This window comes from Zosterops lateralis (assembly GCF_965231275.1).
Source record: "Zosterops lateralis genome assembly, chromosome: 3".
Taxonomy (NCBI): domain Eukaryota; kingdom Metazoa; phylum Chordata; class Aves; order Passeriformes; family Zosteropidae; genus Zosterops; species Zosterops lateralis.
Window position 1 is genome coordinate 108,157,419 of NC_139764.1, and position 141,106 is coordinate 108,298,524.

The 141,106-nt window shown below is 42.8% G+C and overlaps 9 protein-coding genes across 20 annotated transcripts in view; 5 read left to right on the forward strand and 4 right to left on the reverse strand.

Annotated features, from left to right (window-relative positions):
- Positions 1-462: 462 nt before the first annotated feature.
- LOC310907800 (taste receptor type 2 member 7-like) lies at positions 463-1,416 on the forward strand (the record flags this gene model as incomplete). Its single annotated transcript, XM_083858277.1, has 1 exon — positions 463-1,416. The coding sequence occupies one exon, from the start codon at positions 463-465 to the stop codon at positions 1,414-1,416; it is 954 nt and encodes a 317-aa protein (XP_083714403.1).
- Positions 1,417-5,559: 4,143 nt separating this feature from the next.
- On the forward strand, positions 5,560-6,519 carry LOC310907799 (taste receptor type 2 member 9-like; the record flags this gene model as incomplete). Its single annotated transcript, XM_083858276.1, has 1 exon — positions 5,560-6,519. The coding sequence occupies one exon, from the start codon at positions 5,560-5,562 to the stop codon at positions 6,517-6,519; it is 960 nt and encodes a 319-aa protein (XP_083714402.1).
- Positions 6,520-8,841: 2,322 nt separating this feature from the next.
- ANKRD66 (ankyrin repeat domain 66) lies at positions 8,842-16,815 on the reverse strand. Of its 4 annotated transcripts, XM_083857394.1 has the most exons (6): positions 16,765-16,815; positions 15,992-16,071; positions 15,776-15,864; positions 15,073-15,233; positions 13,557-13,785; positions 8,842-9,176 (listed from the first exon to the last, which is right to left on the reverse strand). In XM_083857394.1, exons 4-6 carry the CDS (start codon positions 15,209-15,211, stop codon positions 8,996-8,998), a joined length of 549 nt encoding a protein of 182 aa, XP_083713520.1. In that variant the 5' UTR covers positions 15,212-15,233; positions 15,776-15,864; positions 15,992-16,071; positions 16,765-16,815; the 3' UTR covers positions 8,842-8,995. The 4 variants fall into 4 exon arrangements, with proteins under 4 accessions (XP_083713520.1, XP_083713521.1, XP_083713523.1 ...); XM_083857395.1 differs by lacking the exons at positions 15,992-16,071; positions 16,765-16,815 and adding an exon at positions 16,616-16,677; XM_083857397.1 differs by lacking the exons at positions 15,776-15,864; positions 15,992-16,071; positions 16,765-16,815 and adding an exon at positions 16,616-16,705.
- On the forward strand, positions 16,762-32,411 carry PLA2G7 (phospholipase A2 group VII). Of its 3 annotated transcripts, none has more exons than XM_083857392.1 (11): positions 16,762-17,122; positions 23,818-23,945; positions 26,024-26,174; positions 26,740-26,833; positions 27,491-27,559; positions 28,029-28,176; positions 29,623-29,736; positions 29,992-30,083; positions 30,502-30,675; positions 31,665-31,813; positions 32,155-32,411. In XM_083857392.1, the coding sequence occupies exons 1-11, from the start codon at positions 16,777-16,779 to the stop codon at positions 32,256-32,258; spliced, it is 1,569 nt and encodes a 522-aa protein (XP_083713518.1). In that variant the 5' UTR covers positions 16,762-16,776; the 3' UTR covers positions 32,259-32,411. The 3 variants fall into 3 exon arrangements, with proteins under 3 accessions (XP_083713518.1, XP_083713517.1, XP_083713519.1); XM_083857391.1 differs by lacking the exon at positions 16,762-17,122 and adding an exon at positions 23,179-23,651; XM_083857393.1 differs by lacking the exon at positions 16,762-17,122 and adding an exon at positions 23,470-23,584.
- IMP3 (IMP U3 small nucleolar ribonucleoprotein 3) lies at positions 21,348-23,048 on the reverse strand. The gene has a single exon (XM_083858548.1). The coding sequence runs from the start codon at positions 22,999-23,001 to the stop codon at positions 22,444-22,446; it is 558 nt and encodes a 185-aa protein (XP_083714674.1). The 5' UTR covers positions 23,002-23,048; the 3' UTR covers positions 21,348-22,443.
- Positions 32,412-32,654: 243 nt separating the features above from the next.
- Positions 32,655-44,893, reverse strand: TDRD6 (tudor domain containing 6; the record flags this gene model as incomplete). The annotated part of the gene is made up of 5 exons (XM_083857390.1): positions 32,655-34,705; positions 36,087-36,144; positions 36,574-36,663; positions 37,721-37,839; positions 38,275-44,893. 5 exons carry the CDS (start codon positions 44,891-44,893, stop codon positions 34,644-34,646), a joined length of 6,948 nt encoding a protein of 2,315 aa, XP_083713516.1. The 3' UTR covers positions 32,655-34,643.
- A 920-nt stretch (positions 44,894-45,813) lies between these two features.
- SLC25A27 (solute carrier family 25 member 27) lies at positions 45,814-54,957 on the reverse strand. Of its 3 annotated transcripts, XR_014589513.1 has the most exons (11): positions 54,850-54,957; positions 53,151-53,339; positions 52,270-52,354; positions 51,546-51,668; positions 50,714-50,826; positions 49,982-50,066; positions 49,290-49,382; positions 48,843-48,945; positions 48,298-48,427; positions 46,708-46,834; positions 45,814-46,396 (listed from the first exon to the last, which is right to left on the reverse strand). XR_014589513.1 is itself a non-coding variant. In XM_083856823.1 (9 exons), the coding sequence occupies exons 1-9, from the start codon at positions 54,950-54,952 to the stop codon at positions 48,356-48,358; spliced, it is 966 nt and encodes a 321-aa protein (XP_083712949.1). In that variant the 5' UTR covers positions 54,953-54,957; the 3' UTR covers positions 46,841-48,355. The 3 variants fall into 3 exon arrangements, 1 of the variants encoding a protein (XP_083712949.1); XR_014589514.1 differs by having other exon boundaries at positions 45,814-46,834; XM_083856823.1 differs by lacking the exons at positions 45,814-46,396; positions 46,708-46,834 and having other exon boundaries at positions 46,841-48,427.
- CYP39A1 (cytochrome P450 family 39 subfamily A member 1) lies at positions 54,670-83,462 on the forward strand. Of its 4 annotated transcripts, none has more exons than XM_083856822.1 (13): positions 54,670-54,921; positions 57,416-57,508; positions 65,726-65,861; positions 66,650-66,824; positions 68,402-68,551; positions 69,427-69,520; positions 70,973-71,071; positions 72,941-73,031; positions 74,058-74,191; positions 75,000-75,095; positions 76,930-77,018; positions 79,848-79,935; positions 80,666-83,462. In XM_083856822.1, exons 4-13 carry the CDS (start codon positions 66,700-66,702, stop codon positions 80,735-80,737), a joined length of 1,038 nt encoding a protein of 345 aa, XP_083712948.1. In that variant the 5' UTR covers positions 54,670-54,921; positions 57,416-57,508; positions 65,726-65,861; positions 66,650-66,699; the 3' UTR covers positions 80,738-83,462. The 4 variants fall into 4 exon arrangements, with proteins under 4 accessions (XP_083712948.1, XP_083712947.1, XP_083712946.1 ...); XM_083856821.1 differs by lacking the exon at positions 54,670-54,921 and adding an exon at positions 55,122-55,228; XM_083856820.1 differs by lacking the exon at positions 54,670-54,921 and adding an exon at positions 55,130-55,228 and having other exon boundaries at positions 56,594-57,508.
- Positions 83,463-94,854: 11,392 nt separating this feature from the next.
- The window catches only part of RCAN2 (regulator of calcineurin 2), an 83,828-nt gene continuing 37,576 nt past the window's right edge, over positions 94,855-141,106 (forward strand). Inside the window, exons 1-3 of one of the 2 annotated variants that reach the window (XM_083858243.1) lie at positions 94,855-94,930; positions 102,560-102,791; positions 136,266-136,359. In XM_083858243.1, coding sequence (XP_083714369.1) covers positions 102,562-102,791; positions 136,266-136,359 — 324 coding nt within the window. In that variant the 5' untranslated portion in view covers positions 94,855-94,930; positions 102,560-102,561. The remainder of the gene's footprint in view (positions 94,931-102,559; positions 102,792-136,265; positions 136,360-141,106) is intronic. The other variant, XM_083858242.1, reaches the window with a different exon arrangement.

Consider the following 141,106-nt stretch of genomic DNA (forward strand, 5'->3'; position numbering starts at 1 on the left):
TCAATATAAAACAAACAAAACAAAATAAAGAATAGTTTTGAACTAATGCATCCAAAATTGACTTCTTAATGGAGGGTTGCCAAGGGACAGAAGCACCCAGGTCATGAACCCTGACATTGATCAAACAGAGATCACTCTCAAAAGCACAACCCTCCCCACTGCAGAAAAAACATCTCCGCTGTTTGTGTCACCCAACACAGCCCACCTGAACCAACATTCAAATAATCAAGAGTGACACTGGCCCCGGGTAAGGGGATACCCAGCACATTTACATCCCTGCACCTGCCCTGCTCCCCACAGCAGCACCACCAAAATCCCCCCCAGCAGCAGCAGCAGCAGCAGCAGCTCTATAAAGGTCCTCTTGCCATCCCTGACACTCCACCAACAGCAGCCACTGACCTGCCTCAGCCTCTGCTGCCACAGCCCCCTCGGCCAGCACAGCTCTGCTCCCCAGCTCAAACCATGGAAGCTTGTCACTCTCCACAACTATACAATGTCACTTCATACAGAGCCACAATTGTGGCCATCACCACCCTGGAGGCGTTTGCTGGCATGTGGATAAATGCTTTCATTGTTTGTGTGCTTTGCATTGGCTGGGTGAAAAAGAAAACCTTGAACTCAAATGAGAAGATCTTGCTGCTTCTGGGATGTTCCAGGTTTTGCTTTTTGTGCTTCTCATGGATATATTGCTCCTTTTCAATAACTTATCCCAATTACCTTTATGTTCAACTCACATTTCAACTAATTGTATTTTTTCAAAGCTCTTTTAATTGTTCCAGCTTGTGGGTTTCAGCCTGTCTTTGTGTTTTTTATTGCATAAAGATTGCCAATTTCAGGAACAGGTTCTTCATCTACCTGAAAGTAAGAATTGACAGGATGGTGCCCTGGCTTTTGTTGGCATCAATGCTTTCAGCCTCGGCTATCGGCATCATTGCCTATGACATGGCTGATACAGAGCTCAGTAAGAACCACATTTCCACCCGACAAAGAAATTTTTCAACAGTGAGTGGCAAAATGGATAAACATTTTTTCCAGACATATTTTATCTATGGCTTTGGATTTGTCACTTCTTTCATAGCAGTCATCTTTTCTGCCCTTCTCCTTCTCTTTTCTCTCTGGAGACACAAACTCAGGATGCAGAAAAACTCCATGAACAGCCTCAGCATGGATGCCCACATCAAAGCCATGAAATCGATTCTCTCCTTTTTCATAACGTATAGTATTAACTTTATAATTTTGATCTTGTCACTAATTCCTTCAACAAAGGAAGAAAATTATGTGGCGCTTCTTAGTTTACTATATCTGTATGCTTTTCCAGGTGTTCATTCCCTTATTCTGATTTTCAGCAATCCTAAGCTGGAAAAGACACTGTTAGAGATTCTATCCTGTGTCAAGTGTAAGGTTTGCATGAGGTAGGAACCGTAATAAAAGCTGGGACCCACGCAAAATCTTGATATTTCACTATAAGACACAAGTCAATTAATCTCTAATGAAAATCTCCAGGTAGATGATACAGATGTTTTCTCTTTAACACCACAGATAAGAATAAATAATTTAAATTCTTTGAATCAAATTAGTATAAATTAGATTAATGCTAGTATTTCATTTTGGTAATTCTTTGAGTTCAATTCTTGTCAATAATAAATTCATTTAGACCTGGTACATGGGCTGGATACAAAGGGGCAATAAGAGTACTGCAAACCTTCCTCAAATGCTTTGGCTTTTGCTGATTGAAAAATGGCTGAACTTAGCATCAGGTTTATTTGTGTTTGGGTTTACATTTCTTTCTGCTGTGTCTCTGTTCTTTGTATCACTTGTAACACTGGGTGGGGTGGGTGTACCTTGAAGAACTGCAGTCTGAGGAGTTCCCGAATTGGAGACATCTGATCCTGAAGGACTGCAGCCCATGGATGGGATCCGCACTTGAGCAGGGAAAAGAGCATGAAGAGGAAGGAGTGGAGGAGACAACTTGTTATGAACTGACTGCAACCCTCATTCCCTGTTCCTGTGTCCTGCTGTGGAGAAGCCGGGAATGAAGGAGTGAATTTTGGTCTGTAGGGAAGAAGGGGTGAAGGGAAACGGTTCTAGTTTTGTGTTTGTTCCTCATCACTCTACTACATTATCAATATGCAATAAATTAAATACATTTTCCCACATTTGAGTCTGTTTTCTCCATGACAGTAACTGATGAGTGATGTCCCTGTCCTTATCTCAACACATGAGCTCTTCCACCATCTTTTTCGCCCCTGCCCTGTTGTGCAATGAGAGTAAAGGAGCAGCTTGATGGGGGCCTGGCACCTACCTAAGGCCAGCCACCCACAGCAGGTTCTCTGAACATGAAATAATTCCAGCATGAACACAGCAGAACTTGATTTGTTCATTTCTGTCACCAGCTTGTGCACAGAAGGATATCCTACCCCATGTCAGGTGCCAAGGGTGTGTTTTCCATGCATCTCCGAAGGGTTTGTTTGGCCTCCTGTTCTCCCAGTGGAGAATATGTGCCAGGTGTGGAGCCCAAACCTCAGAGGCCTCCTGCAGCTCTGAAGAATTCAGAGGTACAAAAATACTCTCCAGGACATCACTTCACATGTAGCATCAGGCCTGCTGGACATGGCTTCTTTCCATAAGTATCTGTGAGCAACATCTCTGCTGCATTTTGAGAAAAACTTTTCATGCACCTCTACAAACAGAGGGCTTCTCAGACCTTTTCCCCCAATAAAGCCGAGGTGTCTATCTTACAGGGCAACTGTGCAAAGACTCCAGAGTTTCTCTGCACTCTCAGAAGTCGACACAGAGAATGATTTTCTGCTCTAGAAACACAGGTGGCGCCAGGATGCAAGATTTCAAAAGATGAACTGAAGGTGAAAAACCTTGGTTTGTGAGCTTTTTCTTTTAAGGTTGTATTTCCATGGGCATTCCCTTCTCTCTTTCTCTATTCCCACAAAAATAGAAAGGGGAAGGATTCATAAGCAAGTGCAAATGGTCTTGAATTTGATGGGGCTTTGAAAAAACTGAGATAGTGAAAGTTGATGGTCCCCATGGCATGGGTTTGGAATGAGATGATCTTTAAGGCTTCATCCAGCTCAAACCATTCCATGATTCTATAACTAGGCTTACACTCTTTTCTGGCCTTTCCTGTCAAGTCTTGTAGTATCTGTAACAGTGGTATGGAGGTGGAGCTAAAGCCCAAGATCTTCTGGAGACAGCATTCCCCTCAGCAGAGACATTAAAGGGGCTGGGGGCACTGCTGAAAACAAGGCAGTGCTCCAACACTCTTGGAAGTCACAGAGGCATGAAAGAAGTGATGAGCACCTGTTCACTTTTGCTGGGCCAGGAATGGGAGTTACAGCCTGTTAGACCCAGTGTCCAGAGAAAGCCCAACATCAACATCTCCCCTTCAGCAACTACAGCCCACTATCAAGAAAAGAGAGAGACACCACCAGAGGCTACAAAAGAGACACGATACATTACTGCTTGCCCCTTTTTGTTCTGTTTTTCTTTTGAGCAGAGGTTGTACAGTTCTCCCAAAAGCAGGGTGAGGGTGTGGGTTTCTCTCAAGCTCTCCTTTCTGTAGTTCCCAGTCTTCATCTCTCTGGTCTAAGGGGATTTTTTGCAGTGCAGCTTTCCTGTGGCAGTTCCTGCTCTCCCTTGTACAGCACAGTCCAGCACAGACACAGCTGCACTCACAGGGGCCCATCTACAGCATCAGAAGTTTTGTCTTGGTCTGGTCAAAACCCTGCTGCCACCAACACTTGAGAAAACACCACAGTGTGTTCAGCAGGGTACAGCCCAAGCCTTCTTCACAGGGACCCCCCTGGGCCCCAGCACTGTCTGGATCCAGACATGGACATTCCAAGTGTAAATCTTGCCCCAAGTGTAAATCTTGCCCAAGAGAAGGCAAATCCTTTTCTCATCCTGCAGGGCTCTGATTTTGTAGACACTCGGGATTCATGAATCTCTGTCAGTAACACCATCCAATATGAGGAAAAATCCTTTTTTTCTGTAATATAGCATTTCTATCACATCAGTGCAATGCTGTTCCAGCTCAGAGCAGGGAGAAAAGCCATCAGTTCCACACAGAGGAGTTGCTGCACCACTTCAGCTTCATTTAGGATTCCCTATGTCATAAAAGGAGAAGGAAACAGATGATGGAGAGAGAAGAAGGTTGACCTTAATCAAGCTCTGATGGAAACAATTCAGTCTGTGTGCAGTGTGACTCAGATCCCAGTACAGCTCTGTGTCCATCCGGATGCATAAAGCCCAGGGTCTGGTGCCACCTGAGTTACACAAGGGCATCTGAAATGTGCATATGGGGTGTTAAATACAGTCTTGTCCTTCTTGAGATGCTGGAGGGGATGGATAGGAAGCAGAAGCAGACACAGATTTCAAGTACCTGATCCATATCCTCCTGATTTGAAAATCCAGCATAAGAGATCCCGATTTTTTTTTAAGGCACCAAATTCCTCAAGCAGAGCTGGCCCAAATCTCAGCCACCATATGGTCCTGCTGGAGTAATATTTTCATTTCAGGCCCTGTAAAAGCACAGTCCAAGCACAGACATTTCATCTACAGACCTGTTGTAATAGAAATAACTTCATTACTTCTCACAAACACTTGGAGGGAAGATGAAAGAAAGAAAGAAAGAAAGAAAGAAAGAAAGAAAGAAAGAAAGAAAGAAAGAAAGAAAGAAAGAAAGAAAGAAAGAAAGAAAGAAAGAAAGAAAGAAAGAAAGAAAGAAAGAAAGAAAGAAAGAAAGAAAGAAAGAAAGAAAGAAAGAAAGAAAGAAAGAAAGAAAGAAAGAAAGAAAGAAAGAAAGAAAGAAAGAAAGAAAGAAAGAAAGAAAGAAAGAAAGAAAGAAAGAAAGAAAGAAAGAAAGAAAGAAAGAAAGAAAGAAAGAAAGAAAGAAAGAAAGAAAGAAAGAAAGAAAGAAAGAAAGAAAGAAAGAAAGAAAGAAAGAAAGAAAGAAAGAAAGAAAGAAGCTAAAACCAAAAATCCAAGAGTCCTCAACCATGTTATCTGTTCTGTCAGCAAAACCAGAGGAAAATCACATCAAAGCATAAAGCAAAGAACAAACACTATCAGGAAATTAAAATTTTCTTAAGGAATTCCTCTGCCCTCCATCAATATCACAAATTAGCACAACAAGTAGTAGTTCTGAGTGGGCATATCCAAAACAAACTTGGTCATCAACGGTGACCACAAGCACCCAGGTCATGAAGCCTGACACTGATCAAACAGGGCTCACTCACAAAACCACAACATCCTCCACTGCAGAAAAACATTTCCGCTGTTTGTGGCACCCAACACAGCCCACCTGAACCAACATTCAAATAGTCAAGAGTGACACCAGCCCCAGGTAAGAAGATACCCAGCACATTTACATCCCTGCACCTGCCCTGCTCCCCACAGCAGCACCACCAAAATCCCCCTCAGCAGCAGCAGCTCTATAAAGCTCCTCTTGCCATCCCTGACACTCCACCAACAGCAGCCACTGACCTGCCTCAGCCTCTGCTGCCACAGCCCCCTTGGCCAGCACAGCTCTGCTCCCCAGCTTGCACCATGGAAGCTTGTCACACTCCACAGAAATACAATGTCACTTCATACGGGGCCACAATTGTGGCCATCACCACACTGGAGACATTTGCTGGCATGTGGATAAATGCTTTCATCATTTCTGTGCTTTGCATTGGCTGGATCAAAAAGAAAACCCTGAACTCAAATGAGAAGATCGTGCTGCTGCTGGGATGCTCCAGGTTTTGTTCTTTGTCCTTCTCATGGGCATATTCATTTCTTTCAATTATTTATCCTAATTACCTTTATGTTCACCCCATACTTCAACTAGCTATATTTTTTCAAGCCTTTTTTAGTCATTGCAACTTGTGGGTTTCAGCCTGTCTTTGTGTTTTTTATTGCATAAAAATTGCCAATTTCAGGAACAGGTTCTTCATCTACTTGAAAGTAAGAATTGACAGGATGGTGCTGTGGCTCTTTTTGGGGTCAGCGATTTTAGCTTTGACTGTTGGCATCATTGCCTACGACGTCGCTGATAAACCGCACTGCAACGACAATTCCACCGGACAACGAAATTTTGGGAGAGCAAATATTAAAATGGATCAATATTTCTTCCCTTCTTTTTTTATCACTGGCTTTGGATATGCTGCTTCATTCATGGCAGTCATCTTTGCTGCTGTTTTCCTTCTCTTTTCTCTCTGGAGACACAAATGCAAGATGCAGAAAAACTCCATGAAGGACCTCAGCATGGAAGCCCACATCAGAGCCATGAAATCGATTCTCTCCTTCTTAGTGATGTACAGCATCAACTTTGTATGTTTGGTGTTAAAAATGGTTTATGTCACAAAGAAGGGAAGTTATATGACAATTCTCATTATAGTATTTGAGTACACTTTTCCGGGTCTTCACTCCCTTACTCTGATCTTCAGCAACCCCAAATTAGAAAAGACACTGCTAAAGATTCTTCCTTTAGGAAGAATAGTGAAGCGCAAGGTTTGCATGAGTTAGCAATTGTAATAAAATGGAGCCCATGCAAAATGGTAATATTTCATTATAGAAAACAAGTAGTTTAATCTCTAATGCAACTCTCCAAGCACTGTAGATGATACAAATGTTCTCATAATTGAGATTAAGACTATATCATTCAAATACTATGAACTAAATTAATGTGACTTATATATTTTCAATTATAATTTAATTTATGTAATCCTTTGAATTTAATTATTGTCAATAAATTTATTCGGACCTGGTACAGGGCTGGCTGTAAAGGGGCAACAATACTGCAAACCTGCCACAAATACTCTGGCATCTCCTGATTGAAACAACTGAAATTTACAGCAGGTTGATCTCTATTTTCGTTTACCTTGCTTCCTGCAGTGGCTCTGTGCTCTGTGATATATTGTGGGCTGTATCACTGTCTGGCAGGAGATGATAGCTCTGTGTAAACATGCTGGCCCCTGTCACTCACCAGAGCTGGTCACTGACACACAAACAGTGAAGCAAGAACGACCCCAGGGAGCTCAGGGGGTGCAGAGCCCCCTTCCCACACCAGCCCTGAGTGTCCTCTGTGCCCCACTGCCTGCAAGGAGAGGATTCTCTGCTCTGTGGGACTGCTCTTCTGGCCTCTTGCACTTGGTGATGACATTGCCTTTTCCCAGTGCACTCTGGCTCTGTGAAACACACAGGTTTTGTTCTGGATTGGAGGAACAGCGTGAGAAGGAAGGAGTGGAGAAGACAACTCACTATGAACTGACTGCACCTCCGTTTTCCTTCCCCTGTGCTGCTCTGGGGGAGGAGGTGGAGGAGCTGAGGATGAAGGAGTGAAGTTGAACCTCGATGAAAGGGTGGTGGAGGCAGCAGGTTCTAGTGTGTGTTTGTTTCTCATCATCCTATTGTACTTTCAGTAGGTAAATAAATTAAATTCATTTTTTGCATGCCAAGTCTGTTTTGTCTGTGACAGTAACTGGTGAGTGATTTCACTGTCTTTACCTCGATCTATCAGCTTTTCCATCCTATTTTCCACCCCCTGTTTACGGGTGACAGTGAAGGAACAGCTGGGTGGGGAACTGGCTGCTCCCTAAGGTCAACACCCCACAGCAGGTGAAATATGAAATAGTTCCAGCATGAACACAACAGAACATGAACTGGTCACTTCTGTCACCAGTTCAGAAACAGAGGCAGATCTTAAGCATCTCTTCTGGACACAACTCCCCAGTTAAAAGGCTTTGAAAGGACAGGAAAAACCACACCTCCATTCTTCCCCTCCTGCTGCTCATGCACTTTATCCTTTAACAAGACAATTCCAACCATTTTCACAGGAAAGCCCTGGAAGATCCATATTATTCCCTACATCCAGTGCAGCATCATCCGTCAGAACCTCACATGCCACAAGACTCAGCAGGCAGAACCAGCACCTTGCATGTGTCACCACACAAAACACCACAGCCCCAGCAAACCACACTGCAGATCCCTTCCTCTAGTTCTGTCAAATCCTGCAGAATGTGACACCCAGCACAGAATCCCTGTCCTGTGCACCAGCCCCGCTCAGCTGGCACTGGAGGGGACAGGGTGTCCATCAGCACAGTCCCACTGCACAGCCCATGGGGACAGATGCAGGATGTGCCCAGCCTGAAGAGGCTGACACATAGGAGATGTCAGAAATCAATGGAATGGCTGCCCAGTGCTGTCACGGTATGGAAAACTGCTCTGGGTCACATTCCAGATTTTATGACAGAGAAGTGAAAGTATTGCAGATGCTTTTACCATGGAAAGTGTTGATGAGCAGAAGCAGAGCTCAGGACCAGTTGCACAGCATTCTTATTTGCAGAGCCATAAAAATGGCTGGGGGTAATGCTAAAAAAAAAGGCAGTGCTCCAATACCCTTGGCAGTCAGAGGTGTCTGAAAGCAGCATGGAGGGAGCACATTTTCCCTTTTGCTGGGCCAGGAATGGAAGATTCAGGCTGTTGGACCTATGTGTCCAGTGAAAGCTCAGTATTAACATCTCAATCATCCAGAAGAAGCAACTACCTCCCTCTTCCAAGAAAGAGACAGGCATCACCAGAGGCTGCCAGTCCATGCAGAGCCTCCTCTCTAGGTTGTCTCAGGGACAGAAGCAAAGAAGCAAAGGCCACAGACATCAGCAGGGCAAGCAGAACCAATGTCAAAGATGCTTTTGTGAATCAGGTGGGATCAAGACTATTTTTTTCCCTCACAATACGGGTAACAGCTGCCATTGCAGTAACTTCAAACATTGCAGTGATTTAGAGTGTTGGTATATTTAAACATATTCTTCAGTTGTTTTTATTTTTGAGATCAGATTCATACTCTTAAGGAGACTGTTTACAGTATATCTCTAAGGATGCACTCTTGCAGCCATCTGCTTCTTCCATTCACCCAAATGTCACCCTTCAGATCCACCTGAGGTCTGCCAGTGCCTTTGCTCTGCATTGCAAGCACTTGGAGGCACCAAACAGGCAGGGCACACTACTGCTTCCCCTTTTTTCCCCCATTTTTCTTTTCAATAGAGGCCATGCCTTTCTCCCAAAAACACGGTGGATTTTTCCGAAGCTCTTCTTTCTTGAGTTCCCAGTCTTCATCTCTCTGGTCTAAGGGGATTTTTCTCAGTGCAGCTTTCCTGCGGTAGTTCCTGCTCTCCTCCTCTGCTCTGGGAGAAAAACCAAGAGTGAGCACAGCACACACACATCTCCATTCACAGGGGCCCATCCACAGGGTCAGGGTTGTGTCTTGGTCTGGTCAAAACCCTGCTGCCACCAACACTTGAGAAAAAACCACAGTGTGTCCAGCACAGTGCAGCCCAAACCTCCCTCACAGAGACCCCCTCCTGGGCCCCAGCACTGTCTGGATCCAGACATGGACATTCCAAGTGTAAATCTTGCCCAAGAGAAGGCAAATCCTTTCCTCCTCCTGCAGGGCTCTGATTTTGTAGGCGCCCAGGATTCAGGACTCTGTCAGAAACACCATCCAATATCAAGAAAAATCCTTTTTTTCTGAAATAGAGCATTTCTATCACATCAGTGCAATGCTATTCCAGCTGAGAGCACAGAGCAAAGCCAGAAGCTCCATATTGATGGATCTCATCACATGGGTTTTCTATATCATAGAATCACAGAATGGTTTGGGTTGGAAGGGACCTTAGACATTATCTCATTCCATACCTCCCTGCCATGGACTGGGACATCTACTCCTAGACCAGGTTGCTCAAAGCCCCACCTAGCTTGGCCTTGGACACTTCCAGGGATGGGGCAGCCACAGCTTCTCTGGGCAACCTGTGCCAGGGCCTCACCACCCTCACAGTCAATAATTTATTCCTAATATAGCTAATCCTACCTACTTAAGCCATTCCCCCTTGTCCACGCCCTTTCCAAAGTCCCTCTCCAGCCCTCTTGTAGGCTCTCTTTAGGTACTGAAAGGTGCTCTATGATCTCCACAGAGCCTGTGTTTGAGAGTGGTGGTTGATGCCCCATGGCTGCTGATGTTTAAGAGGGATTTGGAAAATGCCCTTCATAAGATGATTTAACTTCTGGTCAGTCCTGAAGTGGTCAAGCCATAGGACTACCAGTAGGTCCCTTCCAACTGAACTACCCTATTGTCTTCTATTAAGTACCTGCTCCCAAGGGCAAGAAACATCTTTCTATAGACTTTTAAATATAAACATATATATCTGTTATCTATTTATTTATTTATTTACACATGAGTATATATATGCCCTGGTCTTAGGTAGCAGGACCCTTTGGTACAGTTTCAACAGCTGGTGCTTAGCAGAGAGGCTGGCAGCAGACACAGGCTGAGGGTCTCTGTGCCATTCTTGGCAGCTCTCGTAGCATCCAGAGTAAAGCCCTCCTCATGCAAGCCAAATCTGATGCAAAATAAGCATTTGCTATTCAGAAGCAGCTGTTTTGTGAGCAGCTGTTTCCTAACTTTTGCATGTCCATGCAAACCTCAGTGAGGGGTACTGATACTCGGCAGTGAAATATTCCTAATATTTGCACATTAACAATATTTCCATGTCAATACATGTAATATTTCCATGTGGATGCAGTCCTCAACACAATTCAGTGGCCCAGCCCAGGTAGGCAGGTAGTTCATGCAGCTGGCAACACCTGGGGACCAACAAACAGCTTCAAGGGTCATGGTGGTGCTAGAGAGGGCTGAATTTGGATTCAGGAAGGATTTGGATGCTCATAGGCCAGAATAGATATGCACATCAGCCCTGCATTTGGTGCAGACCCTCAGACAGTTTTAAAAAAACTGCCGCCTTTGTTCTTTTTGCATGACAGGCAAATATCCAAAACTGACAGGGATGCTGTGTAACAAAATGTTCCTCATATTTATATCCCACACACACCACTGAGTGGAGGGCAGAGCTGCTCTGTGCTGTGCAGCATTTTGTGCAAGCACACACAGTACTGCCCTGTTCCCTTTGGCGCTGCCTGACCCTGGACATCATCTCTGTGACCTTCTGCACAATCTGAAGGAACAGACAGTAATTGAAATTACACTACAAGTGACAACCATTCCTCCTAAGTTTACGCCAAGTCTGCTGATGTGAAGCAGTGAAGCCAGTGTGTGAGGGTGAAAGCGTCCACTGTGGTCACAAATTATAGTGGCTGGGCTTAAAAAGTATTTCTGAATCTCAGTGACAAACTCTGGGCTGCCCACAGGCTGGGTTATGGCTGTGAGGTGGTTGTACAGGCGTTGTGTATCTTATAAAATGTTCTAGATTGGGCATTTGAAACATCTTCCTGGTCATTAGATTTTCCAGCCACGCTGAGCCATGCAGCTGTGGGGTGAGTCAGGCCAGCATGTGGTTCTTAAAGACAAGTTTTCCACTTTAAATTAATCATTCACCTTTGAAAGCCCTTCATCAGCTGATCTGAATCACTACAGGCTGTTGCTCAGGTATCTCAGACCAGGATGTCAGTCATTCTGTCAATCAACCTGTCAATCATTCTCCCAGATGCCTCTGCCTGCCACAGGCATTGCCCTTCAGCATCATCCAGGCAATTCCCCTATCCCTGCTGTCAGCTTGCTCCCATGGCCCTGGAGCACGTCCAAGGCACAGCAAATGCTACAGACTTGGCAGGAATTACTGGTGAGATTAGTGCAAAAAAGGACAGCATTGAATAGGCAAGTAATTGCTATAAATTATTCATCCAGGGGCAGAAGTCTGCAGATTTTCACCCTCTAGGTTAGACAATACTCACCTGTTCTGGTACAGAAACTAAGTCTGGCAAGAGCTGAGAACAGTATAAAGAGAATCTCCACCAGAAGACAGTGCCCCATTCTCAAAGGTCTGGCAGACCTGAGGCTTTACTACCTAGACACTGGCTAGGTAGTAAAAAATCTAATCTGCAAAGATTCATTATCAGCTGCTGGTTGTCTAAATGCCTTTAAACTGAAGGTCTGAAGGTAAGAAGGGCTAATACATCTGTGTGGAAGGAAAGTGGTGAATAGCGAGGGATTACAGCATGTCAGCTCCTTTAAAAACAAAGACTTTAGCTCTGAGATAGTCTGGATGCCCCATTTCTGGCAGTGTTCAACTCCACCACATTGGATGGGGCTTTGAGCAACCTGGTCTAGTGGAAGGGGTCCCTGTCCATGGCAAGGGTTGGAATGAGATGAGCTTTAAGGGCCCTTCCAACCATTCTATGATTCTGTGTTGGGTGGGCAGGGAAAATGCAAAGCTTTCATACTAGCCAGAGCTTGGAAACCAGAACCTGTGGCTTCCTCACAAAGTTTTTTGGGTTCTGTACAGGGGGATTTTGTCAGTTTGGTTGTCTTTTCCTGTGGAAGGACTCTGATGCTGCATGAAGATAAAAGGTGGGCATGGGGCATTTCAGCAGGAACCAACAAGCTGTGGAAGTACAGCAGAAGGACAACAGTACCTACAGGAGGGTTTATGTGGATTAATGAAAAGTGGCATTTGTAAGGCACTGGCCTCCTCAGACATTTTGGCCAGTTACTGTGCCTGATTTTGAACTTTAAAGTTTGTGTGCTGCACTGGCAAGCTGGAGATTTTGAGTTGAATAAATTCTGAAAAAAAAAAATTAAAAATGGGATATACATGCTACCAAAGCAGTCTTGAGAATGTGGAAGTGGTAAAAGAGGTGCCAGTGAAGGATGATGGTGGGACTGTAAAGTTACAGAAAAACCCAGGGAAAAAACACTTTGGGAGCTCTCAGAATCCAGGGTCTGGCATATGCAAGTTTCACAGGCACTGCATTTAAATTCCAAGTAGTGTTGGGACTATGGCTGGCACTGAACAAGCTGGTTGGCCTCTGGTGATCTGTCCCACTCCTTCAGAGAGCTACAGGATGAGACTCAGCTCAAACCTTTGCAGTAGAGCATCTTGATCCAGGAAAACCCCTTTGGAAGGATAAAAATACCCGTGAGCTAAGCCAGTGGCTGAAAAAGAGAAATAATTGGGAACCATTAAAAAGCACATTTCCTATGGCATGTGCTACCACAGTGCTAACTGTAAGCAATTAAGACAACACGGATTTTCCCAAAATTTGGAAGTAATATGTGGCCATCCTATATAAGGGGTCTAACTTTCAATGATGATGTAAAAAATAGGGTGGCTTTTTGTCTTTACTATAAGAAAAGCCAAATGATATACATATAATTATATATACACACACAACAACCGCTGAGGGCTGTTTCCTGAGCAACTCAACCCGTGTATTTGCTATTCACCACTGTAAGGGGTTAACACTTGCCAGCTGTTGCTTTCATTTCTGTTGCTTAATAACGGCTCTGCAACATCCTTACAAAAACAATGATGTCATGAAGTGCTAACGATTTTGAAAACATACCAAAAGAAAACCGCAGGAGGCAGGGGAATAAAAAAACATCTTCTCACGGCTTCCCTGTGACAGGCCCGTGTTTGCTCATCCACTACAGCTTGTGTGTCAGGGCTTTAGCAGGCTTTGGGTGGAAGGTAAGTAACACACTGTGTTTGTTCTGTGAAGCAGTGAGGTTAATTTTCACTGCAGCCGCAGCGGGACCTGCCACCACTACTCACTTTTCCAAGAATTTGCAGCACTCCCGGTGTCCATAGATCTCCGCGAGCCTCCGGGGAGTGTCTCCGAAGAGGTCGGCGGCATCCATGGCAGCGTGCAGGGAGTGGAGGGTTCGGAGCACCCGCAGCTTCCCCGCCTCGGCAGCGAAGTGAGCGGCGGTCCAGCCCACATCGCTCCGCAGGCAGGGCCGGGCGCCGTGATCCGCCAGGAGCCTCACCAGGTCCGCCCGCCCTGGCAACGCGCGCCAAAACCAGGAGAGAGGATGTTTGGAGTGAATTTATACCTTCAGGATGCAAAAAGCAGTCGCACACAGCTGGTCGTAATTCCCTCAGACACGGATTTCACCCACCTGACTATTTGGTTTGTCGTATAAATGATGCTGAATAGGAAATGCTGGTTATTTTCTCCCAAACTAGACTGTTTCCAGAAGAAATTTACAACAAAAACAACCAAATAAAAAAGCTTTCTAATTTCTGAACAGCACATCTCAGGTAGTCATTGACTAATTGGCTATTCAATTGCTTCATTTTTGTTTTTAGTTCAATTGCAAAATAAAATTTAAACATTGAGAATGGGAAAACCTGTGAACAGCTTTACTAAAACAAAGGGGATTTTGGATAGCAGGTAGAGGTATTACTTCTTTCTCATTCACCTTCACATTTTAAGGGGGAAAAAAAAGTTATTTCTACACCACTTGACACTGCCTTGACTGAGCTACACTATTCCAAATCACATCTAGGCTCTGTCAGCTTCTCACCATCATTTTTGTTAAGTAGCTCAGTCCCCTTTGCTGACATTTAAAAGCCTAATAATCCATCAGGACAAAAGAAAAACATGGTCTTAACTGTAAAACAGGAAATCACACACTTGATTTCTGATCAAAGACAGATGTGATGATGTGAGATCCCAACAAACACTGTAGCACAGAGGTGTAGAAGTCCAGTTTCCCATTTTACACTGTGTACAATTGTACATTATATATTGTTGCATCATCTCTTTTTTGGGCTGCAAAGGGATATTTGACTTTACCAGACACTTCTGAAGATGAATGACCAAATGGGAGCTGTAAACAGTTCTGGTGCAATATAAAGGGAGAGCAATGTAAAACACAGGTATTATTTTATTCTATTTGGTTTGATAAGTACCAGGTGTAAATACAGTGGATTTGACATCCTGCTCTTTCCCTTGAGTGTACATGAGAAATAAACTCATGGAGTCATCTCTTAGAAAAGTAATGGGGGGAAAAAGCAGCCATTCCCTATCTGCTCATCATGTAATTGCAAATTGTTGTATGATGGAAGAAAATAAAGCTAAAAATCACTTCAACAGCAGCCCCATAAGCTTTTTTTGTAGGCAAACTTCCCATTTAAATGGCTATTTACCCTTTTTTTGCTCATTAGGGACAAAATTACCAGATACAAGTTGGAGATTTTGCCAGCCTAGATACAATTACAGGTGATCAGCATCACCTTTTTGGATGTCCATTCACAGAGGTAACAGAGCTGGGGGTGCCCTCACCTTTGGCAGCAGCCCAGTGCAGGGGGGTCCTGTCATGCCAGTCAGCATCCTTCTGGTTGGGGTCACAGTGCCCTGCTTTCAGAATCTTTTCCACCCAGTGATAGTTGCCCACAGCCACGGCTTCATGGAGCTCTGTCATGCTGCACTCTTCAGGAAGGTCCCTGGTAACAGAGGGATGGTCATTTAGTGGGTGTTCACTGATGTATCAGCTCCTCTCAGCAGCTTTCATAGGTCAAGCAGCACCTGGATTAAAAATGAGATGGGCACTGTGAGAAACCAAGATTCGTCCAAAAATAAGGAAAAAGGAATGATGAGGCAAACCCCCCCCTCCCAAAATCCTATAATTTATCTCCAAACCAGTGATCACAGACTGATGGTGACTCTTGGTCTGTAGACACAGAAATGTGCAGCAAAGTGCAGTCCTTTATATAAAGGACTTGTAGCTAAAACCACATTGAACATTTGCCACAGGTTTGTTGTGCTCACTAACCATGGGAACTGGCTCCTCCCTTGCCAATGCTGCATGTCTCTTACTGGTAGCATTTTATTGCAATGACAGAAACATCTATGCAAGCATCTCTGATGTTCTTTGGTGAAAATTTTAAGAAGGGATAATAATAATAATAATTAAGCTTATTTTTAAAAAGACATGATAAGGCAAGGAGGAATGGTCTTAAACTAAGATTCATAGCCTGTTTCACACCTGGGTGGTTTGACCGTTGTAGATAAGATCCAAAAGAAAGACCCATACTTGTCTTCTATTGAGTTTGACTCCTGCACATCTGGGAAAATCTGAATATATTAAAAAAGAAAAGTAAATTTTGGAGCTCCTAATGGGCCAAAGAAGTATCATGGGATTTGGTGTCTCTGTTACTGTAATCACCAGTGTACTTCCTCCTCCTCACTGTCTCTCACTCACCTTGAAGAACCTGTTCCTTTAGATTAAAAAGACATCTTCTGACTTGTTCTGTGACACCTTTCAACAGCATCAAATCTATCCTGAAAATGTCAAACTTCAATGCATCCAGCCCATCACTGAAATGTTGGCTGGACAAAACTACAGGGAAAAAAAAAACAACAACAACAAAACCTTGGACCTTTTCATACAACTTTCTTATTCTTTTCCAGCTTCAGCTCATACCCACACACCCACAAAGGGAAGGGAAGCTGCTGATCCCAAGGCAGGAGCTCAACAGCTCTGCAAGGGGACACTCCATAGGGGCACCTTCATAAACCAAATTCTACTTCCCCTCCTTCCCTGCTGCCTCCCTTTGCTAGCCTTGAAGCTCACTGGGGCATTTCACAGCTGTTAATCTCTCACAAAATTAATCTTTTATTACTGGTGCTTTTTTTTAGGTGAATTCCCTGAATTCAGCGTTACTGAGGGGGCAAACACCAGGGCTGTGCAAAGGGGGTGACCTGTGCTAAACCCACCTTCAGCCACCCCAGATGTTGTATCTGAAACTAAGATCTGTCTCCCTAGGCTGTGGTTATCTCTTTCTCATAAGGAAAGACGAAAAGATTTGTATTTTTACAGCGCAACCTTGAGCCAAAGCGCCGTCCCCCGCTGCCCGCCCGGCCACAGGCCTTGCAGCTCCTCCACGGGGTGTTGCAACCCATCCGGGGGAATTTTCTGCTGGGGTTCCTGCTGCTTAAACCCAGCCCCAGCCGGGAGATCCAGAATTCACCCACAAGGAAGCCACAATGAGCCTGTCGCTGCCGTACCGGGGCACGGCCCAGCACCTCGGCCACCGCGGCCTCCGCCGGGACGCGCCGCCTTTGTTGGGCATGGCTCCGTGCCAGAGACTTGTTCTCCAGGCGCAGGGAAGATTTCTCCCAGAAAGACTGTCTCAGCTGAAAACTAAGGCAAAGTTTGGTCCCTCCCCTTCGGGGAGAGCCCGGCAGTCGCTGTGCCCGCGACAGAGGCGGCCGCCTGTGGGAGCAGCCGCTGCCGGGCCGGCGCCGGGGGTCCTGGGGCGGCCTGAGGGGACAGCGCGCTGCTCCGGACGGCGGGGCGGGAGCGGGGGACACCCGGGACACCGCACCACAGGTACGGGACGGCCCGCAAAGGGCATGAAAAGGGTCTGGGGAGGGCACGGGGAGGAGCAGTGGTGACGTGAGGGGGATTTTTAAGAAGCTGAGTGAGTAATTTCTGCGCAGCACCTCAGGCGGCTTCGCTGCTCCCACTCCCCTGTCCCCAACCCTCGAGGGTTCCTTTCCCTTTCCCTTTCCCTTTCCCTTTCCCTTTCCTTTCCTTTCCTTTCCTTTCCTTTCCTTTCCTTTCCTTTCCTTTCAGCCCCTTATCCGGCCCCAAATCCCTGTGGGTCCCCGCAGGAGGGTGGCATTCACTCCGGATAAGCTGAGAGGGGTAACGGGGCCCGTGTCCCTTGGCCTGTCCGTGTGTGGAGGGCAATTCAGGGAAAAACAACACAACACACCTCCCGACACGGCCGTGCCCACTGTGGGGATGGGGAGCAGGAGTCCCAGGCTGCAGCAGGGAAAACTCCGACTAGATGGAAGGGGAAAATATAATTCACAGCGAAGGTGATGAAACTCTGCTTCAGGTGTCCAGCACTGGGACATGCAGACCCCATGTGTGTCCTGCTTTGAGCAGGTGTTTGGATTAGGTGACTTCCAGCGGTCCTTCCCCACCTAAATTCTTCTGGGAAGCTGAGAGGGACAAAGAGGTGGAGGTTTGAGTGCTCTGCCGGCACGGCATTCACCTCCTCCAAACCCAGCATCCCAAACATGCACAGGACGACCCTGTGCCCCAGCTGCTGTTGGAGCTGATGGGGAGAGAAGGTGGATTTAGGACGTGGCTCCCCTGGTGTGTTCAGCCCAAGTTCAGGTCCAAGGGACAAGTTAAGGACTGCCTTGTCAGCCAAAGGGACCCGCCGTGACAGCCTGCCTGTACTTTACCCTGTGACACAATGCCAGCCTCTCTAGGAGCAGCAGGTGATAGTTCTCTGGGTAGGGATCGGGGGTGGTGGTGTTGCCTGGGCTTGCACTCACCAACCCCACTGACGTGTTCACAGCAGCCCAGAAACTCGTGGTGACTTAGTGCTGGGGATTTAGTGTGGGATCAGGCTGTGACACCCTGCTGGGGACACATGGGATCCCCTAAGAGCAGCTCCAGAAGAACAGGACATGCTCAGAAACTCCATTTGTCATAAATGGGTGGCCTCCCCTTTCTCTGCCTGCTGGGAGTGAAAGACTTTCTTCAAAATCAGCTGATAAGAAGGAGGAAGAGACTGCTGTGCTTGCAGAGAAGTGAGAGGCAATGGTTCCCAGCAGGAAGGTTTCCCATTACAAAGTCCTCCTGCAGGCCCAAACCAGCAAGCAGTGGGTGAAATCAGAAAATGTTTCACTGAATCAGAAGAGATGCTTCACTGCCTAAAATGGTGTATTTAAAAGCAGGGACAAGAGCTGGGGCTCTCAGGTAAACAGACATAACTCTTAAGATAATAATCCCCCAGACCCAGGGGATATTGAAATGTTTTGGCTTCTGGGGTAGGGACTAAGGTGATCCCATGCCCTGGTGATGAGCCAAAATGGCTCTTTGGTTCAATCTCCAGGATCAGATCTGTCAGGGGATATATTTAAAACATTATTCAGAGCTCCAAAAGGGGACAGTGACACTTCTATCTGCAATGGGGTTTCTCACTGGGGAGTGCTGCAGAGATGAGCATGGGGAAGTGCCCCTCAGCAAGGCTAGGAGGCCTTGGCCTGGCCCACGATGTGGGACCATCACCCAAAAACTTGGGAATTGCTCAATTCCACCTTTGCTTCTCAGCCTCCATTTCCCATCTTGAGAAGGGGGATGTATCATCCTTCCTCAGCCCCCAGGATCACAGTGATGTGCAGTCAGTGATTGACTGAGATCAGCACTGAGCCACACCAAAATGTCTGATGGAAGCAGCCTTTAAAACATGCAGCATGCTTGTTTACTGGGAAAAAAAATGGAGCTCAGAACAGTGAAAAACCACACATTTGCATTTCAGTGACAGCCTCAGCCTTTTACACATTGCAGCACAAAAGGCGTCAGTGTGAAGGACTCTTTTCCTTCAGCTCCCCCACATTCCTCAGCCTCAGCTTCTCTGCTTTGGCAGCCTTCAAATAAAGGGAAAGCCAAGGTCAGGAGAAAAAAAAAAAGAGAGAGAGAAAAAATAAAAGGGAAAAAAAAAAGAAAAAAACCTCCCTCAAACCTAAAAACACAGGCCCTGGTTAAACCTCCTTTCCTGCTGCCCACTACCCAAGTGAGAGCTTTTGCCTGGAAAACTGCTCGCTGTTTGCCAATGGCTTTTGCACTTCCCAGACCCCCCTGCAGCCCTGTTCTCCCTTTCTGGAGAAGCTGGTACCCCTGCACCCCCCAGCTCCTGGACAGGCACATATGGAGGTGGCAGTGACCAAGTTTTGTCAGGAGAGAGTTTGCCCCATCACCAGCAGCACCGTCCTCTGTCCTCAGCAGCAACTTCCCACAAGACTTACAGAGATGCTGGGGTGCCTGAGGAACATCAAGCCCTCTTCAGAAGGTACAGGGAAGAAGCACAGGGACACCCAGGACCCCATCCTGTTACTCTCACATGCATAAGTTCTGCTGCTGCAAGTCCCCAGAGTTCTGGAGGGGAGAGTTTGAAGGTCCAGGCCCAAAAAAGGACAATATTGGGTTGTATCCTCACGCCAGTTCACACAGGCCCATGGAAGCTGTGCCAATTTATACCGACATTGGATCAGCCTTGGAATTTAACAAAAGCCTCCATGTTTATCCAAGTGTTGGGAAAGGCTGTCGGAGCTACTTCCTGTGCCTTTTCAACCCCCAGCTCCAGAACTGCAGCGGGAACCACCCAGCAGCGGTCACAGCACATCAGCTCTGGAAAACAAACCCAAACCCAGGAACTAAAGCCAAAACCACCATGGAACATGTGGCAGCCATGATTTCCCTGGTTGAAATCACCAGCAGGAATGTGGCTGTGCTGCTGGAATTTCCATTTTATCTGTTTTTTGTACTGGAAGAGGACCCAGCTCAGGCCAGGGGTGTGTGAGGACTCCAGCTGCTAAAAACTGAGGAGCAGGACACTCATCTCAGGTCTCAGCTACTGTACAACCAGCACAGCTAAGAAATTCCACCACACAGACATCCAAACACACAGCCTGATTTCTCAGAGAACATAAGAATCTGATTTCCAGTACCACAGGAGGAGAGCAGGGGTGATGGATAAATCAATTCCCATTGCTTAACAGCCTACAGGGTTATTTCTGCTGCAGATGCTGAAGGTGCACAGATGAAGGATAAAAAGTTTGTTTAATACAAAAGGAATTGACTAATGATGTAAACGGCAGAGGCTGAGAGGCTGGAGGTTTGGTATTTCCTTTTCTGCAGTTCCTTCAAGGGCTGGGCACATTGGGCAGAACAGGAGTTTAGCATCTCATTAGTAAAATGCCCTGCATTTCACTGTGCTGTTACTTAAATTTTCCCAAGAGTAAGGCACAGCAAAAGCACTGTTTTTACCTGCACCTGAAAAGGCACTTTCAAAACTTCCCAAGAAATAATAGCATTGTTCTAGAGGAAAGGGAAGTTGGGAAGGTGTTTAAAAGTCAGGCTTCAGGTGTGAAACTTTTTTCAATTTACATTTCTTACCATAAGCAAGGTGTACACTCTTAGGAAAAAGGTTAAGATGTTGTTGAGGTTATGATTGCTGAAATAAATTAAAGTATGAGCAGCAGTAGTAGGCAAAGGGTTTATCCACCTGTTTAGTGTCCTTTACTTAATATCTATTATTGCTTTAATAATTGTTCTCCTTAATACAGCTGGCTTAGGAGATTAGAAAGAAATGTAAACATTCTGTTTGCCTTATAAAAACCTGACATAATATTTGGTGACAGACTGTGGTCATGCAGTACCTCCAAAACATTCCTCACCTGAACACTTTTTTCTATTCAAAAAAAGCCACACTAAGGCATCCAAATCCAGAACTTTGACAGTAGCTGCACTCCAGCTCTTTGGATTGGGAAGGACAGTCACAGCTCTGCTCCTAAACCTACTGCCAAGTCCTTTCATAGCCCTGGGTAAGGGAAAGAGCATTCTTAGCATAAACGTGTTAGAACTCAGTAATAGCCTTCTAGCTAATAAAAACAGACTTACGTAAGTTACATAAAAACTTACATTAAAAAATAAGTTCTGAAAGGAGGCAAACAGGGCTTACTGGAACCTTTAAAAATCAGAATAAACTCAGAGAAATTATATCATAAAGCAGTCCACACATTTCTTCACCAACTAAAAAAAAACCCAGAAGTTTTATTTTTGTTTTTCTGCTTTTTTTATGAAAAGAGAACAAAGTTCCCAACAGTCCCTGGCTAATGTGCTAAACATGAAAGTTCTCCCAAATCAGCAGTTATGGTTAGATCAGCTTTTGTTCCAACACGTCTCCAGTTGGAGCCTGTTCCATAAATTATGCCTAATGGTCATCTGGAATCCCACACAGCAAAGAATCAAACTTCCCTTTACAACTTCACATGACAATCAAGATTTTGGTGGGTTTTAATTCCGTTTTTGGCTAAAACTTTAACAGTTCCAGAAATGCAGTATTTGGCCTTTTTGTTTACTGCTGACACCCGGAAATCCCCACATTCCCTCCTTGATATCAAGGGAAAACCCTTCCAGAAGTAACTCTGATTCCTGTGCATTCAACAGCTGAAGGAGGAAACCAGGACAACCTCTTGGAAAAAGAGCAGAAAAGCTGCTAAAATCAATCTTAAAACAGCCAGTTGGCTTGGCTTAAAACCTCTTCCAGCAGCTGCTATTAAGCTGCCAAGCACTTGAGCCTGACCAAAATCCTCTCCTGCGATTAGGCAGAGACTTTTCCAAGCACTTTTTCTTTATGGGATGTAAAGATGATGGAGCTGGGCTGTGTCCTGAAGTGACTTTATGGTGCTGGTATCCTCATCTCTTTGTTTAGCCCAGAAATAAGTTCTGTACCTTTAAAACTAGATATGAGAGTGAAGCAGGAGAGAATGAAAACTTGCCCTAAAGCAGGACAACATGCCAAGGATGATGATGGAGCTGGGCACATTGGAGATGGATGATGGAGCTGAGCTGCTGGGCTGACAGTGAAGCTGGGAATGCCAGGGATGATAATGGAGCTGGGCACGTTGGGGACAACAATGGGGCTGGACCACTGGATGTATTCTCCAAGCAGTGGATGTGTAAAGGACGTTCCTCTGCGTGGATGAACGGAACCATTAGCCGTGAAAGGGAGCCAGGAGCAGGTCAATACCACACTGGAAGCACGCAGATTCCTTCTGTGAATATCCCGTGGCGGCACCGCGGTGGTTTTATCGGCCCGTGTGTCCTGTGAGGCGGCCGGGCAGCCCCTACGCGGCCAGGTCGAAGTCGTCGCGCTCCTGGTTGTAGTCGAGCACCTTCTGCCGCAGGCGTGAGGCGTCCACCCAGGTGATGAAATCCTCGACGGCGCGGGGCACGAGCAGCGCGGGGTCTGTCACCACCTCGGGCCCCACGCGGACGTGGCCCTGCTCCACGAAGGTGACGGCGTGCCGCAGGTTCTGCGCCATGCGCAGCTTCACCAGCAGGCAGGGCAGGCGCCGGCGGCAGAAGGCGGCGGCCGAGAGGCTCTCGCAGACGGCCAGCGACTGCCGGCTGTTCACCAGCCCCAGCCCGTGCAGCTTCTCCAGCAGCGCGGCGGCGCAGCGGGCGCGGAAGGCGGCGCTGGCCGGGCCCAGGTCGCGGAGCCGCCGGGCCAGGGCGCGCACGTCGCGGGCCAGCGCCTTGTACTGCACGTAATCCTCCCGCCGGCCCACCCGGTACCGCCGCAGCGCCCGCACCTCCGCCAAGTTCCCGCCCGACGCCTCCCAGTTCACCAGGTCCAGCCGCCGCAGCAGCTTCTGCTCGTGGTATTTCAGTTTCCGCACCATCTTCGCGGGTCCGGGATCCGCCGCGCGGCCGCCTCAGAGGGGCCTTTCCGGGGCGGAGCGGCCGCCGGGGCCGCGGCTGTTCCGGGGCGGAGCCGCTGTGACAGCGCAGGGCAGCCCCGCCCCGGGAGCGCTTCCCAGGCAGGGCCGCCCCGGGGAGCCGCGCCGGGCGGTGGGTACCGGGGTACCGGGACAGGCATGGCCCCGGGTCTCCTTCGCCAAGGAGAAGGCGGCAGATAGAGAGCCCAGCCAGCCCGGGATGCGGCTGCTGCCCCCCGCGCTGTGCGCATCGCCGGGGCCAGCCCGGCGCGGAGGGGTCACCTCCGGTACGGCCACACCGCCCCGACAGCCGCTCCGGCACGGGCAGCACCACCTTGTCTCGCCGGAGGCTGAACGCGGGATTCGTCATTCCTCCTGGAAAAATGACAGCAGCGTTGTGTTTCTCCGTGACGTCCCACTCCCCCTGATAAACAGGCCGGTTTTCCTTGAGGAGCAGCAGAATCCTCGCTCTGTGCGGTTCGTTACACCGCAGATTTCCCCAGTGCCGCCGCGGCCTCGCCAGCCAAAGGTTTCATCTCACTTCTCTGTAAGTGCACGGTGCTGTCTGTTCCTTGGGATTCAGGATACTGCAAGGAAAATCCCCAGTGGAACAGGTCAGGTTGACAATTTGGGATTTGTTTCTCATGAGCAGATTTCTGTGTTGGCTCAATCTTGATTTTCCGAATTTTGGATTTTCAGCGTGCTGGATTTGTTTCAGTGTGGGTGATCTGGTCACAAAGGCCATGGTGGTCTCTTTAATTGCTTTGTGTTTTCCCCCAGGCTTGTCGGTGAAGGCACCAATGGAAATGTGGAGCACCAGCAGCTCTGAGAAGTTTTACAGGATCCCTGAAGGAAAGGGACCACACTCGGTTGGATGTACAGACCTGATGACAGAAAATGCAGTTGAGGTAAACCTCTCAACTCTTTCTCCTTTGGATTTAAGCCATAATGTTAGTGAGCTGGCTGCAGTTTTACAGATAAATCAACCAGAAGGTCGTGCCTGTGTGCTCCATGCTGACACTCACAGCTGAGCTTTCTATCCTCTCCATCCTGGTGTAGGATGTGTACTGGGCATTTACCAGATGGATGTAACCTGCAAGCCTTTCCCATGGCAAATTCCTCCCTCTTCCTAAGGTCCTTGCCTTTCTGTCTCTCCCACACAAGATCCTGCAGAGAAACTGTGTCCTCCTGGGACCCAGGAGGGTCTTCCCACCCACCCCACTGCTCCCTCCTGCCCTGGGCTCCTGAAGACACTCCACATGCAGTGTCTGTGACTGTCACTGTTTTTGTTACAAGACCCCAACAGGATTTGGCAGGGTTGGGAGATGAGCCTGTGCAGTGTTTTGGATGCAGGGTAAAAGATGAGATGTTTTCTTGAGATTTTATCTCACTGAACATGAACAGGATGTCATTTTTACAAGAGATTAGCACAGTGAGAAGCCACGGTAATAAGATAGGGACAGTAACAAACAAGTAATGAGCTTGCTTGTGCATTTCCATTTCAAATCCTCTTGGCCTTTGAGAGAATATGCCTGCATTTACACTGTGGTTTTAGTCCTCAGAGTAGCCAGGTGTAGTGGAACTTGTGATCAGTTTATAGTGGCACTTGTGATCAGTTTGTAATGGTTTTTATGTTTTCCTTTACTGAGCTTACTCTATATCAGCAGAGGAGTGATGAGTTTCTCTTTGCAGTCAGCCCGTGTGGGTTTTTTTACATAAGCATTATGAACAATTGCAGTTCTCTTAGGTATAAATAACAAACCTCTTCCCCTTTGTGGTAATCCGTTAGTCGTTGGGGAGGTTCACTGGGACTATTCTGAGATCAAGTTAATATCATTACCAGTGTGGAGGAAAGTTCTTCCATAATGGTCTCTGTGGCAAAGGTTGATTTAAGTTTGTCAAGTGAATAGAAACAAGCTTCATTGAACAAACTTTTGGTAAATGGATAAATTAGTGTTCAAGAAATCAGGCTTCATTTCAAAGCTCATGTTTATTTTGGCCCCGATTGTAACTTGCTAAACCAAAAGAACAGCTGCAGTGAGACAGTGAATTTGAATGGGGTGTTGCAAATTCCTTTGCAAACCAGGAAATAAGAATGCAAATTGCACACAGTTCATCTGCTGGCAAGTCTGCTTTGCAGTGTGTGTTGGTACATTGCTGCTGTCTGTGAAGGAAGCAGACTGACAGGGGGGTATGGGAGGCCCCTGTGAGTGTGGAGAGCTTGGCTGTTTTCCTGGGATACCTGGAGTGCAGACAGTAAGATTTGAACTGGTGGTAAGAAACAGAGGCAGATGAAACACAAGCTAACAAAGTTTGTTTAGAAAGATGGACCACGAGAGACTTGTGAACATCTTGATGAGGAGGAAGAGCGATACATTGTTCTCCTTTGCTGTGCAGCTGCCCAAGAGCTTTGCTGACAGCCTCTGCTCAGTTTAGGCAGGAACACAACAGTCACATTAGAGAGTCTTAACTTCTCCAGGCTAAACAGCCTCTTTCTATCTATCATACTCAGAGAGGTCCTCCAGCTCTCAGATCATCTTCAGTCACCCCTTTAACAGTCAGCTCTATAAAACTTACCAAAATATATCATCAAACCATTCCCAGTGAAGAAGACAGAAGAAAAGATCCAGCAAGATGCTGGATCAAGCAAATAGGTAATGAGTGTTTGTAATAATTAACTGAATTAAATGAAGTATTTCTAATAAGCCCTAGGCCAACCTAGAGAAAGTGATGTGTATATCCACCTGTGATGATGTGTATCTCATGATACTTTAAATTCATTTTAGGCACAGGAGGATCGTGACATAGGATTGGCATCAAAGCCAATTATATGATAATAATTTTCTCATGAGATTCTCATAATTCTCTTGAGCTGCGTTCTTGAAACTGAAACCTTTTCTAAAAATGTTTTAATCTTTCATTTTCTCTGCCATATAAAAATAAATACCAATATTCCTTTTTTTAAAAAAATTTTTCCTAATCCCAGGGAAGCTTTTTGCGCCTGTATTATCCAGCATATGATGCCACAGATGTCGAAGAGGCACGATGGATTCCAGACAAAGAATACTATCAGGGACTCTCTGACTTCCTTAATATGTACCGAGTTGTAGGAGAAAGGCTTTTCCATTACTATGTTGGTAAGACTTATGCTGGTTTTATTCCTTGCCTGTTGCTGCCTCCGTTGTCCATGAGCAGTGTTACTGCTGCAGGGCTGAAAAAGAGTTTTTAGGAAAGAAGTGTGTTTTTGTGGGATGGGTTTGTGTAGTGAGACTGTTGAATGTGACCCCAGCTCTCAGGCAGTCCCTGACTGCTGTGGATAGGGGTGTCTGGGCAGTTTGCTCTAGGTAAGCTGCACCTGTGTGCTGTGATTTAAATCCCACAAGGAAATGTGCAAAGATACAAAAGTCAGAGACATCCTAAGGTCTGAATATCAGCCTGGATGCCTGACTATGAAGGTTTAAGGGATATGTAGACCTTGTGCCAGACTGTGGATGGGAGAAGGAGAAGACAAGTATCTTCTGCCAAGTAGAAAGTTTTTTTCAGAACCATATTTGTCTTCTATTTTAAAGATGGGTCTTGGTACCTTATCTTTAGGTGATTGCTCTGATATCAGAGGTCACTACATTCTTGGGATCTCTCCCACAGGAACAAGCACTTTCTCTCATTCCGGTAATAATGATGTACATTTCCATTTTTATGTAGGTTCAGTGACCTGTCCTGCCAAGTCAAATGCTGCTTTTAAGCCAGGAGAAAAATACCCACTTCTTGTTTTTTCCCATGGACTCGGAGCTTTTAGGTAATTTTGCAGTTTGTTGGCGAACTGGTTTTGTTGTCTATGGAGACTGCTTCTATGGAGACAGCAGTCTCCAAGGGTGGTTCTGAACAGATTTTCAGTAGGGGGGTGAGATCCTTGCGGAGATGAAACAGATTTGAAGAACTGTGAAGGCTGCTGTGTGTCATTATGCCTCCACTGAAACAACAGAAGGGTTGGTGTATGGTTGGTCACAGAATAATAGAAAAGCCTGGGTTGGAAGAGGCCTTTAAAGATCATCTCTGCTGTAGGCAGGGACAGCTTCCACTAGAGAAGCTTCCACTTCAGAGCTCCGTTTGTGTTTTCCTTTTGTATGATGGAGGTGAAGATATTTACCAGCCCATAAGGATGTTGTGAAGATTAGCTGGTTGATTTTTGGACAGCTCTTTGAAGATACAAAGTGCTGTGTGTGCTACTTACTAAAAATCAGTGGCATTTTCCTTTCTGAATAGACAGTAAAATAGTACCAAGGTTTTGTGAACAGGCTTTGGTGCCTGGCATACAAAATCTTGCTCTGCTGGGTAGCAAATTCAAAGAGAAGAAATACTGAGTGGGGATTAGTGCATACCTAGTGTGGTCAACATTTAAAGAGCAATGGAATTGAAAGAATGACATCTCATCAGAGTGTGGTTTTTATTACAGGACGATCTATTCTGCTATTTGCATAGAGATGGCTTCTCAGGGCTTTATAGTGGCTGCTGTGGAGCACAGGTGAGTGTGCTGCACATTTTGGAGTTCTGATGGAAAGCAACTTTGTCATATTGAACAGAATGTTGTTTATACCAAAGAAGAACTTATGGATTTTTTAAAAGAAAAAATACTAACCCTTCTTTTTTAGCCTTGCCCACACTGCCCATAGCTCAACTCTTCTCCAAACAAAGAGAATTTTGTTTAGATAAGCCCTAGAATGAAAAGTCTTGGGGTAGATATAATTTGTCATTCTTCAGATATGCTATTTGTCTCTCTCTTATTGTTAAAGTAGATGAAGAATATAGAGGAGATGGGAGTTTTGGTGGGGTTATTGCATTATTTAGAAAGTTTGTGTACACTGGGTTGCAATTGCAGCAGCACTGGTTGATAGCTGGATCTCTTCAGATGAGTGAAATCTAAAACTTGTGCTGACTTCATCTCAAACCAAATGGAATGCATGCCCAGAAGTAACCTCCTCTTGGTATTACAGAGATGAATCTGCTTCAGCAACGTATTATTGTAAAAGAAGGACCATTTCTGAGTCACAGGAAGAGTCTACGCCTAACGTGGAGAAGGAGTGGATCTACTACAGGAAACTGAAAACTGGAGAGGAGGAGCGCTGCTTGCGCCACAAGCAGGTGCCTGGGCTGGCTCTGTGCTCTGGGAAGTGTGGCAGGAGTGCTGTGTTTATCCCTGGCAGAGTCTCCCTTTGGCCAGGGGAGCAGTCTTCTGCCAGGGCTCAGGGAGATAGAAAAATGGGTAAAGTCCTGTGTCCCTGAGGGTGGAACAGCCAACAATGATTTCTTCAGAGCATAAACTGCTCCCTCAACAAAACTTTTCTTGAGAGTTGCACTATTGAGCTGAGTCATCTGTTTCTCTTCTGGTTCCACTCAACTTTCTGTTTCTTCTCTGTCTCTTCACACTTTTACTGCCCAGCCCAGCCTCAAACTGACACAGTGTCAGCTCAAGTGTTTGTGTGGCCTTAGGCCTGCATTAGCTTTCATTTACTGTTCCATAGCATGATGAATCATGGCTGCTGTGAGTGGGATGTTTGCTTTATAGTCCTTACCACACTTAAAGGTGTTTTTTAGCAATGTAAACGGTGCAGACTTCCAATTTATTGTAAGCAGTATCCAAGCTGGATGTAATGTGACCATACTGACAAGCTCTTCCAAGCATACACTTGACCTTTAAAATAAGGGAGTGTTTTTTTCCAGCTAATGAACACTCAGCCAGGGAGGTGCTTGTCTTTATCTCCCTGGGCCATACAGACAATACTACAAGCGTCATTTCCTGTATGAGTACAATGTCCTACTTATGAGTGTCAATGTGTAATGTCTGAGCTTGGAAATAACCTCCAGAAGCCGTTGTCTGCAAATTTCACAAGTGGAGAAGTAGAGAAGATTGGGATTTATTTGAAATTCAGCGATGCACAGACATCTTGTTGGCTGCCTACACAGTGTGGTTCCCAAGATCACTACTGTTCCTTGGTTCTTCTTGAAACTTTTCTTTTACTGACATACCAGTTAAAAACTGTTCTTATATGGAACAATGAAAACCTTTTTTTGCAACAGCTTCACTACAGTTTTTAATGATTAGTATATGTAAAAAAATGGGATAGGCTTCACTGTTTCTTAGTTTGGTTTATCCAGTGTAAGGACAGTTTCAAGGCTGTTGTGTGATGGGGCAAGTAAGAGAATGACATTTGCTCACCCAAGTGAGCCTGAGAAGCATCAGTGAGTCACCATTCTTTGGAGGTGTGTAACTTAAACCTTTGCACATCCCAACAACCCCTTTTCTTAAGCAGTGACAGGATGAAGGAGTTGAAGGCCTTTGGTGCATGTTACAGGGATAAATTCCTCTGTATGCAGAGGTTCTGCACAAGAGCTTCAGCTCTTTACACCACCAAAATCCAATTCTATTGTTAGATGGCTCCATTCTACAGTTCAGAATAGTTGGTACCGTATCAGACACTTAGGGGGGGAAAATTATCAGAGTAAGTCCTGTGTCCAAGGGGCTCTCAAGCCTGGCAGTTATCTGATAATTCCTTCCACTGCTCTGCCCCAACCTCTCTCTCTTTCCAGGTGCAGCAAAGAGCACAGGAATGTATCAAAGCTCTCAATCTCATTCTAAAAATCAATTCAGGAGAGGAAGTAACAAATGTACTACATTCAGACTTCGACTGGAACAGCCTAAAGGTGAGTGGAAGGTGTCACCTCTTTTGTTAAACACCTAATAATGCTTCTGGTTTCCCCCTTCCATTTCTAAACTGGTTCATGTAAAGTATTCTGAAGGTATGAAAATATTCTCAGGTCATCCAAAGCTGGATAGAGAGTAATGGAGCTGAAATGATGCTCTTCCTACTTCAGTAGGATCTAATGCCTAAAAAAATTACTCCCTTTAAAAAAGTAAGTTTGGGAAAGTCTCTTACAGCACCTGGATTTTTTTGACAGGATTCTGTTGATACTAGCAGAATAGCTGTGATGGGACACTCTTTTGGTGGTGCTACAGTTATTGAAAGTCTCAGCAAAGAAATAAGATTCAGGTAAGTATGCAAAACAAGGCCAAAGACATTTGGCACTTGAGAGGTCTGGAGCAGGGCACTTTACCTAGGATCCCCCAACTACTGATTAGCTCCTGAAGAAAAGTGTTGTTTGGCATGTCCTGCTTTCTCCAGCCATGCTTCTTCCAAGTGTGGGGATGTGGTGGAACATAACAACTGCATCTTACTCTGTCATGATACTGTGGGACCCTGCAGTCCAGCTGCACCTGGCAGTGGAGACCAACATATGGCAAGAATGGACTAATTCTCTTCCCCCAGAGTAGAGATAATTCTGAAACAAAATTATTCCTTTACCTGCCCAGTATCAGACAGACTCTTTCCCATGTCTCTTGCAACTCAAGGCATGCTGAAAGCTTCCAAGCTTTCTGCTTCTGTGCCAATATGCAGATGTTTTTGGCAGGTGTGGCATTGCCCTCGATGTGTGGATGCTTCCTGTAGGTGACGACATTTACCAAAACAGCATCCAGCAACCGCTGCTTTTTATCAACTCAGAAAAATTCCAGTGGGCTGAGAACATCTTAAAGATTAAGAAGCTCATCTCCAATGACACAAACAAGAAAATGATCACTATCAAGTAAGTGCTCAGGAGCCATCATTTCCATCTGTGGTTGAAGCTCTTGCTGGAGCTGGGCAGTTGGAGGGAACTGCAGCCAGCCAGCCCCGAGAGCACAAGGCTGAGGAAGAGGAGGAGCTGCGGGAGCTGGGAATGTTCAGCCTGGAGAAAAGGAGGCTCAGAGGGACCTCCTCACCCTACAACTCCCTGACAGGAGGGTGGAACTAGGTAGGGGGTCAGGCTTTTCTCCCAGGGAACAAGAAGAAATGGCCTCAAGTCACACAAGGGGCAGTTCAGATTGGATATTAGGAAATATTTCTTCATTTAAACAGTTGTTAGGCATTGGACCAGGCTGCTCAGGGAAGTTGGGGAGTCACCATCCCTGGAAGTGTTTAAAAGACATGTAGATGTAGCACTGAGTGACATGGTTTAGAGGTGGAATGGCAGTACTGGGTTAATGGTTGGATTTAATAACCTTAAAAGTCTTTTCCAGCCTAAATGATACTATGACTGTCTCTCCTCATGGCCCATGTTTTTACTGCATGTTTAAATTAGCCGTACATCCCCTACAGTGGGGACAGAGACCTCTCAAAGCAGCCAGGAACCCCAAGTTTAAGACACTCCAAGGTGTGCATTCCTGCCTGGGGCACAAGCCTTGTGCATCACCTGCATTTTAACACTTGAAACAGCCCTCTGGGAGCAGTTCTGCAGCCAGGGGAGGGATGGCTCTATCCTGCACCATTGAGCAGGGAAACAGCTTGATTTTGATGCTTTGCCAAGCCAGCTCTTTGTTGCTGTTGCAGTTACAGTGACTTAAAAGTGAGCATGTACAAACCTTCCTCCCTTCTGTGGTTAGGGCAGAATTTCCTGCTAATCTTGCATGCTTGTGAGATTAACCTGTTTTATCTTCACCTAAAGACAGCACAAGACGTGACTGAAGTCTGTGCATCTTTTAATCAGGAAATTTAATGTACTTTTACAAGCCTGTTGATCATTTTTCTTTTTTGCAGGGGGTCAGTACATCAGAGCTTTCCTGATTTCACCTTTGTGAGTGGAGGAATCATTGCAAGATTTTTCAAATTAAAAGGAGAAATAGATCCAAATGAAGCTATTGATATCAGCAATCATGCTTCATTAGCCTTCCTACAGAAACATCTGAGTAAGTATCTGTTTACAGTTAAGTATGAAGTTGACTAATACTTAATGCCTGTGAAGCTTTTTATATAACCATTCAGTTTAAAACAAGATCAAAATAAGTGTCTGGAAAAAATAAGTCAGACTTCTTCTAGAGATTTGTCAGTTGCTTTTGTAATCTTAGCAACTCAGAGGAAAATCACTGACATTTTGTTCTGGTAAAAAAACTCTAGAGTATCATTTTTTCCTCCTTAAAATACTTTTCCTTCCCTACTTGCCAAGTTGATTTCATTACTCAGTGTAGTTTTACAAAAAGCTGGTTACTCAACTTAAGGCCACTTGGGTTTTCTTTCCCCCATCTTACAGGTCTTAAGAAGGATTTTGATCGGTGGGATTCTCTTGTGGATGGCATAGGACCCAATGTTATTCCTGGAACCAATATTGACACATCTCCAGCTGAACCTGAATAAGGAATACAAAGAAGGACTGAAGGTGCCATAGACATCAGGACACTAATATTGGTCAGACATTGCTCAGACAATGTGGTGGCATTAAACACCTACAAAGTTTTTGGGGTGTGGTAAAAAAAAAAAAAAAAGGAAAAAAGAAAAAAAAAAAGACAAGGTAATAAGTTACATAATCATAAAAACAGAGGTTTCTGGTCAAATGAGTTAGTAGGATGGTCTGAAATACTGCAACAGAGTAACTTCTGCTTTGTAGGCCGCTTAGGGGAAATCACTTGTTAATAATTTAAATGCTCTTTCTGGTTTTGACTTGAGTCAAGCTTGCAGAGAGACAGATTGAGCTCCAAGGAGTTCAGCTACAGGCTGGTTTACCAAGCTTTATGTCAGTTTGCATCCAGCAAGCCTTTACTGCAAGGTAAGGGAAAAGAAACAAACAAAAAAAACAAACCCAAACCACCACTTTTCTGTTTAGATACTAAGTATTTCAGCTGTGCTCTGACAATAGTTGTGAGTGAGAGATGCCTGTGGAGGGTGGTCTTCAAAACTGTCTTATTAAAATAAGTCACAGTAAAAGCTACAGGGAAGAGTTCAGCTGACAGCAGAGAAAGTCCAGATGCAGGATTCCTCACAGGAGCTTAATCCACTTAAATGTAAGATGTGTTTAGTGCCATACATAGAGGATGATGTTTATATCTCAAAAGCTCTTCAGTGGGTCATTCTTGTAGCAGCTGTAATTGCCCTTGGGCAAAGCTCCAGCAGCTCCTCCCTTGTCTGTGTTTCCACTATCACACAGTCAGACTGCAAGGCAAGAACAGATGTGGCACCTCTACAGCTCCCTGTACATGGTCCTTGTTAACACTGCTTCAGCTCCTGAGGTCTCTCCAGGTCGTGAACACTCCCCAGACACTCTCAGCTTTCCCCAGGTACTCACAGTGGGCTCTAGGTGATACAGCTGGCTCCCACTGGCAGATAAAGACAGCAGTAGTAGTACCTGGACAGACTGTCAGCAGCCACCTGGGTGGCCTTCCTTAAGGCTCTCCTTTTTGGATCAAGAACTGCCTGAAGCTGCCCCATGGAAGGATGTCTTCTAAATTCTGTTCATTTCAAAATTAGGTTACAAACAAAACCACTGAAGCAAACAAATTAAGAAATTAACAGTGTAATTAAGTATTTTACATAATCTGTGATCTTAAAATGAGATTGCAATAACACCTAAAACCTGTCTTTCAGAATTTAATTAAATTCTTCGCAGCCTAGTGCTGTGTATTGTCTCTGTTAAGCAAATAAACCTGTTTGTCTTACTGAGTCAGCACTAACACTTGAGATCTACTGTGAGATTCACTATCAGCCAGCTTGGGTTCCTAAGTCCTTGCTTCAGCATGAAAAATCCACAGCTTCTGAAGAGGGAGCAGCTGTGCTTTACAGGAGCATGGAACACCACTGTAAAATAGCACCCCCTTTTCAACACCTGAGAAGGAGAATAAAAGGTGAGTTCTCCTTAAAACAGCTGTAGGTCATGTTCTTAGCACGTTGTACACATGTGGCAGCAAAACCATTCCTCTGAATCTCCTTCATGTTTATAGGAGAAGCTTCATCTTTCATTAGTACAATTGCAGCAAGTTCAGTCAAGTACCAATTAATGTTTCAAAACATTCACCATAGCTCAAAGTGCTCTAGAGAGCTGGTTAGGCTCAAAACACAACCAGTGACTGCAGAACAGCCCTCACACAGCATTTGGGCTTCTGGACAGGAACATAGACAAGTCATTAAATCACATTAACAAGCTCAGTATATGCCAGCCAAAGCTTTATTCCAGCTTCTTCCATTGTTTTAGAACAGCATCAAATGCAAGACATCAACCCAAAACAACTATGTTCCCCTATGGAGAAAAAAAAACACTCCCCACCCCTACCCCCCAAAAATACCCTCAACTTTTTTTTGAGAAAAAAACATTTAACAACGCAACTTTTCCAAAAGCAAACATCAGAAAGCAGTGCTGTACAACACAATAGCATATACAGAAACTCACAATAAACTTTTGTTGAAGAACCACCCACCAAGAACTCCATACAAGTCAGTGCACCCCTCAGTCAGTAAAAGATGCCAGACAAGAGGCAAATTCTTATTTAGGAAAGTACAGCTGGCTATAAGAAACAAGCTAACAACAACAGTTTAGCAACAACAGCCGTAAGAAAATAAACTGAAATTAACAGTCTGCCAACACTATTCCTTTATAGAGAAGTTCAGTAGTGACAGGTATTTGGTCAGTCAGGTAGAAAAAATAAGCCACTCAATGCTCTGCTGGTATTTTTGTTCCCACAAACATTTTCATGGGAACATTTCATACAAAGGCACTTGTTCAGTTTCACGTGGTCAACGTGTCACTTGGTTTCAGCACTGCTGGAGGACACAAGGATCTTCAGCTAAATTGCTACTGCAGTCAGTTTGCTTTTCTATGGGGAATAAACACAGATTAGACCTATCAAGATGTTTCTATAAATGTGTATGAGGGCATTAAGATCAAAAGTCAGCTCTACGGGACTAAATACCACTGACATACTGGACCATGTTACAAGACTACACTTACTATACAAAGATAAAACAGCTGAAACAGCAGAAGTGCCCAAGAAGATGAAGCACCAGTGCTCCCAGATTTCACTTACGAGTTCAAGTTACTCCATCTCTCAGCGGGCTTGGCACAAACCACTGCAGGAGTTTTTGCACCCTGAGCACCTCCTACTCAAACTGCCTTTCCAGGCAGCGGCAGTGAGTGCAGCAGTTCCAGCTCTGTGACACATGGGTGCATAGCCCTGACTCACCCTTCCTGTGCTGGTGCTGAGAATACATTAACTCCAGGCAAAGTGCTCAAGAACAGAAAAAATCCACAAAATCAAGAATAATCCTGCATTTGAGTAATGCATTAGAGGGAGAGTTTGTAGATTGACCATTTTAACATTTTATCAAATTCTTTAACTACCCCTTTTCTTGCTCAAAAGGCAACCTGATCTCTGTTGCAGGCTTCCTTATTTGTTACCCATAAACCAGTAGTTATACTGAAATTCAATTACCAATTAATCCCTGAAAGCACAAATGCTATCCCCACTTCAACTCAGTTTAATCTTCATCAGGCAACCACAGAAACAAACTGCCCAGACAGGTTTTGGACTCTCCATTCTTGGACAGATTCCAGAACTCAGCAACCCCATCTAGTTAGCCTTGCTTTCACCACCAAGAAACGCCCCTTTCAACCAGAACAGCTCTACAATTCCATATTTAAAAAAATAGGATATAAACAAAAAGAACCTGTACTATTTATTTGGTACATTGAAGAGGTATTTACCAGTAACACTTTAAAAATTTTAAGTAATAATAAAGATGTACTATTCACAAACTATCCTTACAACAACTAAATGGTATTTTTATGGATTTAGATTTATAGATTACAGGACTGGAGCACTCAAATGCTGAACTAATTGCTTAATAAGAGTCTGCCTAGTGATTGCTCACCTTGCCTCAGAAACATGAGCAAGAACAGTATGCTGATGGCAGTGCTCAAAACCCTGCCAAAATCTCTAACTCGGGTGAACCACCCCAGCTGTTCCATGAGGCTCAATCCATTAGATCAATAAATACTAAATTTCACTGCACGTAGTCACCCTTAAACTGACAGTACATAAGCTAATGCTACCAAGAAAATCCCAACCACAGTATCAAATACATCAGCTCAAATTAGTGTTTCAACTGTGTTTTCTAAAATAAAGCATTTCCCAGAAAATTAGAAACCATTCAAACACAGAGTAAACAACCCATGTGGGGGGCTTAAAGTAGACTTACCTTGAAGTAAGGACTCCTCTGGTAAGGACTGCAAGTTTTCTGTTGCAGGGGTTAATGCCTACACAAAAAGGGATCCTGTTAGGAAGCTGGCAATATTGCCAAGACTTCCACTGAGGTGCTTCCTTTAATACTAGACTAACTTCTTACATCAGCACTACTGGACTCCTGTTTACCATTGTTTTCCCCCCTTATAGGTCACTACATTAGTCTTCTGCCTACTTTTCACTTTATACAAAGGCTGCATGTGAAGAACAAACTGGAAATTCATGCTGTTACCATCACCAGTAGCATGGTTCATGACCTGAGCTTTGATTCCAGACACAACTTTTTCATCCACTGGTGGGTACCTCATGAAGAACACTGGTGAAAACCTTGCTATTCTTTCCTAATTACTCCATAATAATTATTTTTCAGGATTTAGCAGTTAGTTAGCAGCCTTTCTAAAATACAGTCCTGTCCTGCCCAGTCCAATATCACACTGCCATACCTCAGATGATCTGCGAGCCTGGTCAGGAATTCCGTTCCAGACGTTCTCAGGATGCACAATCTCCTCATTGCCACTGCAGAGGTTCAAGACCTGTACATACAGAGCCAAAGTGGATCTAGCACAGCAGCAATACACTTAAATAAGACACAGCAGTAGAAAAACACAGTTGAAGACTCCATGCCTTTGAGAAGGTGTTGGGAAGTCTGGATATTGCAAAGAAGAACAAGCTGATCTGTAAAAAAACTGAATGTAGTGACTGAGGCTGCTCAAGGCTCTTCTAGGCTCCTAACCCAAGCCTAGTGAGAAAAAGACTGCAAAACACCTACTAGATCAGAACCAGAAGGAAGCTGATGAATAGGGATGTCATTACATGATAATCCCTGACTCTGCCTCTCATCTGAATGCAGCTGAGCTTAGTTTTGGACACCCAAGGGATCTCCCAGCACAAGAGCTGGCTTCCACAATCTCAGACATTCAATCTTCCAAAAGGATGCTTTCATGTAACAATCTTTTGAATTTGCAGCCTTAAGTTAGAACTTAGAGATCATTTTATATAAGTATAATGTCTGTGCAAATGTGTACATGAACACATGCTCCCCCTGGACTGAAGGAAGACATCTCATTCATCCCCCAGCTTTAACAGCAGTAGAACAAGGCAGCTCACTCAGTGTTAACTCCCACCAACCACTAATGCAATACACACTTCAGTGAAGCGGGAATAGTCATGGATTCGTTATTACTTGCAGTATTGTTTGAGGTTTTTTCCCTAGTTTCTACTGCTCTGGCACTAACTCCTCAAAACACCACAGAATAACATCAAGTTTCATGAACATTTAATGGTAAAACAGCTCCATTGCACACCACTAACTTGCAGGTCAGACAGAACCACACACATATATGTGTTTCAAACTGGAGCCAGATCTTTCAAATATTCCCAGTCAATAAAAGAAAATAAGATGTGAAGGGAACATCAAGTGTTGACATATATCATCAACAGGAGACACTACTGTTTATCTCTAGTCTATAAATTTAGAATCAGCTTTTGCAATACTTAAATTCTGTAACAGAATTATTACAAATATTTATTAAGAGTTTAGAGAAGAACCAAATCCTAAGAATGCAGAAAGAGTATTCACATCACACTTACCTTGGTACCCTTCTCAGATACCTCCAAAATACGAGCATCACACCATTTGAGAGAAGTCCACACCACACATTTGGAACCAACAGCAAAGCCCTTCAGATTACAAGGATAGTTGTGGTGTGCTACAAGAAAAAGTAATTTACCAATGAAGGAGCAAGAAAAAAAACAACTAAAATGAACTCACAAAACTTCACAAAAATCAACCCTCAAAAACCCCTCAGATGCCTCAAACACTGCTGCCCCCCCCCACCAAACTACTTGATATTTGAAAGTTAAAAATTTGTCATCCCAAACAGTCTTGCAAATGAGCTTCATGTTCAGAAATGGATTTCCACTCAAAATCATTAATCTTCCCAAGTAAGACTAGGTGCTGTTAGCCTGTCACATTACCCGTGAGATACTACACTTGGTGTGCTGCCCTTAACCCACCAAAGCATTAACACTAACACATTCTCTTATTAGGGCATAAAAGTTAGGTTTTTTACAAGAAAGCTATTCTTATGTTCGAATGTGCACAACATTTTGATTATTTAACTCTTTAAAATCAGATACTTTACCTGCACTGCAGTCAGTCAAGTTCTCATTCTGCTTTTCATCTTCCCCAGGCTGACAGCCCAAAGACTGAACACACAGATTTCCAGTCTCTTTAAATGAGTCAGTCAAGTCTTGTTCCATCCATTCTTCCACACAGTCATCTTTATTCTTCTGCCACCCCTTATGTTTCTCAACTTTACAGTCACATGATTTCATAGTGAAAGCAGCCCTTTGATTTGCTGAGTCTTTTGAAAGAAATGAAAATTGACTTCCACTATTTGCAGAACTCTGTAGCACAGCATGTTCCAGCCTTAACAAGTCCTCCTCCCCATCTCCCTGAGGAGGCTGAACATCAGGCAGCACCAGTTCCAGAAAAGGCTCAAATTTGGCTCCTAGCATCAACTGCTTGTCATGCATCTTCTGGTGAAGTTCTTTCTCAGGTCTACTGTGAGATGATGACAACATTAGGGAAGGAGTGTCTGCTTCCATCCAATCATCTAGTATAGCTTCTTCTTCATGAATTCCAGACAAATTTCCTTGCAGTTTCTTGGTCTTCTCTCCCAAAGAAGGCTGAACATCACATGGAATCAGCTCTACTGACTTCCCTCTGTCAGCAGAGGCACCAGTGACTGAAGGCAGCAGGTTTTCTTTCTCATTAAGTAATGGTAAAATTTCAAGACAGTTCAGAGCTGTCAACTGCCCTGTCTCATCCCTCACACCTGGCAGCTCCAGCAATCCCTGGTCCAACACTGTCTCTCTTGCTTCACTCCCTGATGCTGCCTGCATTTCAAGAGACTTTGCTTCCAGTGCTTCCTTTGTTCCTTCATCAGAGGGGGATTTTTCCAAAACTCCCTCTAGCTCCTGTAAGGGCTTGTTTAGATCATCACATGGTAAATGGATTTCTAATGGATCCAGTTTTCCTAATGTCTCAGTTCCATTGCTTGCAGATGGCTGTGCCTGGAGCACTGGCAATCTCTGCAATTCTTGTTCTTTTCCTAGGAAGAGGCTGGCTGCTGGAGCACTGCCTGTCACTTCTGCTTTCAGCTCAGCCTCCTCTCCCAACAGTATTTCAGACAGGTCTTGTTCTGCAGCTTTTATTCCATTCCCCACAATATGAGGGCTGCAATGTCTCATTGGTTCCAGCAGCATACAGTTATCACTGTCACCTTCACACAGAGGTATCTCTTTATCAAAACTGTTCTCATGCTCTCCTATTTCATATCCATCACCAACCTTCCCACTGGCAGCTCCCACTGACACATTTGCTTCTGCAGTTTCTAAGCACTCACAAGTTACACCCAGGTAAGGATCAGAACAAAATAAAGCACTTTTGCTTTCTCCCTGAGCTAATCCACTAACGGCAGAAGTTTCTTTTTTGAGACAAAGACCCAAATTGCTGTTAGAACTGTTTTCTTCTAGGGGCTTGCAAAGGTTTGAGAAAACACTGTCACCAGTTTCTTTATTAGCCTTCCAAAAAGGCTTCATCTCTTCATTAATATTATTGCCAGAAGCTTCCAGCTTGACAACACACAGAGGGACTTCAGAACCTTTATTCTCCCGAATTTCTACTACTTCAGCTTCTAAGACAAGGTTTTCAGTCATATCATAAAACTTCTTACTTGCTTCAGTAAGCCATGAGCCATCTGAGGGACTGAAACCTGAGAGACAGCAAGCAAATGCTTGCCCAGGTACTTTGAGCAGTTCACAGGGCATCTCTCGGATCATCTCCAGGCTGACGCTTTCCTCACTTCCATAATCCACGTGTCTAACCGCTACACTGCCATCACTCACACTGCTGACCTGAGCTCTGTAGAACCACCCATCCTGACTGTATTTTGCTAGACAAGTATCACCACTTTTCATGCAAGACTTGCCATCGTTCAGAGAGCTTAGTCCAAGCTTTTCAGCTTCCTCTATTTTTTTCTCAATGTAGCTCACATCTTTGGTATCAGCACGGTGACACCAGAAGTATCCTGGAGTATTTACCACTGTGACATAAACTTCCAAAGTTTGACCTGCCTCTGGAAATTTCCAGCTAAAGGATTTACAATCACTTACAGAGGAAATCTCATTTTGTACCTGAGGAGGCAATGGCTCACAGCCAGTGATCATGTCACGGTTCTCTCTTTTATCAATTTTCTTTCTTGAGAAAAGTTTTTCTCTACTTGGAAGTTCTTTATCAGTAAAATCCACTGTTATTATACCTTGATGGTCACTGAGAATAACTTCCCATTTATCCTCAACCTTCTTTACAAATTCACACGACAGCAGGATTTCACTTGTTCTCTTGGTGAAGTAAAACACTGCTTTCTCGGTCCAGTCTGCATTTTTTTTGCATTTGAGTCCACCTAGGAAGCAGTGAATACTCATTGCTGGAATAGATGACAAGTTCTTAGGGAGCCTGCGTGCCTGATCAACACTAATCACACAAGTGTCACCATAATCAATATAATGTACCCGTATCGAATTGTTGGAAGTCTTCTCCTTTACTACAGCTCGATACCACAGGCTGTCTTCGGAATAAACAGCACTGATTAAATCTCCTGCTTGGAAAAGCTGTCCACAAGGGTCCTTCACTAATTTCCCATTGTTTAAGCTTTCCAAAATGTTGTTAAGCTGAACCTCATCACTCCCTAGCTGAACATAAAAATCCTGCGGGTCACTGACATAAGACACATACACTAAAGTTTTAAGAGCTGGCACTATCTTCTGTGGAGGCAGATCAGACGCATTTTTAAGCATTATACACCTGCCTTCAGCATGAGATTTAGTATCTGACAGTGTACCCATCTGGGAATAGAGCAGAGACTCCTCCACTGCTTTATTCAATATAACAGCATCCTCCTTACTGCTAAGCATCACACCAGGTTCTAGTAACCCAGCTGCCTCACCTCTCTTCATAGAGTGCTGGAAAATGTTTGCAACTTCTTTGAAGTGCCTTTTGCTCCCTTGTTCTTGCTGCCCTTGGGGATGACTTTTTTTTCTTTCAAGAGGCCTACCTGCACTTAAAGGGGGCTCTGCAGTCTCACCTCTCTTGTTCACATCTGTATTTCTAGAGCACGAAGTCTCACTGTGTACATGACTACACGGTCCTGTACTGTTTAGGGTTAGCTCTTTCAGTTTTGTATTAATTTGAGTATTTCCATCAAACAACTCAACCAGCAGTGTATTATCAGAGTCCTTTGCTACCACTATTGCTTTTAATCTCCTTTCTAGGACAGTTTCCTTAAACCATGCTGCAGCTTCTTTGGAAACAGATGCTACATCAGACACTGAACACTTTATGGCCTGCATTGGCACAAGCAAAATATCAGAAGCATCGTTGGGTAAAATAAGCAGATCATCTGTCTCTATCGTCTCTGTGTTCCCAAAATCCACAAAGAAGACTTTAGCCTTAGGCTGTCTTTCTATAATCACTCCCCTGTACCACTGACTGTCAGAGTACCTTGCTAGACACAGGGTCCCAGACTTCCCCAAGGTTCCTGTGCTGGTCATTCTCTCACTCAGGCAACTGATGTTATCAGCCAGCTGTGCCAAGGTATCTGAACACCTTTCAAGCTGGCAGTAAAACGTCCATGGATTCTCAACATGTGTAATATAAACGTCTTCCTCACTCCCAATTTTGATACCGTGATTAGAAAAATAGAAAGAGTGAAGCTGGACCAAAGATTCCAGATGCTTTTGGGGAAATAATCGTCTGGCTACACCTCTCTCGGTGAGAAACTGGCAAGCACTCCGAAAAGGTGTGATTAAATCTACAATGTTAAACAGGTCTCTATTTATTGAAGCCAAGGCAAAGATTGTACATTTCAGGTCAAGGTCAGATGATGAATCAACAACAAACTGACGAAAAGCCTGAATTGCTTCCTCATCCCAAGCAAAAGGATTCTGACCATTGGGTTGGATTAAGTTGTAAAGGCTGCACCTGAATGCCTGAGCCTCTAACCTAAGGAAGCGTTCATTAATTGCACGGAGCTTCGTTAGACACACCTGCTCTCTGTTGCCATAGTCAACATATATGACTTCTACTTTGTCTGCACAAACTCCTTCACTAACTATTAAAGCCCTGTACCATTTTTTATCCTCTGAGTACTGGGCTAAACACACAAGATTTGGCCAAACATGTGGCTGGGGAGAATTCCTGCAATGCTCCTGAATTTCATCCATTAGTTTCTCAAGGTCATTGCAATTTCTACTTAATTGACACCAAAAACAACTAGGATTCTCAACATATGACAAAATAACATGAACTGTACTTCCCACTTCTAGGTGACCTCCACAAGAGGAGCCTGGCTTAATTTCCACATAGTTCTGTCTCAAAGAGGTGTGCAGATTTTCCTTACCCTCATAGTCTCGAGAAAGAAGAGATTCACTACTTTTAGAATTGTGAATGGCTGCCATAGGGCTTTCTCTGACCATCACACCCATGTAAGAATCAAGTATTCTATCACTGCTCTTCAGATCACATTCTTCCCTGAGCCTCTTCTCTGCATTTATTTGGCTTTCCTCTGCAGCACACACGTGAGGAGAGGCCTGTGTCACAGATTTATCTGATTTCTGGTAAGTCTTGGGCGTTTCATACCTCAGGTATTTAGCATAACCCCCCTGGGCCATGAGCTTACTTACTCTTTCCTCTCCTAACTGGGACTGGTCAAAAATTTCAACCACATATTTGTCACCCTGCACATTCAAAAACCAAACCTTTAATTCCTTGTTCAGTACCATCTCCCTGAATGCAGACACAGAAGCTTCACTCCAACTCCCTCTTGGAGGGGAGACACCTGCCAAACAACACTTCAGAGCTAAAGCAGGCAGTTCCCTGAACCGAGGGAGCAGCTCCCTCACAGCACAAAGATCCACAGTTTCTGTGCTGCCTTTGTCCACCAGGTGTATTTCCACCCCAGAGTCCAGGACCCTGTTGACCACCGCCCGATAAAAGACACCCTCGTTTCCACTGGCACAACAAAGGGATCCAAGCTGTGGGTCCCACCCAGCACCATCCAGCTTTGTGGAATGGGAATAAAAATTCCACATGCACTGCCTCAGCTGCCTGAAGAGCTGGTAATACTCATGGAGTTGCAGCCAGAACTCAGAGGGGTCTTGGAGGTGGGAGACCCGTGCGCTGTACAATGTCCAGGTCTTCAGATGTACACCAGCTACAGCAGCCAAATCTCCCTGTGTTAAAACAGGAGGTGCTTCTGGTGGCAATTCCAGTTCTTCAGCTAAGGATTCGTCTACTTCCAGCTGCTCATGAGCCCCAGTTTGGCTCAAATGACTGCTGACCAGGCAGCAAGCCTGAGACCCAAAAAGATGGTTCAAATCAACACCGTTTTCCCCATAGAGGGTCACATAATAGAGATGCTCAAAGGAGTTAAAGGCTTTGATGTGAGCACTCACTTCTCTACCGAGCACCAACGCTTTCAGCAAATCGACCTGTAGAGGGGACCAGCCACAGCCCCCATCTGAAACACCCTGAAGAGCACAAGCATAAGTGACCACGGGCATGCGAAAACACTGGGCAGGCAAATGGCACAGGTCAGTTCTGGTCACAGTCTCCATCTTGCCATAGTCCACAAAGATCACAACAGCTGCATGCTGGTCCTGCTCCCCAGCAATGAGCTCCAGCAGAATGGCACGGTACCACTGGCCATCCATCCCACGGGCAGCACAGGGCGAGCCCACTTTGGGCAGCGAGTCCTGCTCCCACCGGTCGTAAGCGTGGCACATGGTATCAGAAAGGCAACAGATCTCCTGTGACAGGCACTGCAGCTGGCAGTAAACGTGGTGTGGGTCAGAGACATGGGTCACTACAACAGGCTCTGTCACACCCAACTGCAGCTGAGGGTAGTAGTAATCCAAGGGAGGTGACAGAGGCCGGTATGAGAGCAATGCATTGACAAGCTGCGGAACTGCAAAAGCTCCAAGGGAACACGCTGGAGGCTCTTGACAGAGCTGTTTCTTTAACTGGGCAAAAGGCAGGCAGCGCCTGAGCACCTGGCAGAAGCAGCTGGGGGAGACACGTCTGGCCAGGCCCAGCTGCCGCATCTGGGCCACGAGCTGGGGCAGCTCGAGCACGACGAGCTGCGGTGTTATCACCTCCTGCACCACACCAGACACCTCCTTGCCGTGCAGGAAGCTGAGGAACTCCATCGCCTCCGTGGTCCATTTGGGCACCGGTGAATCCCCACTTGCTGTCCCCTCGTGACTGTGGGAGGGCATGACATCGGCCACAACACAGCCCAGCACCTCTGGGGGCAGCTGGAACAGCTCCGAGCGGCCCCGGGCCAGGAAACAGGCAGATGTGGTCACCACGTATCCCTCGTCCAGCAGGAAGACACGGTACCCCTGGGCACTACAACTCACCACACAGCAGCGGTACCACACACCCAACATCTCCACCAGTGCCAGATCTCCTGGGCACAGCCTAGTCCCGCCGGTTCCCGGCCCGCCGGGCTCTGGGCGGGCCGCCAGGTGCGGCCCGGCCGCCGCCTGGATCTCGCGGTAGAGGAGGGCATAGTCAGCCTTACGTTCACCCAGCAGCCCCCAGAGCCGCAGGATGGGCACCTCGGGGCACAGCCCCACGGCGCGGACCCGCAGGGTGACCGTCTCGCCGCGTCCGAGGGACCCCGGCCCGGAGCCCATCGCGAAGCCACCTCGCCCCGCCTTCGCCCCCCGCACGAGGCGAATGAAGGCCCCGCCCTCCGCCCCTCGGCCTCATATACAGCACGCGCCGCCCACGTGACCCACGGGGAGCCGTTAGCGGCTGCCCCAGCGGCCGAGTCCATTCTGATCCTCCCGGCGGGGGGGAGAGGGGCGCGAAGGGAAGGGGGAAAACGAGGGGTAAGCGGGCTGATGCATGGGGCCGCTCCTCCTACGTTAGGACTTGGGCGGAGGCGCCAAGAAGAGGAGGGTTACGGGATTACGGCGGGGGCTCCGCGGGGCTTAGGGCCGAGCCCGGCGGATCTGCCCTCGCCCGCGGTGGAGCTCTCCACGCCGGATGAGCGGCGGCGGGACGGCGGGGGCGGGCTGAGGGGAATGGGCGCCGAGCCCGCTTAGCTCCCATTGGTCAGAGCGGCGCCGGGGGCGGGACAGGCGTGCGGAGCTTGGCGGCTATTGGCCGGCGGCGGTGTGAGGGCGGGGCGCGGCGTGAGGACACTGAGCTCGAACCGGGCACCCGTCAGGAATCGCTGATAATTCACACCCAAAGAGAGAGATTTACTGAGTTAAAGGAGTTTTTCACTACAAGATTTTTACGAGGCTTTTTAAATTTATTTTTATTTTGAGCTGTGCCTCAAGAGTCCGTATTGGGACCAATGTTATTTAGTATCTTCATTAATTGCAATAGGTGAAGGGTTGGAGTGTGCCCTCGGCAAGTTTGCAAGTGACGCCAAGCTGAGGGATGCTGGTGTTACCAAACTCCTCTGCAATCATAGGGATAAATAAGATCCTCTAGACTCTTTTGAGTGTCAGCGAGTCAGGCATTACTTTATTCTTGGCCCAGAGGGGAGTGTGTGGGTGTTTGTGTCTAACAAAATCCTGGCCTCTACACAGATGCAGATACAGAACTTTTGCGTTTATTTATATGTACTTTTAGCAAACAAATTAACATTCACTGGCTCTAGATTACAGAATTCTCTTTCATTAATTAGTGTTCTGTCTTCTGTTGGATATTGATTTCTCACTTCTCATACAAAATTAGTCTGTATTTTCCAGTCCTTTTATTATCTTTTTCCCAGGTAGGGACTTTCCACCATACTGAGTCTTCATTAGTCTCTTTTTTGTCTGCTGTTTTCTGCAAAATGTCCTTGTGGTCCATAAATTCTGCACTTCTTGTATCCAGTTTCACCAACAGACCTCTCTTCTTTCAGGCTTTGTTAATGGAAGCACATCAAGGTTATTCTAACAAAACTTAAAAGAGTTTCAGTGATTTTTCCCAAGCTGTGTGCCTGTAAAAGTAACTTATGGCAGCTTTGATAGATGCACGCTGAAAGTGGTTTTACACACTACTTATAATTAATATAATGGTTACGATGATCAGAGAGGTTGAGCAATTGTCCTTTGTGGAAAGGCGGAGAGAATTGGGATTGTTCGACCTGGAGAAGCTTCAGGGTGACCTGACTGTGCCCTTCCAGTTCCTGAAGAGAGCTGATAAGAAAGATGGAGAGGGACTTTTTACAAGGGCCTGGAGTGACAGGACAAGGGGGAACAGCTTCAAACTGAAAGAGAGCAGGTTTAGATTGGTTATTAGGAAGAAATTCTTTACTGTGAGGGTGGTGAGACACAGGAACAGGTTGCTCAGAGAAGCTGTGGATTCCCAATCCCTGGAAGTGTCCAAGGCCAGGTTGGACAGAGCTTGGAGTAACCTGGTCTAGTGGAACCCCCCATTGCAGGGGATTGGAACTGATCTTTGAGGTCCCTTCCAATCCAAACATTCTATGATTGCATGATAAAAGCACCTGTTCTGTCTCACAAGAGAGGTAAAGCTGTGTGTCCATCACCAGGTTTTCAGGGTAACAGGATGGCAGGTGGGAGTGCTTGTGATGTAACTGGAGCAGAAGCTTTGCTGGTTTGTCATTGCTGGTGCTGGAGTACAGGATGGAAAGAACTTGGATTAGCTTCTCAGGATGACAGCTAGAAAAATACCAGGATTTCTGAACAAAACCTTTGGGCTGATGCATAGGAGACTCTATCTGAATATGAGGAAGAACTTTACTGTGCAGTGACCGAGACCTGGAATGGATTGTCCAGGAGTCTCCCTCACTGGAGATATCCCAGAACTGTCTGGGTGCAATCCTGTGTCCTGTGCTCTGGGTTGACCCTGCTTGAGCAGGGAGGTCAGACCAGAGAAGCCACTGTGGTCCCTTCCAACCTGCCCCATTCTGTGACTCCCTAATAATGGTGAGATGAATGTTTTCCAAGCTGGAAGTGCACCCCCAAATGCACACAGCCACAACTGAACTACCATGCAATCAGAAAGTACAAGTGCAAGCCAAGAAGGCACCCAAACTGTGTTCAATGAGAAGATGGCACACTGGAGACACTGCTTGCAAAGACTAGAAAAAATCCTGGGTATTTATTCAAAGAGCCAAGTTTTCTACATTAATTCAATTATTAGATATTACTAAATCAAAGCCAGCTTTGTTTATCTACCCATGACTGCTTTTAATAATGCATTTTTTACTCTCAGTTGCCAAAGATGAACCTAGTGACAAACAGCACTAGTCTCCTTCATGAAATCTGGAAGGCTTTAGGTTTAAAAATAAATAAATCACTCCTGTTCAAACATTTTGCATTATTGGAGAGAATGTTGTATTTCCATCAAGATTTAAAGTGGGCAGAGTGCACATTTCCATGGAAGATGACCCAGTCTGCCACATCAGCATTGAGACTGTCATGGGACAAGTAGTTCAGCTTGGTCCTATGGAGTATCCTGAGTCCTTGGAGCGCTGCAGAGCAAACTAGGCTTTTGATTTTCTGGGAGCAGGAATGCATTTCAATCACAATCTTACTCAGATGGTTGAGTGGAAAGGTCAGGCAGTCTTTGGGAAGGAAGAGGAACACAAACCCTTCCACTTTTTGTGCAAAGCAGATTTGAAAGCAGGTAAACTGCTTTTATCTTTTTTAATACCTAGCACTACAGGCTTGTTTTGCTGATGCATCAAACTAACGAGAGGTAGTTCTTTATCTGTGTGCAAATGCAATTAACAACAAGGATTCCCAAATAATTTTATAGATGCTTAGCCACAGAACTTGTTCAGTGCATTGATCAACCTGCTCTTGTCTTCAACAATAGAAACATCTCAATTACCAAAGAAACAGACAGTATTATGTTCTATTTGCTTGGTAGAATTTTTTCTATTCCTGTTTGCTGGTTCAGAAAGCTGATGCTGGCTGGTAGCTGGAGTATTATTGTGACAGTTTTATCCTGTGGATTATATAAATCTCATGTACCAGTCTGACAATCAAATAGTATCCTTAAGTCATGACTGCTCCCAACCAGAAAGGACTAGATTTGGAGCAACAAGCTACACGTGTGATCCTACTACCTCGCAGAATGAGAATTCAGCTTTTTGAGTCTTCTCTCTTCTGTGAATACTGAAGGTTTTAAAAAGAAGTAACTCCACACATCCTTCTGATTTGTTCATATGTAAGCCAGAATACCAGTGACCAAGGTGCCTGTAAAAGCAAACACTAAAGTTAGAGGCTTAAAACAAAAGTAACCCAAATAAATAGGCCCATTAGATTAAATTATCTCCTCTTAAAAAATCATATTCTTGAATTCAGTCTGATATTGCTCTGGTTCCCAGAGAGGTTCTCAAGCCTCTGTCTGCTCAGGGAGGCTGTGAACTCTCCATCCCTGGAAGTGCTCAAGGCCAGGTTGGACGGGGCTCTGAGCAAGTGGAAGGTGTCCCTGCCCATGGCAGAGGGTTTGGAATGAGATGGTCTTTAAAGTGTCTTGAACCCAGATTCTACAATTCTATGATTGTGTCTTTCACAGAGAAATTGTAATAATACATAGGGTTAGGGCTACAGCCACACTCCTCACATTTTAATGCTGATTGTTCTTGTAAAGAGAGTTAAAACCACGTACCATTCTCAGCCAGGTTGGTATAAAGCCTTTGTACAGAGACATAAACCCTTCACCTTGGACAGTCTGAATCAAGCAGTTCATGGAAGATTTATAGAGCAGACCTCTAGCAATGTGCAAGGAGAACAAACAGTGTTAGGATTACAAATACACAATTTTAAAAAAGCCCACCCCCCTCAGAAAAATAATTTGTAGCTGATATTTTTCTGTAAGCCAAAGCACTTCTGTAAGCTCCTTGGAGTCTAATCCAGAACTGAAATCCACTGGTTACATTTAGGTGGCCATCACAACACCACCTCTCAGACTAAATCAGTAAGATCAGTTTTACTGATTTACTAAACCAGAAAGATGATGAGCAAAGTATCGACTTAGCACTTCACTCCCAGTGAAATCAGTGAGACCCACGGTTTTAATGTGCTGCTGAAAAGTCAGTCTCTGAAGTGTCCATACCTCCCCTCCTTATCTCTTGGCTGGTTCATTATCCGGGTTTTGACCACGTCAGCAGGAGTTCCCAGAACAGCTGCTACCAGCCCGGAGCAGACACTGCCAACAGAAATAGGTACTTAAGGAAGAAACCAAAATGTATCATAAAAATTTCAGCATCTTGATTCCAGTTCTTGTAATAAAGATATATTAAAACTGTTATCATCAAATCATGAGTAATAACTCATAATATAAACCTGTTTTGGGAGGCTTGCTAGTCCTGCTCTTGCTCACATTGTCCTCTCAGTGCCAGCTGCCCTCACCTCTGTGTGCTGAGTCAGGGATGAAAGATCCACAATAGGCAATTCATAATATTGTTTATATAAAATAGATTTTTTTCATCATTGAAGAGAGTAAAAGATGTTCTGCAGAAGTTGTATCACTGTGCTCCCACAGATTAGAGCAAAGGTGTGTAATGCACCAACAAGGCACTTCTAGTGAGGGCAGTTTTGTAGCAGTGCAGTAGTTTTTGCATCCTTTCTCTTGTGTCTTCTATAAAGTGATGTTCTCTCAGTAAAAAATATGATTCTAAAGTGGCATTTCATCAGCAGTATCAAAATCAAATAATGGGGTCTTCTGCTGGCACAGAGAGACAGGTGAAGACAGCAAGGCTGGGAAATGCTCCACAGTGGAAAAGGGGTAATTGGAGAATACAGCACCTGCTGACACTGTGAGTCACACTGTTGTCCACAAGTGGTGTGTTCAGAAGCAAAAAGTGTTTCACTGAGTCGTAAGTGGTCAGATCTGTAAAGAGGATAATGAGAAAAAGCAGTGTCAGGAGTGAATGGTGTCTGTGCTGTTCACAACACAGGATATTCCATTGCAGCTCCTGCCTTTGGCCCAGATGGCACTCTGCCCCCAGTTTTTAATGAGGGCTGTGGCCTGTCTTTAGACATGTGAGTACATTCTCTTTTCTGCTCCCATCTGCTCTGATTTACCTTACAGATGCTGAGCTCTATCTGGGTGACCCTCACTGGCCCTGTTGCCTGGCTCAGCTTCCTGGCTTGGCCTTAGACCTGCCTCATCACCATGCAGTTCCCTATGGATTTGGATCTTGGGGAAGCCTGGCTGCCTTTGCTGGCTCTGCCCTGCTCACCTCACTTGGGCACTGGGTTGTGGCTGGTAAGGTCCCTGCCTTGCTGGCCAAGGGACTCCTTCAGCTGCTGGCTCACTTTTCCTTAAACTCAGGTAAAAACTGATACTTTAAAGCCATTTGATTTCCACAGGACCAAAACACAGGTGCACAAGGCAGAGACAGTCACCTGCAGGGTGTTCCAAACAGGGCCCCAGTGTATGTAATCATGACACTAAGACAAAGGGAGCAGCTGAACTCCTTTTTCTTAAAGCTTTGGTGGGGCCTTAAGTGCTGCAGGCCAAGTTATTCAATTTACCTCCCATATTCACCAGAGCAGCTCTCTGGACATTTGGTACCCATCCAGCCCAAAGTCCCCTTACTCCTCCTTCAGACAGGATCTTCAGAAATGCATGGTGCACGCCCCGAAACCTGAAATCAAGATGCAACTTGTGGGTGGACAGCCCAGAGAAATCTTTGCATGTTCCAGTACCTTGCTGCACCAGGCCTTCATGTAAGATTAGGGATTTATACCTGCAAGGATCTGGCCCTCCAGATCCATTTTTGGATCTGTCTTTGACTTTCATGCCACAACATTTTACCAGAGATACCGGTAGCCTTGCAAAGCAGTGATCTGGCCCCTAACAGCAGCCAGCCCTTAGATCCCACACTGGGTTACAATACTGAATGTTCATGGCACCAAATGATGGCAGCAGTTTGGGACACAAAGAGCAGCATGTTCTGGTATTTGCAGGAGAGTCCCAATCCCTGCTATGTGCCAGCCTTTCCTGTGCCTGTGCATCCTGCAGAAGCCATTTCCCTCATGCTTTCTTCCACCTTCAGAAACCATCCTTCCCTCCCTGTGGTACAGTGTTGGTGTGGATGTGCTGCAGCATGGAGGATGGGTTTGTGGTCCCTGGGACCAATAAATCAAAATAAAGAAGATGAGTAAAAGTGGAATAAGGAGGAGGTCTTGATTGCCACCCCCCTTCCCCTCCCCGTTTCACTGCCCAGAACCATGGGATGCTCTCCCTGTAAAAGAGCACAGAGCAGCTGAGGAGAAGGGGTGGCAGAAAACACAGAGAACCACACCCTGGGCCAGAGAGTGACCAGTAACGGGGAAAAAACCACCAGCTTTGAGAGGAACCAACCGTAACGGTTTTCCTTCCAACTTCCTTTTTCCCTCCATCTGCATCTGCACCTTCACCAGATCAGTTGGGCTGGCAAAAAACTGTCCGATGGCACCTGCACACATGCCTCCAACCACAGATTTCCTGCCAAATGGAGAAAAATTGTGCTCCAGAATACACTGAAAATCTTCACGAGTCACAGTGCTTGAGGCTGAAGAGTTCAGCAGCACAACTCAGGTGGAACAAGTGTAAATGGTTATTCCATATTTTAACAGCCAAAGTGAAGGTAGTAATTGTGGTGGCTACAGGTTGTTAAAATAGTCAGTAATATTTCTACAGATTTTCAAAAAGGGTTAAAACTTACCTGGGGCGGGAGGACCAAACAAGGTTACATTACGCTCTTTGCTTAAAGTTTAAAGGCAGGTTGGCAAAGTACACAAGTAAAGGATGATGCTCTGTGTATTCCCACCTGAAATTCCAAACTGCTTGCTGATATATAAAACTTTTCTTTCTCTCCTACTGCTACTAGGTGAGTTGTGGTAATTTTATGGGTCTATTTATTTTAGTAAAATCAGAAATTTCAGTATTATCCTGTAGCATTAGGCATGACAAGTATTTTGTAATAGATTTTATCAATCCCATTCTAAAACCAGATACATTTTGGACCTAAGATTTGGCTGTAAGACTCCTACAGTAAAGACAATCCCCAAGCAAGCAATAAATATGCATAAATATGCAACATTACCAGAGAGGAAAGCTTTCATCCTCCACCCTGCCAAGCATGGAGTCACGGAGATGTTCATAAGTGACCATCCGAACACCAGTGTACACTGTGGACAACAAAAGCAGGACACAGTTCTTGGGTCTGCCATTTCTGGAGGTCACAGTGAGAGAGAGAGCAAGACCTTGGTTTATGTCACTCCAGAACTCGCTTGGGTCAGCTGGTCACTGCTCTCATGTTTGTGATCAGAATGAGGAAAACGAGGGGCCTGTCTGGTGTCAGTGGGAGAGCCACGGTGTTTTAGCATCAAAAAATATCTCTGGCTGAGCCAAGGTCTGCCAAGAGGCAGGACAGCTTTGCCTGCACCCTAAGGAGATGGGACTGCATCACTGCCTTCTGGGCTGATACCCAGCACAAAACCTCCACAAGTGCTTTTGAGGTTTGCTGCTGTCACTGTATTTCCAAGTAAAGCACAGAAAGCTGTTATTTGTGGCCAAACCTCTAATGCATTTCTTTTAACCACTTGCATTTTCCCCTTGTGCTTGCAACCTCATCTTTTTTCCAATCTTCTTTCCTAATCTGGCCCCACTTCCCTCACATATGAGACAATAATTGTTCTGAGAACTCTGAGTGTCTGGACTTCCTGAACAAGACCTTCCTGCAAAGATGACAGAGAACTTACATGTTGTTTTCCCAGAAGCTAGAATAAGGCCACGAAGAACTGGGAAAGGGAAGGAAGAGACGCTATTGATCTGGAATCTCATATATTTCAGTGGGATTACAGGCTAGACTGAAAGATCCTCACAGATACATTTAAAATACAAGAAAATATGGCAAGCTCACTTCAAAAGGCTTGGCCACAGAAGGCAGGACCCCATCGTGTCCCACCACGAGCAGATAGTCACCTATGTGGCGGTAGACGGCCGGCGTGGCTCCTTGCCAGAGGTTCCGCACTCCCTCCTCCTGCGCGATCCCGGCCGCCGTGCGCAGCATCCCGCGGTACCGCACCGCCCGCCCGGCGCCTCCATCGCCCCGCACGGCACCTTCACCCTGCACCTGCAGCCGGGTTTTCGTCAGGTCCAGGGGAAATGTCACTGAGGGCAAAAGGGCAGGGAACACACGTGAATACGAGTGAGGTTGAGGGGACATCCCCCGTGCCGGGAACAGCTGCAGCACACCACACACTGGGCAGGCACCGGCAGGGAGCAGGGGCTGTACCCAACAGGGTCCGGGAGATCCCTGGAGAAAAGGAGAATTCGCATCCAGGTCTGTTAAAAATGGCTCTAGGCACTAAATGACATTTCTGTCAAGCACCCAGTCTTTCTCCCATAATTAGTTCTGCAGATTTGTTATGCAATATATGTACCTTCTGAGGGACTGAGAATTAAAAATCCTGTTCCAGTTACTCCCCCTGAATACAGACCATCAGCGACATACTCCCCTGAATACAGACCTGAATACAGTGACATCTCTCAGTCAATTATGTGGCCTCTCCAATTCTGTCCAGCACAGTGGCAGCACATGTTGTGGTCAGGAACAACCCCACAAAGGTCATCATAATGCAGACACACATTCAGGCTCACCTACAAACTTACCTACATATCTGTCCCACAAACCACTCTAAAGCATGCTTGCTTTCCTTATACAGGCACAAAAATCATGTCTAACCTGTTTTTTCTCTCACTGAAATACCTGGTGGCAAGTGAAGGAGATCCAAGTTGATCTCAGCTTCCCAGGGCTGCTCCTGCAATAGTGTGGACACGAATTTGTGCCTCTCATTTCAGTTCCAGGCCAGGAGTGCCTGGCAATGGACTTTCCCAGCCTGGGGCCAGCAGCAGGGCCTGTCTTTGTTTCAATACCTCTGTGACACACCAGGGTCCTTCCCAAGCAGGACTCAAGTGCCAGGGAAAGGCAGTCACTGCTCAAGGCTCCAGTAGGTTTATTTGTGCATTAAATTTGGTATTCATGTTTAAAGACTACAGAAGATTGAGAAGTTACAAATCCTTAGAGCACTGTAACTGACTTGCTTTTAAGAGCCTGTAGAAATTATAAAGAACATGCTGAAAAATATTCAAAATAAGTTACTTGGTCACAAAGTAGTGGTACACAGATGCCAGTGGGCTTCTGTTCCATGTTTTACCATGCAGTTTTCCAATTCCATTTTTATAGGCATCTCCACTGTGACCAGAAACTTAAGAGTCGATTTTTCTTTTATTAACCTTCATTAACTATGAAAAGGAAATTCCTGAAGGAATAAGGCCTTGATAGTAACTTAGGCAACAGATCTCCCTGCCTCTTTACTCTTTTTCTGGAAACCCAGGAAGTGCACAGCTTAAATTAGTCATAACTGCACTGAGTTAATGACTGCAGCCCTTCGGTCTCCGAGGCCAAGATTTCATCCTGAAAAACCCTCCCTCTGGCCACGGTCAGGTGGCAGAAAACACTTCCAAGGCTTAGATTATGAAAGCTACAGCTAGCACAGTGAAATGCAGATTTGCTGGAGCAGAATACTGAGGAATGAGGCATCCGGGGACTGATGTTCCCCCTGCCCCCCGTAAGTCAATCTGACCCCCTTCCCTCTGGGAAAAGCACGGCGAGTTGTACCTAGTTCTGCCACAGCCGCTGCACAGGCTGACAGAGCGAATTTGCTGGCTCGGGGCCATCTCTCTGGAAGAGGTAAGCTCCTCTCTTCTTCTGCAGGTGACATGTAGCATCTCACATGAACCGAGGCTAACCAGCCCCCCTGCCCGCTGTGCCTGCAGCAAGAGCGGGCCCTAGTGCGGGTCAGCTCGGGGTGTTTTAGCAGACGAGCTGCTGAAGGTCATGTTTCTCCAGCGCCAGCGCCGGGAACTGCAGCAGCCCCAGCGGCTCTGCAGAGCTGGAAGGTCCTTCTGCAGTGACACAAGAGACTCCGGCTCAACGGGCTCCTGGGAAATGTAGTTTGTCACCAAGGCTGCTCCGTGCCCGGAAACCGGCACTGCAGGTAGACACAGGCACGCTTTTGTCATTTATCTACATTAAAAAGCGTTGTCATTCATGAGAGTTTAAGATTATACGTGCGGTCTGTTCGCTTTGCGGGTGCTGTCTTCGGCAGCACTGCCTGGGGAGCCCCAAACTCTGTTCCCGTGTCGAGCAGCTGCATCCGGGGGGGATGAATTGATCCAGATCTGGTTTAGTAAGAGCTGCATTAGCAAAGGCTACGTGCCGAGCTGGGGCTGCGGGTTAGGCACGCAGCACTGCAGTTTGAACAAGGATCCCAGCAAGCCTGGGATGGCAGGAATTGATCGCTTCTTACAGTCCTTAAGTGAAAAGTTTAAAGCTTTTCCTCTTTTCCTGGCTGAATGCTGAAGTCCTGTCGTGTGCTGGTCCTAATTTCTCTTAAATTATTCTAGATCTATTAAGATTCTCATTATTAAAAAAAAAAGGGGGGGGCGGGGTTTAAGGTATGTGCTGTTCAAAATAAGCTTTTCATTTATCATTAAGGCTCAGCTGAATCCCTAAGTTAATCATTAGCCATTAGTCAGTAATCCTCATGCTGATTGGAAGATTTTTTTGGTCACAGAAACTTATCCCAGGACACCTCCCCATATCTCTATCTGACTTCCTAAAGCTTTGGTGTGTGGTCCCCTTCAAAATAATTCAGGCAAAATAAGGGAGCACTGCAGGCGAAATGTTCAGTTGAAGTTGGATGAATCTGTCTCATTGGTCACCAATAAATGGTATTAAATTGGATCCTTCTTGGGGTTAAAATTCATTAGAATTCATGCAGGGATAAAACAAACTCTTGACAAAATTAAAATGGTTAAAAATGGGGAGAGGGCATATTGTAATTTAATGCAAATGTCCCTGGCTGTATGGAAGGTATGAGTGGTTCAGAGCCTGTTTCTGGACAGTTCATGAAATCTGCTGTGGCACTTTGAGGGGGCTTGGGTCAGCTTGTGCCACACTATCAGCCTGTGTATCATCAACTCATAAAGTGGGGCAGAGAGGACCTCAAGAGCTCACCTGCAGTCACCCTACAGTCCTCTGTCACAGCAGGGAGAGCTTCAGGGTTACATCAGGTTGCCCAAGGTCTTGCTGGGTCCCCTGAAAACCTCCCAGGATGAGGGTTTCACAATCATCCTTTAGCTGTGCACCTCTGGGTACAGCTCATTCTGTTTTCTTTCTGACCATGCTTTAGGGAGTGGAAAACAACAACTAGATCCCTCCTTAAAGTAAACCTCATAGCATTGCAGCATCCTATGTAAGGAGCAGCTCTCTATGTTCATTTTTAGCCTGAAGAAATAGGTTCTTTTTTAAACCAGATGATTGGGGGATGGCTGTGAAGAGGAATATTCTCCTCCCACAGGACGTTTGAAATGAGCCTGACTAGAGGTGGAGGCTTGCATGGACAGCCCTGGGATGTGTGGAGAAGGGCCAGTACTCATGGAGAGCCATCAAACACCTGGAGTTCCTACATCCCTGAGTCCTGAGCCAGACAGCACCAGCAGAGAGGATCCTTCCTGTTCATTTATTTCAGTTCTCAGTGACGTGGAGTTTTTTGGTTTCTGTCCCAAGTTTGACCAAAAGCTGCATGGAGGGAGGGAGTGTGGACTTCAGATGGGGTGGAAGGAGTGCAGCAGGGTCTGGGACAGCTGTGTGCTGCTGGAGAAAGGCAGCTGGACTGCCCAGTGCCCTCACCTGTGCTTCTGTGTTAGTTCACTTGGAAAAAACACTGAGCATTAACCACTGCCCAGCCTGAGGAAAGCTTGGCAGTGACTGCTGCACCATTGTACTTGTGTCCTCCTCACAGCAGTGCCTTGCCTCTCATGTCCTTCACAAATCATGCCCTAAAGTACAACCTAAACAAACAAACAAAAAAGGCCAAAACAAACACAAAAGCCTTTAATGAATGTCTTCAGAGAGGCTTGAGGACTTGTCTTACCTGTACACATAGATCACTTAAACTCATTACTCAGTTAATGAAAATGTACCATGCATATAATGAAAATATGAATTTTCTCCAATATTACAAGGCCTTTAGCTCTCTTATCACTTTACCCCTTTATAGGAAGAGAAATAATTTAATGGATAAAATAAAACCAGGAAATAAACATATAAAAAGCTGTGATAGCTAAACACAGAAGTGTAGAAATACCACAGTTAACAGTGATTTATCTGTTTGTTCCAGACAGTTTGCAAAATGGAGATCAACACCTTTTTTGTCACAGCTGTCATGTGAGCTTGTTCTTCTGCACCTACAACCAGCATGTAACATCCCAAGGTATTTCAGAATGACTCTTGCATGAAGAGCATACACTTGGTTTTCACAGTTCCTAATCTCCTACTATCAGCTGTATTCCTGCTATGCTGCTTTTACTGTACTGCCTGTCTGCACAGGCACACAGGTTCCTGTTTGTGCACCCATTCCTCTACAGGAAGGGAGTTAAACCATATTTGTATCTGTGTTTGTTTATGCCTACTGCCTCTTGCCCTTTCACTGGGCACCCCCAAAAGAGCCTGGCCCCATCCTCTTCGCGCCCTCCCTTCAGGTGTTCATACACACTGAGAACAACCCCCTGAGCCTTCTCCTCTCCAGACTGAGCTGTGCCAGCTGCCTCAGCCTTTCCTCAAATGACAGATGCTCCAGCCCCTTTTTGGCCCTTCACTCTTGGCAGAGGATTACCTCCCTCAGTCTGCTGGCAGCACTTTCCCTGGTGCAGTCCAGGGTGATCCTGAGTGCAAAGGTCCACCTCATGTTCAACATGGTGTCCACCAGGACCCCAGACCTGCAAAATTCCTGTCCACCCAGGACAGGCGCCCCCTCAGCCTGTACTGGTGTGTGATGTTGTTCCTATTCAGGGGCAGAACTTGGCATTTTGCTAAACTTCATGCAGTCACTTTTTTTTTTCTTTCCCCCAGGAAAAGCTGGACCAGGGGATCCTTGAGGTCCCTTCCAAGCTGTTATTCTCTGATTTTGAGATAAGTCTCTGTCTGCCTGTTTTCCAGCCAGCTGAGGTCCCCCTGAGTGGCAGCATACTCATCTGGTCTGTCAGCCACTCCTCCTGGATTTGTGTTCTCTTCAAACCTGCTGAGGGTGTGCGGGGGTAGATTCTGACAGCACTTCCTGGGGTTTTTTATACCTAATGTATTCTGTAAGTAATTTCGATGTGCCACTTTCACACATGCAAAGAAACTAATCTCACCTCTCTGAAACCTTGTCTTCTGACATGGCACTGATATAATAGAGGTGACCAGCAGGTTTTGAATTGTCAGTTCAACCTCAGAAGCATTTCTCTGCTCCTCAGACACTGGACACACATCTAGCCTTTAATGAGATATCTCAGACAGGTGAGAGATACCTTTCTTAAGGTTTCTGCTTCAGGTGATGCCTGCACAAGTTTCTTGCCATCTGACTTGCTGAAAGCTAAATGTCTGCAAATCACAGGCTCTCTGCTTTGTAATCCCAATACAACAAAAACCACGCATTTTTAAAAAAAATTGAAGAAGGCTCTGCACTGCTTTGTCAGTGTCCCTGGCTGCCCGGGTGGCCTTTCCAACCACTGGTGCAAAGTCCAAGGATTTGCCACAGCAACATCTACGTTTTGCAAGCAGCGGAGTTGGTCCTTATCCCAGAACAGAGCAGAGCTGGCTCTGCCTTTTCCAGGACAAGGGCCGTGCTGCTGTGCTGCTCGGTGACATCCCGTGGCAGCGCTGGCCGGCAGAGGGATCCCTGGCGATGGTCCCGGGCGGGCGGAGCAGCTCCGGGCCCGGGACAGGCGGCGGAGCGAGAAATGGAGCTGGCTCTGCTCTTGGCAGCGCTCCTGGGGCTCCTCATTGTCAAGGCTCTTTTGTTCCAGCCCAGAAACGCCAGCTCCCCTCCTTGCATCAGAGGCTGGATCCCTTGGTTCGGAGCTGCGTTTCAGTTCGGGAAAGCTCCTCTGGAGTTTATAGAGCGAGCCAGAAGGAAGGTAATGCGTGTGCTGCCCTGCCTTCCCTGCTGCTGGGTGCGCGCTCAGGGGGGCTGCCTGCAAGGGGAGAGGCGGCCAAAAAAACTTCTGCCTTGTTCTGCCCTTTCCTGTCACGTTTTATAACGTCAGGAACTTTTAAATGGTGAGGAATCGGCGTAGTACCGTGAGCATTGGTGAGTTTGGATCTGTTCCAGGCACGATCTCTGTGCTGCCATCATCCTCTGCTGGTTTGCTTTTGCAGTCTGGCTGTGTGTTAATCTTGGTTTCAGATTATGTGGAAAGCTCTGTGCCAAAGGCTGGAACCAGGAAACTATTTATTTGCATGCCTAAAGTTAGGTGAGATTTTTAAGCACCAGCTGGTGTCCCTCAACATTTAAACAACGCAGACATGCTTGGCAGACTAAGTTTTCCATCCTAAAAAATCTTAACCAAACATAGGGGTCAGTATTTACCCCCTGGACTTGATTTTTTGTTTCTGTGTCTGTGGGATAGAAAGAGATCAAATTCTTAATTTCTAGATATTTAACTGATATAAACCCCAGTTTCCCCCTTTCATTCAGTGATTATATCTGCTACTACAGTATAGTCAGCCTTGAGTGTTCAATGTTGAAGGATAGCACAGCCCATTACTTGCAAAACTAGCTAAAAATGAAACCACTGTAACATCCTGAATTTCGGAAAACAAAATAAACCCATCATTAAATGCTGGATGTTTAACATCTGCTTTTTAATTTTGAACTACTAGATTTCATACTTGTATTTCTTTTTGAATTGTTATAAAGTCATGGTGTTAAAGCAGAGGATTAAATCTGATCTTTGAGATCAGCAAGAGCTGTCAATCTTGTGTTAAAGCACATTGGGTGCATTGTGGGGTAAGCTCAGAGGTGTGATCTGGAGTTTATTTGCTTATCTGTGCTTGACAGGCCACTTTTGATTTTATATTAATGTGTCTCTCTTGTAGCTTTCATCTGTGCAAATGCACACTCATTGGCTCTGGGTTAATTAATTTTGGTGTTTGTTTGCCGGGAGACCCTCCAGGCTCCAGGTTGATGCTGTGGCAACTGCTGACACACCTGCACACACCAGACACACCTGAAGGGCTTTACAAACCTCTAGTTTTGTTGAGACAGAAACTAGAACAAGAAACGTTTTCACTGGGTGAAAACTCCAAGCAAAGAAGGAAGAGAAGGCTTTCTGACATCTCTCCATTTACTGTGTGTTTGCTGGTAGGACCTTTCCTTTGACTTTTAGTCCAGCAGTTCCTTGTGACCTCTCCCTGTGGTCGCCCTGGGCCAAGGGGGGGATGTCTCCATCCATCCATCCATCCATCCATCCATCCATCCATCCATCCATCCATCCATCCATCCATCCCATCCATCCATCCAACCATCCATCCATCCATCCATCCATCCATCCATCCATCCATCCATCCATCCATCCATCCATCCATTCCAGGCTGGCCACCTGCCTGTGGCACCATCACCTGACAGTCTCCCCTCTCTGAGGAAGGCCACTTGTTTGTTGTCCCCTTCCTCTCTTTAAACACTCCTCAGGCACTGAAAGTCTCCCTCCCTTCCCACCTCCCACACTGGCACACTGAGCTGAGGCCAGGAAAAATAAGTTTTCCTGCCTGCTCCCTTTTAAAAGAGTAGGCACCGTTGCAGAGTGCAGCCAAATAAAACACATGCTACTGCCAGAGGGGTCATTAACAGGCACTACAGGCCTTGCAAAATACATCTGCAATAATTCCAGGGTCCTGGATACTGCCAGAGCAGGGTTAAGTGTCCTTAGTATGAGCAAGCTGCCCTCATAAAAGGTGTTGCAGAAACAGGCTTCAGGCAATGTGAAACCTCTTCATCTCTGCAAGGTCATGATCTTCAGGGGAGACTCTTGCAAGGAGAAAACTCCTCCCCTGGATTAATCCTTCAGACTGTCAAAGTGACACTCATCTCTTTCTTAATTCCGTTCTTTTTTTCTTAGTTCCTTCCTTCCTTAATACCTTATATGTCTGTCCTTCACTGTTTTTTCTCTGAAGCCCTGGGTAACACAGTAAAGTTCGACTGCTTCCCATCTGCCCTTTGCTTGGAGTTTGCTGCTTCTATTTTCCTCCCACGGAAGAACACGTGGGCTGGAAGAATTGTCTCCTTTTCCCCTTGTGTCATCACTGAGACTAAGAAAAGAAAGTTCTCCTGCCCTAATAAAATATTTAATCTCTCATCTAATAAAAGATACCACCTCTTCCTCCTAAAGCTGCCTGGTGGAAAAGTTTTGCAGCAGTCTAGAATGGGCAGGGGGAATAACCAGAACCACCATGCAAAATAAAATACAGGGTGAGCTGCTTAATGAGGGGTTCAAAGGATGTGGCTCCACACTTTGCCTGGCAAACATGGTAAGAGTTAATAAGGAATTTCAAATTCTTCTGATTAGTTTGCTAATTAAGCAAACAGGAGTTCAGTTAAACCCAGGAGATTGTTCTGCACTGTTGTAGGGACCTGTGGGATCCATACATCCCTCTCAGAGAGAGTGTTGATTTGGGACCAGGTGCTGTGTCCCAGGACTCTCAGCTTTCTGTGTGTGGCTGGGTGAGGGTTACACTGCAATGGACATGTGGAGGGGAGCAGGCTGGAGAAGGCTTCTGGGGGAGCATTTCCATGGCCAGTGTCCACAGCTGAGTCACTGAAGATCTGGGACTGGTCCCAGGTGTGGAAGACCAAAATGCTGCAGTCCCTGAGCTAGAGAGGGGACATGGCATTGACACTGTGAGTTTGTGCACCCAAGGGAGAGTTAACCCACCCAGGGCTCCCGGCTCCCAGCAGGGCTCTTGGTGCAATACAGCTGTCTCAGCTGAGAGTGGTGGCTCCCTGTCAGTGCCCCTGGAGAATATGACTATTTCCCTAATTTCCTTTGGGATTTTGGAGAACATCCTTCTGAAGTTTTGATTTCTCTGGAGTCTTACTTTTCTTAGGCTTGAATCTGCTTCTCACTGTGGCACTGAAGTGTTTCCCATTCTTTGGAAAAAAATAGCTTTCATGAGTGAAAGTGAAATCCTAAGAGGATTTTTATTTTGCTTTCTCTATCTCTCTATGTTATGAGGTGTCCTTAAAAGCTGTTTCAGAGCAGTAACCTGGTGTAGTGCTGGCAGCAGAGCCTGCACTCTGTTGGTACCTTCCCATAAGACAAGTGCAGAACTGCCCCACAGCTCGTTCCAGGACCTGCTTTTATTGCAGTGTAACATCAATGTAATTACATATTTTGACAGATGAACAGTCTGGTTATTCAGTTGTCTGTCTGGGACAGCCGCCATGAGTAGATGCTCAGTAACAGGGTGTAAGGGGCACACCCAGGTAAAAGTATGCAGCCTCCTGCTTTTTCTTCCCAGCTCCTGGTTAAGAGATTTGCTAGTCTGGAATTTGCAGCCAGATGATTTGACCTAATCTCTTTTGTTAGCCCATGTGTAATTTTGGCTTCACAGCAATACACAATAGTCAATCCATAATTTAATCATGACCCATATGAATAAAGTATTCTGTCTGGTTTTAAACCATCTAACTCCTAATCTCAAGCCCATTAGCTTTTACATTATGAGAAACAGAGTATAATGATCATATTTTCCTCTTTTCCTGGGATCTAAATCCACTTAATCTCCATTTATTGAAATATTCATGCATGTTGTGCATCCCTTTGACATCGACTAGCTCAGAATATCCTGCTGAGATGGAATGGGCAGAAACACAAATTAAATTGAAGATGCAGGCACAGGACAGGTTTAGATGTTTGTTATCCTTTTTCCTCTCCTTTCCTAGTAAGATAAAAGCTCCAGATTAATTATCATAGAATGGTTTGGGTTGGAAGGAACCTTAAAGATCATCTCATTCCAACCCTTGTGCCATGACAGGGACACCTTCCACTATCCAAGGTTGCCAGAGACCCTGGCCTTGGACATTTCCAGGGATGGGGCAGCCACAGCTTCTCTGGGAAACCCATGCCAGGGCCTCACCACCCTCAGAAGAGAGAATTTCTCCCTAATATCCAATGCAAACCTACTTGCTTTCAGTTTAAAGCCATTTATTAGCACCTGTATAATAGATTTTGGAGCAATTTCAGAGTGTCATTATTCTAAGCCTTCTTCTGTGATATTTCTAGGTCTTCTCATTGTTTAGACTCTCAAATTACTCCAGATCATAAGTAAACTTTTAGTTCTTCTTCCAAGGAATGAATTAGAAAAACTTGTAACACCACACAGCCTTATGTCTCCCTAAAAGCTCTTTTTCAGTACATCCTATTTATCCACTACTAATCCCAGTTTTAAATACACTTACTGTAATTTTTTGAGTACTAAAATGACTCTTTGAGGCTTCCCAGGTCCTTCTGGCACCACTTTTGCCTGTCCATCCTCCTGTTGCTGAGGATGATTTAATAGATCACAGTAGGAAGTTCTGCAACTTCTTTAATTCCTCAAGAGTTCTGAGTTGAAGTATTTATCACTGTTTTACCTAGAACTTGTTTAAGTCTATTCTGCTCAATACTTCCTTAAAAACAAGGTCTCAGTCCATCACTCTCAGTGAAAGACTTCAGGGTGGGACTTGTAATCCCTACCTCAGATTCCTTCCCCACTCAGTTTTTTACACCTTGAGGATTTATCAGGCTCAGCACCACACTGGGAGACTTCCTGAATCTGGCATGCTGGGAAAAGTCTTTATTGTTGGGGAGGAAGATTGCCTTTATTAGTTTGATTCTCAAACCTTTTTTAGTAGTTTAATTTTGCATTGCATTTATCAAATGTTGTATTTATTTGGACACAAAATTCTGCTTTCTGAAGGATCTGTGTTTGAATATCTGCCATCACAGTGTTGCTCTGTGAGGCTGAATTATTCTGGAGATGGCCATCTATGGAGCTTTCTTATTTCAATTTTGCTAAATATTGGTCTAATTTTAATGATTCTAAATAGATTGCAGGAAGCTGGGTGAGATTCAAACACAGATTGTTTGTGTGGGTGTTTGCAGGTTACCAAGATGGTCACTGGACATGCAGTCAGTGCTGTCAGTGAAGTCCAAGGGCAGTTCAGCTCCCTCCAAAAACAGGTGTGCAGGAGATGGTGTGGCAATTTGGTTTTTAGGATCCCCTGACTGCATGGGCTTGATTTCTGATGTCTATTACGGGAGCTCAGACATCTTGCTCACGTGTAATCACCTAAAATAAAGCGTTCTAATCTTTAATTGAGTGCGAACTTAATTGAATAATTAAGTGTTATTGCAGGTTGCTATTAGTTCAAATTTAATTTTATTTGACAATTAGTTTAAGTACATTTTAATGTTAGTTTAAAATTTTAAAAGTCTAATTTAAAAACAAGCATGGTACAAATTCACTGATTTTTATCCAGGCTGATGATGAGGACATGGACATCAAAAAGCAATCTTAGAAATTATAGAGTCATAGAATCACAGATTGGTCTGTGTTGGAAGGGACCTTAAAGCTCACCTTGTTCCACCTCCTGCCATGGGCAGGGACAAATTCCAGTGGACAGGTGCTCAGAGCCTCATCCAACCTGGCCTTGAGCACTTGTTATTAAAACAATATTTTATGTATTATCACCCAGAGAGTTTGAGCTGTCATTCTTTCTTTAATAATTTGCAGTTGAAGGACACAATCAAAATTCAGCTGATGCCAGGAGGAATCTTTTCCTTGGCTTCAAAGAGCTTTTGATGAAGCAGGATTTACACTACTGACATGAACAGGAAAAGAAATGGTTAAAGTCAATGGCATAAATAATGTGAGCAAGGTAGAATAATCTTTTTATGCCTTTTTATAACAATAGGTATTGCACATTTGTTTTCTAGTTCAGAGTATTTACAAATATCAGAAATAATTTTAATAATGTAGGAACTCAGAATTGAATGCCTATTGCTGAAAATTTCAAGAGGGCCCTAGGATATTAGATTAAGGGAAGATGAAAGAATGATTTATGGCATTAGAAACCTTTCCTGAATGTCAGTCAATCTGTTCTGCTCAAAGCTTGTTAGCTATTTTGGTATTAGTCTCTACAAGAAAGAAATTATTGGTATTGGGAGACAGGACAGGAAAGGAAAGTGAACCTGAAATATTAAAAATATGCAGGTGGAGTTTTTGCTAAAACAGTGAAATAGTAGGATTATGGATTTTTACAGTATTGGTACTTTGCTGTGGCAGCCAAGGGATGCAGTAGATAATCCATCCCTTGGATACTCTCAATCCACGTAGGTTGTATTGTTTAAACAGCAATGTAATTCAAATATAAAGTGTTAATTCAAGAGAAGGAATCTCTTCTACTCTGCAAGAGGTCAGGCAGGCACATACCACATTCCTTTCTGGTCATAAGTCTGCAAATTTTGTTCTGATTCATGTTCATCTTTGTGCAGTTCTGAGCCAAGGTGTGCAGAGAGCAGGAATGACCAGGTCCTTCCTTCTGACCTCTCAGCAGCACTAAAGTCACGCTGGGGCTCCTGCAAAATGTGTTAACAGTGTACTGACTGGAAATCTTTGTTTGTTCCAGCATGGACCTGTGTTCACAATATTCGCTCTGGGAAAACGGTTCACTTTTGTGACTGAGGAAGAAGGAACTGAAGCATTTTTTAAATCTGAAGACTTAAATTTTGAACAGGCAGTACAACAAGCTGTCAAGAATGCAGGTAACTGAGACATGTCTCATTTTTAAAGGAAACCATATCTAGTTACCCAGGAACATAAAATCCCAACCAAAAGCCTGTTGGCTTTTTGATTAAGCCTTAAATGCTTATTTTAATCCATGACTGTGCTATGAAATGGTGAAATCCAATTTCTCCATGATGACCCAGTACTGTAAACCAGCCAAGGGATTTGGATTCAATCTCAAGGAATCAGAAGTTTCTGATTCAGGGACTGTTATTACTTTTACCATCCAGCAACCCCAGTTTGAGGTCAGGTCCTTTGCTGTGGCTGGGCACCCCACCTGCATGTACCTTGTTAAGAGCAATCATAGTTAATGTATCACTTCACTGGAAAATCAGCTTGCAGCAATAATTAGTTGCTACGCAGTAGTACAACAGTCATTAGAAAAGGATGAGGTGTTTATGAGGATGTGCCACTATAGCATGGAGACATAAACTGGTTTTTTTCCTTGGGATAAATTATTTTTCACTTCATTCAGTTTTGTGGTGTGCCTGCACATCTCTGTATATCCCACTGGGGGGAAATCTCTGGATTGTGGCTTGTGGCACTGAAGCTTCATGTGGCAGGAATATGTTACACAGACTGGAAGAAGCAGAGTCATTACCAAAATCTTTACATGGTTACAAGGAAGCTTCCAGGGAATTTTACTTTAGGAAAATGAGGGTTAAGGCATTTAAATTAGAGTCAAAAGTTATGTGTAAAAATGTTCACTCTGTCTTTCAGCAAAAAATCTACTTTCCAAAACGTTTCTGTTTCATTTTGTATTTAGTCTCTGTTCCTGCAGAAGCATTTTATCAGAACCATGGTAACCTCTACAGCATGATGAAGGGGAAAATGAGTCCCTCTAATCTGCACATGTTCTCAGGCACTTTGTGTAAGGAGCTCCATGAGCACATGGCTCACCTGGGCAAGGAGGGCACAGGCGACCTCAGTGACCTGGTCAGGTAAGGGAGTTGTGCAGCACATCTCCAGCTCAGAGGTGTCCTGCATGGGAGAGAAATGTTTCTGTACAGCAGCTGGAGCTCAGTCTTAGGAAATTTTTGTCAGGATGCTCATCACAGCTTCATGGTTTTCAGAGTGGACAGGGTTTAATGTAAAGGTGTTTCTCCTCGTTAGGAGAAGCATCTGAATTGCCTGTTTGGAAGAAAGAAAATACAGCATGTTCCAACAAATCCTGTTTCCCAAAAGATGGGAAAAAAGCTTCAAGTATTTATAAAGAACTTAGGAACAGACAAAATGCTTAATCTTCTGCAGGTTGAGAAGTTTTCATGTTTGAGCCAAGCTTAGCTTGAAGCTTAACTAAGACCCTCTGCAACTGACTTGGCTGCCAGAACTTCATGTAAAAAAAAAAATGTTTCATGTGACAGCAACGACGCTTTTAACTCCTTCTTTTGATTATCTGGGACAACACCTACATTTTGTCTGTCCATCTGTCCATCTGTACTACAAGTTGAATATTCATGGAATCACAGCATAATTTGAGTTGGAAGGAACCTTAAAGATCCTCTCATGCCATCCCCTGCCATGGACAGGGACACCTTCCACTAGAGCAGTTACTCAGAGCCCCATCCAGCCTGGCCTGGAAGACTCTGAGGGATGGGGACAGACACTGCCTTTGGTTTGGACCTGTTTCTAACACCTCACATTCAGATTGTCTTTTGCTGCATTTTTTCTGCATAACACAGTAAGATACAGTTGTTACTGCAGTTAAATCACTTGGCACCTCTCACTGCAGTTACTGCAATTTGGATTAACTGGGGAAAAATGTGGGAGAGAGGGGCTTTGAAATCTGGTAGGGGGTGATCAGTTCTGCTTTGCTAAACAAGGCAGAGTAAAAGTATTGGAATGTGACATTCTGAATAATTGTTATTTAGCTGTCTCAAAATTAAATCCATAGAGCCACCAGATGGCCCCCTCTTCCTAATTATCAGAAAAGGGAGTGCTATTCCCTGAAATACTAGTTTAGCAGCATCTGGGATACAGGAAAGGCTGCACAAGAGTTTCTTGGAGTACATGAGAAGGGTCTCAGGAAGGAGCTCAGAGTTTGCAGGATAACAGAGAAGCAAGAACAAAGGAGTGAGATGAAAAGAAACTGAAAAAGCATCATCTGTCCAGGAAAGCTGCAGCCAGAGGAAGGATGTTTCAGGATATTTGGTCCAGAGGGGTTTGTGCAATGCCCAGAAGGTTCATGTAGGTCAACCTGAAATGAGCGGGGTGGTTAATGGGGAGAGGAGGACCTTGGTGGCCAGAGCCTTTCTGCTCCTACTCAAGTGACCAAACCCTAACTGGTGAAGTTCAGCCATGTGTAGAACAGCCTGAGATCTGTGTATCTCTGCCTCTGTTTAAAATCTGAAATAAATGTGTGGGTGAGGTGTGAGCCTTGTGCCAGCTCTTCCATACTGGTGTGACCCTTGAGGCCCACAGCTTCCAGGGCTGGCAATCCAACGTGCTGCATCCTGGTCTAAAATTGCTGCAACAACTTTCCTGTGGCCCCTAAGTCTTGGGCATCTTGTCCTTGCAGGCATGTCATGTATCCAGCAGTGGTGAACACCCTGTTTGGGAAGGGCATCTGCCCAACCAGTCCAAGTGAAATAAAGGAGTTTGAAGAGCATTTTCAGAAGTATGATGAGGACTTTGAATACGCTTCTCAGATGCCCGAGTGCTTCCTGAGGTAAAGGGGCAGAGAGGATGATTGTGGTGTACCCACTATAGACATTTATCTTCCTGCAGTATCAGCCGTGGGAGACATTTCCCCTGGAAGATGATGCCCAAAAAGTTTTTATTGATGGTGTGGCCTCAGGTGAAGCAGACTTTTAGTTAAATGCTTCAAAAAGGTTCTGACCTTGTCTTGTGCATTTTCCTGGCATAAAGCAGAAACAACCTGGCTTAGGTGAGCAGAGCCCAGCTTCGACCTGTCAGGAAGCAGCAAAATGAGGTAAAGGGCAAAGGCCTGAGCCTAAATGTGAGTCCCTCAGCTCAGGGGGCCTCCAGTGAGGTGTTTCTCTGCTCTTTTCCACCCCTCAGCTGTTTTCCCAATACCAATCCCAAGTTAGGTGGCTGCACTGTCATAGAAGTGACCTTGGGTAGAGATACCCAAACCCTGAGGAGGTGCTTCCAGACACTGTCAGTGTTCTCAGGGCCATCATTGCACCTTTAGCACCTCAAAATACCTTCAGAAAGAACTGAGGATGCTCTAAAAAAATGGCCTTGATTTTCTTCCAGAGGATCATTCTTGAAAAGACTCTCCTAAGCAGTTTGTCCAAGTCAACAATGACAACCTGTAATAAAAAGGTATGAAAATGTAGGAGTATTGCAGTCCCACATCCTGGCTGCAAGAGGAGGTCTGGCCAAGGTGAAGGCCTTGGACGTGCTGTTCCTCATGCCAGTCATCACTTCTGTCAGTCAGACTGACACTTGGCTGTTCATCAGCTGACTGCTGCCCAGGGGCTTTTGGAAAACAACCCAAGGAGTGCTTCTCATGGAAAAGGAAATGTTGGTTTGTGCTGCCTCAGTTAAGTGCTTCTTGTTTGTTGCTTTTCTTTACAGGAACTGGTCTAAATCCAAAAAATGGCTTCTAAAATTATTTGAGAAAGTAGTGTTGGATGCTGAAAGGACCAACCCTTCAGAGACTGCCTCCAAGGTAAACATCCGAGGGTAGGAAATAAGATGACTTTCTTGTATATTCTGACTGAAGTGATGGAGAGCAGGAATTACTTCAGTACTGGAAGAAATAAGTCAAATATGTCAGCTTTTATAGCTATACCCAAATGTTCCAGTATTGCTGTCACCTGCAGTAGGACAGACCCATAACTTTGACTCCTGATCCTCCATTTAGTTTATTTCAAGCAATTCTGAGAATTAACATCTCCCCCAGGGGAATTTTAAGGCAAGGATTCAGAGTTGTGATCCATCCCCAGCCTGCAGTACTACACTGCAGTGAGCAGTTAAAAGAGGTGAGAGAAAGACCCTTCACTTGTTTATCTGAGGGCACCGTGCTGTGAAACCTCAAAACCTCACATGTGCTATTTATAAACCCTGGTGCAGAGTGAGCAGATCCTTCAACAGCCAGACTGGTAGAAAATAGCAGATTACTGGATTGGGAGCCAAGTACCCTAAATATTGATTGTGTCAAAGCTGAGATAAGTTGTTCCCCTGGTTATTCTCCTTAGCTCTGGCAGGAATTCTGCCGATAGGGTTGACAAATGTGACGGCAGACTGGCCTGGGAATTTTGATCTATCAAATGGTTGTAGAACAGATCATCAAACAAAATAGGTTTTATTTAGACTTCAAAAGCTTTACATACCACAATTTCTTTAATAAAATAAACCAGATAAGCAGAAAGAAAGAGAAGGCTGGAGAGGAGCTGGTGGGAGGTAAGAAGGTGCAGGAAGTAGGAAGCACAAACTTGGTGTCTTAGAGTGGATGGGAATTTGAAAAAAAAAATCAGCCATTTTTTATTCAAGGTCAGCCTTTTCCCCTCTGAAAAGTAGGCAGGAAGCTTTGCCTCAAGTGCATGGTTGCCCTGTATTTAAGAAAATACTATAAACAAAAGCTGATCCTAGAACATTACACAGTTGCTATAGTTTCAAATAATATCAGCCCATTGAAGTCACTGCTTAGGTCACCAACAAAGTGCCTGAAACTAGGGAGTTTGCTGATGTGTCAGACCGTCTCTTTATAACAAGCACCTTTTTGGCATGGACAGAGCGACCATTTTCATCATTTCCATTAATTCAACTGGTTCATTCCCATTTTCAGGTTCTTTAAAGCAGAGGTGTAGAGCAGGGACTAGAATTTTTTTTTTCTTCCACATACAAGCTCATGGGCAGTGAGGGAACCCAATCCTCTAAAACTTTAACAAAATGGAGAGCAGTTAAAGTATTCAGGAGGGGTTCATGTGGTGCACTGAGTTCTCCTGGCCCTCTGCCTATGTGAGTCTCACTGTCATTTCTACATTGTGCCTTCCAAAAAAGCCATAACTAACATTACTTCTCTTTGAGAAACTGTTCCTTGAGTTCTAGTAAGCTCTGCCCCAAAGTACATTTTAATATATTCTTGGAAATACAGATTATTTTCTTTTATTTTTAACAGACACTTCTACAACATCTCCTGGATAGTTTGCAGGGAAAACATCTAGCTCCCAAGTATGGTCTCCTGATGCTCTGGGCTGCTCAAGCAAATGCTGTGCCTGTAAGTACATCAGCTACAGAAACACCTTCTCTCTCTCCTGTTCCAAAGCCTGGATTTGGGAAGGAAAGGCTTTGAAGCAGAGGTCACACACACTCCATGGATTCCAAAGAAGGGATTATCACGCCCACATGCATCACTGCAAATATACTCAGGCTGCAATGTCACAGAAGCAATGACAAGAAAAGCTCTTCTTGTATTTTTCCTAAATTATGTTGTCCCCTGTCATAACATTTCAGGAACATAAGCCTCACAGCTATTAAGATCACAGTCTTAAGCTGTGAAGAGCATTTAACTCTGTTTCGAAGCACTGAGGCTGTATTATAGAAAAGACTATTTCAGATATCCTGGTGTTACCAATTGTAAAGAATATCAAAAGCATAATATAGAGTAACTTCATCTATGTGTAAACCCTCAAGTGATTTTTTTCTCTTTCATTTTTAGGGGATCTGCTGTACAAATGCCAGTGGAAGAAAAGCAATAGTTTGATTCTAGAGCGTTAAGTTTTGTCTGTGTTAGGAAAGAATTTGCTGGATTAATGATACTGATATAAGTATGCTAACAAGCCCAATATATCTAACACAGCTTAGGCTGACCAGAGACATTTATAGGAATTTCTCAGATGAAAAATCCATAGCAGCAAAAACATCCTTTATTTACCATGACGACTAAGCTCTTTCCAGCACAGTTATGTTCATTACAGATGTGATTTAGAAAAACATGATAGTGAGTTATTTTTATATGTTCCCCTAACAGATATATCTATGTTTTTGGAGATTGGATATTACTGCAGTTTAGCCTAAGGAAAATTCATCCATTTCAGTGAGGTTTCTGTGGATTCACGTGTTGGCGTAAGTGGGAGGCATAGCCTGCTGTCTGTTATCAGGATAACTGACATTCCTTCCACAACACTTACTTCTGTAATATTCAGCTGTAAATAGACATACAGATATTTTTCTGTTTCTCAGAATAGTCACAACCACTGTTCTGGGGAATGGAATGACGAAAGAAAAGGCCTTTCACCTTCCAAGGGCATTTTTTACAAGCACTTTAAACCCTTTTATCTGCAACAATTCAGTTATCCCTTCTTAGCCCATGGAGTGCAGCCACAGTGTCCAAGTGCTGTACAGGAAAGCTAAGCTGTAAGATTTGCTTTGCAGACTGAGGGCTGCATCCATATCAGTCTGTTTGGGGAAAAAACAGTCAGAGTTTCATCCCTCACCAGCACAGATGGCCCACGACCAGATCTGTGTGCAGGCTGCACCTCCCGCTAGCTCAGCAAGAGGAGAGAGACTCCTGGCATTGCTGCCAGTTCTTCTGGTTTCATCCTGCTTAAGAGGATTTGCTCCTTTCCTAAATTTCTTGATTTTCAACTTCATTGCATAATCAGTTAGCAAGTTATTTCTAAAGGGGATATACTACTCCTTGTTTTGCTGTTTATTAAAACTTTTCCTGAACATTTTAGTGTGACTCACTATGACAATGCCCTGCAAATTATTTAACCTCATTTCTGCAAATGCTAGTCTGATGTTTTTTAATTCCTGCAGCTAAAACTAATCATGCACAATGATTTAGTAGTTCATTTAACACCTAGTTATTTGAAAATAAAGGATTCTGTGTTTCAAAGCTCAAGGCCAAAACTATATAATGTTCACTAAAGATAAGTACACAGCAGATGACTAGACATAATCTCCCAGGAGCTGAGCCCTTAGATATAGATTTACCCAGGAAGCACAGCTCCCCATGCATCTCAACTACAACAGGCACATACAAAAAATTTGCAAATGTTTTCACCTGCCTCCGTGATTTGCTAAAAAGATACTGTCATTCTGTTCCATGTCACTAAATTCAAGGATTTCCATCTCTGTTTAGGTTGCATTTTGGACCCTTGCTTTCATACTCTCTAATCCTGCCATTTATGAGAAAGTCATGGAAGACCTGGCTTCTGTTTTTGGCAAAGCAGGTAATAAATCTAATTTTGTCCTTCTGGAAGCTGGAAGTGATTTATCCTGTGTTGGCCCAGCACAGGGCACACTTGGTCAGTGGCTGGGAACAATGACTGTTCCTGCTAAGGGTGCTACTGATTGCAGAGTCCAGCTCTCAGGTCTTTACTCAGTATATGCCCAAGACATATTTTTAAGCAAAAAACACCTCTGATGTTAGCAGAAAGAATCTAGGAAAAGGAACAGTACATTTTTTCATTCCTGTAATTTAAACTCAGATTTGTATTTCCTAGTCTTGTGCTTTTCCCAGGCACCTACAATAGGGTCAGAGGAGGTCTTTCAGTTCAGGTGGTTTTCATGGTGTGCTGTTCACCAGTTACAGCTATTAATGGAAAAAAACAGGCCAGGAACTCTTCCTTTTCTGTCATCAGAGGCAATTTTTTCCAGCGTGGTTCCCCCCACATGAGTAACCTCTTTCCCTCAAAAAGCAGCCACCTATTGGGAGCAGTTGTTCCCGTATGCAGTCCTTTAGACCAGTGTTAAACTTTCAGTTTTAAACTCTTTGTTGACATGAGTCAAAACTGTATCAAGAAACTTGTCAGTAATTAACCAATAAAGAAAATTCACAAAGCCTTTTTCCTGGCCTTGTTCCATTTATAAGTGTTAACAGAGCCCAAGACCTCAGCCATGGCTTCTTCTCTTGGTGCCTACAGCCCCCTGAGATTTCCATGCAGTGTCTCATGAAAGCACAGAAAAACTCTGAAGACTTTTAACTTCCAACATGATTTTGTTTGTCCCCTTCTGTCTAACACCATATCTACACCTACTTTAGAGTTACTGAATTATGATCAGTGGCTTTTTTTAAATTTTACTGATTTGAGTCCATTTATTTACTTTGAAATATAAACACATTTTTTGGATGTAAATAATGCCTTAAGTCTTGAAGTATTTCACCCAGAGTCCTAAAGCAAGACTGTGCCAGCCTGTATCAAAACAAGTATGAAATACAATTTTTACATGGACTCTTCTTTCTCACTCCATAACAGGTAAAGATAAACTGGAAGTCTCTGAGGAGGACCTGAAGAAGATCCCTTTCATTAAATGGTGCACTTTGGAAGCCATACGGTTGAGGTCTCCAGGTGCAATCACCAAGAAAGTCATAAACCCAATTAGAATTAAGGTGAGGTTTTGTTTTTTTTTTTTTTTCCCAAAGGATGCTGTGTGATTTGTCTGGAAAGGGTCCTCCTGATAGATCTGGGTAAAATTACAGTGGTAGATAGATTCCCCAGCCTCACACATATATATATATATTTAATAGATTTATTCATCATCATTAATTTACGAGTGGTTTGAATTCTCCAGCTTACAGTCTTGCCTTTGATTTTGAATTGATTTAAGATTGAATTGAACTACAGATACTGGTGGCATATAAAAAAGGAATCAGACACAACAAAGTATAGAAGGAAGCATATTTTAGTAACTGATAAGACTCCTTTCTGTCCACTACCATTCAGCAGAGAGGTGTCAGCATTCAGGAATCTTGCAAAGAAATGTTTGGGAAAAAAGCTACACTCTTAAGGAATCAGTGCTCATGACTATTTAAGATTACTGATCAAATTACTAATACCTACTGTCATAGAAGACTTTCTTTGAATTTCTTTGCATCATAGGAAGTGTTTAACAAAATATTTAGAAAAAAGAAAACAGCTCACATAGTAAATCAAGAAGCAGGAAAGACAGAAATAATGTTTCTAATCTTTTGATACCTAAAAAAACCCCAAATAAGAACACAAATAATCTTTCTACCTTCCCCACTGTTTAAGTTTTATCAAAAAAAATAGCAACAGTAAGAAGAAACTTCAAACATGTAATATAGCCACCATGGTTTTATCACCTTCACTTGTCTTTCCTCAGGATGAGAAGTACCAAGGAAGGACTATTTTGTGAGGTTTTTAGCTCTTTTCTTATGAGATTTTTCTCCTCTTCAGAATTTCACCATCCCTGCAGGTGACATGCTGATGTTGTCACCATATTGGTTGCACCGGAATCCAAAATATTTTCCTGACCCAGAAATGTTCAAACCTGTAAGTTGTGACTCTTAGTGTGGATATTTTGCTGTCTTTTCTCCCCTTCACTTATTGTCCAATAAAAGCATATGGACAAATGTGCCTAAATCTGGCTGAGAATGGCCTTGAATACAGAGAAGATGTGAACATATAGGAGGAGCCTGTAGGAATAAAAAAGACCTTTAAATTCAGTGACATATTCCAGGTAATATGGTACTACTTTTATATCACTTTGATCCTGTCCTTATCACTCTCTGTAACTCCCTGAAAGGAGACTGCAGCCAGGTGGGGGTCAGTCTTTTCTCTCAAGTAACAACTGACAGGTGAGAGGAACCAGCCTCAAATTGTGCCAGGGGAGGTTTAGTTTGGATATTAGGAAAAATTTCTACACTGAAAGAGCTGTCAGGCATTGGGAAAGGCTGCCCAGAAAAATGATAGGGTCACCATCCCTGGAGGGATTTAGAAGATGTGTAGGTATGGTGCCTGGGGACGTGGTTTAGTGGTGAATTGGCAGTGCTGGGTTAATGTTGGATGTGATGATCTTAGAGGTCTTTTCCAACCTAACCAATCTGTGATTCCAGGTATTCTCCTCTCCCTGTCGGATGATTTCTTGTAGGTATTATCTCTGCTAATTCAGTAGTTAATCTAGTTTCTTGATTATTATTCCACTGCAGGTGGCTGTGTGGGCAGGCTTGTAACTGCTCTTTTTAGCACCATCCAATATAGAACAGTTTGTCTTTTTTATAGAAATACATCAAGGAGTAATCTAAACAAAACTTCCCTTCTAGCAAACTCTTCCCAATTTGAAATCCCTTTTAACAATTCCTGCTTCTTTGAAATCTGAAGCTGAAACTGATGCAGCAGTTCATTTTTTAGAAATTCTCCCTTTTTTTCAAGAGGAATAGATGAGTACCCCATGGACATTATCATTCCAAATGTATGACTTGACTTCATCACCACTGACATTTTTTTTTATCTTTCTTTATTGGATTTTGGTGCTGATGGGCTTCTTCCTCAGAAAGCTCTGAAGAGCCCTAGCTGAAGAAATCCCCTAAAATAGAAAAATGCAAGATTATGTCTTCTCTGGGACAGCTTCATCAGGGGAGTTCACCACCAGAAGCTTGACAGGGTGTTATTTGGCAGAGTAGCACCAAGTTTGTGGAGGCTGGTACAGTTTGTCACCCAGCAGTCATGAGATTTGCTTCTCTCAGTGTCACTCACCAAAACTTCAGCCCATATTGCCTTGTTTCTTGTGCTGTCCCTTTTCTCTCAAAGCAATTTAGGATGGAGCAGGGATCCCTCTGGGTACAGACAAGCTGTTTTTTGTGGAGAATCACCCATCTCACACATAGGCTTACATCAGTTAAAGCTCGTAGACCTCGCATTTGTCTGTGCAGTGTCTTAGAAATGTTTTTTTTTTTGTTCAAGATGTGTGTGAGCTGTTTGTGTGTCCTGACACAATTTTGTGGCTGAGGCTTCCCTCAGTACTGGTTGAACATTTGCATTTGTAGATATATTTAAAAAGAGAAGGTTGCATTTTAATAGCTCGAGATGTAGGATTTAGGAAATAGGGAGGTATAGGAAAATTGCTTTAGGGGTAATTTTGAAAACTTCTCCAGCATTTTAAGGCACCTAAATGTATTTCAAACAGGAACCTCATTTCTTTCCCTGATCTGGTGTTGACTTTTGGATCCAGACTCTAATATTAACAGGTTGAATGCAAAAAAAAAATGGTATTAGTGCGACTTTGTATTGAGGATTAGCTGTCCAAGGTCATTTTTAGCCTGCAGAAATAAAGTTAAGCTTTATTTATATAAGGCTGATTTGGAAAAAAAAAAGTTTCTTCCCACAGGATCGTTGGAAAGAGGCAAATTTAGAGAAGAATGCTTTCTTGGACAGCTTTGTGGCATTCGGAGGAGGGAAGCATCAGTGTCCAGGAAGGTCAGTGAAACAGCTGGGGTTTATTTATTCCCAAACCCTGCAGAGAACAACTCTCTTGAGCTGGGCTTCTCTTACTCTTGGAGATAAAGTGTTTGCTTTGCTCTTTGTCAGTCTCCTAATGGTCAGCATCATCTGCACCTTGTTTAACTGACCTGAAAGTGGTTTCATTCCTGGAAAAGACAGGTGAAGTCACAATGAACAGGCAGAATCTGACACCAGTGTATCAAGGGATATCAAGGAAATTCAGCTTGTCTCTGCCCCTGCTAAGGTTTCTTTTCATCAAGGGAGAGTTGCTTCACTTCCAAACACACCATTTTACAGACACAGTTATTTAGGTTGCCTTAAACCAGTTCTAAACAAACCTACAAAACATTTCTCAGGTCTAAGACTCTCTTTTGATCCTCTGTGATGCAACTGACGTCTCTGCTGATCTTCAGGTATCTTAACTGGCTCCTCTCTGTATCTGGTCTTTGCATTAGGGCACACAGAATTGTATAATGGCTTAAATTGCAGATCCTGTCTCATTTCACTCCTCCAGCAATGCCAGCCTTGGTACTTCCTGCATTCCTTCTGCTGTTTTCTCTGTTGTCCCTCTTCCTGGAACAAGTCCCAGGGACCCAGCTGCTCCTCATTCCTGTGTTCAAACATCTCTGTGCTCAACCCTCTGCCTTCAAAACCTGGGCTCCTCTGAGACAAAAGTGACCAAGAATCCTTAAGACCAGTAATTTTACCTCAAGTTCCATGTGGAGCAGGCAATCTGGAGGGTGTTGCAGAGGATCTGCATTCTGGAATCTGCACCCTATGGCAGGCTAGACATTAGTGCCAGATAAACTTTGTGGAGGCATTAAAGACATGAGCAAAGTGAATAAAACTGCTTTCACCATTTGGGCTTGCCAGAGGGAAGTGCTCACTCACTGCTGTACCTTGGTGGCTTGTACCACATTCCTGAGCTAAATCTGAGCACAGCCTCATTCTCAGCAAGGGCAACAGCAAAATTCACAAGAGGCATCTGCAGGTACAGGGAAAGCTGCAAAACAACGTTTCTGAAAGCTGCTTGTTTATATATCCTGACCTATATCTTTGTTCAGGCTGTTCTCTGGACTCTGATAACATCTTTCAAATAAGTTTTTGTTTAGAAAGAAAAGTATATCATCTCTACAAAGACAACAGATGGAGAATCTTTTTCTTGCTGGGAGACAAAAAAAGCCCTTTCAGACCCTCTGGCAGTCCACATGGTAACACACACCTTCAGGTTTTTCAGCAATAATTGTAATAGAAGAATGTGATGATCTTGAAAAAAAAAGAAAATTAAATCAGGGGTTGTATCAAGGATTCCAGGTTGTAGATTTCCTTCATACAACTGAATGAAATAATATTTCAAGTTTAAGATGCATTTTTATTTATTTCAGTACTGAGCTTTATAAATGAAATGTATGAAACATTTAACTTCTCCATTGCAAAAGTTCAACATAAAATTAAAAGGTAATCTAATCAAACTGAAAGTTAGCAAATAACTTACCTGTCCAATATTCTACCAAACTGATGTGGGAAGAGCTCCCAAAAAGCCATTTCTGTGCCATATTTTTACTTCAAAGAAAAAAATTACTATCAGTTTGACTACTTTGGTCAAACCTGGTGGTTATTGCCTGTGTGACTGTGCTTGTCTTGCATGAGTGTGCTGTCCCCTCAAGCACTGGGGTCCAGGGTCCTGCTGTGCAAACAGAGCTGGGACTGGAAAGACCCTTGCATAGTGCTGCAGGCTTGGAGCTTGGGCTACATCCCACCTGAACTGGGCTAATAGCCATCAAAATATCTCTGCACTGCATTCCCCTGAGCCAAGGCCACCAAAAGCTCAAGGCGATTCCATTGTGAAATCACAGGGATAATTTGTGTCTGAAGCTGTGCTGAAACAAACAAGGATCTTCCCATTCCAGAGCCCAGGGTGGCTCCATGTGCAGGCCCTGGTGGCTCTGGGGGAGTTACCTTGGATCTGTGAGGCTTTTTAGCTTCCTTCTACACCTGCCAGGCCAGTTCCATGTGCAGTCATGTATCCTCTTCCCCTGTGAATTCCCCCAGCGGTTTTATCCAGGTTTCCCAGCATTTCTCTGTAGAGGAGAAAGGTGGTATTACTATTTTAACTGAGTATTTAAGACTTATGTCTAAACTCTGCAAGTGAGTAATCCCATGACCTCACATAGGTGCACAGTGGTGAATGCAGAAAGCTCTTGTACACATCAGAATTAAAAACCAATGGCTTGGAGGATTTCACCTGCAGCTATCCAAAATCTTCTCTGGCCTAAGAAACCTTTGGGAGAGTGTTACAGAAAGAAGAAATCATGCCCTTGGGTCTCCTACTGCATCCTAATGCTGATGCATTAAATAATAACTCCCACTGTCACTGCTCTCTGATGTCACCAGGCTCCCAGCTGCATTATATAACTTTATATAGCATGATTAGTCATATGGCCTTTTCTGTTTAACTGCCTTCTCACTCCTAGGAAGTTATTTCAAGTCAGCAAGTGTTAGGAGAACATAAATGTTTATACAGTGGAAAAATCCATAGTGATAAGGAGCTGGATTAAGATAGGTGTCAGAGGGATACTGTCAGTCCAGTGTTTCACCAGAAGGAAGGGGCAGCCACCACATTCGTGTTCTTTGCCAAGCAACAAACCTGAACAAACTACAGCAGTTTTCCTATGGAAGATAAACTTCCAGGCAGAATGAAAGCACAGAGTGTGGAATGTGTCAGACACCCTGTTTCTTACCTGATGGTAACACACAGGTGGTGGTCAGTCTGGAGGGCCACTCTTTTCCTCCCTTTTCTTGCAGGTGGTTTGCGATCATGGAAATCCAGCTGCTCGTTGTGCTGTTCCTGTACAAGTATGAATTTGTGCTGTTGGATGCAGTGCCAAAAGAGGTATGAGATCCAGGCACTTGTGTAGCATTCCCCATCTTTATACCCTTCATTCATCAGGCTCAGCTGAACAACCATGCTCAACTGTGGTTACATAAATTTTGAGAGGAGTATTATAAAACATGTAGTGAACAACTTGATCTTTGTTTTAACTCAGAAAATCCAGAGTAATTCCAGCAATTCCAGTTAGTAGGACTGCCCTGTCTATACAACAAAGTGCTTACAAGAATATTTTGTCTCATCGTTGCCTAAACATTACCAGAGATTTGATACTTGTTGCTCAGAAAAACAGTAAATATGGAAAAGGATCATTAATACTTTAAAATAGGGAATCACATGTAACACTCCTAGTACTCTTCCACTACATATTCAGGGGTGGAAGGTAAATGATTAGGTTAAGGCTGAATGAGCAACTGTGACACAGAAAGGTTTTACACTTAAGGGAGAATGGCACAGTCTCCACTTCATTATTGGAATATTTTGCAAGTATTCAAAACTGCAAGTGTTTCTTAAGAGCTCATGTGCCACCCTGACAGAGTGACAGGAATAATTTATTAACCATGAAGGCCCTACTCGGTGGTTTTGGCAAAGCCAAGAAATAATTCTTGGTATTTGGTCTTGGTTCTCTAAGACTGAAGATGCAAGATTGTTTATATCTAAATGATAAAGCACAATGGTAATTCCATTAACTAAACTAACGGAAGTGTTTTTTCTGATTTTCTTCTTTCTTCAGAGCCCTTTACATTTGGTGGGGACACAGCAACCCATGGGACAATTACAGGTCCGGTATAAATGCCGGGAATGAAAGTTGTGCAGCACTGACCTTTCTTTGCCAGCCCAGGCTGGATGGATGAACCACTGAGCTGCTTCCCAATCCCACATCTTCAGACAGGTTCTCTGCCTGTAGAGTTCTTGATTTCAGCTTTCAATGCTGTACACTGTGCTGTGCCAAACCAGTGCAGTCGTGCCTGTGCTCCCCCCTGGCTGCCCACCTCTCAGTGCTTCAATCCAAGCTCCCCTGCTGCATTCCTAATTTGTGGGTCAGTTATTCACAGAGTTTGCAAACCTGATAAACTAAACTCACCAACCAAACGTTCAGGACCAAAAGCTGCAGAGTCTGGAAATCCTGTGTGGAGGCTGTGCCAGAACCAGTGGAGAAGCAGCTCCCTTGGGCCAGGTCACTGCTTCCTGCAGGGTGCTTCAAACCAAGGCCAAAGTGGTGCCTCATGCTAAGAAAACACATTGGTAACAAAAAAGAGCTCCCTGATGCTAGTGTGCACAAAATCCAGGACAGTCTGAGCAGAGACCTCTGGATCAGCTCCACATCCTGATAAACTGTGGTGACTTGTGTGTCACTGCCTGTGTGGGCAGGTGAAGGTCAGGCCTGCTCTGCCTACAACCAGTGCCAACTTCTTGCAAATAAAATGAATTTGTAATGGAAAAATTGGAAGCATTTGAGATCTTGTTCCACTGGAGCACCTAAAATTTCTGCTGAGCTTTATTTTGCTCCACAGGATTCAGAATCGGTCCTTGCATGAATTTGCAATAAAAGTTTGACCCTGATGTTTGGCTTCCAATAAAAAGTGATAGCAAGGAAAGCTGTCCTTGCTCATGAGACTTGTTGTCTAATATCTAGAACACTTTGCTTTCCCTACCACATGAATTATAGAACAAATTGCACAAATATAAGAATATTTAATCCTGTAAAGAATACTTAGTAAAAGTTGTTTGAAGAAGCTGTCAAATAAGTTCAGATACCAACACTTTAACTGCTGTCAGGTTTCATATACAATAATAGCTGGCATGTATTTTTAGTCTTATAAGTAAAAGATTATTCATCATTTTAAAAGTATTTGCAGAAAAATACAAAACTTCACACAAATAGACTTTCAACAACAGTACAAACTATGGGAAAAAACATGCATAGGAAAATAACACATTGTATAATTCATTACATGGTTGGCTTACCTTCGTGATGGATAGAACAACTTCAGTGATTTATATGTCTGAAAAATGATTCATCCAACTTTTAATTTAGCTCATAATGGTTAACTGTGCAAGAGTTGCACTCTTAATTGCTGTTCCAGTGTCTCCTCCATAACTGAAAGCCATTCCCTTGGATTTCATCTGTGGTATTACCTGGAAGTGTATATTTTAATTTTAAAATTTGGAAATGACCATAATATTTTAAGGCCAGGCTGGATGGGCCTTTGAGCAACCTGGTCTAGTGGAAGGTGTCCCTGCCCATGGCAGGGGATTGGAACTGGGTGTTCTTTAAGGTCCCTTCCAACCCAAACCATTCTATGATTCCATGATGATTTTTACAAATATTTTGCATTCACAAACCTTCACCCCACGCTGCCAGAGCAGGGGCAGGATGAGGCCACTGGTGTCTGTCTGAGTGCTGAGTGTTTCTGTCTGAGCTGGGCACTGGAACCATCAGGGCATATCCATATTTCACACATCTGTGGATGTGTCTGCTGGACCCAGGGGAGTGGAGCTGCAGCAGCTTCACCTCTATGGGGCTACTGGATTTAGTCAAGAATCAGCCATGAAAATATGAGTCCTGAAAGGCGAGACATATTATTATTAGAAGTGCAGGCTTTTGGCAGGAAAGAAATACCTGTTCATGGCAGAGGTGAAGAAAAGTGGGCCTGACTATGGGATCCCATCCCTGCCCTGTGTGGTGGATGACAGCTCCAGGCACTCGCTGTACTTTCCAAGATGGAAAAAAACAAGAGAGATGGATTAGTAAAGCAATGTAGTGGTCAAGTGATAAAGCTAAAAGGGGTCTTCTGCCTGGAAATAATCCAGAAGTTTCTGGGGGAGGGGAAGACTTTCCCATGGGACAGGGTTAAATGGGCATTAAAAGGTCATCGCGATATCCTGTGCAGAAGTGGATTAAGAGTATCTAAATTATTCTTCTTCAAGTGCTTGTCCAATCTGCCTTTAAATACAGCAGTGCCAAATTTCCATGGGAGATCTGTCCTCTTACCTGACTCTCCCTGCTGTTAGAAAGATGTCCTGCATATCAGTAGCAAAAGTCAGAATAAAGTTCTATCCATGTCATTACCACAAGACTGTAAGAAGCCAAAGATTTTTAAGCCCACAGAGAAATAAATGTATTTCAAGCTACCTTTTTTATTTCTACCTTCTGTATGAACTGTGGATGTTCAAGGGAAAGTAGTGGAGCATCTCTCAAAAAGCATCTTAGAAAATGTAATTGTTCCTCCTCCAGACGTGCCAAAGGCCAGATCTGGCTGATAAATTATAGTGTTGACGCCAGTGAAACAATGGTAAGAGTTGTCTTAATGAGACAGGAGATCTAGTGTTATGAGGAATGAGAAATAAAACTGTTACATTAATTTTCCTTTAATAATTATATCTCAAATAAATGTTTCAGGGGAAAAAAAATAAGGAAACTAACACATCCAGGCCAAATATTTTTTGCTACTTTTGAAGACAGTATAAACATTTTCCCTGAAATCATGAATTTCCTGTGGAAATATAAAACTCGTGAAAACATTTTGAATTAAAATTGTTGACCTCTTGTAAGTGAATCTTCTCTAGTCAGCACAGTGAAAAGATCACCCACAGTATCAGCAACCACCTCCCATAATAAGCACAACTTCTTTCAAGTCTTCCCTCTAATGAGCCTCCCCAAAAGCCCCTCTCAAGTCAAGTATTTCAAGTGGTCTTTCTCTTTTCTGAGCCACTTTTCTGTGCCACTGACTGTCAGAGAACCCAGAAGTTTAGGCTTAGCACATGCACCTCCTCAAAATAGCTGTCTAGGGACTAAAAGATAGTGCTGTGGCCATTGAGAGGTGGGCTAAAAATAATGACTTCCCCTCAAAAAAAAATTAATTTTAAGGCCCTTGCTCTGTGCTGGGCTTAAGCACTGTGCCAAGCAAAACTCGACTTAAGCATGTGTTTTGCCTTAAAAAAAACACTTAAAATGGATCTGGGGAATAAGAATGGATTTTGATTTAAGCACAGGCTTAAGTGCTTTGCTGAACCAGGGTCCAAAAGCCTCAGTCCCTAACCTGTTGTTTACAGTTAGTCTTGGCATCTTCATTGCAATTTTAAGGACATACAAAGGTTAGTGGAAATACTGAGGTGGCTTTGCTCATTTTAGGTGAACCTGTCACACATGAAAGGATTTTAGGAAGCATTTATAGTCCAAACCAGTAGGCTTTGTTGGCAACAAGCATCTCTCCCAGTTATTTGGTACATTCTAAATGCGTGGCTCATCACAGTGCAAAAGATACTCACTGTCCACCATGTGGTAGAAGGGGAATTGGACACAGGAAAGGCATTCAAAAGATAGCAAGCACTTAATTGCAACAGCCAAGGAGAGGCTTTCATCATGTGGCCATTCTGGATGACATTGGACATGAGACTGATTGGCACAGCATTATTTGGGTTTTTCACTTTGATCATAAAATTACCAGTAAAGGCTTAATGGAGTTATAAATATCTTGTTTCCATGAGAGTCCTGGGAGGATAATTATAGCACTGAAGTCTTTACAAAGATACAGCATTTATGAAATGATATTATCTGAGGTCTCCAATGGATAATGCAGGGAATTCTGCACTCTATTCCCAGCTCCCCTATTGACTCACTGTGCTCTTTGGGTGAATCACTTCATCCCTGTTTCCTCACACTGGGGTAATAATGACAATTACCCAATGCTGCAAAGTCTGTATGGCTTAAAAGCTCTAAGTGTTGCTCCCACTCATCACAGCACTCCTGCCTGGTTATTGATAGCAATGGCTGTCTGGAAGGCTTTGGATGAGCTACATGTTTTCCTGATGTGTGCTACTGGTAAATTACACTACTTGCAGAGTTACAGTCAAAACACGCAGGAGAAATATTTTAATTCACAGTTTTTAAGAGGATGATGAAACAGCTGTACCCCACAGTCTTCAGAAATACTTGGTTTTTAATGCAAAGCTTGGCATTTAAAGACTATGGACAAGTTTCTTGTTGAGTAAAAAGACAACTTCCTTTCATAAAACCAGCCCCCATGGAGGAGCATTATCTAGAAGGCTGAGTGGCAGCTGCCTGTGAGTAGCAACTACAGCTATACTCTAACATTCCTAGCTGCACTTCTCCTGCCCTAGAGACACCATACATCATCTTTCCAGCTTTGAAAAAGTCAAGTGAGGGAGGAGTGATGGCAAATGATTGTCACATGGGATGCTTTGCATGGATTTTAGTTACAAAAACAAGAACTTCAGTGCTGGAGAGGAGATCCTACATCTCCCATCAATAGCACTGTAACAGCCCTGACTGTGATTGCAAATGGCTCCTGATATATTTGAGAGATCAGAGCTCTCCAATAGTGGATGTGCCTTTGGAGCCTGCTGTGCCTCTTTGCACAGGACTGAAATGAAAATGAGCAGATTCCTACCTGGAATGAGGCAGAACTGCAGATGAGGAAATGGAATTTTTACCAAGCACTGAAATGACGTTTCTATATGAATAGTCCTGACAACAAATTTGCCCGTTTTTCCAAAATAGAAGCTCTTGCTTTTGAGTGTGTGCATTCCTAGGGTGAAAAGAGGAGGAGAAGGCAACCTCATTACTTTTCAGGAATCTGCAAAACATAAACCAGGAGAGTCTGAACACCTAAATTATCTTTATTGCCATTCTGCTTCCATAAAGCAACTTCTAGGTAGTCGACAAAGGCAGGAAACACCTTTTTCTGAGTGCATAATACTCATGTAATCACAGCTGGGCATAGAATTCTAAACCTAAAGAGGATCTTTATGTTCTTTACAAAGCATAATTAGGAAATGGAAAGACTTGGAATTCCGTTTTTCCTGTGTCCTTCCTCAGAGGGAATTACCAGTGATTTCTGTGAAGATCTGACCCAAATAAGAGCCAAGAGAGGCTCTGTGGCTGTGGTCCCTCAGCACTGCATGTTCAAACTACTCTCAATGTGGGGTCTTGCACTGCTAAAGCAGGACCCAAGCTGAAGATGGGGCTCTGTCACACCTTCCCCTCAAAGGTCTCAGTGGTTGGTAGATTTGACTCCTTTCAATTAAACACCCTGGGTTCATAGTGTTGGTCTTTCTAACTGCTGACACAGACACACAGGCAGTTTCAAGGCATTGGCTTTTTATCTGACCTTCATTCTGAAGACCATCAATGCTCAGAAAAGCATTAAGTGCATCCTTCTGTTTGCTTGACACCAGAAGAAAATCAAGTGATTTCCAGTATCATGACATGGCGCCCTGAATGTGATTCCCAGGTTAAAACGAATAAGCAACACGAGATATTCAGAGTTCTGCTCTTTAAATAATTCACTAGAGCTGAAGATACTGTCTTTGATGCTCTTCTGCCCAAATCTTAATACTATAATTTACTATTTTAAGCTTGTTTATAGAACTGGAATAATATGCAGATAAAAAGGGATAATTACTAGGGCGTTTTCAGGCATTAAAGCTGAGGTTTGAAGTTCCTTTTTCTGGGAAAATAAACCAAGGAATGTTTGACTAGCTAAAAACCTGGCAACTGGTCTTTGCTTACCATGAAGTGAAATCAAGCACCACTTTGTTAAAAGCCTGTTTCATCACAATGATCTAGTTGTTCCTTAAAATAATAAAGAGGCCTGAATCAGCAGGAGACGGTTTTATTCTGTCCTTTGGCTATTAATCAATATATCCAGCTAAATTTTTCCAGCAGATTCTGGCCTTGCAGCCTGGTTCAGAGGTTTTGTGCACATGCACAGTTGTACATTCAGGCATGTGTGGGTCTGTAGGAAATGAATTCCCTACACATCCATGAGCCAGGACAAATCCAGGTGATTTGTTGCAATCACATCTGCCCTGAGCTGCCATACCCACAAGTGGGAAGGAACATTTATCCCTCCACACAGAGATGTTGCAGCATTGGCATCTTTGTACAGGGGTCAAAGGTGGAAGCTCAGCAAAGGAGCTGGAAGCTGGGGCTGTCCTGCCTGCTGGGCTCTCACAGCCTGGGAAGGTGCCATGCCATTGGATGTCACAGCCTGGGAATGTGCACTGCCATGGATGTCCTGGTGGGCTGGCTGAACATTCATGGCACACCAGGCTGCTCCCCAAGGTGGCCCTGGAGAACTCACAGGGCAGAATCAGACTAGAGGCCCTGCTTCATCTTTTCTTTTTGTCTTCCATTTACTGTTTCCATCCTCCCTAGGAACTTCAATAGTGCTCTTTTTTCCCCCTTTCCCAATTCAGCTGTAAATTCAGCTGACATTTTCCTTCAGGTTTTTCAGACATCCAGGCTGCCAAATACCTGAAAAGCCTAAAGCTGGAGTGCAGCACTGCAAGGGTAAGCCTGGCAGATCAGTGCCTCAGTAGGAGGTAACTCCTGAATGGACCTGGCTATCCCTTCTGGAGCTCTCACACTGCTGGGAGAGCAGGAGGAAGGGGCAGAGCCTTCCCTCTGGGTGATGTGGAAGAAGGACACTCCTTAAGAGGTTGCTCTGCTGCAGTGACTCAGTGCTGTGGAAGCTGTGACTGCCCGAAAATATCTGTGTCACCAAGAATTTGGTGACATTTGGTTCCCATTTTGCTATTCCCAGTGTTCCCCTTGCACAAGGACTGGCAGGACAGGGGCACTGGCATCATCCACTGTCAGTCACTGATGTGAACTCCAGAAAATCAGGGCTAAAATATATAAAAGCAATGATATAAATACAAGCATTCACAAAGATAAAGTGTATAAGCAAAATATGTCTTATTAGAAGTGTTGAAAAATTAGGTTTTCACTTCTAGGCACAATTCAGGCTCAAAAATACAGTCTCAATTGTTACTTACCTGCTTGAGCTGCTTATTTTCTATTAACTGGATGTGTATGTGGTGTCATGCTGACTAATAACACAGCCTTCTGCTTCCCATGATATTACAATTATGCTTTCAGTAGTCACTTAAAAGTGTCAGAATAATGAATGAAAATTTCAGAGAAGAAAGAAAACCACAAGAAGCCTGAAGATTATGGATCACATTTAAGGAGACTGAAACATTAAAATTTTTAAAATGATCTATCAATATAAACAAAGCTCCCTAAAATGACATTTTGGAAAGCCTTCCTGTGTCAATCTTCATAATTAAGGATAAAGATTAATAAAAGGCAAAGAATCACATACAGTGGACTTCTCCATCAAACCTGTCTAGCACTGCTTCAGAACCAGGGCTCCTAAATTCTACTTCTCAACAATTAATAAACATTAATTACCACAATATTGCTTTAGAGGAGTAAATTGTGTCTTGCAGTGAATTATACTCTGTGGCCTTCCAATTAGCACATATAAAATTAGAATTTTGGTAGCTTTGTTTTCTTAGTTGTTTACATTCTGAAGCAAATTAAATAATATATTCATAAGCTCAGTCTGTATTTAGATACCTAAATAAGCATCTTGATTTTTCAGAGCACCTACAACTCTGAGAGTCACACAGTGCTCCTGAAAACCAGGCCATTTATTTAGGTGTCTATATTTAGGTACATGAGTTTGAAGTGTTTGGCTTGAGGTCACATAGCTATGGCTCATTGCATTTTTTTATTTCCATTTGGGTCACAATGGGCAAGTCACTTCTAATAATTCTCATCACAAATGTAAGAAATAGCAGGAGAGGTGGTAAGAATTACTTACTAAAAACCATAATGATGTTTAGCACTTCCTCAAAATACATGGAGTTTCATTCATGGAGAATTAAAATCTAAAAAAAAAAGATAGAAATCAGTGCATCAGAAAGGTAAGACAGTGTGTTTAGAGTCTGCACTTATGTTGTGGTTAAACTGTTCTCATTTCCTGGACTGAATTTTCTGACATTTTTGTCATTGCCTCTGTAACCTTGTGACCATTTTGACAAGCCAGATGTTTCAGCTTCCTGTATTTTGACTGGGTAAATCCTAGACCAAGTGCTTCTACTTGTTAACACATGGCAGCAAACCACAGTTTATCCTTGAGGAATTTGGGCTGACATCATCAGTCATACTCTTGAATTGTGGCTACACCTCCAAGATTGCTTTTGAATTTGCACAGTAGCTTGTACAGGCCTTGACCTTAATGAACCAATTATGAAATAAACAGTCCAGGAGTCTGCTGAGAGATCACTTTGAAAAGGACATAAGGAGTAAACCACAGAATTTTAAAGAAACAAGGAACAAAATGAAAACCTTCTATTTTCAGCATCCTCATTCAAATGTGACAATTTGCATCTGGCCATAGTATTTCAGACCTGAGAGCTGCACTAGTACTGTAAGGATGTTGTTACAGAACAAAAGGTTTGTATTTTTCTTTCTTGAAATGGAGGTTGTTTTAAAAGTCAATGAAGCCTGTTTTTCCCCTTGATCTATCATGCATCTAGGCTGAAAAAACATCTCTTGGTTAAAAATACTCCTTCAACAGAAATGGGGACGTGCCATTTTTGTTGTCTTTAAAGCTGAGGTTTAGCTATAAGATAATAAAGTTCTGTTTTGGGGGACTTTATGTTAGATAGGGATTTTTTGCAATGTGAAATCAAAAAAGCCCTTTATTTTTTTTCCAACAGCTCTTACTCTCTGAAGTAGATGTAAAAAGGAAAGATTCTTTGTTCCTGTTCTCGTTGCCTTAAAAGACACAAGCTCCTTGTCTGAACTCTGTCTGCTCCTGAAGATGCTCAGAAACAACAGGGATATGCCAGAGAGGGGATTTAGGGAGCAACAGAGCCAAATGCAGGGTGTGTCCCACTCCAAAGGTGGGAGCTCAGGGGTTCCAGAGCAGTGCCACAGGTTCTTATGGAATCACAGACTGGTTTGGGTTGGAAAGGACCTAAAGGATCATCCCATTCCATCCCCTGCCATGGGGAAGGGCACCTTCCTCTAGACAACATTGCTCCAAGCCCCATCCAACCCAAACTCCAGCAACTTCCAGGAACGGGGGATCCACAGCTTCTCTGGGCAACCAGTGCCAGGGCCTCACCCCCCTCATAGGAAAGAATTTCTTCCCAATACTTAATTTAACCTGCCTTCCTTCAGCTTAAGGTCTTTTTCCTTGTTCAACCACTCCATGCCCCTAATAAAAGTCCCTCTCCAGCTTTCTTGTAGCCCCTTTAGCGGCTGGAAGCCCTCTCCAAGTTCTTCTCCATACTTGCCTGACCCCACATTCCAGACTTGGAGAGAACAGACATCCCAGCTGGAGCATGTGCTTCCCTGCATATCCAAGCCCCTAAAGAAAACAGCTCTGCTCCATGAACAACCTGCTTGTGGAGTAATGTGCACAAGGGCACTACAGGCACTAAAATTTTTCAGCAGGTGGAGGAGGATAGTCTCCTTTCCTGCAGGAATTTTTCGTTTGTGCAATTATTGTTCCTGTACCCAGAACGATGTAAAATGCTTTGTAGATAAAAGGCAAAAAGAGACAGTGTTTGCCTTGCACATTTTTGCTTTTCCCTGTAATGCATTGCAGCTAAGCTGCTCTGCAGTTGCTGAGCACACACAGACACTGGAGAGGTGTTGAGGCAATGTTGTCTCACTGCCCTGAGTGACTGGGTGATAAACTGGCAGATGAAGTTCAGCAGTGATAAATGCAAAGCAATGCACAGGGGAAAAAATAACCTAAACCACACACACACACACGGAGATTGGTTTCAGCACTGCAGGAGATCTGGAGACTGAAGTGGAAAGCCCTCAGAAAATGTCAGTGTGGGGCTAGGAAGTGGTCAAAAAGGGGAACTGAATGTTAAGAATCAGGAGCTTCCCCCTTAGATGATGAGGGGACCCCCAAAGTCATAGGAGTCTTTAGCCCAGATGCTCAGAATTATTCAGAGTGCCTTGGCCAGACAGCTCTTGTCTATTCCAGAGCCAGTAAAATTCAACAGTCATTTTAGCAGAAGCAAAGTTTCAAAGTAGTGTTTTCTTGTAAAATTAGATAGGCTAGAAAGGATGGTGATAAAGTCTCTCAGTGAAAACAGAAAACCACATGAAACTGAAATAAGGGATAGCAGGACGTAAATCTAGTTAAAGGCTAGAAAGTAATCACAGAATAATTTGGGTTTGAAGGAACCTAAAATATCATCTTGTTCCAACCCCTACCACGGGCAGGGACACTTTCCACTAGGCCAGGTTGCTCCAGTCTGACCTTGAACACTTGCAGGGATGGAGTATCCACAGCTTCTCTGGGCAACCTGTGCCAAGGCTTCTACAGCTTCACAGGGAAGAATTTCTTCTTAATATCTCATCTAAACCTGCCCTCTTTCTTCATCTTAAGTCGATCCACCTTGTCCTATAATAATGGTGAGAAGGTATAAACAATAAATTTACTGTCTCTGTAACAAAGGAACATTTAAACAGGGATAAAACGAAATCATTTTTACACAGTGAAGAACTATTCTGTCACAGCACATCGTGCAAAGCAAAACCACAACTGGATTCAAAAAGAATTAAAAACACCTAGAGAACAGGACCACCGGTAGCTACTAAGTGGAGTAACTTGGATTCAACCATGAGTTCCAGAAATCCCTACATTCCTAGTTGCTGGCAAATTAGAAGGTAAATAGGAGAACATAGAGCCTATTTTTATACTGATTTACTAAGCATCCAGTCTTGGCTGCTGGAGACAAAAGACAAAGCTAGATGGATCCAACTGTGTTTTTTATGTTCTAAAAAAGTAACAGAAACAATCGAGATTATAATGTCGACACAGTCAACATTAATTTTACTTGCTTTATCCATTCTAATCTCCAGACTCAGTCATTTGCAAGAAATCATAATCCATATCTGGCCAAAGAATTTGGGATTATCCCAGTGAGCAAAAATGCAAAAGATGAAGCATTGACTTCTTCAGCATCTACAGATTTTCAGGCATTACTTGTTTCTTCTGAAAAAAAAGAAGAATTTGTCACCAAAATGTCTGCAAAGGCTGCAGGACTTAGCCAGGATTTGTATTTTGATGATCAGAAATCAAGGTAACATTGTCAAGGGGCAAAATCTTTTGGTTACAGTCCTTCAGTTGTGTTGAAATTCTCCATAGCTGCTTCAGCACACTTGAGAGGCCACTTTTGCTTACAGATTAAATCTGGAGATGGGAAGCAGGTGCAGACTGAAGATAATGAGCAGCTCAGGATTTGGAGGAGACGGGCTAAGCCTTTGCTCTGGGATATCAGTAACAAACTCCCACTCAGTTCTGTGGGATGAGCTCACAGCACTGCTTGTGGATCCTGCAAGTAGCAGCTGTTTTATCACCTCCTTTGGTATCCTTTCCAGAATTACAGCTTCCTCCAGGTTTTGGCACTCTGCAACTGCCTTGGGTTGTGGGAAGATGGTCACAGCCTTTAAGAGGCACAGGGTGCATGGCCTGAATAGCTCTGGGGTGAAGGGTGGGACTCCACAAAGGATCTTATCATCCTATTATTTTGGCAACATCATTTTCCCATGTCTAAATAATATATTGTTTTGTGACCTTTCCTAATAGAAATCTTTAATGCTTGTAACAGGGGATATTCAAATCCTGCAATTGCTGCCATTCTTGTAATTATCTACTTTGAAGGACATTTCACTGCAATCAGTGGAATTTAGTTTTTTTCCCATTCATCTTAGCAATAGTGCCTGGATGCATATAAACCCAAAGTGCTGACCTTGGCTTTCCTGATTTTTCCTGAGCCTGGGTTAGCTTGCTTTCAAAACTGCAGAGATTCCTATTTTACCACAATGAAAACATATGCTAGGGCAGCTTCATCACAATAAAAACGTTCTTCCCAATATGAAAATTAATAAAAATTGAGACACAAGATAAAGTTAAGAGGATGGAGATAAGAAGACACAAGGAAATTGTATAACATAAAACACAGGACAGAAAAAGCCCCGTGGATGCTCTTCCTACTCAGAATATTAAAATAACACATCATGCAAAGGGAACACACATAAATGGAGACAAAGGAAAATATCCTACCAGGTTTAATTCCCAAGACAAAAACCAACAAGAGATAATTTGATTGAAAACCTGATTAGTTTATATAGTGACATCTTTGGTTCCACAGCTCGCTTACTCTTCTGCAGAATGCCTAAAGCAGTAAGATCATGGTCAGAGATCAATATTTTAGGCACAAGGACAAACCAATGAAAATAATAATTACTATTATAAGTTACCTATTTTACATTTAAAAATAAAAGTAGAACTGAAGCAGAAACCCTGAAAGGGGTGTAAACCAGATATGCATCAAGGCATAAGTCAATCCTTAGTTAAGGGACTAGGAAGCAACTCTTCTGTTACAAGTACAGCAATCTCCGGTGCATTGCTCTTTGCTGTCTGCAGAGATGAGGTGGGATACACTATTGATTTCATTCTTCACACCATTTATTTTCTGCTATTATTGGAAAGTGCTGCTATAAATGGCACACATCTTTTTATATATTTTTAACTAATGGAGAATTATTCCTTACATAGATTTTTAGAGGGTATTTAATAATTACATGGGAGTCTTCTAGTTCTTCATTACACTCTATAGATTTTCAAAGCCATCTTTACAAAAACCTATTTACGTTTCTGTATCACCCTATTGATTAAATCTCTTTGTATTAAATTCCAAAGCGACGAGACCACAGAAAATCAGTGTTAGCCTCTGACGTTTAGCAGCCTCGGATGTGCAGCTGGAAGAGAGAAAATAGCCCTTCCTTTAATAAAACATGCCTTGGGGGCATCTGAGGGCTTTCTCTTCTTTTTAAAATCATGACCAGCATCAGCCTTTTCCCACTGTAAACGTGATGTTCCTTTAGAACCCTAAAAATGCTTCTTCTGTCATTGTCCATAGTGGGGAAATACCCCCGATCCACCTGTTAGCCTGAAGAGCTGGCTCCATCCCAGATGGAGCTCACTTGGCTGTTGGTGGTCAGAGGGGAAAATGGTCTTGGGAGCTCCATCCTCCAGAGTAATTGGTACCCCTGCAACATCACCACAGGAGGGCCTGAGGGGTTGTCACTAAAACCATGGTGAGGCGAGTGCCCTGGAACTGTGAGGATGTCCATCCTACTCCTGTCTGCATCCCACCCCAGCTCTCCACTACCTTATCCCATCACCCCTTCTCACTCCTGTTCTATCCCATCCCACCCCTCTCCTACCCCATCTCTCCTCACTCCCATCCCATCCCATCCCATCCCATCCCATCCCATCCCATCCCATCCCATCCCATCCCACACCACCTCTCCCCTACCGTACCTCACTCCACCCATCCCACCCCTCTTCACTCCCATTCCAACTCATCCTGTATGTCCCTACCCCACTCCATCTTACCCCACCTCTCCCCTACCCTAAACTATCCCACCCCTCCTCGCTCCCATCCCATCCCATCCCATCCCATCCCATCCCATCCCATCCCATCCCATCCCATCCCATCCCATCCCATCCCATCCCATCCCATCCCATCCCATCCCATCCCATCCCATCCCATCCCATCCCATCCCACTTCACCCTCAGGGTGGGGGCACCCACACCTTGAGGGAGGGCAGCTTTGACACAAAACGCTGTCTGGTTCCTACCGCTCCCTGTGTGTGGGGTGTCACTGGGGCCTCCAGCCCTGGCTCCCCTGTGTCCCCTCACTGCCCTGTGCCACTCACCCGCCCCGCTCACCGTGTCCTGTGTCCCTCTCACCTGACCTCACTCACCTGTCACTTGTCCTCGTCCATCCCTAGTCCCCACACATCCCCTGCCCGGCTCTCCTGGCCTCACTGATCTCTCCCTGTGCATCCCCCGTGCCCTCCCCTCTGCCCCCTGTCCCCTCACGGGCCCCGCCGGTCACCGACTCCCGGCGCGTCGCCGTGGGACTGGGGGCGTGGCCAATGCTGTGGGAGGCGGGACCAACGCTCTCCTCGCATTCTCATTGGCGGTTTCTCCTGCCTGTTTAGGCGAGGGCGTTTCTGATTGGGCCGCCCCGTCCTCCACCTTGGCGGGCGCGGCGCGGGCGGGCACGGGGCGCTCTGAGGGAGCGTTGGGCGCGGAGGACTCCGGGCGGGCAGGGACGGGCGAGCGAGCCGCAGGTAAGGGCGCGCCCGCCTCCCCTGGATTCTCTCCCCGCCGGGGCCGCAGCGCTGTCCCGCAGACCTGGGTTATGCAACCGCCCCGCGGTCCTGCCCCGGCGCCGCGCAGCCCTCGGGGCTCCATCCACCCGCGGCTCTCGGGGCGCGGGGGATGCGCGGCGGGCCCGCGGTCACCCCTCGGGAGGGGCCGGGCCGGTGTCTCCCCCGCGGGGATGCGGAGGAGCCCGTGGGGAGGGAGGGATGGGGGCGTGGGAAGGGGGTTTGCGGCCGTGCCGGAGCAGGTCGGGGATGCGGACCCGGACCCGGACCGGGCGCTCGGGCAGCTCCGCGCCGGGAGCCCTGAGAGAGACAGAGAGAGAGAGGCTCTTCTCGGGCTGCTTTAAACTTGGCTGCCGTAGCCGAGGGGGTGAAGAATGGCTTTGAAGTGAAGGAAGGTTGGTTTAGATTAGATATTAGGAATAAGTTCTTTATTTTAAGGCTGGTGGGGCACTGGTATAGGTTGCCCGGAGAAGATGTGAATACCCCATCCCTGGAAGTGACTTCCCCATCCCTGGAAGTGTCCAAAGCCAGCCTTGCATGGGGCTTAGAGCAGACTGGGATAGTGGAAGGTGTTCCTGCCCGTGGTAGGGGCTTGGAACGAGATGGTTTTTAATATCCCTTCCAACCCAAACCGTGCTATGATTCAGTGATCCCAAGCCAATATCATTTGATGCTTATATAATAGGTACCTCTCCAAACTTGCTGGTTTGGAGGTTGTTTTTTTTTCCTCACCTCTCCTAGATTCTTTTGTACCCCTTTAAAATATTGTGTTCCTTTATTACTTGAGTTTGGAGTTTAATGAAGGTTCCTAAAAACAAATGTAAGTTTATACAGCTGAAAGAAATCATATAAATGAGAACTGTAGTTTAATCAGGGCTTATACTTTACACCAGCTTCTGTCTTCGGCTTTCAAGTTTTGCCCTTGGAAATGGTTTGGTCTTTTAGCTAGTTACAGTGGCTGCCCTGACGAAAAGGAAGACTCCTATTCTATGAAAACACACGATTAGTGTAAAGAAACTGCTGCATTTATTGCAGTGAAACTAAATGATGTGGTTGCCCATCATCCTTGAACAGATGGAAGTCTGAATACTGTGAGAATATAAAACATTACAGAAAACTGCTAACACATCTCAATCAACAAGGACAGAAGAAAATTTTCATATCTGTTAACTAGTTTTGGTCTGGTCTCTTTAACAGCAGGATCTGTCCTATCCTCCTTAAACTTCCAAGAAGTTGTCAGCTGTGTGATAGTTTGTCTGTGCTCTTCCAAAAGTATTGTGGTTTGTATTCAGAGTCAGTAGCTTGGTTTGTCATTGTTTGTGTCAAAAACGTTTGTCATTGCCTTGGTGTCCTTTATTTATTTACTTATTTATTTATAAATTACTGGATTGTGCTAGCAGGAAATCCTTTTAGAGGAGGAAACTTTGAAGTTTTATTCCAAGTCATCGTTGTATCCCGATTGTCTTCTAAGCCCTGTGAATGGCTCCTATTGCAGGTAGTTCTGGGTAAGATTTGGGGCACAGTTCTGAATTTCAGGTTACAGGCTGGAGGGCTGCTGAACGAGTGTTCCACTGACCCCTGTGTGAGGTGACAGCTCTGGCTGAAGGCCAGTGAAGCTCTAATGCTGTGTGCCCCTTATAAAACTGGCTTGCTTTAAATAGATTAGCATAGAGGCCAAGTGAAGGTGATTAGGAAGCTTGTTCTGGTTTCTTTGTGTTTGGGGAGGCTTTTTCTTTTTTTTTTTGTTCTTTGAATACCTTAATGTTGCCATGGTTACTGTAGTGCCCCGATTGATCGAAGCTCAGCTTCTTGACTTTAAGAACAGCACAATCTTCACACCTGACATTGGCTGCTCCAAAATACCACCTTCCTGTTGTGCAGCGGGGCTGGAATTTTGTCTTGGTTGGGTTCACTGGTGCCTCCTGGATTGTTTTCTCCAGCTCTGGAGATGCAGATGCTCAGCAGGGCAATGCCAAATGAGTCCCTTTGTGGTCTCAGGACACATCCCCGGTGTGGGAGGCACAGCTGAACCTTCAGGGTGATGTGCATGTCTTGGGCTGCTTGAGCTGACCAGTCCTGCTTTGGAGGAATAAAACTGAATAGTCCCTTTGGATGTTAAAAGCTTCCAAAAATAGTTCCAAAGTCTCAGCTAAATTTAATGCGGCTAGAATGTCAATGGAAAGGATTAGAACATTTGGGATTTGCACCCGTTAGCATTTAGAGAAAAAAAAAATTAAAATCCTCTTCCTCATATCTGCCACTTTTGTAAGAGGGAAAGTGGAGATTGGCACTGTTTTTGTGTGGTGTTAACCAAACTGGAGCTCAGATGTGAGTGGATTTCCCTGTACTGGTAATTTTGATTCCTGTGAGGGAGTTTCCCCAGGTGGGGGATCAGAGTGAAGCTGTGGGAGGGGGACACCACAGTCCTTGTTGCTTTTGACTCAGCAAAGGTTCATTAATCCTGTCATGTGAGGTCCAGTTCTGCTCTTTCTAATTAAGTAAAAAGCCTCTATTTAAGTCCATAGGAGCTTTCCATAGTGAAGAATTAGCACCATTAAAAATAATGCTCATCTCCAGTGTTCATTGTGCAGAGTGGAATGAAATTCCAGTAAGTTACTGTGTGACCTTCCCTGTTACATTTGTGCTTTCTGACAGAGCCTTCGGTGTGGGGCCACTTGGCTTCAGCAGGAGATGCAGCCAGCCCTGGGCAGACACCACTGAAACTGGTGGCTCTGCTGCTATAAAGTCAGTGAATATTTTAAGTAAAAAATTATTCTTTCAGTAAAATCTTATTCACTGGGTTTGATTTCCCCCCCTCCTGCCTCTCTTCTGCCTTTGAATTATGGTAAAAATTGCTTTTCTGGGGCTGTTTTATTTTTTTTCTTCAGTAGGAGCTACAATAGAATCCCTACTCTTCTCCTGGACTCTTCTAGAAAAGCAACTGTAACTTTTCTTGCTTTGTTTTTTTTTCTCCAAATTTTCTTAATTCCTGCAGATTATGGTTTCCAGGTTTGCACTCAGGACTCAATAATATTTCTAGTTTATAGTGATTATATTTAAAGCTTCTATTTGTAACTTTTTGTTTGCTTTATTCTATTTTTAGTCATGTTGTTTGTCATGGCAAGCAGTGTTTAATAAAAAAAAAAGTAAAGTTTCCTTGTGATTTCAAGAGATATGTGCCTGTTTCTTGATGTCCCTCAGGGATTCTTTTTAAAAACTCTGCACACAGGGAAATGTTCACCAAGGAAATGCCTTATTAGTTTCCATAAAAACAGTGGATAAATCTATAAATGCAGAGTGAAATAGAAGGCATTGGTCCATTCAGACTCTTCATACACTCAAATTATCTTCATTCAATACAATTTCTGCTGAAGGTTTTGGCTCTGCAGGGATCTGACTGCATGAGAAGATGTACATCTTTGCCCTTTCAGTTTTATTATATTTGTAATATTATAAAATAAGTGTAATATTTCAAAGAGAAACTTCAGTGAGCTACTGCTGTTTTTCACTGAATATAATTTTCTGCTGGCCTCTGTTAATTTTAATTAGACGTGTACTGTGTCTAAAAATAGTGAGGTAACAGAATGAACACTGAGCTCCCACATGGAATCTCTACGGAGATTTTGGTCACAAAAAACTGAACACTGACATGACCTGATCTGTGCCAGTGGGAAGAGTGTTTGCCTTGTGTTTGGAGTTATCCCAAATTAGAAACCTTTGCCCACCTGGACCACAGGAGGAGAAATTTCAAGTAACCCAAATCAGAGTGAAGTGATGTGTAGGGTCTGGGAGGGAAGTGGCTGCTGTGGCTCTCCAAGGGTTAAAAGTTGAGGGTCCAAACCTTCCACCAAATTCAGAAATAACACAGGTAACATTTGGGTGTGTCTTAAGTAAAGGGAACAAATGGATGTGGCATAAAGTGCTCAGCTTTAGTTGGAAGTTATATGGAGTTGTTTGGCTCAGGTTTGAATCTGCCTCAGTGTCCTACACTTCTCTGACAGAGTTTGCAGTCATGATCCCAGTTAAGATTTTGGATAATTTAGCATCAGTATTGGTGCTGGATAGTGCCTGTATTAGTGCATTTTTATTGGTTTTTTAAATGGCATTGCCAGTTCTTTTGAAATTCTGTATGGTGACTTCTGGTATCTCATGTATTTGTAAAATCTGATTTGGGAAGGGAGAAGCAAATGCATAACTTGATTTGAACTCATTGCATTTTAAAAGGAAGATAGGTACAGTTTTCTATTATGTGGGTGTTTTGTGTTTTTATTTTTTTTATTTTTTTTTCAATATAAAAAGGATCCTAAAGGGATAAACTTAACTTATTTTGCGAGAAGCTGTGGAAAGGAGCTTTAACATAAATGGGAATGTGATCCAATGATTGTGTTATTGTAACATAAAAGATTACTTTTAATTGGGCTTATTTTACAAGGGAATCCAGCTCTTGGATGATACATGACTTAGAGTTAATTGTTTTAAGGGATTTGAAATGTAAATTCTTTTGTTCTAAATTAGTTGAATAATTGAAAAGAGAATGTGGATTTTCTTGACAGAGGACTACCTGAAGTGGCTAAGTAAATTCAAAGAATCCACAAAACACTACCAACAACATACCTGAGCCTTAAGGTTTGGCAGACATAATTATGGATATGTAATTATGACTTTTTACATATTTATGTCAATTTTTGTATGTGTAACATTATTCATAATATGGAAAAATGTAACATTTCCATCTTATGCCTGAGGATAATCTCTGATTGAAGTCTGCTAACAAATGTTGTTGATTCAAGTATGCTTGTCCTCTCTGATTATTGTTGAGCTCAGACTCACAGGCAGTTTATTTCTCTTGGGGAACATGTATGTATTTAATTAGTGTATTTCTATTTTAACTGTGGTGCTTTCCATGGTGCAGAGCATGGCTAAGGAAAATCTGGCAAACAGCAGTTACTGCATACAGGTGTTCTTAACCATCCCATCATAAATTGGGCAGAGGATTCAAGAAGTATAAGTTGACTTGCTGGTGGTGGGAACACTAATCAGAACTAGAAGATTCCTGTGCAGGCACAGACACCAACCTGCAACTCTGGGAAAAGACCTGGTCAAAAGGCCTGTGAGACAGTGACTTTCTTGAAAAGACTTGGCTGATACCCAAGTCCCATTGGGCAAAAATGTCTCAATAATTGGCTGGGGAAAAAAAACCCAAACAAACCTTTTTCCTATCCAGGAGCTCTAGCAGAACAAGACTACTGCCACATGATGTAAATATTTATTAATTTCTCATTCTGGCTGTTGCAGCATATGTTTATTTTTGTTATTGGTTAAAAACCTGAGCTTTGTGGTTGTAACTTAAAATCCTGTTTTGTTTTGTTGTTTGTCATAGTGCTTTTGCTGAATTTCTAACTTAAAAGCTTTCCTATGTAGTACTTTATTATAATATGGCTCTCCCAGGAGGGAACAATAAACAACTGTTTGGTGAGGAAGCCTAGAGACTTTTCTGTCAATTGAGATTCTTTGCTTCTCTGCAGAATTAGCTCTGTTATGCCTTGGGAAAGGAGGTATGAAACTTGTTAGCTTTAACATTCATAATCCAAATTCCTTCAACTTCAGTGTCTCCAGTGTGACTCTCAGATGGGCAGTGTCTTCCCTGGCTGCAAATTGTTTGCCTGTTGTGAATGAAATTCTTCCCACAGCCTGGCACAAGTCTGTCCTGCCATGTAAATTGTGTTTTGTAACACACTGGGCTTGAGGTTCATTTCCATAAAGCTAATGACACAGGCTAGACATGATGACAAACATGCTTAGAGATGATTGTTTTTGGAGGAGATGATTTATTAAAGCTTTTTGCTAGAGAAAATGCTGCATTCTGATGTGAAGTTTGTGGCTGCTCTGAGGATTTCTTTAGACATTTCTTTAGACATTCTTTCCTTGGATGTGTTTACCATGAAATGTACAGTGGTAGAAAGCTTAAGTGAGTTGGTTCAAATACCAAAGGCAATGTTGCTGTGATGGTGAGCTCTCTTACACTTCCTGAACACGTAGCCATCTCTTCTGCCATTTGTTAAGGCTTTTTCTTTCCAATTAGAATTTAATTTCTAAGCTGAAATTAGTTGGAGGTAGTTGTGCTAATAGTGGGCTGAGCTGTTGAAAGGAAAGTGTGTATTTGATAGCCTGAAAACCCCTCCTCAGGTTAACACAGTACTTTTGGGGATGGCTTCGGCTTGTGTACTTGAGAACTTCTGTCATTAGCCCTGAGACTCCAGCAATAACAATTACTGATATCTCCATAACCTTATGTTATGGAATGATGTGCTCTGTCATCAGCCTAATCTCATTTCAGAGCAGAGGTTATATGAAAGGCACAGCCATGGCAAATTAGCTCCATAATTCAGCTTTACTGAGATTAAGTGTAATAAACCCATATGGTTTAATTTTGGACAGCAGTCCTATATAGTGTGTTTGAGCTAATATTTACAGCTATTTATAGAGAATAGCAAGTATTCAAGAGAGCAAGGGCAGAGAAGAACAGATGAGCTTGCTGAGTTTATGTAACTCTCTAAATGTTTGTGTTAGGAGGAACAGCAGCTAATGATTGCATATTGTTATTGAAAGAAACAAATAAAAGGGGGTAGATTATTATCCAGTAAACTTCTAGTTAACTTACTGGGCTCTGTTGATGGGATAGGTTGATGTCTACTAAGGAATGCTAAATACCTGATTTTATACTAATTAACACACTGATCATTAATTGGACCTTGATTTACTCCCTTTGGCTGGCATGAAGCTTCCTCTCATAACAACAATAGTGATACCATTCAATGTATGGGGTCATTATGTGTGCCCATAATTTTGTGTGCCTTAAAACTACATTTCTATACTGATAAAGGCTCCACAATCAGCAGGACTTTGCTAAAAGTGCTGAAGGTCATCTTGAGTCCCCTCTTCCCTTAACTTTATTTGCTTCCTGATGTGATTTATGTGCAAAGAAATTGCTAATGGGCTTTTAAAACCAGTGTAAGTTCTGTACTTAAACTGTAGAAGAAATTGGCTGTAGCAGAGATGTCTCTTGGTTGTATGGTTGTACTGGTTTTTGATGATGCTATGTTCATGCTCCTTTCCATAAGGATTTTTTTTTTTTTTTTTTTTTTTTTTTTTTTTTTTTTTTTTATGCTTGGTTTAAATTTCAAAGTTCTTTTCAAAGTTCTTCTTACCCTGGGTATTATACTTCCTGAGCTGGCTGCAGACTCAGAAGCATCAGCAGCCCTCCCAGTAACAAACATGGTTCTCTTAAACCCAAATACAGCCCAGTGTTTTCTCACAGGGCAAGGGACCCTTAAGTTCAGAAGCTTGTACTGGTATGTTTAGGCCTTTTCTGTGCTAATAAATGGAGTTAAAGCCAAGTCCCTGTTTGAACCTTGATGAGACTGGTCTTAGTGCCCTGTTGCCAGAGGCCAGTTTTTGCCTTGGAATAGTGTGAAATTTGCTTTCTACAAACAGAGCCCGCAAACTTAAGAATCTCTGGGTTACCTTGTATATGTGAAGTGTTTAAATATGTAGTGTAACTATGTGATGTTCTCTTCTCTGTGCTGCCAGGGATGAGGGGAGATTCTTACGTCTTTGGACAGCGGGGCCTTGGCCACTATGGCTGCATCCCAGAGGATGGAGGACAGTTCCTACTCTACTCTATCAATGGAGACAATGGCCTGAAGAGATGTTTTGCAGAGGAAGATTTTCATGAAATAATTGATTTCAATGATCTCCCGAATTCTCTCTTCGCCTGTAACGTTCACCAGTCCGTGTTTGAGGATGAGGACAGTAAGGTACAGTGTCTGTTTCCAAGTTTTTCCTGTAAGATAAACCTATGCTTTATATCTGTTTATTGCAGTCAGTGAAACAGTTTAATCTGTCCCATGCAACAAAACTTGATCACAAATATGACTCCTTTCTGAGGTGGCAACAATTCTGCTTTGATGTTTATTTCAGGAGTTTAAAAGGCTTTTTGTCAGCTGAGGTAATGAAAAAATGTTTTTCTTTTGTTGAGATTTGCAGAACACTGAAATGGAGGTTTGTGTCTTCATGGCAACCTTGGCTGCAGAGATGGTGGGAATGGTAAAGTCAAATGTGTGATGGCTGCTTCTGCTTGCTGATCACAGATCACTGAGATGGGAGGCTGCCTTTCTGTATTTTCTCACAGAATTAGAGAATCCTTAGGTTGGAAAAGACCTTTAAGATTGAATCCAAGCATTAGCCCAGCACTGCCAAGCCCACCACTAAACTGTGTCCCCAAGTGCCACATGTAGAAATCTTTCAAACCCCTTCAGGGCTGGTGACTCAACCCCTTCTCTGGGCAGCCTGTTCCAGTGCTTGACAACCCTTTTGGTGGATAATCTTTTCCTAATATCCAAGCTATGCCTCCCCTGGCATGCCTTGAGACCTTTTCCTTATGTCTTACTGATTGCTAATTTGGATAAGAGACCATTACCTGCCTCACTCCAACCTCCTTTTATGTACTTGTAGAGAAGAGAGATAAGGTCTGATGTGTTTTAAATTATCTGTAATACTGTGTTCTCACTGTCATTCACTTCAGATTTTCTAGATAAAAAGACATGAGAAGCTTTATGAAAATACTTTGAACTCTGCAATTATCTAAAACAATGCTGAGAACAACATGGTCTTAAGATAATAATAATAATAACAACAAATCAACTCTTGCAGGAAGTGTTCAGTTCCTGTTTCTTAGTCTAGTATTCTTTCTGAATATAAAACTGATATTCAGGAATATAAAACTGATAGCTTGGGGCTTTATTGTCTGATGAAATGAGTCTGAGCTAATTGTTATGGGCACATCTAAAGCTACTTGAGTGTCCTGTTCAGAATTTTCAATTCAGAAACAAGCTGGCAGTGGTACAGTGGGTTTTGCCTGAAACTGTCTGAGGTATTCCGATAAAACCACAAAAGCACTGGGACCAGAGCTGGCCAGAATGGACAATAACTTTTTAGTGGGGGGATTACCAGATAAAAGAGCAATAAAACAAGACTTCTAAGGACACAGGCTGCCTGATAAAGGTACTGACAGTGATGTCTGGTGAGGCTGCACAAGTGGAATTATTTGGGTTTAGTTTTTTAGGCATTTTTCTCTTGTGTATGTTCGAATAATATAGACTAGTGCTGTGATATGAGCTTTAGAATGGGCACTTCTATATTAGAATTCTACACTCCAAATTGCAATTCTGAAAAACAGTGCCCTATTTTATTGAATAGGCCTTTTGCTAATAAGCATCTTGCATTTACATTCTACCATTTCCCAGAATTTTCTCACCATCTGGTAATGCACTCGACTAAAGTTGAAGGGGTTTGAAAGTCCAGTTTTAAAGGAAGAAAACAGAAGCCCACCTGGAAGCAGAGAATCTCTCTCTCTCTCTCCACCCTGCAGAGAGATTCTATCCCCATTTGCTCCTGAGCTTTCCCTTTTGAGAGCTGTATTCTGGTATTTAGCTGATGGCTTAGTTAGAAAATGGAATGGGTGATTATGTAAGTATGTGGGATAGCAATCCCCAAAGACTTGCAGGACTTAAGGATGTGTCTTAAGAATAGCAGCTGGGTTGTGGAGGTGGATGTGCTGAGCCACGTGAGGGTCTGTGAATGCCCTGTCCGTGCTGGGGGTTGAGCAGCTCTGTTTGCAGGTAAGTGGTTACTCCTCTAAGTCTCTGTTTAACGAGACAGGATTACCTTCAGATTTCTCATTAAATCCAAGAACCTGGGGAGTTGATTATGGTTTTTATTATTCCTGTAGAACGTGTACTTGTGTTCCCAGTTGATTAATACCCATAATCCTTTCTATTAATAACTGTTGCTGCAAGATAAGGGCACACATGAATTCAAAATAAAATGTTGTCAAGTTGCAAAGCTAAATTTTAAAATCTCACATGATCACTATTCATAAACGGTGCCAACAATCATATCTTCAATTATGTATTGATCCAAAGCATATGTAATAGTACACTAAACTTCTAAAAAATATGTACTACAGTAATGGTTATATCTAAAATTGTTTAATTGTGGTGTTCATTCTACAGAAAGTAAAGCTTTTTGTAATATATTTTTCATTTTTACACTTGACCTGCACTTTAGGAGGAAAGTAAAGGTATGATTGGAAGTTACAACTTAGCTAGTAAAGGAAGCCAGAGAAACCCCTCATTGTAAATGGTTGGTTTGATTTGGTGTGGAAAGTTCTGAGTGGCTTTAGCATGGAACAGCTTTAATGCAAAGAAGTTATTCTGTCAGTACTAAAGTTACATTATCTGAAGTGTCTAAGGGGCTGAAACATCAAGTTCAAACTTCTAACACTCTAATATCTAAGCAATATGCTCACTAAAGACAGGTTTTAATATGAAGGCATTTAAATCCTTTGTATCAGATACAGGGTGAATTCCAGACTCTGCTGGAATGTGGACTTGCAGCAGCTACGGGCAGCAGGTACACCTGTGCTGGGGATAATCTGATTTGGGTTGTTCTGAGTCCTGTGTCAGAAATACCCTTTCACCAGTGTTGTGTCTACAATCCCTCTTAGAAGGGATTCTGTCTCCTGTCAAAAGCAATGATGGCACCTGCAGGGAGACTGAGTTCAGATTTTCATTTTCTGAAGGTGAGGAATTCTGGCAGCTGAAGGCCATGTCCTTTGCAAGGAAAGACACAGGCCTGGGTTTTCTCCTGGCTGGCACCCTGAGGTTTCCCCATCCTGAGCCTGAAGAGTTGTGGACTCTGGGATCTGAAGATGAGTTCGCCATCAGGCTTCAAGGAAGCTGCTTGGAACTGACTGCCCTGAAACACTGAAGAAAAGGGGAATATAGATTAATGCTACCTACAACTGATCCTGCTTCACTAACAGAGCATCTGGTCAAAAAATATTTCCCTACCTTCCAGGCTGTGTTCTTGGAAAGAAATGTGTGCTTAGATCAGGAGGATGCCCCAGATAACTGGATCAATAATATGGGCATTTAAGGATTTGTGCAGGATGTTTTAACAGCTTGTTACAGCTGAGGGGAGGTGGCTTTGTTTATCTCTGCTCCCATCATGGGCAGCCTGCACCTTCCTATGGAAAATGAAATTGTATCTTCTTTACAGTGTGCTTGAAATACAGAGCTTTTTAGTTCCTAAAATCCAGCAAAGGTGAGGAGATTATCCAACAGGATAATCTGTTGCAAAGCTGGGATCACATTCGGTTGTGCCCCTGTCACTGTCCTCTGTTCTAATCATTTGTTTTGGCATAAAGCTGTTAATGGTAGGGGCAGATTAATTTAGTGTTTTGGAGTGTACAGCACTGACTTGGTTGGGTCATGGAAATCTTATTGTAAAGAAGCTAAAAATAAAATTTTGCCTTAACCCTGGGTTTTGCCATATTGATGGGACTATTTATGTGTGAGCAAAATGTGACAAAATTGACACTTACTTTTGGCTAGTAGTGTGACTGAATGGGAGGTGCTGCTTCTTTTAGCTTTCCTGATAAAGCAACTTTGTTGGCGAGCCAAAGGCCAAGACTCCTGAGGGTAGGTATTTGAGTGTTTCAGCAGTTAATTGCTATCCATAGCCCTTAAACTCTGGCTAGTAACCCTTTTGTTGTGTTTTTGTTATGAATGTATCACTGTTTTGTAAAACCAACCTTTCTGTTCTGTGACTCGAACTTCCTTCAGGCTGGGACTGGTAAACACACTGTCAAAGTGAAGCATCTTTGTCTCTTAGGATGGTTTCTTCAGATGCTGCAGTGCCTCAGGAGATGCTTACACAAAGCTGTCATTATTAGAATATGTTTTCATGAGGGAAGGATGTGTTTCCTCAAGCATTTTAGAAGCTGCGTGATCCTTTTTTTACCTTCTTTTGGCTCAAATTGGAAGGAGCACCAATTAAACTTGATGGTTTTATTTCAGATAAAGAATGATTCATCAGTTCCTTAGCATTTTAGTTATGGTGAAGCTGCCTAGGCAGTGATGGCCAAAGTCCACCAAGTGCTTTTTCTTGCCAATGTAATCTAAACCAATAGAGGATACTATTATTATTTCTGCATGAGAAAACACTGATCAAATGTTTCCAGTTCTGGAATTTCCAGCATGAGGAAGACAAAGATATACTGGAGGGAGGTCACAGAGATGAAGGGATGGGAGCCTGTCTGCTCTGAAGAACGGCCAAGAGAGCTGTGCCTGTTGAGCTGCAGAAGGCTCAGTAGGATCTGGGCAGTGTGTGTGAACTCCTAAGGACAGTGTGCAAACAGGCCTGATCCAGACTCCTTTCAGTGGTGCCAAGTGCCAGGAGCAGAGGCCACAGGCACCAACTGAAACACAAGAGGTTCCCTCTGAACATCAGGAAATGCTTTTTTACTGAGGCAGTGATACCACAGGGTGCCCAGGGAGGTGGTGCAGTCTCTCTCTGTCCATGGAGATACTCCAGAGTTGTCTGGACATGGTCCTGGGTAGCTGAACCCAAGCTGGCCCTGCTTCAGCCAGGGGTGGGTTGGAAAAGATGAGCTCCAGAGGCCCTTTCCAACCTCCTCCTGTCTGTGATTCTGAGAGCATCTGTTGAAATGTGTACTAATTCTGATGCAGAGGGCCAGTGTGGGAATGCAAGACTGGGGAATTAAGGTGATTAAAAATGCATTTTCTGAACCTTGAGCTTAATGGAGGTGGGGTGGGGCAGGAAGGAGAAAAGTCAAACTATCAAGCCAATGGAAAAGATAATCCTATTTTAATAGAAGGACTTTACTATGAAAACAGTTACTATTTTCATGAGGGATTCTTTCACTTTACAACTTTATTTACATATATTGGATGATTGCTTGCTCTTACTGCAGAAGCCTCTGTTAGATTTCCTCTGACTTCTTTCTTTTTTTAAGATGTATTATTGAACTTGGATCCTGAAAAATATTTATGGCTCCCTCAGGTGGGTGCTGAAATATTTTTCCAAGGGTGATGCTTTAAGAGCTCTTTGTAGCCTTACTTGTAAGGGCATTTTTTCCTTTGAACTTGCATTCAGATTTCTCAACAAAACCCATTTTCCTGCTGCTATTTTTGTTTTTAAGGTTCAGTGAAAGACACTGGACTGCTCACTGGTCTGCTGTGTTGTCTTTAACTTTTGTATGTTAATTCTGGAACTGAAACTTTGTCCTGATGCTTTGACTGAAGCAGATAATTGAAATGTGTCTGTTCAGTGCTCCTTTTAAACAAAGTGGAGCCAATGTGTCTGCTGCCATGTGTGAAATGTTTCTTCAGTTCCCTTTTCCTACAGGCAATTCAAGATGATGCTCTGGGAGGCTCTAGGCAGGCTTTGTGTCTGCAGGGGAAAGAAGATCTGTTCCTTTTGACTTGAATTTTAAGCATCTAGATTGTGAAGTCAGAAACTCTTTGTTCATATTACATCACTGAAGCCTCTAGGTGTTGAGTCATCATTATATTTAGAAGGTGGCACACTTCTTTTTAGTCTAATATTAGTATTCAAGCCTGGACCTAGTGGAAGGTCACCCTAGCAAAGATGAAGTCAGGCTCCAAGGCTGGAAAGGAATGCAGGCTTCACTCTGCCTTCCTGGTACACTTGCTGTTGCTTTGTTTTACTTTCAGTTTTTCTACCTTTTAAGGTTGGTGGTGGTTGATGTGATAACATTATCAGAAGCTGCCACTTGAAGCAGACTGTGCCTCATGCTGTGGAATCCACCTACTTTGCTTTGTCCTGCTTTATAGTTGGGACCATTGTTACTCCCTGGCATTCTGTGAAAATGGAAGTGTTTCTTTACTAGACTCTATGCATCTAATAAAATGAAAATACAGAGATCTCACAAAGAGAAGCTGCAGGAGCAGTGTCCTTCATGAATCACAGCTGCCTCCTGGGAATCCTATTTTGCACTTTCCCCTGGGTGCTGGTTTGCAGACAGCCAAGCTCTGCTTTTTTTTTTTTTTGTACAATCATGGAAGTGCTAAAATAAAGCTATAGGAGGCTGTTCTTGCTTTAAGAAATATGCAATATAAAGTTCTTTTTTAAAAATAAAATTATTTTTTTTTCTGTAACGAATTCCAAATACATTTTTCTGTGAACCATCTCTGAGAAACAGTGTTTTGTCTGAAAACACCTGTGATTTTCCTCACGCTGCATCTGATATTCCATCTGATTGCTGGAGTGGTAAGCTTGATTTTTTCAGCCTCATTATACAAGTTCTCTCTACAACTGGAAAAAGCTGTTGCTATTTGGCCTTAAAATAGCCTTAAACCAAAGGGGAGGGTAGGTTGACATTAGATGTTAAGAACTAATTCTTTACTGTGAGGGTGGTGAGGCTCTGACACAGGTTGCCCAGAGAAGATGTGAATTCCCCATCCCTGGATGTGTTCAAGGCCAGCTTGGTTGGAGCTTGAAGCAACCTGGGATATTGGAAGGTGTCCCTGCCCACGGCAGGGATTGGAACTAAATCATCTTTTTAGATCCCTTCTAATCCCAACAATTCTATAATTCTGTATTTGTCATTCATAGACCTCCCTTTTACCTCCTGGTGTGGTTGCTGGACCTTGTTATCCCACTCTGTGTTGGCACATGGAATGGGATGTGGTGTCACAGCTCCTCCCTGTAGCTGTTGTTCCTGTGCTTTGCTCACAGGTCAGGTGTGAGCTCTGTTGAGGAGCTCTGATAAGAGTAACTCCATGAAATTGGATGTAGTGTAGCATGTGAACTCTCTAAAGATGACTGGCAGAAAGATCCACAAAGCATCTCAGTGTCTGGAACTCCTTAGGTCTCAAGTAACCATAAGGAGCTGAGGTTTGACTGGAGAAGGGGCAGTAGGCAAGTTCACTTTCATTGACATTTGGGATCTGTTGAGTATTCATTCTGGTTCAGAGGCAGAAAATGAGTTAATTTTGATTGGTGTGTTTTGCATATTCAGAATGTCAATGCATATTTATAAGGAGATGATTTAAGGCTGCTCTTGTAGCTCTTAACAAGACAACTTGCATTTATGTATGTATATAGGGCCTGATGGTAATTTCCTCTGAGGTGATCTGCAGAATTTCCAAAGGAGCTTTAAGGAGTTGTCAGTCTACTTTAGGCATTCCTTCCATCTTCTCTTGGGTTGTTCTGGAGATTATGCTGTTGGCATGCAGGAATTACCCAGCTCTGAATATTCCTCAATTGCATCAATGTTCAGTCCTGTTCTGAAAATGTGGTTTGGTGTTTTTCTGGTGGTGCTGGTGTTGTTTTCTTTTAAGCAAAACAAAACCCCTTCAGCCAATGAAAAAGATAGTAACAAGTATTTCTGGGTCTGAAAGGCCACTGTCTGTCATGTGGATGCTGTCTAATAATTGTTACAGTACTTGAGGTTATTTTCCCATCCAGGCACAATGTTCTTGGTAGCACAAATGCCCCTGAATCAATGGGAGAACGTGCCTGGCAAAAGACCAACTGGGTTAAAGGTAGGCTGTGTTCCTTGCAGCTAAAATCTGAAGTAGTGCTTCAAAGCATTCAACTATACTAGTTGTTTGTAAATTACAAAAATAACCTGATTAATGTTCTTTCCAGAACACACACGACAGCAGTTACTGTCTGCTTTTTAAATTTGGAAACATACTTTTTTTCCTTAAGAGCAACTATGGAAAAATTCTTCTAGTGTTGGCTTTCTGTGGCTGTGTTCTTCTCTGCAGTCTAGAGGGAATGTGTTATCTCAAACCAGGGTGGGTGGGAAATCTTTCCTGGGAAAGGACCATTCAGGGTATTTCCTTTTTTTTTTTTTTTTTTTTTTTTTTTTTTAAAGATATAATTTTCTTACGAGTTCTGCTAAAATACAGACTTTTGGAAAATGAGGCATTTTAACAAAGGTGTTAGTAAATCCATACCAGGGTTTATGGGGACCTTCTGTTATGACATGAGTGAACAGGCTCTGGGAGCCATGGGGAATTGCAAGGTCTTGTGCCTAAGTCAGTAAAAAATCATCCTCTTAATTACTCCTTTCTCCAGCACAATGGCCACTGTAGAATAAACTGTGGGTAGGTCTGATTTAAATACCCCTAAACACTATACAAATTTAGGTTCCTATTCCACATGGCAGTTGTCTGTTTCCTGTAATAGGTTGAACTAAGTTCCTGGACTCAAATGCCTTTTGATCTTCGGGGAAGTTGGATTGAGCCTGGAACACTGAGGCTGGTGTGGCTTTCCTCTGAACTCCACCAGGGTTAGCTGGAACAAGGGTTCAGCCAGGGACTTCTGCTGAGTTTTGATGTTGGTAGAGTTTTACTTCTGATTTTCCTTCTTGAAAATACTGGAGTTTGGCTGCAAGTACACAGAATATTGAGCCTTTCTTCTCCAGGATAATAGCAGGATATATTGTTTTCTGGATGGTAAGATTTATTGTAACTGGTGATACTTGCTATTCTTGACCAGTGTTATTCCTGTTTGTTTTTTTTTTCCCTTTTTTTTCTTGTCTGGCAGTCTTAAGGCATGGCATGTTTTCATAAAGCAATAAAAGCAAAGATGATAAGATAGCAGGTCACACTTGGAATAAAGCGCAGCCATGAACTCTGCAGGAGCTTCCTTGGGTCTCATTGAAACTCATGCTGGCACATTGCATATTAAAGGAAGAAGTCAACCCTTCTGGTATCTGCTGACACAAGCAAGAGCTACATCTCCCAAAGGGAAAAGCTGTCTTTATGTAATTTGTAGAAAAGTCTTTGGTTTGTTCCACTAAGTAGTTCTTATCAGCAAATATCTGCTAATAATCAAACACAGTTTTGCCCTTCTCCCTCCAGCAAACTGTCACTCTGAAGTCAACAAAAATCCTGTTTTTCTAGCAGATAGTAATCAAAAAGTGCAGCAAAGCCATTCTAATGTGGTTAGGGCAGCAGCTGTTCTTTATTTTAATAGCATCAGAGGTCCTAATCCAGCCACAAGTTCTGATATCAGTTTTCTGGCCCAAGGAAAAGGCTGCTAAATGAAGCTCAGCCTTCATTAGCAGTGCATAAAGACACTGCATTTACAGAAGCAACCTTATGGTTTAATCACATTCAAAACTGTAAATTTAAAACTCTAATTACCACTTATTTAAGGGAATTTCTCAAATATTTCAGACAAAATATGTGCTAACACTCTGCAAGAGATAAATTCCATTAATAAACTAATGGTTAATAGAGGTGGGTAAAAATACTTCTTGGCGAGGAGTATTGTCTTAGAAAATGAGGAGGATGGGGAGGTGGTATGAGAAAATACAGGGTGGAGAAGGGAGAGATTCTGGCTTTAAATTGTGGCATTAATTAAGAAAGAATCTGCAACAGATTTGAGTACAAAGGTGAGAGTTCATAGTTGAATCAAGGTGATATGAATTATCAATTACTTCTGTGCATTTGAAAACAAATTTTCTTCTGTGCCAGATGACTTCCTGATTCTTTTCCAGCTGATGGAAATTTTAGCATTTGCTGCAGTAGCGCAAAGATTTCTCCATGGTTTTGTTCTCAGGTCCAATCCTGAGGCAACAAGATCTGCTGATACCATTCCACCACTGAGGATTTTGTTTGAGTTCTCAGTTTCCAGTGTAGTGTGTGTAAATGTACTTTTAAAAATTGTCTTGGTTTAATGTGATTACTTTTAGGTTATTTTCTTCTAATTCGATTGCATTTTCTGGACACTCTACCCTGCTTAAGTTACATAACTTCTTGTACTGGGCTTTGAAACTTAATCCAGAAGCAGAGGCATTGCAGATATGGTAGATGTAATGTGTTTGTCTCAGAGGGATAAAAGAAGCCTTCCATGTGATAGGGACTGATGAGCTGGAAATTAGGAAGACAGTAAAATAGGGGAAAAAATACAGTATCTCTGGAAAGAGAATAATGAAAGCAACTCTTGCATTACAGCAGGGTGGACTCAATTCTGTATATGTTGTCTTTACCTGGCTTTGTGGTGAGTTAAAAAAGCATAAAGACATGGTAAGACTGCAGAATATAGAAATTTTCCACTTCACATTACTGGAACCAGTACTGGGGAGAAATCTGATGGTTTCATCCCTGTGTTTCCAGTGTCTGCCTGGTTTACCAGGGAAGAGCATCTGGGAACTTCAGAAGTTGCTGAGAAAATGAGGTACCAGCCCTGAATGGGGAGAGGGAGATGTCCCCTGTGTTAAGGCCTCAATATCAGACCGGTGTGTACCATGGGTTAAAAAAGCCATGATGAAGTCAAGAAACACATGTTTCTCCCATTTTTATTCTTCATTACTCTTTTGGGTGCTGATTATTTTTTTCTATTTCTTCTTGAAAGATTTTTGGGTTTTTTTGGGTTTTTTTTTTTTTTTGTCTTATTTTTGTCTTGTTTTGTTTTTGTTAAACAGCTGGATTTTGTGGTATCCCTGACTGGAAGCAAAGTCAATTCACTCAGGCTGAAATACCATCAGTCTTGAAGAGGAGGGAATGGGTGTTTCACACAGCTGAGGTGGTGTTGCACACAGGGCCACCTGAATCAGCCTTCTGCCAGTTTTGGGGACTGGAGTTATTTTTACTTGGTTTCCTTTGAGTTCCTAGGACAGGGTCATGTACAAACTGAGAGCACTGACACAGCTCAGAGGCTGCCCTCTGTGGGATATCAAACATTTTTAATGTACATCAATAAGTTGGCACTCGTTGCTTTCACTTTTTTGCCTTTGCAAAGTTTCTGGGTGGATTCTCCCAGCAATGTGTCTTTAACAAGCCGAAACACAATTCAGGATATATAACATTAGATGGTTAAATGAATAACTTCTGGACGCATTCAGTTCTTACATACTGGTGATCCTGTTCCTCTGAATAAACGTGCAAGACTGCTTCAAACTGACTTTAGGGATTTGGTCACAGACCAAATTCTTTTAAAGTCTGCTGCTGTCAACAGGACCTGTAGAAATACATTACAGAATGCTGTTAGGCTGTCCTTCCTTCCTCTGTCCTCCTGGAAATCCCTTTATCTTTTGCATCTTTAACTACAAATCTTCCTTTCTGGTATTTCTTTACCTGGTGTATATTCTGCCTGCTGTGTGCTCTGTGATGCAGCTGCTCCTGTGATTGCTCCTGTTTGCCTCACAGTTAAGAGGGAAAAGTACACAGCACCAATGGTACAGGAGTGTTTATTAGGAAGATAATCTTTCTTTTTTTATATCCTAGTTTCAAATGATTTAAATAAAAAAAAGTTTATGCCTTTTAATAAGTATTTCCCAAAGAGATTGTTTTATTGTCTTAATCTATCCCTCTTAGAGTTCTGAATGGACGTTTTTCTGACTCCCTGCTGGTTTGTGGCCTACATATAGCAGATGCAGTTTGTCCTGTGTGTGTATTTAGATTTTGAGAATTTTTTTGGTGGAGCTGTCATGTAGTGAAGCGCAGTTCTGATTATCTATTCAGAACCCTGCTGCATCACAGTCTTTCTGTTGATCTAAAATGTATGATGTGATTGACGCCATGTGGTGACAATAAAAGCCACTGCTTAAAATAGCTGGTCCGAGCTACGTGTCTGTATTCCATGTGTTTACTTCAGGTCTAAGAATTAAAGCCTTATCTGATATTTGTCAGTCTTGAAACAGAAAGAGATGGATGTACACCTTATCAGTAGCTTGAGTGAAGATGAGATTTTTCTGTGTCTTCCATTCCCAGCACAACCCTGTATTTTTCCAGCCTGTTTATTCTTTAACTTACAGGAGGAAGAAGAAGAAAAAAGTGTTGCAGAGATCTGCACTTGGTATGAAAATTAGTTTTATGTAAAAAACTAACCACTTTCTAGTGGTATAACTGAAAGGCAGAACTGGTGATGGAGTCTGAACATGAACAATAACAGGCACTGGATTTTCAGAAAATCCTTTATAAGGTGAAAGTCGTGTGCAGACAGTGACATTTTTAGAGTTTTAGGTGATTTATGTACTGCAAATATGCAGTATTGAGTTTCTGGGTAGTCCAGTCTCCTTGAAATATTCGGTACCTGTCTTTCTTTTTCTTTTACATTAGCAGTTTATGCCCTCCCTACCTTATTTTGTTATTGAGGGACCTTCAGCTCTCCTTTATCCACATTCTTGTAGCATAAGGACTGCTGTTAACCCCAGACCTAAAAAACATGAGTTGTGTCATTATTGTGGTACTGATTTTTAAGAGAATTTTAGGTTCTTTCTAATGTCTTTTGGTTTTTTGACCTATGTTGCCACCTGCATGTTGATTTTGTTTTAATTTTTTATCTTTTGAGGTTGTATCTAAAGGTGTGTGTTTAGCAAGGTGAAAGAGAATATTTGCAACTGGCATTCTTGCACAGAAACTGATGGAAACTGGAGTAAAAACACTGATATTGAGGAGTTTGAGATTAAAATTAAGAAAGTGAGAAGCACTGTTCCACTTCTTTCTGATGTCTCCTTGCACTTGATGATTGTGCACCAAGTCACCTTGGTAGTGAAGGTAAACTTGATTTATACACACTTAGACCATTTACACGGTGTAAGGGAAAATCCTGGCTGGTACAGAAAGAAGTCCCAGGTTTTTGTGGATAACCCAGCCCACTGTGTGTGAGGGAAAGGCCATCAGGGTGTGTGTGCTCTGGTTCATGGGTGCCATCTGCTGACTCCTTCCTGCACCACACAGCACTTGCTGTTGGAAGAGGAAAAGATAATACGTGTTAAGGAATGTAGTTTTAAATTCCCCACCACTGGGATATTAAATACAAATGCATTTCTTGATCCTTGCTAGTTTTGTGGAGTTAGAAAAGTGTTCACCTTAAATGTGTTTCATTCCAGCTCTGCAGAATAGTGTTACAGAGGAATTATTACTATCAGATATCTTTTGCAATGTTTTTGCTGATTGGTGGACCTAGATCTTAATTTCCACAGTGTATTGTGACTTAGCACCTGAACTTGGCTTCTGGCATTTTATCTTTATATTTCATCTTTATTTTTGAAGTCTTTACTCATTTCATGTGTTTATTCCATCTGTGGTATCCTGTATATAACTAGGAAGTCGGACTGAAATAATTTCTGTGTTGTGCTTGCTTGGAAACCTGGTAAAATAGGTTCTGTTGTCCTTTCTGACTACCTGGTAAAGTGGTATAAATAGGTGCCTACACCTAATTTAGTAACAAAGCTGAGAGAAGGGCCAAAGAGAAGTTTAGTTAGACCCTAGAGTAGTTTAGAGCCCACTGAGTAAATTGATTTTAAAGGCAACTTCTCTTTTGTCTTGCTTGTCATAGTTTTCTTTAAAACGTAAAATAGATTTATTGCTTTGAGTCACTCAACTGAATGTTGGTGAGTATCTACTGAGAAGGAATTCAATCCTAATAAATATGACATATGTAATGCCATTGTCATGGGCTGCTGCAAATCAAATCTTGTTCTGGCAAGGGCTCCATCACTATAATGTGAGATTCCAGCTAATCCTCAGTCATGGAGCAGCTTTGCTCTCTTTGCTGTGGAGAGGAAACATAACCAAAAGATTATTGGTCTGTTTAGGACTTGGGACCCAAATTGTGTACAGGTTTATCTTTCTCTCCTGACCAGGACTCCATTACAATTCCACCTAGTCTAGCTGGATGTTGTTGGGATAAGTGGAATCACAAGAGTCATTAAAGGTAGGAAAGACCTCTGCCATCATGGAGTCCAGCCATTAACCCAGTATTGCCCTGGGCACCGCTAATCCATGACCCCAAATGCCACATCCACCTTTCTTTTGGGCACTTTCAGGGAGGATGAGTCCACCAGTTCCCTGGGCAACCTGTTCCAATGCCTGGCAACCCTTCCAGTGAAGAAGCATTCTGTAATATCCAACCCAAACCTTTTCTGGAGCAACTTGAGGCCTTTTCACTCATCCTGTTGCTTCTTACCCGGGAGAAGAGATCACCTGAATAGAGCCAGGCACTTGTACAGGGCAAATGTATCTCAGGAATGATTTAAGGCACTTAAGCCTGACTGTTAGAGGGAGCCCCTCATCTTTTTATCTTTTCTTTTCTTTTTCTTTTTTTTTTTTTTTTTTCTTTTTGGTGAAGTAAAGAAGCACTGTTGCATTAAGATGATTAAAATCTGATCCGTGTTTATCCATATTTATTGTTTTATTTGGCAAAGCCGTATTGAAGTATATAGGATTATTTGAAAGCAAGGTAATGCATAAGATGGATAAAGTTTCATCCTGGTTTAGATGAATGGGATCAGCTAAAATATGTAGTAGTAAATTATTTAAATACATTTACAGTGTTTTTTGAGCAAAGTGAGAAGATTGACTGCTTGTGCTTTTCATAGCACAGCCTTGCTAAGGAGACTGTTATTGGTAAAAATAACTTGATAAAAAGCTCTACTTTTATCTTTGAATCTTCTAATTTAAGAATGTGTCATTTGTGCCTTCTCCACTTGACTGCTAAGGGGCGGAGAGAAGTCTTTGGTATTCTTGTCTTTATGGGGGAGGTGGAATGTCCTCCAGATATGCACAGAAATACTTAGCAGAGCTAATTGGGGCCTAATGGGTACAATCACTGTTTAATGTGAAAAGGTGTTAATGAATGGACTGAAGAGAATGCTTCCTGAAATATTTGAATACATCAGTAGCTTTAAATGAATAAAACATAAGGGGGAAAAAACATATAATTTTCAAGTCTTGTGAACAGAAGGACTCAGATCTCTTTGATGTGGTTATTGATTATCTTATGTGTGTTAGGACTGTGATGCTTGTTAGTACAGCACCTAATACAATGTCCTAGACCCTAGAGGAATAAACACAACCAAAATGAATAATGCAACACTAGAGATGTCAGGAACAGTTTTTTTAGGTAGATATGACTCATGTCCCTCTAATACCTTTAGTAATCTTGGTGATATCATGTCATTTATGCAACTTGGACTTTTCAATGAATCCTAAGCCAAAACATTTAATTATGAACTTTCTGCTCTAAAGTAATAACAAAAACTGGTTTTGCTATGTGGAGGAAAAAAATAGCATAATATGTTTGTGTGAACTGAGTGTGATGATTACTTTTTTCTCTATTTTGAGTATGTAAGAGCAGATAATAAACCTTCCTACCAGTTGAATTTTTTGCTGTTTGTTTTTCTGCGTTGCATGTGCATATGCACGCAGTGTGTGCAGCCTTCAGGAAAATAATTCTGATTTGGAAGCTCACCGTGATTTTCTTGGTCTGGTAGAACAGCCAGGTAATTTTAAGAACAGCAGTAGGAAGTCTGCTTGCCAGATTTCAAACAAAAAGGTTGCTGAAGCAGTTTAGGCAACTCAGACTGGGCACAAGAAATTTTGTAGGCAGAGAAACGACTCATCACTACAAGAGTTACTGTTTTATTTGCAAAACAGTTTTCCCTAACTGGAATTCAACCCTGTATACATCTTATTTCTGTTAGCAATGGTGGAAGAGCCTATAGGCCAACTAGGTAAAGGATGGCTTTGTATGCTCAGAAGCCATTGTGGTGAGTTATATTGTAATTGAAAGTTTGGGTAAATGTAGTGAGGTATTTAAAATGGGCTTATAGTGATATTTAAGTGGCAGTCAAGGAGGAATCAACAGAAATTTGTCATACAAAAGAGAGACTCTTCTCTAAGCTCTTGGCAATAGAAAATACATAGTATTATTTGACTTTGAATTTAACTTCTCTCTCTACTTCAGGTTTTTTGAGTCTACAAGTAAGCAGACTTCCCTGCTTTTCCTCGTGCACATTATAATTAAAAACCTGTAATGAGAAGATCTGAAACCAACAGACTCATTTTTGAGTCTGACAGTGATTACATGTGCCCATTTGCCTAAGTAGAATGGGAAGTGTTTTATTTTGTGCATCCATGTGTCAGACTAAGGTGTGCTTTCTCCTCACCTGGAGTGTTTGTTCCTCAAATTGCTGTTGCTGTTCTGAGCAATTAAGTTCCTGCATTGTATCTTCATGGGATCTCAGAGACATGGGTTGGAAAGGATCTCTGGAGGCCATCTGGTCCAGCCTCTGTGTCCAAGTTTAGGACTGTTGCCAACACTATTTGGGGTCAACTCTGACTTTTTTTTCATCAGCTCTTGAAAACCTCCATGTAACTCCACAGCCTCTCTGGGCAGATGACATCTGTATTACTCTTCAAGTGATTTTTTTTTTTCAAACAACAGTCTTTGCCCCTTCTTTACTATTTTACTGTCATTTGCACTTTCAGCACATTTGCAATTTGCCTCGTTGCCCAGAGTGCTTAGGAAGATAGTGAGCAGTCTGTGCCCTGATACTGACCCTTGTGATATTCACTTGTTATTTTTTGTCAAATGGATTTTGGGCACTTGATAATTAGTGTTCCAGCCTGTCAGTTCAGCAAGTTCTCAACTCATTTTAACAGTCTGATTATGCAGCCCATACTTCCTCAACTCACAAACGAGATCATTGGGTCAGGATTTACATAAGTCACTCTTAGTCAAAGCTCTTTAAAGTGCTTAAGAAACAGGTGATATTTACATAATATTTGAATGCTTAGCATTAGTGTATTATTTCTTGTGTCTGTGGTTTGGGATTTTTTTTTTAATGTCTGAGAGTGATTTACATAGCTCAGTGTGTCTTCTGTGAACTACTGGACCCTGAAACCTGAGCTGCTGAACAGCCAAAGAGATGTTGTTTCTTCCTTGGAAGCAGCTGAGCCCTGGGAAAAGCAGGCTGCCAGAGCAGGAAATAGCAGGGGAGGAGAAAGGTGAAGAGGAAGAAACCTGCAGTGCAACAGAGTTTTGGTAAGACAGAAGCACAAGCTGCAGAGACACTGGAAAGGGACTTCCCAGGGAATCAGAGAACACCTTGAATTTCCTGCAGGGCAGGAAGCCACTTTATTGCTGGATGGAAAGCCCCCTGCAGGGTAGCCCTTCTATCTCTGAGGATGCAGCACACAGGGGTGAATTTGCTTCCAGCTGTGTTTCATTTCTATTTTCTCACTGTGAGGCTTCTGTATTTTAACATGTTCAGATTCCAGTCTCCAGTCACAGGTAACTGCATCGTGTGCTATGTCAGCAGGAGCAGAGTCAGCAACTGAAGGAGGTGATTCTTTTTATTACTGGTGAAGCAACATCTGGGATAGCATGTCCTGTTTTGGGCTTCTGTACACACACACACACACACACACAAAAAAAAAAAAAAAAAAAAAAAGACAAGCTAGACAAGGACTCTGAAGGGGAGCATATAATGAGGACAGCCTGTGTGTGGGGCTGGGTTTGTTCAGCCTAAAGGAGAAGAATAAGTCTCTGAAGGGACCTCATTGTCCTCTGCCACTGAGTGAGTGTAGAGAAGAGACAGCCAGACTTTTCTTGCATGTGCATCATAAAAGGAGAGAAGGCAGCAAATAAACCCAGTCAAAATTTCCCACCTCAGAACTTACAAGGGAAAAACAGTTTTCACAAGCACTGAATCAAGCTGCTAAAGGAGGCTGAGGAACCTCCATCCTTGGAAATCGACTGAACAGGGCCCTGAGCAATCTGATTGGACGTTGAAGGTCTCTGTGCCTTGAGTAGGAGGTTTCACCAGATGACCTCCAGATATCTCTTCCAAGGTAGATTATTCTGCTGGCCTTTAGGACACGTTTACATGGCAGTTTATTGGAGTATCCTGGAAATTAATGTGGATTTAGGTACATCTGTTCTTTTGTTCTTTGACTTTTGAAGATCATTCAGCAAAGTCAGTAATTTCTTTGTGCTGTGTTTCTCTTAGGGTTTTGTAACACATTTAATCCTTCTATGTGAAGACTGACATCTACTGAAGAGAACTGATTCATTGAGTCTGGTGTCTGCCTTTTTCTGGTCTGATTGGCAAATGTAGAGTTTCCTTGTGTATAACCTGCCATAGGTGAAGTAGGGGTGGTTTCAGGTCTCTTAAAATCCTACTTTTATTTGGACATATTCCTGGTCCTTCTGTGCATTGTTGTTACTACAAATCAGAAGTTCTCATACTTAGTGTTCCTTCCTGCGTGACTGGGAAGAAATGGGAATTAGATCAGCATTCTGACACCAACCTTATCTTTCTTGCATTGATTAATTTTTATTTTTCTCCCACAAAGTGGCCAAATACCTTGTGCTGAAGTTCTTACTTTCTGACAACCTCTGCTCAAGGAAGCTGTCTCTGGACTGAGATCTTGCCAGAGTGGCTCTGTTGTATTTGTGTGTGGATGTGGTATTTCAGACTATGTTTTAGCCTAGTTTATGTTCTCTGGACTGAGCATGCCTGGAATGCCTCTTCCACTTCAATTTTGTTCCAAGAAATCCAATTTGCACACTCAGCCTGAGCACTGGTGTGGAACAAAGTGTGATAGGTGAGGGTTGTCAGGAGGTTTGCTTCAAAAGCACAATCCTGGTCTGAACTAAATGCAAATATAGTTGCACCTATAAAATACTGTTGTGTATGTGAAATGTATGGTACTTGAGATTTTTCTTGCCTGCTTGTGGAGACTTAAAACTTATTCCTGGGGCCATCTATAGCATGAGCCTAAGTCATATAAACTCTCTTGAACATTTTAAAAGAAAAATACATTTTTGATAATGAGTGACTACCACATTACCATGGATTGTATTCTGATCTTTTCATGTCTGTGTTGGGAAGCTGCTGAACAGGCAGCTGCAAATGTGTTGTGCTGGGGTGTGCTTAGCTGAATTTCAGATGTGGAGAGAGAAAATAAAGAGCAGAGGGAACAGAAAGGCAAATAATGGGAGAGGGGAAAAATGTTAAATGTAGGGTTTGATTCATTCCTTAAATTATAGTGTGAAATGTTAAACATGTGGAAAGTCATGCCTGATGAGCCTGATGATGGTCTGTGGTGAAGTGATGACCTCAATGGGTGAGGGCAGAGCAGTAGATATTCTTTATCCTGATGTTAGGCCTCTTGGCACTGTCCCCTGTACCATCCCCATGCACAAACTACTGAAGTAGGTACTAGATGAGTAGACAGTGAGGAGGACTGAAAAGTGGCTCAGCTGCTGAGATAAAAGGGTTGAGATCAGCACAAATTCAGCTGGAGGTCAGGCATTGGTGCTGCATCCCTGGGGTTGCTGCTATGGCCAGTGCTGTGTGTAAACATCTCCTGTAGAAGACTGAAGAAGCTGAATCCAGACTCTTCTCAGTGGTGTTCAGTGGAACGAAATATACTGGACACAAACTAAAAAAAAAGGAAAATTAATTTAAACATTAAAAAACATTTACAATAAAACCTTCTTTTCATGGTTAGGTGGTCAAGTGTTAGCACAGTTTGCCTAGACAAAGACTTTGGAAATATTAAAATCCTGACTGAGCATGACCCTGAGCAACCTGCTCTGGTTTGACCCTGCACAGAGCAGAGTGTTGGACTAAATGATCTCCAGACTTGCCCTTCAGCTGCTGCTATTCCCTGATTCTTACTTATCTTCCTTCCCTTAGAAAAAGTCATAACTTCATGCAACACATTCCTATAAAAGCTCTGTATAAAGCAGAATTTTCTTGGTACATTCAGGAGTGTTGATGTGCTGGTATCAGACTACTCCTGGTTTCTGTTTTCCCTTGCATTGCAGACCACTTAAAGTGGTCAGTTGCTTATACTGATTTAGCACTCCCTAAAATCATTTTATGACAGACTTTATTTCACAGACTTGAGCACTTTTTTGACTGGCACTTGTTGAAGTTTTTACCCAAATAAAAATCAAACTCTGTGGAAGTAAATAAGCTTGTAGCACTTCTTAGTTTAGGTTATAACATCGGGAGCCTGTTAAATCTGGATTCGAGACTGTATTCCCATTTTACTGATAGACATAACCCACTGTTTGTGCTTCATTGGCTCTTCTGGTAGGAATCTTCTTTAAGTTGTCTTGGATCATTCCTTTTTTTTTTCTCCTGACTTGAGTCATCAGCACAAAAGCTGGAGTTGATTCAGCTTCCCAATTCTTACCTGGCTGCTTAAATCCAGCTGGCCTGGTTTAATGTTCACTTACGTGTGCTTTGCTGGCAGTGTAAGAACCTGAATGACTTCAACCAAACGCTTGTTCCTTTTCTGATGCCTTTTTTGTTCTTTTATGCTGAGTATGTCGCAAATACCTCTGCCCTGGTTCCAGGTGGCAGGCCCAGATAATCAATCTAAGTTTATCTGTGCTCAGCAAACTTCAAGAACTGTTCTTTCCCTGGTTCTGTGGCTGCAGGAATGTATTGACCAGCACAGCCGCTGAGCTGAGCTGACCATGCACTTGGGACTCCCACACTTTCTCCCAGGCTATTTCATTATTCAGCATCGCTGTTAAGCATCTTCCCTGTGAATCACTGTGCCTGTGATTCTGATGAATTGGGAGATGTAAAATGGTGTGAGATAGGAGTGTGCTCAGGATTCTTTTTTCCCCTCTCCAACGCGATCGCTCTTACGTATTCATGCCACTGTTTTTCATTTCCGTTTCAAATTTATCGCCTTCTTTGCTCTGCATTTATTCCCTCCCACACTTAAAAATCCTTCAAATCACTCCTTTTTCTTTCCCACAGCAGTGCCAATCATCCTGTCCTGTTAACATTCCCACTGACACCTTGGAGCTTGTTCTTCAATGACAGGAGTTATTCACTTCCAATGCCACCGTCATCTTTTCTCTCTCTCTTTAAATTGTGCTGAGGTGTTGTGAAGTGACATAATCACTTGTCTTTCTTTACCTGGAAGTATTCTGCTGCTGAAACCTGGGAATGCAGTGCTTTTTTCCAAATGCTAATTATGTTACTTACCTGGGTTGTTGGTCCTGGTCAGCTTTTAGTCCCAATCTTGATCTTTCATGCTTTGAAGACCTCGAACCACGGGTGGATTTGTGAGTGCTGACCTGCTGCTGCGTGAGTTGTCGTGGGTCACGCGTGGGTTGTCAGGAATGTGACAGCTAAAATTGCTGCTAATAATACAATTCAATAGGAGATATTCACAGCCTTCCCACGGATTGGTACTTCCGCTGCTGGCACTGAAGGGAGTGTTCTCCTCTTCTGCACTTTGCTCTGCACCAAACCTGCCTTCTCTGCATTAGCCATTTTCTGTTTGAAATTATTTATTATGTGTGATCCCCCATTCATTTATCTGAAATAAGCCATACTAGACAAAAATCTATTAAAGATTTTCTTCAAAAAAAGTCCAACTTTAAACTTTTGCTGCTTTATTTTAACATTTAGGTATATGGAGTGCAATGATCTCTTTCAGAACACCTTCCAAACATCTGTTGAATTTGTGCAGGCTTATGCTTGCCTACCACATTTCTGCCTGTATTTAAGAAAGCTGTATTTATGTTTGTCCAGTCATGGGGTTTTATGAGTTGGTGACACAAGCCCAGATTGATGAAATTTAAGGTTGTCCTAACCCCATGCTTTTGATTTGAGGTGAAATTTTCAGGTGGTTTTTATTAGAATGTGTAAACAACACACTAAAATAAGAAAGCACTCAAATAATGAGGTCTCAAAAGTAATTTAAGAGACAAGGTTAAATGGTTAGAAAACTTTATTCTACAAAAACAGGATGTAGAGAGAACACAGGAGTGTCTTTTTCTAGTTCAACCACTTTGAGTGGCTTTCCAGATTGCAGCAGATTCTGTACGTTGATAAATGGAGGTCTGAGATAGTGGAAAGAAAGAAGCTTGGGTTTGCTTCTCTGTTATCTGCCATTTTGAGGACTGAAATCTCTGTCTGGGATCTGTTTGTTCTTTCCTTTGAATTTAAAACTGCATGGACTTCAGGTCACTTTTATTTATGTAAGTTCTGCAGTGTTCTGTTACTTAACAAATTCATGTTGTAAATACCAGTGACTCTGGCTTCCCATTCACCAAAGGAAGTAATACTTCAATTCCAGACAAAGCAAATTCTGTACAACTGAATTCTCCATCATTATTACATATAAAGAATTATGGACAGAAAATTATTGCATATTAAAATATATATTCTGTTGGTTGCAGCATGCAGCTGTCCTGTGGATTATACATTCACTGTTTGAGAATAATGACTTTTAAACAGTAGAAAAAATACCTCTGGGTTCTTTTCTTCCTTTTAAAATTTTGCTTTGAAAAAATACTCCTTTCATCACCTTTTCCTCTAGAAGTACTGCTAAAATACTTCTTAACCTGTAATTCTGCCTACATTTTAGGGGCAGAGGAACTGCTGTTGGTTTTGAGCATTAAGCTTGCATAAATGTTTTACTTCAGAAATTTGTCTAGTAGTAAATAATCCAGCAAAAATAATTATTTTGTGTTTATCTTGATAAACGGAAGAATTTAATTAGCAAATTGAAATACAGCAGTTGTAACTGGGGAATGGCTCAAAAGGCATTAGAGGAAAAGTCAAAGATGTGGGCCATTAAAATTTAAATAATTTTTTCTAGACTTAAATTGATGTTTAAAAAATCCTGGCAGTGCCTTGAAGATTCTCTGTGGCGTGATTTTGTACTTGGCAACTACTCTGTCTTGCAGAAAACCTTTTGTAATCTATGCACTTTCAAAATGCCCCTTCCCTTGAAATAGGCAAGATTCAACAGATTGCTCATTGCAGGGAGGTTGGACTGGATGACCTTTAAAGGTTCCTCCTATGATCCTATGATATTTAGTAGCTTTTGAACATTTATTTTACAGCTTTCTAGCTAACTCTAAGCTTAAAGTAGATGATAATATAGAAAGCTGTCTGTCATCCATCTTTCCTTTGTACCTTTACAGACACAAGGCAGCAAGTTGGGACTGTCTTTAGGGATGCCAGAATATGTGTATTTATCAGTGAGTGTGGTTTCAGTCCCTGAGGGTTTGTGTTGCTGCCGGGGTGGGCTCAGTTTAAGCCCCTGTGGCTGCAGAGTGCCCTGGTCAGTGACCACTGAACTCCCTTGGCTTGTAGCCTTGGCAGACTGATGGGAGTCTGCTGGTGCTTAGCAAGGGGCTTTTAATGTGCAAATTTTATATATTATGTCCATCACTACAGTGAATGTGATGCCTTGAAGGCTTCGGTGGGCTTCTCTTGGTACAGTCTAACATATAGCAGACTGCCCTGAGACAATCTGCAACTTGATACAGGAAATGTTTTATCGGGAAATCGGTTCTTTTAAAAATCTGGTCGCTGTGTAAGGCCTGGTCCGTGTCCCTTCAGAAATTTGCCTCCTTGTTGGTGTGTGTGAAATACTTTATAAATGGTACCCAGACATTGCCATCACATCTTAAGATTTACAAGACATTGAGAGAACAGGAAATAGTAACTCTTTCAGTTGCTCTGTCCAAAAGGTAAGACACTATTCTTTGTTCAAGTTGTAATTCAGTTATCTTCAAGGAATGTCTCTCGGTCTGTCACTGTCTTCAGCTGCCTCCGTGTGTCACAGAAAAACAAACATGTTTGAGATGCTCTGAGATTCATTCCTAGACTGAATTACTGCATCAGCTGCAGGGCTTATCCTTGCCATGAGAAAGAGTTGCTATCACTGGCTATCATCCAATGTTAGAACTCTCTTTAGCACTCTTTTAAGTGCTAATTTAAACAGTTGTGACCTTCCCGTGTTACACACAGTTTGGAGCATGAATTTCTTCTTGTACAAGTCGATGAAACCGGGGCCATGAAATGAAACAAAGCAGTTCCAAATGATCCTTTGAGAGAGCAGGTGGTACAGCCAAGGTGCCTCTTGCTCTGTGTCGTAATATCTGAGCCTAAATTTATCTCTGTGGCCTGAGGAAATTGTAGCATTGGTGGGATCTCAAGTGAATCAAAGTAGGATTTTGCTTGTCCGTCTCAAGCTGAAGGATAAATATGAAGTTCTGACTGTAAAATCTCAGTTTATGACTAAAATGCATAGATACTACTTTAAAAATTTGTAATAAATTGCAAATTAATACTTAAATCTCTTTTGTCTTTTTAACAGTGAGGAAACAATCAGCTTCTCTGTTTTTCTGAGACAATCAGCTCTGCTTGTTCAAGGAAAAAGAAAGTGTTGAAACAAATTCATATTTTATGGTAAATATTAGTATGGAACACCTCACATCAAAGAGCACAAGGTAGAGAGGACTGGAGTTTTTTAGTCAGACACTTTTTCCCCCTTAACTAAGGTACTGTGCACTGTAAAAAAATGAAGCTATTGGATTAACTCTTAATGGTTGAGATTTTTGAGTGCTTCAGTGCTGGCACTCTCCATTCGTAGCTTATTTGCATTGTTCTAATTTAAGTGACTAAAGAGAAAATTAAGTGGTCTATAGCTGTGTGATAAGCTTTTAATTGGAGTCATATCCATAACTTCTGTGAATTGATTCATGTAACCAGAATAGAATATTACCGTGAAATTGTGTTAACAGATTGCAAAAATAATTAGCAAATTAAAGTTAAATCACCAATAAATATTCTCATATAATTTGATGAGCTGACTTGTGAAAAAATGCAAACATAGCTAAATATGCATTGCTTGGTGATGAGGTGAAGGCAGCTGTGATAAGGTTGTGAGCAAAACTCAGAGTGGAATTAACTGGAGCACAAGTGGTCATGATTAGGAATGCAGAACTGAGTAGCAGGTAAAGTCATTGTGTACTAACAGATAATTTTAACTATTGTTTTTCTTAAAGACTCCCCTCATTTGGATGTTTAAATCTGTCTTGGACAAAGTGATAGATGGACTGGGCTACAGAAAACAACTCACACCAGATTATTGGGTCCTGCATCTGTGTGTCTGGACATGCACAAGTCAAAGGCAATTGCTGTGGAACTGAAGTTATGACTTTATAGAAGTTTTACTTTACAATTTCTGAGATCCAGCGATTATATGGATTTTTTTACCTTTGAAATTGGAATGTTTTAATACAGTTTTTGAAAAAAAATATTTAAACAGGTCCATTAGTTTCTAGAGAAAGTATTTTTGATTGTTGAAGCATGGCTAGAACTGGAGGCAACTAAAAGATCTTAAACATGGCCAACAACAGCAGCACAGATGTGGACTATTGCATGCTACTGGGTCTCAAAACTAAGCTCAGAGTATTCCTGGCTGACTTAGTTACCTGGAGTAGCTGCAGATGTGGTTTAGGAATCAGTTCTAGGTCACAAATGTGTGTAGCCACTTCATGTGAAATCTACCAAAAATTAACCAGCATATCCCCAAAGCTAAGCAAGTTCATAAGGTGGGTTTGCGTAGGTGTGAAGCAACCAGAAGATTATAAGAAGCTATTAAAGAATAAAAAAAGTAGAGGATGAGAAAATCTTGTTTCTAAGAAAACAAGAAACTTTGCAGAACTTCACAGAAATAGTTATTTCTGGTTTTTCTATTTTTGACAGGGGCTTCTCATTGAAACTGAATTACTTAAAGTAAAAGAAAAAAAGCAAACCAACAAAAACAAACAAACCAAAACCAACCAAACAACCTACAAATACACCTTATTCTAAAGTAACAACTAAACTTGCTGTAGGTTAGTTGGACCCAATATTTGGGTTCTCCCCCTTCTGCCTTTGGCTTTCCTAAACCTTTTTTCCTTTTCTACTTTCCTATCAAAAGTAGAATGAGTTGTAATTTTTGTATGAAAATGTTCTACTACTGGCAGATACTTTGGTTTGGGGAATATCATGCACTTGGGTCTGTTGTTTGAAGCTCCATGTTTCAAAAGGAACCTGACTGTTTAAATATAGATCAGTTGCTTTGAAATAAGATCAATTTTCTGTCACTCACTTGTACTTTAATGTATTTGCTATTTAATTACTGTCAATTTAATATTGACAATGCAATGTCAAGCTCTTTTATTAGAGACTGGACCCACATATAGAATAACTAAATGGTTTGGAACTGTTTTAAATACCTTCTGAAACCACACTGATACTTCATATATGAAATGCCTCTAAAGGAACTAGTTCAGCTCTAGTTCTAGAGCTGTGTCACACTTCATAAGAAATATGGAGATACTGAATAAACTGAGAGTTCAGAAGGTAGGAATGGAACTTGTTCTGGTCCTTTCCTGAGCTCCGTCAGTGTTTCTTGAGTTCTAGTTAGGAAAATAAGTGTGGGTGTTAGGGAAAGGAAAAGGGGGAATCGTAATCTGATCTGTCTTCAAATAAGATACAGGCACTTAAATGGCCCATTGTGGTCTCTTTCTTCTGTTTGTGAAATCTGTCTTGTAAGGAGAAACTAGGATAAATCCATTTTATAAACACAAGTGCACTGATATCTTAGAATTGCTCAGATTTTTTTTCTCCTGATCATCATGTTCATGCTCTAGGGGGAAAAAAAGCCTTCCTTAACAGTATCCTTATTTCACTTTAGAGCCATTGGAATCTTTATACCTGACTTCAGGTCTCATTGTATCTAATCTTCATCTGTCTTTTGAACATAAATTAAAAAAATAATAGCAGAGGATTTATCAAAATAGACAATAGTATCATCTGTAATGAAGACAAGAAGTAATATTTGTATATTACAAATTTTAAGTATCAACACCTTTTTTTTTTTGTCTGCAGTTTAATCTGAGGATTAACAGAAGAGACTTATTTGTTTTAAAGTGTTGCAGCAGCATAAATCCCACCCTAAAATATCAGGATAAAATAGCAATTACGTTAGAAATCTATTATTCATTGCTTCATTATTCACTGTCTGACTGCATGCTGTTTGACAGTGGACTTTTTTTTCCCCCCCCCCTCCCTTTGAACTGGGCTGCTTTTGCTGGCTTGGCAGTAAATGCTGTTTTCTCTCAGCACAGCCATTAAATCTCTCACCTGCGTGTCCTGTGCAGAGCTGCAGTTGAGAGATAAGGTTGGTCTCTCTCACAGCAGTGAGCATTGGTATTCCAGGCTCTTCTTTCAAGGGCATTTTGCTGTGATGAAGCGTCTGAAATGACAAGGAAAACATACAGGCATGTTAAATACCCTTGCTAGTCTGAGATGAGTAAGGGTAAATGGAAATGATTTAAAAATACATTTTGAAGCTGTTAACAGAGCTCGTGGATAACTGCAAATCACAGTTTTAGGCAGGAGCATTACAGACCTATTCCAACTGGCATCATCCATTAAATAACAAATAGTAATGGAGAGTCCTTGTCCTGTCCAGTTTACACTTAAAATCTAAATAAAACACAAAGCTCTGAGACATTTTGAATGTGTATTCCACCATGCTCTTCATCCAAGGTCAGAAAGGTAGTTCTTTCTTCTTTAAAGGTAGTGAAGAATTGAATCCATTTCTTCAGTGTCTTATTCTTGTGACAGCCCCTGAGCATCTCCATCTTCCCACTGGGAACTGAGGGAGGTGCTTGGGATTTGAGTTTCCTGCACTGGCCTGGCATCCTCTGTGTGTGAATCTCGTACAGAATCCTCATAGGACCTGGTTTTAATTCTGTTTTCAAGTACTGCATGAATAAACATATATAAGGACTTCACCTTAAATTTTGTTTTGTAGTCTTTGGTCATTATCACTTTTATAAATTTAAAGACAGCATAAAAATCTGTTTTACATGTTCTCTTTAATACTGGATGCATTGACAGAACAGGTATCACCATTCCTGTCTTGCTGTTGGAGAAATCGAGGCACAGTGATAACTTCCTGTGTAGGATTCAGTTCAAGATTAGCACTTAAATTGCAGCATCAGTTTATACATGTGTGCATAATGTGCTAGATGCTTAAGTTATGTTTCTGTTGTAGTTGCTGGAAATCTCATTAGCAGTCAGAGGCTGGAGAGAAATTCAGCCCATCCTAAACTACACAACAAGTGATTGATCAGCAAAATCCCACTCTAATAGTCCATGGAGTGCATTGAACAGTGAGTGTGTTGAACAGTTGCCCAAATACTAAGTGCTAATTTAAATAACTTAAAGAACCTCTTGGGGCCTCTGGCTGATGGTTCAGAGGAGAGGAATCTTCCAGAGGTCCTTGATCAGGTCTGTCAAGCCTGTGTGTGTGTCTTGGATACCCTTAGGCATCTCCCATTGCATGAGCTATCCATGCTGGAGCCATGAAATTAATTCCCAGATCTGTTGCCTATACTGGCAATGTGTATACCAGCATGGGGGGATCTGTGTTTAGTTCTCTTAATTTGAAACCTATGCAATTTATCAATGATCCTGTGTAGCTAGGCTGCAAATAAATTCAGCTTACTCTGCAGGGTTATGATCTTCTTCTGTTGCCAGGGATTCATGTGTGTGTTATGTATTCTGTAGGTGGTCATGGGTTCACCAGACAAATCAAGGATGTCCTGACTACTGAACTGCAGCAGTTCATTTTACCAGGGAGAGGGATTTTGCAATTTGGGACCATAACAGTTGTTTTCCTGTATGGATCTGGCACAGAGAAGGATTTGTAACCATTCTGAGTTGACAGAAGACACACGCACAGATTTCCACCCCCTCCACACCTCCCTGAATTGACTTGGAAGCGAAGGACTATGAATGGTACAGCCACGTTAAAATAATTGAGCAGCTCTGACTCACAGTTGCAGCTTGTGTGTAGCTAAATGAGACAGCAGAGTGATGCTGCCTGGCTGACACAGTTGTTTATGCAGTCAGTGAAGTGTTCTCCCATCATGTGCAGCCCTTTGAGTTGTTTGGTATTATCTTTATTAAAGAGGGAGACATCCTTCATGATGCTGATGATTTGGTTTATTTTCTTGGATGCCCTCAGATTCCAAGACCTAGAAGCGTGACTAACGGAAAGTTATTGCCTACAGAAAAGCAAAATATCACTTAAAATACAGAAAAGTTTCCTTTCCTAAAAGCAAAGCCAGACAAAGCATTTTCTAAGGTCAAAAGTCTCTGCATGTATGAAAAACGTAATGATTTAGGATTATTCTAAGTTTAATTAAACTTTTCTTGTCTGGTCAAGATTCTGTGTTTTTAAAATTCTTCATAGGAATGATTATTTATTATGAGAAAGGGTGAACTAGAGTCCTTTTTTTTGGTTACAATTGATGCCACTTTGGGATTTGTAGAAACTTTACCTTGGGGGTCAAACTCATCATGGGAACATCAGTGGGTTTGTAGCTGTTGGATAGTTCAGTGTTCCTTATTTACTGCAAATGATGGGTAAATATTCTATTTAAAATGTATATTTCCAAGCAGTTTGGTGGCCATTCTGTTTGCTGGTGTGTCCTTCTGGCTGTATTTGTCTGGTGGTTCCATTCTTTTGGGTGTAATTGACCTCAGCACAAGCCAGTGCTCATTGTCATGAGAAAAAAAAAATTCTTTCTGTGTCTGAGCTGAAGGCTGCCCAATCTTCAGTGTTCTATTTTCTTTATGTCCTTGTGAAACACCTCTTTGAAGGAGCTAACTTTGCTCCTGAAGGATGCTTGTGGTTGGCCTTTCTTACCTTGTGCTGCAGACAAAGAAATTGGAAGAGCTGTCTTTTTTTTCTGAATTTTTTTTTTTCAGGGCTGTCTCTTGCATTTCTAAATTTTTGTGTGATTTTGAAATTATTTATCATGTATAATTCCATTAAAAATGAGATTATGTTTGTAAAAGTATGTTCCTACCTTTTGGTAGGAGCATGGTTTAAGTGCTGTTTACTTGTGTAGTAGGCTGAACGAGATCAATAGAGATGCACATCATTAAAAGCACTTCAATCAGCCATAATGTGAATCCATTCCCAGTGTTCCACTCAGCCCTCAAAGGGTCATTGATGGAGGCCTCCTTTTTATTTTTCTGGATTTCTACATTGACTTAGTAAGGTTTGCACCTGCAAGCAGAGCTGCTGCAGGAATAACCCCTCTAGTACCAGTGATAACAAGCACAAGCTCCATCCAGAGAGCAAAAAAGGATCTGAATTTAGCTGCTGGTTTTGGTTACCACGTGGCTGATGTTACTGTGAGGTCCAGAGCCTGTGATGTTTCCCTAAGGCTAAATCAGTAGTAATTTGCTTGCAAAAGGAGGGTCAAGATTTTGCAGCAGTTGTTTTAAGGGCTTGAGCGTTGAGCTTGAAAATCTTCAAACTGTGGTGCTGCTCGTATGTGTTAGGCTGAGACACAGCAGGAACTACAGAAGGAAAACAACTCCACACACAGGAGTAAAGGCTCTGTTGTTCCAGGAGCTGTACAGATCCAGAATCCAAGATTCCTGGCTGGAGTGACATGGCTTTTATTTTCCTTCTGGTTGAGGAAATAAAAATATAAAAGCTGATGAAAATATAGGACCTGATTATCAAGTGTTAATTGTCAGAATCTAGTGGTGCTTGTGAAGGAACAATAACCTGGAATGTTGCTCTGAGTTTTAGAACCTGTCTGATGCCTCTGAGGCCTGTGCATGTAACTGTGAAAACTCAGCATTTCCATGCTCAGCCTCATTTTACAAATGAGCCTCAACTGCTCCTGAATTCAGCCCTCTGAGATATTCACACGTAGCAAGTGGTGTCCCTTGAATTCCGTGCACAACTGTTACTCTGGACAAACACTGAAACAAATTAAGAAGCTTCTGAATAACTGCTCAAAACTCTGTACTTTCTGTTCTCAGAATTTATGGTCATGGTCTTAAACCCCCTGTAAAATTGGTGAGGGATGGCAGTGGAGTTACATATTGTTACCAGTTTGTGGTCTGGAGAACCTTCTGAATGAGTATCAGTACAATGCTGAAGTGCAGGTGTATCTGTATCAATTTCTGTTTACTAAATATAATACTTTAAAATATGCATGAGACATAGTTTCATTTTTTTCTCAGGAGTTTGGTGAACTGAATTTAGCAAGACCATCTAGATATAGAGCTAAGAATTTTTTTAGAAAAAGAAAATGTTTTTTCTTTAAATTTGGATTAAAGCAAGTCTCCTGAGCTGAAGAAATAAGTCAATATTAACCAATTTTAAAGCATTCAAATAAATTTTTCATTAACATTAGGTGAGACTATAAGGAATTGTGGAGTGCCCTGAAAAAAATCATTCACATAGGAGTATGTCTTGATTTCAAATGAGAAGTGAGCAGTAACAAACAGAATATGACATATATTGAAAGATATTAGTTGGAGTACTCAAAAGCTTTGTAGAGTTCTTCTGTTAGGTAATCTTTGTTTTCAGGGGGTAAAACCAACTAGGTTATTTTTGTAAAGAGCTCACTAAAATACCCTAGTGAGCTACAGTGGTTTTTTTAAAGGGGAAAAATTAGGTTATACTTTGGAATAGGCAAGAAGAAGCAAGAAATGAAAGTATTTATGATCTTAGTAAGGTTTCTTTATTCAGATGGAGTGGAAAAATTGCAATGATGGAAGTGCAGGAATAATCATGAAGTGGAACAGGTCAGTTTGCACATCAGGTGCCAGTTTTCATAAAAAGATTAAGGCTATTGAAATTGATAGGTGACAGTTTTTAAAGAAGAAGAAAGGGGAAAAAAATCCAGAACTATCCAGTGTAGCTCTATAATGTAGGATCTTTTTTCTATCACTGCTGTGGAACCACACTCAGGCCCAGCATCACCCTCACTCTGGGTGCCCTAATGGACCTTGGAGACCATCATCATCTGATTCTTGATCTTTTCCTTTCCCAAATGCTTGTTTTGTTTTCATCCTGTTGCTTCATCACTGTTAAAACTTTCATAAGACACAGACACACGACTCATCTTTGCTTTCAATGTTTCTTTCCAGCTCTTTGATAGCACTCACAGGCTTCTCACTTTTCTGATGCCATGATTTTTCCATTGCTGTCTGCCAACAACTTCAATCAGGCCTTTATGGCTTTTTTTCTCTGTTACCACATACATATTCTATTCAAATATATGAAAAAAAGGTCTTATAAACACAAAAATGTTAACTTCAAATTCTTTCTCAACAGTGGTTTCCTGTGGTTTATGAAAAATCCTGACAGTGATTAAGTGACCAGTGCACAAAGCAATTGATAATCATGACAAACAATATTGATTCATTTTCTGCCTTCTGCTGCCCTATCCATTTCTGTTTATCTCTATAGTCTGGGTTTGTAAAATATTTAGTGCTGGGATGTGTTTTTGTCCTGGATCTCTTGTCCTGGAGTTTGTGATTACTGCTGGGGAGATTGCTATAAATGCAAGTTGAAAAGTGGGAAAATTATTTAATAGAATTTGGAAAAGAATGCTCTGATAAGAGATACTGGCTTATCTGTCTCAGCATCTATTGTCACTGCCCTCTGACAGTGAAGAATTTCCTCCTAACACCTAATGTTATTATAATTAGGAGTTTATTTGTGAGTGAAGTGGAGGTAAGCAGAGCAGTCTCTTACACTGAACCATGACCTGCTCCTAGGATCATACCAGTAGTTAAATATTTAATTCTCCTTATCCATTTGGCATATCCATAAATGCCAATTCTAGGCCTACAACAATTAATAGTACTTTATGGATCACAAGAATGAAACGGTAGAGGAAAAATAATGGTGCCAGTCTGGGAAAAACATCACTTTAGAAGTCCCAGACATGTAGATATTTTATTTCTATCATTAAAAAAAATTATAAAACTTGCAACGATTAAACAGATCACTGAGTCAGCAGGTATAAAGCGTCTAAACTTGTTTCTTTTGCTGAACATGGTTATAATTGTGAAGGGTTAACCCTTAGGATGGACGGTGTAAAGGTTGCCTAGTGTGAAGTCCTAATTTCAAGGAAATTTTCATGTTCTGTTCTTTGAAGGGGTATTGACTTCCAAATCACACACAGACATGCCTCTGATCTTCCTGGGGATGAGTCACAGTGCAACGTGGATTCGAGGCACTGGCACCAAATTTGCAGCATGTTGATCACTGCTGATGACAGGACGAGATGTTCTCTAATCCCCTGTGCGGGGTTATAGAGTGTGCTTTATTAAAAAAGAGGACTTAAAGCTATTAAAATCAGATTGCTGAGATTTTGTTGATTCGAGGGTTTTTTTTTTCTTAGCGCTCTGCTGTAGATTTTAAAGTATAATAAAGTAACAAATGTTACCTTGAGCTTAGTGGCTTTAAATGGTGGGTTAATTTACACTCGGAGTGGAGCTTTCAGTGTCAGGCGATCTCTTTTCTTTTCTTTTCTTTTTTTTTTTTTTTTTTTTTTTTTTTTGCCACCATAAGCACTCAGCTGAAACAACAGCTATGACTCAGTTGACAGTGAACGCTGCTTGAATTGATTTAGTCCGAGTTCAGATTTAGCACATAATCATGTTGAATTTGATCCACTGTGCTGCCTAGAGATAAAAGGGTTGAAAAAATAGATTTAGCTTATGTCAGTCTTTGTGGTGATGTCATTGCCGTGAGAGATGGAATAGCGCTGTTACTATGCTGTGCCTGCTCAGTTGGTGGGTGTACAGGGGACAGGCAACCAGCAACTCACTTTAAGTGCACAGAGCTCGTGTTGGAGGCTTGCAGGCATTGCCAGCACTGAAACTGAATCTTGGACTGTTCAATCGCAATACTGAAGATTTAATTTTTTTTTTTTTAATCCTTTTGTTGTTTGCTTCCATCGTTTGTGACTCTGAGCTTGCCTAACTCTGTGTACAAAGGCGGGGGATGCCAGCCCGTAGCATGGACTGTGATGTTTCCACTCTGGTTGCCTGTGGGGTTGATGTGGAGGTTTTTGCCAGCCAAGAGGTTAAGGTATGCGCCTGCAATCCTTTTGTTGCTTCTTAGAAAAGCCTTCGGGAGCAATAGGCATTTGAATGTAGCAATTGACAATAAGGGGGCAGATGAGATTGTGCTGCAGTGGTAAAAGACACGCAGTTAAAAAAAAAAACCTGTTAATTAGGGGAGAGAAATACGGGAAAGGAAATGTGGTTGCTTTTTACTGTGTTTTGATAAGCTGAAAGAATAGCCTGGTGTTTACTCTTTAATGATATAAGAAATGGGTTATATAACTGACATCTGTGCATATGCATGTTTCATATTCATAAAAAATGTTTCATTGTTAATTTTGTCAAGTTATTTTTAGTCCAGTGTCACTTTTTAGATCAGTCTTGCCATAGATGTTATTTATTGATGTTGATAACCTTCAGATATCTTTACTCTGTTGAACAGTAGCTGTTTCTTTCCTTCACACTCAAATCAAATGTGCAAGCATAATTTTTTTGTGAAGGGTTAAAAGTTTGTAGTAAGTATCTTTGTGCATCTGCAGTGTAAGAGAACACAAAAAGTTATGCATCTTGCATATCATATACATAACTGAAAAACAATGCTTAAATCCAAGGCTTGATATGCATTGCTCATAGTCTCTTAATTAGAAAACTGCTGTAGAAAAGTCATTGTGTGTAATTGCTTATTGTTGAAATCAATTATCTTTTTCATTTATTCTCATATTATTGCAAGAAAATCATTGCAAATTAAGTTTGAAAGAGGAATTCTAAGCATGCTTTTCACAGATCATCTGAAAGAGCTCATAGATGTAATACAGTGATATTCAGCAGTTTATAAAGGACAAAGGTACAGGCAAAATTAGTTTCTAATCTGATGGTTCTTAGTACTGAAAGACTGGAACAGGATAAAAAGGATTAACAAATTAGAGGTCAAATTTGAACCTCTGTTCAGTTTGGTTCTGAGTCAAACATTGAAGCCACTGGAAATAAAACGGAAAATAAAACCTTGATTTGCAAGAGGCTCTGATGATTTTTATTTCCCTGTTAGTTTCTAACTGTTTGAGATAATTTATACTTTATACAGATGCTTTTGTATTGGCACCAAGAGACTTTTTTTTTAAATTTAAGAAGCTTTTCCTTAACAGTTTAATATTGAATTTAGAGATGAAAAAGTGAGTAATTCAGAGGAATGATTCAGGTGAGGAGTCTTGCCTGCATTGGGATATACTTCTTGTATTATTTTGAAGTAGTAAAATGTTTATCTCTTCTCTCCTTTTTCTTTTCTTTTCCTATTTTCTTTTCGATTTTTTTTTTCCTTTTCCTTTTTTTTTTTCTTTTCCTTTTTTCTTCCTTTTTTCTTTTCTTTCTTTTCTTTTCATTTTTTTCCTTTTATTTTCCTTTTTTTTTCCCCTTTTCCTTTTTCTTCTTTTCCTTTTTTCTCTTTTTTTTACTTGATAGCATTTCCTTTTAACATGGAGGATTTACACCTGCATTGATATGATCTTGTACCTGGGTCTTTTAGTGTCTGGTCCATGTTTAATGTAAGACCAGGCAAGAAATTAAAAGTTGTAGTGAACTTCTTACATCCTCATGCTACTCATGTGTCAATAGAAATGCAAAACCAAAATTTTTACTAACATAAATCAGCAGAAAGTATTCAATTGACTTGGGTAAGACTTAGATTAGCCTGATTTAAGCTGCAGCATCTATGAAGTGTGGGCCAGGAATATGAGATAAGAGAACAAAAGGGTTTCAGAGACATTACAGGAATTGTAACCCTTTTGTGTTACTTGGACTTTCTGTACCTTCTTTGCTTTGGTTAAAACTGTCCTGTTTTGCTTTTTTTTCCCCTTGTATTTGAATTAAAGTGTTGATTGCAAAGACTTTAGGTATATTTACAGTGGGGACTGCACTGCAGACTGCACTGCAGCTTGGAAACACAAAGTCTACTTTGAAGTTGCCTGGCTTAGAGTCTGTGAGCAGCGTGTGCTCTGTGACCCACAGCTCACTGCAGGCTCCTTCCCACTGGCTTGTCCCCAAACTCTGTTGAGGAGGCTGTGGCCAGCTCTGTGCTCGTCTCTGGGCTCCCAATGCAGCATCCTCTTTGTTAAAGTTCCACTGCTGCTGATAATTTAAAGCTGGAGATACCTACTGCTCTTTGCTCACTTCCAGGAGAACCGCAGGGAAAAAAACAGTATGGCTGGTTTTGGGGGTTTGTTTTTTTGGTGTGCACAAGGGTTCACATCAAAGTGAGGTTTTTTGGTGACAGTATGGTCACAGCATAGAAAAGTTTATGTTGATTTTGATAGGATGGGGAACAGATTTAAGGTTAAAAAGGAAGGAGGCTGTTGCTGAGAAGAGATGGGTGTGGAAGTTGAAGAGCAAAAGCAAGTGCAGAATTCCTCTCTTCTCCACCTACCCTGAGTTCCCCTCTGCCCAGCCCTTTTGTGGGTCAGCCTGAAGGCACAGGCAGCACTGGCTACTGAAGTCCAGGTTATTGTCCCTTCTCTGATGGAAGGTTTTATTGCAGGGAACGTTCTCCCCGTGTGAAGGGAATGCTCCCTCAGTGGTAGAACAGATACTGAACATCTTAAAATACGTGTGGTGCTTAGTGAGATTTGCTAAGATGAGCTGTTAGTCCTGTAAAATAGTTCTCTGATGTCAGCAAGGATTTTGTTCAGGGTTTAGGATATGCTTACAGCGTATCTCACTTTTATTTCAGTTTAGGTTTAGAACTGACATGAGGTTTGGAGGAAGGATGCTGGTGTTACTGAGCCATTGTTCTCCCATGAGCTTTGGGAGAAGGATGCTGGTGTTACTGCAGTTGTTCTCCCATGAGCTTTGGGAGAAGGATGCTGGTGTTACTGAGCTGTTGTTCCCTCATGAGCTTTGGGGGGAGGATGCTGGTGTTATGGAGCAGTTGCTCTGCACTTTGCAGCACGTGTTGGCCAGAGCTGCAGCCTGGAGGTGTGAGGAGCCTGCCAGGACTGCAGTAGCAGAGCCTGGTGTACGGGGCTCTGGAGCAGCAGTTCCCACAGCATGTAGCAATGGGGACTCCTGAAGTTGCCACTCCTCAAGAGCATCAGTCCCTCAGAGCTAGGGAATTGTTACACAAAGCTGGGTTTGGGCACAGGACTTGGAGCAGAGGGAGCTCTCCAGCTTTTTACTGCTTTTCCACCTCTGGAGAAGACCTTATTCTGTGAGCATCTCTTAGCATCTGGCAGTCAGGCTTGGAAACACTCTGTTTCCATTTGGCCTCTGAAACAGGAGAGCAGTTATTTAGTACTGAAGGCAAAGCTTTTTAGTTGCTGCATTTGGACTGCTCATCCTTTTAATGGAGAGAGGCTTGTATGGGTACCTTGGCAGTGACAGCTGGCCCCCAGCAATGACACTGTGGGTTTGGCACCCAAGAACCCATCCAACAAGCCTTTCACTTCTGATCAGCTGCTGCTTTGAGTTGTCTTTTCTAATCCAAAATTTGGGTCATGCTAATCAACATGCTACTGACTGTGGACTAGGAACTAGAAGAGTTGAGAAGGCAACCAGAGAAGTCACGAAGTGCAATTTTGCTTCAAAGTTCACCTGGATAATTAAGATTCTTTCAGTGCCTCTAGATGATAATTTCGTGTAATGATCTTTGTTACATAAGCAATTAGTTAATGAATATCTTGTTTATTTCTAATAGAGGAATTCCAGACATCACCGAAACAGTGGAAGAGAATTTAAACTTGTATTTCTTACTAAGCAATGTGCTTTTGTATGATTAATTATACATATTTTCTCCTCATTTTTGTTCACACAGACCATTCCACTTAGAAATAAGGTAGAATTGGGGCAACTTGGGACTGCTGTAAGAGAGAAGAAATACTAATGATCCAGATGGGACTGAAGACAGTAATGTAATGTGGATGGGACCATCATCTTAACACAGGGAAAAAACTCAATGTATACATGAACCAGGCAGCAAAGGGAAATAGCAGAAATAGTTTCACTGTTTAGACTGTTGCTTTGGAGGATTAATCCCCATTGGAGCAGGATCTCTGTCAATCTTAAAACTCCTTGCTCAGTTCAGATGCTCCAATGAGCACCCTGTTAGTGGGAGTTGTTTGGGATGGATGGGTTGGACTGTCCTGCAGTTGCCTTAGGAGTCTAAACTTCTGAGGTCTAAAGGGAAAAAGCACACTAAATGCTTGTGGTTTTTGTTCTCCGCTTGTCTAAGTGGCTCATTCACAAAGACATTCTGAGGTGTAAAGTTTAAGTGCTCTAAGGTCAGAGTCAAGTGAAGAAAACTGGAGAAAGGGGGAGAAGTGTCGCTTCCCCTCTGGATGGTTCCAGCTGTCCAGTGGAAGGAAGCATGAGTTGCTGGGAGAGTTTCTGGATTTCTGTCTTTACATCCTTCTCCTCAGCCATGTGAGCTTGATCCGTGGGAAGAGTCTGTTGCACAGTCATAAGACTTCACAGACGGGCTATAAGGAGGAAACCAAACAACAGCATGACTGCCAAAAATACTCTGATGGCTAGAAAGGCCTGCTCTGTAACTTCTCTTGGTATTTTCCGTAGTTGGTAGTTCTTTTTTCTAATTGCAAATAAGGTTGAGTCGGTGAAATCTGCATGATCCAAGCGTTCTGCTGGCGAAATAGACATGCATGTCTTTTGGTCTCTGCTTACTGCCTGTGTTCACCTGGAGCAAGGAATGGAGAGGAGCTTACCAAATGCTGTAGTGCTCTTTCCAGGACACCAACCCTGCTCTTGGCTTCAGGGTCAGCACAGAGAGA

Bases quoted from the DNA above. Each gene is read 5' to 3' on its own strand.
- ANKRD66 (XM_083857397.1), bottom strand. From the start codon at position 16,692: ATGGGTTGCAACACCCCGTGGAGGAGCTGCAAGGCCTGTGGCCGGGCG. The intron at 15,234-16,615 runs GTTGCGCTGTAA...CTCTGTTACCAG, and splicing joins GGACGGCGCTTTGGCTCAAG to GGACCTTCCTGAAGAGTGCA. The intron at 13,786-15,072 runs GTGAGGGCACCC...GCGCGTTGCCAG, and splicing joins GCACTGGGCTGCTGCCAAAG to GGCGGGCGGACCTGGTGAGG.
- IMP3 (XM_083858548.1), bottom strand. From the start codon at position 23,001: ATGGTGCGGAAACTGAAATACCACGAGCAGAAGCTGCTGCGGCGGCTG.
- PLA2G7 (XM_083857391.1), top strand. From the start codon at position 23,258: ATGCGGCTGCTGCCCCCCGCGCTGTGCGCATCGCCGGGGCCAGCCCGG. The intron at 23,946-26,023 runs GTAAACCTCTCA...TCCTAATCCCAG, and splicing joins TGACAGAAAATGCAGTTGAG to GGAAGCTTTTTGCGCCTGTA. The intron at 30,676-31,664 runs GTAAGTGCTCAG...TCTTTTTTGCAG, and splicing joins AAGAAAATGATCACTATCAA to GGGGTCAGTACATCAGAGCT.
- SLC25A27 (XM_083856823.1), bottom strand. From the start codon at position 54,952: ATGTCACCTGCAGAAGAAGAGAGGAGCTTACCTCTTCCAGAGAGATGG. The intron at 50,067-50,713 runs GTAAATTGAATA...TCCTCTTTACAG, and splicing joins TGCTCTGGTGAATATGGGAG to ATCTGACCACTTACGACTCA. The intron at 48,946-49,289 runs GTATGGACACTT...GCACATTGCTAG, and splicing joins CCAAGAGATAAGGAGGGGAG to AGGTCTGCTCTATAAATCTT.
- CYP39A1 (XM_083856819.1), top strand. From the start codon at position 59,019: ATGGAGCTGGCTCTGCTCTTGGCAGCGCTCCTGGGGCTCCTCATTGTC. The intron at 59,196-65,725 runs GTAATGCGTGTG...TGTTTGTTCCAG, and splicing joins TAGAGCGAGCCAGAAGGAAG to CATGGACCTGTGTTCACAAT. The intron at 75,096-76,929 runs GTAAGTTGTGAC...TTCTTCCCACAG, and splicing joins ACCCAGAAATGTTCAAACCT to GATCGTTGGAAAGAGGCAAA.